We start from the raw sequence: 141,336 nt of genomic DNA on the forward strand, positions 1-141,336 counted from the left end.
TACTGAAAAGTTGCAAAGAGAGTACAGAGAGTTTCTACTCTTCACCCAGCTTCCCTTAATGTTAAAAAATATAACTACCATATGACCCAGCAATCCCACTACTGGGCATATATCCTGAGAAAACCATAATTCAAAAAGAGACATGTACCACAATGTTCATTGCAGCACTATTTACAATAGCCAGGACATGGAACCAACCTAAATGTCCATCAACAGATGCATGGATAAAGAAGATGTGGCACATATATACAATGGAATATTACTCAGTCATAAAAAGGAATGAAATTGAGTTATTTGTAGTGAGGTGGATGGACCTAGAGTCTGTCATACAGAGTGAAGTAAGTCAGAAAGAGAACAACAAATACCGTATGCTAACGCATATATATGGAATCTAAAAAAAAAAAAAAGTACTGATGAACCTAGTTGCAGGGCAGGAATAAAGACATAGACATAGAGAGTGGACTTGAGGACACAGGGTGGGAGGGGGAAGCTGGGGCGAAGTGAGAGTAGCATTGACATATATACACTACTGAATGTAAATAGTTAGCTAGTGGGAAGCAGCTGCATAGCACAGGGAGGTCAGCTCTGTGCTTTGTGACCACCTAGAGGGTGGGAGGGAGGGAGACGCAAGAGGGAAGAGATATGGGGATATATGTATATGTATAGCTGATTCACTTTGTTGTACAACAGAAACTAGCACAGCACTGTGAAGCAATTATACTCCAATAAAGATCTATTAAAAAAAAAATAGGGCTTCCTTGGTGGCGCAGTGGTTGGGGGTCCGCCTGCCGATGCAGGGGACACGGGTTCGTGCCCCGGTCCTGGAAGATCCCACATGCCGCGGAGCGGGTGCTCCAGTGAGCCATGGTCGCTGGGCCTGCGCGTCCGGAGCCTGTGCTCCGCGGCGGGAGGGGCCACAGCAGTTAGAGGGCCGCATACCGCAAAAACAAACAAACAAACAAAAAAACTTACATAACCTCAGCACATCTGTCCAAATGAACAAACCAGCGTGGGCACGTTAAGATGATCAGATGCAGGGCTTCCCTGGTGGCGCAGTGGTTAAGAATCTGCCTGCCAATGTAGGGAACACGGGTTCGAGCCCTGGTCCCGGAAGATCCCATAACTAGTGAGCCCGAATGCCACAACTACTGAAGCCCCTGCGCCTAGAGCCCGGGCTCCGCAACAAGAGAAGTCACCGCAATGAGAAACCTGCGCACCGCAAGGAAGAGTAGCCCTCGCTGGCCGCAGCTGGACCCAACGCAGCCAAAAATAAATAAATAAAATAAATTAATTTATTAAAAAAAAAAAAGATGATGGGACACTCCAGACTTCCTTTGGATGTCTCCCGTTTTTCCACGAATGCGCCTTTTTTCTGTTCCACGGTCCAATCCAGGATCCCACATTGCACTGAGTGCCCACTGCCTTTTAGAACTGCATGATTGCAATTTTAAAATTATTTGCATCATTCCTGTTTCACGCCTTTCTGGAAGTTAGCTCCGTGAAGGTGGCAGATAAAAGAAACTGAGGCTGGGGACTTCCCTGGAGGTCCAGTGGTTAAGACTCCGCACTTCCACTGCAGGGAGCACGGGTTCGATCCCTGGTGGGGGAACTAAGATCCCACATGCCACGTGCTGCAGTCAAAAAAAAAAAAAAAGGAAACTGAGGCTGATCCACCACCGATAGGAAGTTACTTGGGTCTGAGCCGGAAACAGCCGGGTCTGTGTGATAAAGGAGCTAGACCTACTCCCTTGTACAGCTGTCTCACCGACTGAGTAGAGGGGTGCTAGGAGGGTTCTGAGGGTGGAGGGATGGCATGAGCACTGGTGTGGCAGTGCGTCCTCGAGAAACTAGGTGAACACTGCCAGGAGGGAGGGTGATGGTGGGGGGAGGGGGAGGTGATGCGCGGGGAGCTCCAGGATAAGGTCTGGCAGAGCCTGTTAGAGCCGCTAAAGGTTTTGGAGCAGGTGATGATCTGAGCAAGCGTGGGGGACCTTGGGAGTTTCTTAGCCTCTCACTGAGCAGGGCCGGTCTCTCTGGGCCCTGGGGAAAGGAAGGCAGCTTCTTTTTTTTTTTTTTTTTTGGCCCCGCCGCAGCCATGCAGGATCTTAGTTCCCTGACCAGGGATGGAACCTGCGTCCATTGCATCCCTGCACTGGAAGCACAGAGTCCCAACCAGGGAAGTCCCAGAAGGCAGCTTGTTTGGATGTGGGGCTGACACAGCCCCAGAGGGAAGCAGGTGGTCCGTGGGGATCCAGAAGAGATGCATCCCCTAGGAGAGAATGGAGGCTGTGGGATCTGGGATCCCTGGAGCCTGGGGCCAGGAGGGGGTGGGGATGTCACAGAAGAAACAGGCTCAGCACGAAACTCTGCCCTTGACTCTCCCTTTGCTTTTACCTTGTCCTCAACTCCAGCCATGTCCCCAAGCATCTGGATTCCGAATCTTGCCAATGACCCCCCCACAACTGCCCTCACCCCTACTATCTCCCCCAGGAAAGACAGCTCAGCCAGGTCCTCTGCACTCTGGCTCTGCCTGACCGTCTACCCTCCTCAAGATCTCCAGCAGCTTCTCCTCTGCCCCTTGGGGGTGCAACTGGGGCAGGGCATGGCAGGGCACCTCCTCTCCTTCCCCACAGCCTCCTCCTCCCTGGCCTCCCACCTCCAGCCTTGCCCACTGCTGTCCACCCCACACTGGCCACTAGAGAGATATTCCAGTATATACTCTAATCTCGTCCAGGCTCTAACACCCTCTGACACTCCCCATTGCCCTCAGGATAAATTCTGGATTTTTATATACAACGTTTGATGTCCTGAGGGTCACTGTGGTCTGATCGGGGCACACACTGTCCCCTGTCAGCCCCCAGAACTTCCCAACCTCTGCACCCTTGCTCACACCTGGGGTGCCTTTCCTTCATCAGCACGTCAACCCTTTCTAATGTCCTTATTTCTCCATAGCCTGGGAGCTCCTGGGGGCAGAGAACACAGCCCCACAAATAATAATAATGTATCCTCGTACTTGGTTAAGCACTTCCTGTATCCTCTCAGTCAGTCTTTGCAACTGCCCTGCAAGGCGGGTGTCATGAGTCTGATTAACAGATGAGGAAACAGAGGCTCAGAGTGGACCTATGATTTGCCCAAGATCAGTCAGTAAGCCAAGAATAAAAGGGACCCTCCTTCCTGCTTCTTCCCATGGCCGATTCCTGCTTTTTCTTTAAGTCTCAGCTCAGCTGTCATCTCACCCTGGGCTCCCAGGTGGGGTCAGGTGCCTAGTCTGGGCTCCCACAGCTGGAGGTGATTACTACATGACTTATGTGCCAGGCCTCTGCTGAGCACCAGCGCTGTGCCCCTGAAGTCTTAACAAATCTCTGAATTTGGTGCTGTAACTGCCTGCACCCATCTTCCAGATGAAGCAACTGAGACTCCAAGAAGTGAAGTTTCCTCCTGCTGGGAATGCGGGTGTGTGTGTGTGTGTGTGTGTGCTCACCACCCTCAGAAGCAGCAGCAGATCCAGCCATCCCCTCCCCAGCCACACGCGCCCGCACATACACCCGTGTGCACACAGGCCCACACCTGGCCGTTTATCCCCGCAGACTCTCGCCTCCCACACGCAGGCGGCCGGCTGGCGTCTGCGCGGCTGGCGCTTGTAAATACATCCTCCCGCTGGGGCCGGCTTGCTTCTCCGCTCCTTCGCTGCCACCGGGAGGGAGATGGTGGGGATGGGGGCGACGGAGGCACAGGACTGAAATTGTTCTTAGGACCTTCCGGCCTCACTTTCCTTCTGCCTCGCTGATGATGGGGGAGAGGGGGGTCGCCCGGGCCCTGGGTTCCCATTCCAGGCTGAGCCCGTGATCCCGGGATGAAGACAGCCCCTCACGCTCAGTGCCTTTGGAAAAGTTCCACGGGACCTCGTGGCCTGGCCCGCGGTAGAGGCTCAAACAAGGTTCGCCCCCTTCTCCCGTCCCCCGTCTGGGCCCGAACACCCACTCCCTTTCTTAAGTGGCCTTGGGAAGGGTCTTGCGGGGATAGACAGATGGGCTGGGGACAGACGGATCGCGGCACGTGGGAGTTACGCCTGGGCCTGGGGCGTGGGAGGGTGGTGCTCTGGCCACCGCCACCATCGGTCCCCAAAGAGCTCCGGCTGCGGGGAAGACGCCAGGCGGGGGAGAAGGGGCTCCCGGAGGTTCCTGGAGAACAGGCTTTCCTACCATCTCCCCCGCCGCCTCCACCACTGTGGTCCCATTGCGCAGGCGCGAGGAAGACGCGCAGAGAAGGGGGTCGCTCGCTCCGAGTCACACAGCCCCGCCGGTGCAAAGTCTGATCTCGGGGTGCAGGTGACGCTGGATGGGTCTAGGGCCTGGGGTGACTTGGACTTGGGGGCCCTGTCCCGCACTGCATCTCCCGCCCACCCGGGCGACCCATTACCGGGAAAGCTAGGGCGCCGCGGGCCCCGGCTGTGGGCAGAGCACGCCCCCTGCCGGCCACGGCAGGAATCGACGCAGCTACGAACCCCAAGAACTTGGATGGAGCCCCCACTCCGAATAGAGCACCCACCCAGCCTCCCGCTCCCCGGCCGAAACTGACCCCTGACAGAGCTCCCGACGCTGCGCTCAGCCCCAGCTCTGAGCTAAGCTCCAGACCCCGAGCCCCTGGTCTCAGGCTAAGCACCCAATTCCAAGTTGAGCCTCCGACCCTGGATAGAGCCCCTGGTCTGTTTTTCAGACCCCTGCTCCCTAGCGAGACCCCCAAGGATGTCCAACCACCTAGAGGAGCTGTACACATTGCTCCCGACTCAGAATGTTACAGGTTCTAATCCCATCTCTTCCACGACCTGGCTGAGTGGCCTCAGACTGGTCAGTTGCTTCCTCTGAGCCTCACTTTCGTCATCTGTGAAATGGGACGCTTGTACCCCATCGCAGGGTTGCTGGGAGAATTTGGTGAGTTAATGTACGTAAAGTGCTAACAGTCACTGGCACGTAGTAGGCGACCAGTAAATCTTAACTACAGTATTGTTATTATTATTACCAGATGTGCTGCTAGGCACTTTAAAAGAAAAACAGCTTTGGAACTTCCCTGGTGGTCCAGTGGTTAAGAATCCGCCTTCCAATGCAGGGGACTCGACTTGATCCCTGATCGGGGAACTAAGATCCCACATGCCGCGGGGCAACTAAGCCCACTCGCCACAACTACTGAGCCCGTGCGCTCTAGAGCCCACGCGCCACAACTAGAGAGAAGCCCGCAAGCCACAGCGAAAGATCCTGCATGCCGCAACTAAGACCCGACGCAGCCAAATAAATATTAGTTAAAAAATAAAAGAAGGGCTTCCCTGGTGGCGCAGTGGTTAAGAATCCTCCTGCCAGTGCAGGGGACACGGGTTTAAGCCCTGGTCTGGGAAGATCCCACATGCCGCGGAGCAACTAACCCTGTGCGCCACAACTACTGAGCCTGCGCTCTAGAGCCCGCGAGCCACAACTACTGAGCCTGCGCTCTAGAGCCCGTGAGCCACAACTACTGAAGCCCGCAGCCTAGAGCCTGTGGAACAAGAGAAGCCACCGCAATGAGAAGCCCGCACACAGCAACAAAGAGTAGCCCCCGCTCGCTGCAAGTAGAGAATGTCCGCGGGCAGCAACGAAGACCCAACGCAGCCAAAAATAAATAAATAAAATAAATTTATTTTAAAAAGTTCTAAAAAAAAATAAAAGAAAAACAGCTTCATCAAGACATAATTTATATACCATACAATTCATCCACTTAAAGCACACAATTCAGTGGTTCGGTATGCTACATTATTCATTTTCTAAAATTATGGTAAATATATAATAAAATTTACCATTGTAACCATTTTTAAGTGCACAGTTCAGTGGCATTAAGTGCACTCACATTGTTGTGCAACCATCCCCACCATCATCTCCAGAACTTTTCCATCAACCCCAACACAAACTCTGTCCCCATTAAACACTCACTCTCCATTCCTGTCGCCTCCTCCCCCAGCCTCTGGTCACCTCTATTGTACTTTCTGTCTGTGGATTCGTGCATTCGAGGTCCCTCATATAAGTATATCATACAATATTTATCATCTTATGATTGGCATCTTAAACCTGTATTTTCAAGGTTCATCCATGTTATAGCATGAATCACTTCCTTCCTTTTTATGGCTGAATTATATTCCACTGTATGGATGGATCACATTTTGTTTACCCATTCCTCTGTTGATGGACATTTGGATTGTTTCCATCTTTGGGCTATTGTGAATCATGCTGCTATCAACACTGTTGTACAAATACCTCTCTGAGTCCCTGCTTTCAACTCTTTTGGGTATACATCTAGGAGTGGAATTGCTGGATCATATGGTAATTCTACGTTTAGTTTTTGTGAGGAACAACCAAGCTATTTTCCACAGAAGCGGCACCATTTTGCATTCCCACCAACAAAGTATGAAGGTTCTAATTTCTTCACATCCTCCTGGACACTTCTTATTAGTTCTTTTATTTTTCTCATTTTTATTTTTACTTTTTTTGGCTTGTGGGATCTTAGTTCCTCAACCAGGGATTGAACCTGCGCCCTCGGCAGTGAAAGTGTGGAGTTCTAACCACTGGACCACCAGGGAACTCCCCTTATCCATTATTATTTGTGGACCTGTAAGTTTTATTATTCCCATGTCACAGTGCATAGAAATTATAGACCCCAAATGCCAATACATAGTGCCCCGGATGAGAAACCCTGAACTCAGGAGAGGGTAGTACCTGGCTGTGGATGGGAGGAGGTGGGACAAACATTCCTGGGTTTGAATCCTGGCCCTGCCACTTGTGCCTGCATGTCCTCAGGCAAGTCACTTCCACTCTCTGGGCCTCAGTACCCTGTCCAAAAAGAAAAAGGGGGGGATGAGATAAAGAGACATTTCATTTATTTTTGCCTCATGAGGTCTGTGCCAGGGCTCTGTATCCCCCACATGCAGGGCAGGACTCGACATACACTGGTTGTCCAGACTGCTCTGGCCCCCCTGGTCCTACAGCGGCAACTGGGACCCAGGGTTGGGGATGCAGGGAGGAAATGGAGCAGCAGGGGAGCTGGAAGCTGCTACTGGGCCCGGTTCCCAGGACTCACAGCTGCATCCTCCGGGAGCCCCATCTGTCCCCACTGCCCCACCCGCTAGCGGCCTGGAGGCTCTTGCGTATCTCGCTGGCTTATTCCCACGGACACCGAGGCTGGATCTGGGAAGTCCCCTGGCGGGGTCTCCAGGGTCCGTCCACGTAGCAACTGCCACAAACCTCACCCGCAACCCAGAAAGATTTATCTTCAACCTTGGGTCAGATTCAGCCTGTCTGAGAGGTATAGCAATCTACATGTTTAAGGGACTCCCAGGTCCTTCTGCTGTAAAGTGTTCTCTGGGGCCGTACTTTAAACGGAGTCCCAGGGGTAGAAAGGGGCCTTCCCAGAGCCACGCGGTTGTTCTGTTTTTCTTTTTGGCTCTCTTTCTCTCCCCGGCCCCCATCTCTCTCTGTTTTTTGACTCTAATTCTCCTTCCTCTCATTTCTTGAACGGGGCCCGGGGTTGGGCTCTCCCCCTGCACCCGGCCCCTTTCGTGATTCCGGAGGAATCTCCCAGAGCTGCCTGGCCCAGCCCCAGGTCCCCCCCCCACCCCGCAGAGGCCTGCTCCCATTGGACTCTTCGTACACCGCCCGCGCTGCCATTGGCTGAGCCGACGTCCTCGCCCGCCCCTACCCTCCCCCCCACAGGTCCCTGAAGGTCCTTTGCGCGCGGGCGGGGCGGGGGCGGGGCCGCTCAGAGGGGCGGGGCAGTCGGAGGGCGGGGTCGAGCTTCCTGCCCCGCCCCGCTGGGTCCCAGTCCTCAGACACGAGTCTCGCGGCCACAGCAAAGCCCCCTCGGAGGCGGCCGGACAGAGCCCTGACCGTCGGACTGACGACGGAGTCTCAGAGAGCAGGTGAGCTAGCGGTGCCGGGGCGCCCCCCAATCTCGGGGGCCACCTGGCCTCTCTGTTTCTCTCGCCCCCTATGTCCCTGACCCCCCTTATGTCTGTTTCCCTCTCCCTCTCCGTTTCTCCCTTTCACTCTGTCTTCCTGTCACTCTCTTGATGTGTGGCTTACGGGGAGGCATCCTGGGTCTGAACTGCCCACCCTGGCTTGGGGTGGTGCTCTGGGACCAGCACCCCCTCCCCCGAACAAAAGGACTCTGATGGACTCTGCCCCCTTTCACAGTGCAGGGCACCAGGTGCCAGGGCCAGACGCCAGAGCTAGGAGGGCATTCTAGTTGGTGGGCAGCCAGGCCAAAGGCGTGGAGGTGGGAATGAGTGAGACTTCTGGCTGGTCCAGGCAGCAGAGACAGTCAGAGCCAGGCCCACCCAGACTGGCCACCTGGGAGCTCCCCAGTGGCCTGAAGCCTTGGCCTCAGTTTTGCCAGCTGTGAATTGGGACCTTCATCGCTGAGGTAACTGGCAGTTGACCTGACCCAGATCTGCATGCATCACTACCTCCTCTCTCCTGGGGGGCTCTCCTGGAGGAGGAGCAGCCCCAGCTGTAAACAGGCCTCTGAGGTTACTTCCTGAGCAGGTCTGAGCCCAGCTGGGGGAGGTGAATGCCCTGGGTGGGGGGTGCCATAGCAGGGTGAGGGGCAGTTCACCCCAGTGGCTGGGTTGGTTCAGCCCAAGCTCAGACCTTGGAATCAGACAAACCTGGGTTCCCGCTCTGCCACTCATCACTGGTACCTTGAACAAGTGATTCAATTCTCCAAGCCTCAATTTCCTGTCTGAGGGTCATAACTCCCTGGGGGTGAGGGCAGCTTCCAGAAATAAATGCAGGAATGTGGGCCCTGCAAGTCTCTACCTGGCCTCCACCTCCTCCCTCTCTCCCCCTCACTCACTCTGCTCCAGCCACACAGCCTCCACATTCCACCAACACGCCAGGCACCATCCTGCCTCAGGGCCTTTGCACGGGCTGTTCCCTGTACCTCCATGACAGGTGCACAGGCGCCAACTTTAAAACATAACAAGTTGCCTAGATGGGCTGGGCCAAGGGACTGCCAGGCCAGGGCTGGGCGGCTGGGTGGCTGGGAGGGGCAGAGGAGGAGCTGGCCCAGGGACGCTGTACCTATGGAAACTGGAACAAAGAACTGTCGCCCCAGCCACGCGAACACCTGGGCTGAGCTTCTCCCACTTGGCAGGCTTGGTGGCCTGGGACGCAGGTGGTAGGTGAGTGCCCAGACCTCTTGGAGGGGGGCGAGTCAGGCGCTCACACCCCACTCTGATGAGGGGCAGGGGTCCCTAAGTGAAGAAACCAGTCAGGCAGGTGCAGATTGGAGGCTCTGTCGTATCCCCTTCTGCTGTGTGGCCTTGGGCAGGTCAGGTGCCCCCTGAGCCTGTTTCCTCATCTGAGGCCTGGGGAGGGGAGGGGCCTTTTGGTTGCTTGGTGATCTGATGTGATGGGTTCAGGAGGTCTCAGTGTCCCTGTCTGTCAAATGGGGCCACCAGAGGGTGCCTAGGACAAAACTCCATCTGTCATCATGGAAACAGCCCCAGAGGCGGATGCTGAAGAAACGACACATGCTTGTTCAGGTTCAGCCCCAGGTGTTATAGACTGAGATGGGGACCTAGAGACAGGCAGGACTTGGCCCAGTTACAGAGAACTTGGGCTTTTACCCCAGAATCCCCCACATACACCCCTCCATGAAACGACTTCCCCTGGAATCCCACCACCTGAGGGATTCACAGAGGCACCTCTGGCCCAAGAGTACTTGGGATCTTCTAAGGCCCCGTCTTCCAGGCCTCACTTTTCCCTTCTGTCCAATGGGGCAGTGGAGGTTGGGGAGTGTCCACAGTGGGGGAGCCCCTTCCAGAAGGGTTCGTGCTGTGCTGCTGTGTGACCTTGGGATATCTGTTTTTCTCGGGGCCTCAGTTTCCCTGGCTGGACAATGGGGCCCTTGGACGAGATATCTGACTCTGTGTCCCTCTAGTGCTGGGAGGTCATCTATTCATTCAACAACTGGTTCTGAGCCCCTACTGTAAGCCAAGCCTGGTGCAGGGCGCCAAGGACCTGGCAATGACCAAGGCCCGTCTGGTGTCCCCACCCCCCACTCAGTTCACAGACTGGGGTTGGGAGAGATGGACATTCATCCAGAAAAGTCATTAGGGTTAGCTGTAATTGCATGAAGGAGTAGAGAGACAGACAGATTGATGGGGAAATTAGTTTAGATGGGGGAATCTGGGAGGGCCTCCTGAGGAGGTGACATCTGAGCTGAAGCTCAATGGCAAGAAAGAAATAGCCACATGGAGACCTGGGGGAAAGAGCAATCCAGGCAGAGGGCACAGGTCGTGCAAAGGCCCTGGGGCAGCACCATGCCTGGTGTGTTGGAGGAACAGCCAGGAGACCCGTGTGGATGGAGCAGAGTGAGCGAGGGGGAGAGAGGGAGGAGGGGAGGGCAGGGAAGGTACAGGGCAGGTCGTGCAGGGTCTTGTGAGCCATGGGGAGGACTTGGGCTTTTACCCCCAGGGAGGAGGGATCCCTGAAGGGCTGTGGGCAGAAGAGGGGGAGGACCTGACTCGGGTGCTCACTGGCGCCCTCTGGCGGCTGCTATGGAGAGGACAGACTGTAGGGTGCGAGGGCAGGAGCCAGGGGACCAAGATGGAGGCTGTGGGCGGTGCGAAGTGGGTGGAACCAGGACTCATGTAGGGGCTGCATCCACATTCCTGCCAGGTGACCCTCCAGCCTCCTCCACTTGCTGTTAAAAATCTTTTACTTGGGAATTCCCTGGCGGTCCAGTGGTTAGGATTCCATGCTTTCACTGCTGTGGGCCTGGGTTTGATCCCTGGTTGGGGAAGATCTTGCAAGGCGCGCAGCGCGGCCAAAAAAGAAAAACCTTTTACTCAGCTTGAGCCTCAGCCTGTCCTGTCTTTCTCTGTAGAGGGGTGGGATATGGTCTCCCAACATTCACTTTTGCCCACTGGTGTCCCCCACCCCCACCCCATCCCAGCTCTTTCTTCAGTGGAGATCTGACCACAGTTGAAAGTGTCCCAACTCCCACCGCAGCCTGGCAGGGAGCCAGACCCTGCCCATCCTTGGGGTGGCCCCCGAGGGCTCTGGGGAACCCGGTGTGAAAACCACTGGTATCTGCCCCCCCACCTGAGAAAAGCAGGCCCCCCCTTTTACCATATCAAAATGGGCACCGACTGTGAGGTCTGAGTGATGGTGATAAAGGGCTGGAAGCAATGGGTGCCCTCATGCTGGCAGAGGGTAATAGTGTGGGGGCATTTGCCACGGTGGGCGGAGATCTGGAGCCCCTGAGGCCACCCTGGGATGCTGCAGCAGGGGCTGAGGGAGGAGGCCCCGCTGAGGGGGCCCATCAATTATTGAAGCCCTTTGTTGTGACATAAAGAATTCATGTGGAGGGCGGGCTGCTCCGTGGACCAGTGGCATGCTGAAGCCAGCATCCACCCTCCCCACCCCCGCTCACGAGGGCCACTTGCTGTATTGTCAGGAATTTCACAACCCTGTTGTTAACATCACCATTATTAAAAAGGACAGACTATCAATAAAACTGGAAGAAAAAATAAATTAAAAAAAAATGACATACTATGAACTTACAGTCAAATACATTATATTTAAAACAAAAGTATGGATGGGGATTCCCTGGCAGTCCAGTGGTTAGGACTTGGCGCTTTCACTGCCGAGGGTGCAGGTTCAATCCCTGGTCTGGGAACTAAGATCCCACAAGCCACTTGGCAGGGCCAAAAAAAAAAGAAAAGAAACCTCAAAGATATGGAATATTATTCAGCCATAAAAAGGAGTGAAGCCCTGAGACTTCCTTGGTGGTGCAGTGGTTAAGAATCCACCTGCCGATCCAGGGGACACGGGTTCAAGCCCTGGTCGGGGAAGATCCCACATGCCGTGGGGCAACCAAGCCCCGTGAGCCACAACTACTGAGCCCGCGCGCCTAGAGTCCGTGCTCCACAACAAAGAGAAGCCACCGCAACGAGAAGCCCGCGCACCGCAACGAAGAGTAGCCCCCGCTTGCCGCAACTAGAGAAAGCCTGCGTGCAGCAACGAAGACCCAACGCAGCCAAAACTAAAATTAATTAATAATAAAAAAAGAAAAATCCTTAAAAAAAAAAACAGGAGCCCTGAGCCTTGAAAACATGACACTCAGTGAGAGAAGGCAGACACATAAGACCACATAGTGGGTGATTCTTTTTATAAGAAAAACAGGCAAATCCATAGAGGCAGAAAGTAAATCAGCGGTTGCCAGAGGGCTGGGGGAGGGGGAGGGGGAGTGACTGCTGTTGGGGAGGGGGTTTCTTTTCGGAGTGGTGAGAATGTTCCGGAATTAAATAGTTGTGATGGTTACCCAGCTCTGTGAATATATAAAAACACTGAATTGTACACTTTAAAGGGTGAATTTTATGGTATGTGACATATACTTCAGCACAACTTATAAAAAAGCAAAGGTCAAAAATCCTAATTTCTAATTATTTTACTGCACTTTGCAAGGATCTGTGCTCTTGAGGTTATTTTCGTCTAGTGTTTCTGTTTGGTGGAGATGGTGAGCAGTTCTTCCCAACTTCATGTTCAAGTTGGAAGCTTGAAATTGGCTGTGGTGAGAGAATTTACACCATGGAAATTGGCAAATGCTACAAATCAGGGTTTGATATATTGTTCTGTCATCATCTAACCTGGAGGTTGGCCAACCTTTTTTTAAAATTTATTTATTTATTTATTTTTGGCTGGGTTGGGTCTTCGTTGCTGTATGTGGGCTTTCTCTAGTTGCGGTGAGTGGGGGTTACTCTTCCTTGCGGTGCGTGGGCTTCTCATTGCAGTGGCTTCTCTTGTTGTGGAGCACGGGCTCTAGGCGCGTGGGCTTCAGTAGTTGTGGCACGCAGGCATCAGTAGTTGTGGCTCGCGGGCTTTAGAGCACAGGCTCTGTAGTTGTGGCGCACAGGCTTAGCTGCTCCGTGGCATGTGGGTTCTTCCCAGACCAGGGCTCGAACCTGTGTCCCCTGCATTGGCAGGTGGATTCTTAACCACTGCGCCACCAGGGAAGTACCCAAGCTTTTTCCATAAAGGGTCAGATAGTAAATATTTTTGGCTTTGCCAGCTTTTCTGCCTCTGTTGCCTCTCTTCAAGGCTGCGTTCCAATAGGGCATGAATGGGCGTGGCATGTGCCAATAAAACTTTATTTATTTATTTACAAAAACAGGCAGCAAGCCAGAATTTGCCGCCCTTGGTCTAACTACAGGAAATGTCAATAATGAAAATTAAATTTTAAAGGGTGGCATGTCTCTAGCTGCTTCCTTGCGAATAGCACAAATGCACTGAGGGAATATTCTCTCACCATTCGAAAACTGCCATCGGATTCGGCAAAGAAGTCGCTCACTTGGCTGATAAGTGAGTAAAATCCGAATTCTCCTTGTTCGTATGAAAGAGACCATCCAGCGACATCAGTGTCAGACTGCTCTCCTTTCTCCGTAGCAAGTATAGATTGGCTACTGGTACCAGTTTGGCAAAACTCACCAAGAACACATAGTGAGCCTCGGTTGGGTGTGAAATTCACCCGTGCAAAATCCTTTCTTACGTCTGTAAGTTGCATGGGGCACATCCTTTATGTCAGGAACATTTATGGTAAACATATGTATGTACCTACATGCCTACATTTATTTTTCCTGGAAAGCTGGTGGCTAAGAATTCTCCAGCGCTTAGTGAATGGGGTGGGACGCAGCATTCACGGTGCACCCAGGGGGCACTGGGGACTCTGGGAAGCAGGATCTTCTGCCCTGTGGAATCCCCATCACCCCCACACCTAGCATCCAGGACTGGGAATCTGTGGGTTGAGGGACCACCCCGGCGCACCTGTGACCTGGGTTGGATGGGGGGCCATGGGAGGAGTCTCTCCACCTGGGCCTCCCAGCTGGCAGGGCCTGGCAGAGGCCCTGAGACTGGACCATGCCTAGCATGTTGCAGGGACAGCAAGAGGGGAGATGAAGGAGGGGAGGTCATTGATGTGGGGAGCAGGAAGGTTGGCCCTGCTCCAGAGTTTGGGGACAGAGGGATTGGGAGGAACGAGGTCCACTGGGGCCAGTGCCGTCCACTGCCGTGTGCCCTTCCCCTTGGGGGAGGCTCACATTCAGTCCTGCTTCCACCCCACCCTCCCTCCAAGCCCACCTTTGCCTGTGTGGGGAAAGGATGCTGCCAAGTCTAGAGCAACCCGAGGCTCCACCATCTGTGGCCAGTTTGGGAGCTGGAGTGTCCAAACTGGGGACAGGAACAAAGGTCAGAGTCAAAAAGACAAAGTGGGGTTGGCAGAGGGTGAAAGTCTGAGCGTGGACAGAGGGCTGAGGTTCCAGAAAGAATGTGGGGTGCAGGGCAGCAATCAGCAGAGACAGGGACTCAGTGACTAGACACCTATTTCACAGATGGGAAAGTGCCTCCAGGGGCTGGGGCTTGTCTGAGGTCACGGAGGGGAGACCTCAGAGCTGTGGGAGGGCCTGGACAGTGGCCTCCTCGGGGGCTGTGGACCAGCCTCCAGTCTCCTCCCTGGCACTGTCCTGCCACAGGGCCTTTGCACCAGCCATTCCCTCTGCCTGGCTCACCCTCCCCCAGACCCTGTCCTTCCAGTCCCAGCTCCAGGGGCTCCACCTTGGAGGGGCCCTCCTGACCACCCAGCCTAGGTCACCTGCCGTCCCTGGCTGTCACTGCCCCCCATCCCCGGGCCTTATCTGTTCCTGAAATTATCCTGTTTATTTCCACATTCACTGCTTCCTGGTGCCACCCCCTTCCATCAGGGGCAACACCTCTTAGGGGGCCGTTTTGGAAATTCAGAGGGCATTTTTTCCCCCTCCCACTTATGATAACAACAGGATATGCTAGCATTTGGGGGGCAGGGACCAAGGCACTAGGCGTCTGGCCATGCTCAGGTCAGCCCCTGGCCCTCACAACGTCCTAATGTCTTGCCAGAAACCAATGACTAGGGGTTTCAATATTCAGTGAATTTTCCTGAAATGCAACTCCTGGGTAAATCAAGGGAAGATGGAGCTCTTTTTTGATAGAAATTTGTAGCTACGTGTTCCCTGCGATGCCCTGTATGGGGCAAACCTCTGACAGATGCACTCCATCATTGAGTGCAGTGGGCCTGAGCTTTTAAGGAGGAAAAAAAATTTTTAATACTTCTTTGTGTATTTATTTGGGTGCACCAGTTCTTAGTTGAGGCCCACAGGCTCTTCATTGCTGCATGTGGGATCTTTAGTTGCAGTATGTGGGATCTAGTTCCCTGGCCAGGGATCGAACCTGGGCCCCCTGCATTGGGAGTGCGGAGTCCCAACCACTGGACCACTGGGGAAGTCCCAGGAAAATTCTTTTTTAATCAAACATGTATTGAGCATGTACCATGTGCCTGGCTAGGTGGAAGTGATTTGCAAATCTCCACTTGTGTAATACTTTTCTTTTTTTTTTTAATTAATTAATTTATTTATTTTTGGCTGCATTGTGTCTTCGTTGCTGCATGCGGGCTTTCTCTAGTTTCGGCGAGTGGGGGCTTCTCGTTGTGGAGCACAGGCTCTAGGTCCATGGGCTTCAGTAGTTGTGGCTCACGGGCTCAGTAGTTGTGGCACATGGGCTTAGTTGCTCCGCAGCATGTGGGATCTTCCCGGACCAGGGCTGAACCCGTGTCCCCTGCATTGGCAGGCAGATTCATAGCTGCTGCGCCACCAGGGAAGTCCCTGTAATCCTTTTATTTCTGTTTGTATTACTGCTTGGGCCAAATCGTGATTTCTAAATTTTTTTTTTTTTTTTTTTTGGCCATGCTGTGCAGCATGTGGGATCTTAGTTCCCCGACCAGGGATCCAACCCACACCCCCTGCAGTGGAAGCGGGGAGTCTTAACCAGTGGACTGTCAGGGAAGTCCCAATTTATTTAACGTTTTTAAAATGAGGCCTAGGGCTTCCCTGGTGGCGCAGTGGTTGAGAGTCCGCCTGCCGATGCAGGGGACACGGGTTCGTGCCCCGGTCCGGGAAGATCCCGCATGCCGTGGAGCGGCTGGGCCCGTGAGCCATGGCCACTGAGCCTGCGCGTCTGGAGCCTGTGCTCCGCAACGGGAGAGGCCACAACAGTGAGGGCCAGCGTACCGCAAAAAAAAAAAAAAAATGAGGCATAAAATAGAGAGTAAGGGGCACAAAGGTATAAACTATATACACTTGATATATATATATATAGTAAGTGTTCAGCTTGATGACATAGAATTCACATATTGTAAAATTCACTATTTTAAAGTGCTCACATTCCAGAACATTCTGCCACCCCCAAAAGAAATCCCATCCCATTAGCAGTCACTGTCCATTCTCTGCTCCCCAGCCCCTGGAAACCACTAATTCACTTTCTGTCTGTGTGAATTTGCCTGTTCTGGACGGTTGCCATCAATGGAATCACACACTGTGGGTCCTTCTGTGTCTGGCTTCTCTCACTGAGCACTGTGTTCTCAAGATCCATCCATGTTGTAGTGAGTGTCGGTGCTTCACTCATTTTTATGATTGAATAACATCCCAGTGTGTGGATGGGCCACAATTCGTTTGTCCATTTATCTGTTGGTGGGCATTTGGGTTGTTTCCACTTTTTGGTTATTACGAATCATGCTGCTATGCCCATGTGTGTATACGTTTTTATGTGTACGTATGTTTTCATCTCTTTGGGGTAGGTACCTAGGAGTATAACTGCTGGGTCATGTGGTAACTCTGTGAGGAACTGCCAAAAACCTGTTTTCCACAGCGGCTGCACCGTTTTCTATTCCTACCAGCCGTGGATGAGGGGCTCCAGTTTCTCCCATCCTTGCCAGCCCTTTTGTCTGTCTTTTTGAAACGGCCATCCTAGTGGGGGTGAGGTGATGTATCATGATGATTTTGACTTGTTTTCCTAGTTGCCAGTGATGTTGAGCATCTTTTCACTTGCTTATTGGCCATTTATAGATCTTCCTTGGAGAAATGTTAGATTTTTAAAATATCAAGATATAACTCACATACCATAAAAGTTACCCTTTGAAAGTTTACAGTTTTCTGGGTTTTAGTGTATTCACATTTCTTTGTAACCATCCAGCTCGATGACTTTTTACATTGTGTAGACCCAGATGGAGACACAGAACATGAAACATTCCGGGGACTTCCCTGGTGGTCCAGTGGTTAAGAATCTGTGCTTCCACTGACAGGGGGCGTGGGTTTGAAAAACAATTTTTTTTTAATTAAAAAATTAGGGACTTCCCTGGTGGTCCAGTGCCGATCCTTGGTCAGGGAGCTAAGATCCCACATGCCTCGCGGCCAAAAAACCAAAACAGAAGCAATACTGTAACAAATTTAATAAAGACTTTAAAAATGGTCCACATCAAAGAAAAATCTTTAAAAGAATTTTAAAAATTAAAAAAAAAATAAAAAATTCCAGAGCTCCTCCCTGTACAATCCCCCTCACCTTTATCACCACATATTAATTTTATTTATTTATTTATTTATTTTGCGGTACGCGGGCCTCTCACTGCTGTGGCCTCTCCCGTCGCGGAGCACAGGCTCCAGACGCGCAGGCTCAGCGGCCATGGCTCATGGGCCCAGCCGCTCCGCAGCATGTGGGATTTTCCCAGACCGGGACACGAACCCGCGTCCCCTGCATTGGCAGGTGGACTCTCAACCACTGCGCCACGAGGGAAGCCCTAATTTTATTTTTATACCAGCGGGTGGAGACAGACGGTACTGCCTGTGGATTCCATTTCAGGGAAATGGGGGCACCCAAATTCTTTTGTAATAAGGAGGTGGCATGGTGTCTAGAAGGCTGGGGTCCCTTGGAAGGCAGGGATGGGATCTCTCTTGGTCACTGCTACGTCCCCAGTGCCTGGGACACAACTGGTGCTCCATAAGTGCTCACTGAGCCACTGAATGAGTGTTCCAGCCGAGCCCTTGAAGCTTTATTGGGCTTTCCTGGCTGTGACGATAGTGGGGTGATCTGGCATTTGGTGGGCAGGGGCCAGGGACACTGGCCGTCTGAGCCCCTCTGCTGTCCCTGGGAAGGGCCTGCCCCAGAAAGCCTGCCCTGGTGCAGCCAGGCCCCTCCTGGCTTGTCTGCCCTTGGACTTGGATGAGCGCAGCTGGCAGGAAGGAAGGCTGGGGTTTATTTTGGTCCCCAGCATGCTCCCCCGGGAGAGTAGTCATCTCCCTGTCTGGCTGCTTGGATGGAGGCGTTTCTGGTAGAACAATGGGTCAGCGGCGGGGGGCTGGGGGGGTGGGGGGGTGGGAGTGGGGACCGCTGACCCATTGCAGCTGGGCTGGTCCAGGTGTCACAGGTCTGGGGACTGCCCCAAGGGGAGTAGGGGCAAGGAGTGTGGAGGCCAAGAGGGAAGGCTGCAGCTGCCCCCGCCCCCCGCCCCTTTTCCTCTGTGTTTGGCAGGGTGGGTGTGGGGCAGTACTGCTGCTGAGGGCCCAGGCTCTTCCTGAAGCTGGTAAACAGGACAGGCTTCCCCTGTGAACCAACATGCTCGACCTCGGGACTTGCAGAGGGGAAGGTCAAGGCCCAGAGAGAGGCAGAACCCTGCCTGGGGTCACACAGCAACCAAATAGGCAGAAAGACCTGGGCACCAGAGTCCTTGGGATCCAGGGAAAGGCCTTCTCCTCTCTGAGTCTCAATTTGTCCATCTGTAAACTGGGGAGCTGGACCCAGGGAGTTGGGAGATCCCCCCCTGGGTTCCAACGTTTGCAGACATCCTTTCCCTCATACATTCAACAAACACTTACTGGGTGTCTGCTGGGTACCAGGCCCTGGGTTAGGGTTAGGAGACATGGCGTGAACAAGAAAGATGCAGGGGAATTCCCTGGCAGTCCAGTGGTCAGCGCTCTGTGCTTCCACTGCAGGGGCCAGAGGTTTGATCCCTGGTTGGGGAACTAAGATCCTGCATGACCTGCGACGCGGCCAAAAAAAAAAAAAAAAAAAAAAGATGCAGCCCCTACCCACGCTGTCAGGCCAGGGAGATGGACACCGAAACCAAGGTACTCAGGGCCGTGATGGAGGATGCCCCGGGCACCATGGGAGCCAAGGGGGCACCTGGCCCAGGCTGGGGCATCCAGAAGTCTTCCAGGAGGAGGTGACAGTAACTCTGAGACTGGAATGAGTTTACGGGATGAGTGATGGGTGAGGGAGGGGTCTAGGTAGAGGGAATGGAATAGAACGTTCTAGAGAAACAGAGGTGAGAGGGCATCCTGGAAGCATAGTTATTCCTTGCTGCTGCTCTTTTTTTTCCAGAGAACATCACAGAGAAATAGGTCTCTACATTCAGGGAGCTGAATGGCATAGAGCTTGAAGGTCAGAAGTCCAGGCAGTGGCGTCCAGCCTCTTGCCTGGGGAAAGCTCACAGCCCGGGGGACACTCAGGTTGGTCACAAGCTTCTGCCCTAGGATGGAGGTAGTTCTCCCTCCTTACAGCCACCATCCTCCATTTTACTGATGGGGAAACTGAGGCACGGGGCAGTTATGTTGCTTGACCAAGAGGTTAGAGCCAGGAGCAGGCCCTAAATTTCGGGGCTGGTTTTGTCATGGGGGACAGCCCCACAAGACTCAGGGCAACTCGCAGGAGTCAGGTGGGGAAAGCAGAGAGCGTAGGGGTGCAGAGGTGGTGGGGGCAGGCAGTCCCTGTGTTGCTGTGTGGCCTTGGGGAAATGGCTCAGCCTCTCTGAGCCTGTGTAATTTCTTATGCAACCCGGCAACCAGCCGACTACAACACCAGGCTGAAGTGATGAAATGGGCACACGCCGCTGCTCAGGGCCTGCCACGCGGTGCTGAGTCACCCGCACCCCTGCTCTGCCCCAGCCTTTGTACAGGGTCTGGGGCTGCTGTGGGAGCAGGGAAGACTGGGTCATTCATCTCCAGGCCCGTCCTGACCTCTGTGGGCAGGGAGAGGGCGGCTGAGGCTTGGGACTTCTCCCGGGGTCTGAGCTCACACACAGATGGGCTTTGTCGGGGTTCCTGTGGCTGAGTGGGCACCCACGTGGCATTCCTGGTCTGGCTGGCCTGAGGCTGGGGTCGGGGTGGATTCCCACCAGAGCCTGGGGCAGCAGCGGGTCAGGGCTGGGGGTGGGTCTCAGGCTCCCTCATTCATTTGGAAGATGTTTCCGGAGCCTCCAAAAACACAGCGGTTAAGGAATCAGGCCCATTACCTCCCCCGTGGCCTGCGGTGAGGCAGACCACGGAAGAAGCAAAGCCAGCGGGAAGGAGCAGTGATGAGGGATGCCTGGGGTGCTCTGTGGCTCAGAGGAGGTGCCTCACTGTCAGTTTGTCCGTTTGGGGGTGGCTTCCTAGAGGAGGTGGTGTCCAGGCTGAGCTGAGGGATGAACCTGCGAGGGTGAGAGGCAGGGGCTTAGGGGCCAGGGCTTTTGGGGGATGTATATGCGTCCACCAGAGAAGAGGCAGGGGATTGGGGGCCAAGGTGTTGGGGGATGTATAGGAGCTCACCAGGGAAGATGCAGGGGCTGGAATGAGGTGTGGGCTTTGGTCCTGAGAGCCACGAGGAGCTGCCAGCTGGTTCTTACAAGGAAAGGGCTAAGCCCAGATGTGCAGTGTAGGAAGAATTCTGGCGCTGCAGGAAGGAGGTGGTCGGAAGGGGAGCCTCCAGAGCCTGGGGGATCTGGAAGACTGCCATGCAGGAGGGACAAAAGGAGTCAGACATAAGGGATAGACAGAGGTCCAGGCTTCTGCGGTTGGAGGCCTGGTCACTGTTCCCAGAGAGCCAGCCTGCCATTCACCTTGGCCACCTCCCTGGCCCTTTCCTGGGCGGAAGCTGATGCAAGTCAATATTTCTGTATCAGAGGAATCAGCAGAGTGATGCGTTTCCAGAAACCCCACAAATGGCCCTGGGGAACCCCCACCCAGGTCACTGCCCCCCTGACTCATTCAGGGCCTGACTAAGGTCTCAGGATGTCCGTTGTAAACTCAAGGGGGTGAGGAGGCCAGGAGGATTGGTACCTAGGCTTCTCCACCCTGAACAGCCCAGGGGCTGGGCTGGGACCCTGTCTCATGGAGCTGCAGGATGAGGGGAATGATAAGCTGGACCCCCCCCCGCCAGTGATAACTCACCTTGAGCCCCTTCTCAACTCAGAGCAAGGATACAGTGGGTTTGCAGGGCTGGTACCAGGGACCACAAGTAGTGGGATTCAGAAGGCCCTGCCCATTAATTTCCAAAATATACAAACAGCTCATACAACTCAATAACCAAAAAACAACCCAATCAAAACATGGGCAGGAGACTAAATAGACATTTCTCCAAAGAAAACACAGAGATGGCCAACAGGTAACATGAAAAGATGCTCCTCATTGCTAATTATTAGAGAAACGCAAATCAAAGCTACAATGAGGTATCACCTCACACTGGTCAGAATGGCCGTCATTAAAAAGTCTACAAGTAACAAATGCTGGAGAGGGTGTGGAGAAAAGAGAACCCTCCTACACTATTAGTGGGAATGTAAATTGTTGCAGCCACTATGGAGAACAGTATAGAGCTTCCTTAAAAACTAAAAATAGTGTTGCCATATGATCTAGCAATCCCACTCCTGGGCATATATCCAGACAAAACTCTCATTCGAAAAGATACATGCACCCCAATGTTCACAGCAGCACTATTCACAATAGCCAAGATATAGAAACAACCTAAATGTCCATCGACAGATGAATGGATAAAGAAGATGTGGTACACATACACAATGGAATAGTACTCAGCCATGAAAAAGAATGAAATAATGCCATTTGCAGCAACATGGATGGACCTAGAGATTCTCATACTAAGGGGAGTAAGTCAAAAAGAAAGAAATACCATATGATAAAACCTATATGTGGAATCTAAAATAGGACACAAATGAAGTTATCTACCAAACAGAAACAGACACACAGACATAGAGAACAGACTTGTGTTTGCCAAGGGGGAGGGTGGGTAGGGGAAGGAAGGATTGGGAGTTTGGGATTAGCAGATGCAAATGAGTATATACAGAATGGACAAACAACAAGGTCCTATGGTATAGCACAGGGAACTAGATTCAGTATCCTGTAATAAACCATAACAGAAGGCCCTGCCCAGATTTCAACATTACACATTAATTCCTTTGACTTTTTTTAGAAACAAATTCCCTTAGGGTCCCTTGGGTCATCATCTCTTCAGTGTGAATGCTATTTTTTAAACGAGCTTTTCCTAAAAATAGGTTTTGCTATTTTTTTTCACAAGTTTCTGCCATTCTGTGCTCCTGCTACTTGGAATTTCCCTCCTCTAGGCCTTGGAGCATGGGGATCTTCCCGCCTGGGATGCCCTCCCCATTTTCTCACCTGTCTCTTCCTCCAGGAGGTCAGCCTCGGCCCTCTTGATCTGCTGGGGTTCCTGTGCTATGTGGGCTCTTGCAGCTTCCCGGACGGTAGCACTTGCTATGTTCCCGGGGGCTCGCTGGTCGGCTCTGTACACCCAGTCCTGGCACACACAGGTCTGTGGAATGGGCACGCAGGCTCCCCTGGAGATAGGCTGGTGGCGTGTGCCCATTTCCCGGATTGGGAAGACGGTGGTCGCCAACGTTAGCGGCCCGCCCAGGCAAGCCCCTGGCAGCCGGGCCGTGCGGGCTGACGGCGGGTCTCTGTCCCCACCCACGCGCAGGGCGGATGGACACCTTCAGCACCAAGAGCCTGGCCCTCCAGGCCCAGAAGAAGCTCCTGAGCAAGATGGCATCCAGGGCGGTGGCGGCCGCGTTCATCGACGACACCAGCAGCGAGGTGCTGGACGAGCTGTACCGCGCCACTAAGGAGTTCACCCGCAGCCGCAAGGAGGCCCAGAAGGTGGTCAAGAACCTGGTCAAGGTGGCCGTGAAGCTGGGTGTCCTGCTGCGCAGCGGGCAGCTGGGCGGCGAGGAGCTGGCGCGGCTGCAGCGCTTCCGGCAGCAGGCCCGCCGCCTGGCCATGACCGCCGTCAGCTTCCACCAGGTGGACTTCACCTTCGACCGGCGCGTCCTGGCCGCCGCCCTGCTCGAGTGCCGGGACCTGCTGCACCAGGCGGCGGGCGCGCACCTGACCGCCAAGTCCCACGGCCGCATCAACCACGTGTTCGGCCACTTGGCTGACTGCGACTTCCTCGCCGCGCTCTACGGCCCGGCTGAGCCCTACCGCTCGCACCTGCGCAGGATCTGCGAGGGTCTCACCCGGCTGCTGGACGAGGAGAGCATATGACCTCCGACCTGACCTCCGACCTCCTCGTTCCGGCTTCCCGCTGGGGGCGGGGCTTGCGGGGGGTTTTTTAACCTCTTTTCTCCCAGTCTGACTCTGGCCAAAACCACCCCGCCCAACACACACACACACACACACACACACACACACACACACACACACACTCGCGCGCGCGCGCCCGCCTCTGCAGCTCTAAGGACCCAGGTCACCTCTCCTCCTCCGGCCCAGTCTCCGTGGGGAGAGGAACTCAGCGTGGAGCCCGGCACGGCCTGCCTGCGCCAGCTGCCTCCCGGGGCACCTGGAGACCACTGCCTGCTCCGGCGCATCGTCTGCACAATAACCCTTGAGCCACCGGTCTGAACCCCTCAGATCACTTGGTGGCTCTGACAGCTGGCGGCTTCCCACTTCATAATGTTGCCTGGGCTTTTGCATTCCCGCAGAGAGGATCATGGGGAACCAGGAGAAAGGGAGTGTTACACAGTGAGCTGTTCCCCCGCCCCAAGTTCCTCGAAGTCCTAAGCCCCAGGGCCTCTGAATATGACCTTATTTAGAAATAGGGTGATTGCAGATGTAATTAGTTCAGTTCATACTGGAGCGGGGGTGGCTAATCCACTCTGAGAAGGGGACATTTGGACACAGACTCAGAGGACAATGCTATATGAAGGTGGTGGTAGAGACTGGGGGGATGTGTCTGAACGACAAGGAACACCAAGGACTGCCAGCCACCCCCAGAAGCTGGGAGAGAGCCTGGAACAGCCCTCAGAGGGAACCAGCCCTGCTGACCCCTTGATCCCAGGCCTCCAGAGGTGAGAGCGAACAAGCTTCTGTTGTTTCAGCCTCCCAGGCTGGGGTACTTTGTTCCGCAGACCAGGAAATGGGCCCTGGGAGCCACGCGAGGGCCGCGGTGGGTGCAGGTGTGTCAGTGAGGACGCCTCCTCCCTCTGGTTGGCATCGTGGCCCAGACTCCCACATGGGAGAGGAACGGAGTGTGCCCCCCATGCAGGGTGTCAGGGGAAAGCTGTCTGAGATGCATGCATGTTTTTAAATGATGATTTCATATTTGGAAAACAAACAATTGTTTTTATAAGACAGGCCTCAGAAACAAAGCTCAACAACTCTTGGCTTTGGCAACGCTGGTGCGGCAATTCTTAACTTGGGGCGTGGATGGACACGTTGGGGTGTGGGAGCATTATTTGTGATTTGTCAGAAGTGGGCATGGGTTTGAAAAGAATGTGAAACCCGGCTGCAGGTCTGGCCATGTCAGGGCCGGGAAGGTTATTTTGGGCACTCAGTGGGGAGGGGGGGAACGATGTCTATTTTTGCAGAACCTGGTTTAGGGCAAAGACTGCAAACAGGAGGCCTGCAGGCCTTATTAGGCAAGAAGATGGGTTTGCTTAGCCCCATCCTCTGTTTGAGACATTTGGAATTAGTTACCAACACTTAAAACCAAGGAAACAGCACATCCCGATCTTGATCTTGTCGGTTCTCTAGAAAACGCACCCGCACTGCCCAGTGGTGAAGCTGCATTGAGGTTGTCCGTCTTTGTTTTGCCTCAGTCCCCACCACTCCCTTTTGCCTCTCCACGGCATGAGGGGCTGGCTGATAGATTAGGACCCCAGATTAAGGGCAGCGTTTCTCTGTTTGGTTTCTGCTGCTCTGAAAAAGTCACAGGCTTTCACTCAGGAGCCAGCTGTTCCTACCTCTGCCCTCCACTTCCAAGGCAAACTTTCCCTCTTATCTTGGGTCAAAAGACATCTTCAAATGAACAGTCGTGCATTTTGATTACGCTGAGAAGCCCCACATGAAATCCTTTGCCCTCTGCTCTGCAGGCATATATCCATGTGATAAGGCTTTGTACCTGTCTGGACTCTTTTCATACACTTGAGATTTAATTTTAAAAAACCAAAGAGCGCTACAAAGCTCTGTAAATAAAAGCATCTGATAGTTTGCTCTCACCTACCTAGGGTTTTTGCGTTTTGAATCAAGGTTGCACATAAACGTCACACACCCGCAGCCTGTTGGCAGGTTTGATTCCCGCTGCGTTGGATGACAGACCAGCAGACTAGCAGAGGTGGCAGAGCTTGGCTTCTGCAGCCCAGACAGGGCTCAGTCCAGCTCCTCATAAGGACCAAAGGTCCTGGGGCCGGGTGGCTTCGCTCACCAGAAAGCTCCATAAAGGCACACGCACACATCACATGGAGTAAAGGGGAAGCTTCTCTGTGTCCAGAGGTGCCCTGCTGTGTCCCAGCACATTGCACCTACCGCTCTGCATCCCTGCTGGCGCCCAGTACTTGGAAGTGGTAAGTGACTCCAGGCTGACCATAGAAGAATATCCCTCTCAGCCGGGGCCTGGCCCTCACACAGCTCGGGGCCCAGGGTGCACCATCGTCTCTGCCTGTGTCCAGCTGCCTGGTTTTTGCAGGAGGCCCTGGGCAATCATCTCCTGGGCCCTGTTGAGAACTGCAGGTCGTCGTGCTCGGTGGAGCGAGCCTCCCGGAGGACGTGTGTGCCTCCAGAGCTGCTCACGAGGTGTGGTGCAGAGCATGTGCGCTTGACCACTGAGGCTGCTGGTGCCCCGCCCCTGCCCCGAGTACCGTGGGCCCAAGGTCCCCCTCACTGATTCTGGGAACAGCTGTTCATCTTGCTGGCGCCTCTCTCTGGAGCCATTCCTACATCAGCACCGCTGAGGCCCCGGGGCAGGTGGGGTCACAGCAGCACCGGGCTCCTGGGTGGCATGAGGGAGGGCCAGGTGAGTGACAGGAACAGAGAGGCCTCAGTCGCCCCAACGTGGTGATTCTGATCATCAAGGACCCACTTCATGGCCACATGGTTTCTTTCCTCACAGTCAGAGGTCAGGGTGACAGTCCAGTAGGGGTCAGACTCCCAGGCCCTGCTGTTGGGAGACCAGGCTCCCCTGAGTGGCTGAGGCCTTTGGGGATATCGTTTATTTATTTTGGTTTGCTTGCAGGTTTTTGTTTCTTTTTTAAAGTCACCGAGCTGCAATCCGACCTCAAAAAAAAGTAAGCAGAGCCAACCACAGGATGCAGAAGAGCAGGTCTGCCCTGGAGCGCTCACCCTCTGCTGGGCGTGGCCCCATGGGCTCGGCAAGGTCCAGCTGCCTCGGGACCCGCACGTCTGCGCCTGCAGAAAAGTCCCTGTGCCCAGGGTGATGCAGCTAACCCGTCTATAGCAGCGAAGGGAAGTAGGGGCCCCCAGCCCCACGTGCCCAGCCAGGTGGGCACCAGCGCCAGATGCCAAGACTGTGTGGTTACTTTTTAATTGTCTTATTTATTTAAATATGAAAGAACATTTCACTTCTGCCCAGTTAGTCTGAAAGTTGGTCCCCTGGGGGATGACAAGAAAACAGCTGGCTTAGGGTCAGAGAGCAGCAGGACGGCTCCCCCCAGGAGCATCCTGGAGCCTGGCCTGATCCAGGGGAGACGTTGCTGGCTTCAGAAAAGCTGTGACCCCCGTGAGCCCCACCTTGTGCCCTGATGCCTCTTCTGATAAGAGCAGTGGGTCTCAGAGCCACACTCCTCGTGGGGAGGGGAAGGTGGGAGCCAGGAGAGTCCTGGCCCTCCGGACTCTGCCCTGGCGCCTCAGCTGCCCTGCAAAGCCCTCTCAACGGGGCAACATCAGCCTGGGCAGAAAATTAACAGCTCCCACCCCCCAAGAAAACCAGTACTGGGCCCTCATGGGGCCCAGCTCCTTCAGCGGAGATGAGGAAAAGCCACCCTCAAAGGGACTCCTGGTCACAGCTCACTGCGTGTCGCCTTGGCCACGATCACCAGCTTGGACAGCTCAGCCTTGAAGGCCCCGGGCCTGTGGGACACTGCAAAAGAAGAAACCCTTGGTCAGCCCTCGCCTCTGCAAATCCTCCGGGTCCTGAGCCGGGTGCGGGCAACGATGGGAGCAGTCTCCGAGTGGACTCCACAGGGAAAGGCCCCTGGCCCTGTATGTCTTACGGGTGAGGGATAGGAGAAAGGCGGGGAGGCTGTGGGCCTGTCCTGAGGGCAGTGGGAGGCCATGGGAGATGTCGACGTGGGAAGAGCCGTGGTCATCTTTGCCACACTGAGAATGGCTGGGGTTTGGAGGTTTGCACTGGCAAACGTGTCTGACACTCTTCGGGCAGGGTCAGGGAACCTGGCCGCCCCCTGCTCTGCACACCCAGCCTGCCCCCCACTCCCTGTCCATCCTCACCATCTATGCTCCCTGGAGCTCAGGGTCTGCAGCAACCCAATCCCCTCTGTCCTTGATCTCCACTCTAAACGGGCCCCTGCCCCCACCCGGAGGACCTGCGGGCAGGTCGGGCCTCCTTCAGGCCCTCCTAAAAGCCCCGCTCGTGCCACCCACTCGCCTCCCCTCCCCTCCCCTTTGGTGCCTGGTGACGTCCACGGCCACATGGGTTCCTCACCTCATCTCTCCCCCGTCCTTCAGGACCCTCGGGGCCCCCCAACTCGGCTCAGCCCCGTGTTCACTGTCTCACTCACTCATCCCCCCTTGCTCTCGCACCCTGAGCCCCAACTCAGGTGCCTACCGCCCCTCTTTCTGCTTGGCATCTGGCCTGCATGGCTACAGCTGAATGGGGTCAGAGGCCAGGGAGTCTCGGGGCCCCAGAAGGTGACCCCCGCCTCCCGTGTCATGCATGCACAAGGTCCCGACTGCGCTGCTGGAAGCTGTCACGGAGCCCAGGACGGCCAGACTGTGTAGGCGTCAGACCCCGCGGCCCCCTGCTCCCTGGCCTCCTGTGGAGCTGAGTGTCCCAGGACGCAGCTCTCTGAGGACAGACTCTCATGCTCTCCGTTCTCTGCTAGGGATTGGGCAAGTGTGCCTGCCGCCCGTGAGCGAAGGGTGGTTTCTACACTTTCAAATAGCTTTAAGGAAAATCAAAGGAAAAATGGCGTCCTGTGATATGGGAAAGTGATATGACATTCACAGTTCAGTGTTCACGAAATAAAGTTTTATTAGAAGGCAGCCACCCCCATTCACTGACTAGTGGCTTATGGCTGACTTTGCCTTATGGGGTCTGGGTCGAGTTGTTTCAAAGAGGGCCCCAAAGCCAAAAATATTTACTAGGTGGCCCTTTGCGGAAGCCGTTTAGGGATGGCAGCCTCCTCTCACCACAGGGCCCCTGGATCGCCCTCTAGCGGGGGTCTTGTCCCCTCTCTCACCCCCTCCCTGCTTGAGAACCTAGATTCCAGCTCCACAAACCCCTCTACGTACCTGCTGTTTTGGTCACTTCAAATTCCTCGTTTTTCAGGGGCACATCGCTCTCTCTTTCAAAAGCAGCTTTCGACTGAAAGGGAACAAGTGGAAACTTTTCTAATGGGGAAGGGACACGGCTCGCTTTGCTTTGCAGAGCAGGAGAGACTAAAGCTGCATGCTTCTGCTGAAGAGCCGCGAGATGCTTTTTTAAGCACATAAAAGAGAATCCAGCAGAAGCAGTGGGTTAATCCACTTAAGAGATTGTCAACTAGCTTAAAACTTCATGCCTTCCCTGCAAACCGAAGGGAATCTTTTTTTTTAGTTAATTTATGGAAATGACACTAGCATGGCGGTCTCTTCTTGCATGTAATTTTTAAACAGCAGAATTGTGTCTTTTTCAAATCAGTAAAAATAATAGAGTTTCAAAGTAAGAAGGGACCCCAGAGAGCGATTAGTTAACAGTCTGATGGACAGTCTGATGTGTCACTGGAGCGGCCACACTCCCCGTTATACAATCAGACCCTTGCTGGGGTTGCTGGGAGGGAATTTTGTAGATGTGACAGAGGCTCATTCTGAGCTGACTTTAAGCAGAAGAGGTTATCCTCGGGGACCTGGGCGGGCCTGATTCAATCAGGGGGAGGGCCTTCAGGGCAGAGCTGAGGCTTCCCTGGAGGAAACCCCCAAAGCCAGACTTGCACAGTGGAAGCCGATTCCTGGCAGTGAATCTCTTAATGCCTGTCTCCTACTGGTTCTGCTTCTGGGACTGATAAGGTGATTTTCAAACAGTTTCTGACCCAGATGAAGAAGCAGGGGTGGGCTCTGCAGAGTGGCTGGGCTCTGGAGGGGCCGTGGGGGTCAGGAGCGCAGCAGAAGGTGCTGGCTGGCCTGTGAACCACAGGTCACTGGAGCCAAGGGGCGTGGGGCCCTCCCGACGCCAATGAGCCACCCACCTGCCCCCTGGGCCAACTTCCGCCCTCGCTGCCCCTGTCCCAGGGCTGAGCCCCCTTGCCCCCGACTTCCTGTTGGCTTTGCCAGCAGGGGGCACTGGTGGGAGGCCGGCCGGCCTTACAAGAGGGAGGCCAGGTGTCTCTGGGGGTCAGCCGGGTTCCCCTCTGGGCACCGTAACCCCGGCCCCCCGCGCCACGAGACCTCCCGCTAAGGGCTTGGTGTCCATCTCCTCACTCCCCCCCGCACCCCGCCGGGGTCTCCAAGTTGCAGTCCATGATGGCCCAGCCAGGCGGCCACCCCATGTGCAGGTGACACTCACGTAGGCCATGCCGTACTCGATCTCAGCACCCCGCACCTCCACCTTGAACTGCGTAAAGTACAAGTAGGACTTGCCCTGGGGCCTGCGAAGAAAGGTTGGGCGACAGGGTCAGCCCAGGGCTGTGTGCCCCCCCTCCCCGCTCTCCAAGATGGGATCTGCTGCCAGGCATTTCTGGGAAGGACAGATGGGGCGCCCTCAATGTGATCCACTCTTTCCTCTTTGCCAGGATGCTCTTCCGGCTCGTTGATGGACAAGCCTCTTTCCCCTTCTGGGTAGGAGCTGTTCTAGAACGGGGCCTCTCGCATCCGCTCACAGAACACTTCTCATCCAGTGGACAATATCCCAGGTGTGCACTAGGGGTGAGGCCGGGCCACATCCCGGGGGTGAGAAGTATGGGGGTTAACTAGGAACGGCAGGGTGTCTGGGGCTGAGCGTGTCCTTGGGGGGCCGCTGGGTGGTCGGCTAAGAGGCTGCGGGCTGAGGACCCTGCTTTGGGCCAGTGCGGCCTGGGTCTGTGCCCAGGTGGAGGGCTGGTGCTCACAAGCCTGTGTGAGACGGTGGTCTACTGGTGGGGGGATGCAGCCCTGATTACTAACCTGTAATTAGGGAGTCCCCCACCCCAGCTCCTTGCCTCTGGGATGCTTCTCTCTGAGGCTGGGAAGGGGCACAGACAGGGTCTCGCCTCTCAGCGGGGATGATGGTAGCGTGTTGAGGACGCAGGGCTTCTGCCCCCACGAGAAGCTCCCCAACAATACTTGGTACGTTTTAGCCTGCGGTTTGTAACGCATTGAGCAGGAGACGGGGATTCTGCGCCAACGCCTGCACGCGTCTTCTTTAACTAAATGTCACTGTCGCTGCTCTGTGTCCCACTTCTTGATCCGTCCCCTATGTTGACCCCGGTCCCATGAGGGTGAGAACGCGGCTGGGACTTCTACGTCAGGCGCGTGGCAAATGCTTGAGAAATCTGTTCTGCTTGGGCGACACATTCCAGGCCGTGAGGCCCAGGGGAGAAGGTCCAGGAACTGGTGAAGCTCCATTACCCTCCTCCCCGTCAGAGGGCCCAGCACCCTGTTCTCGGGCTCATGGAGCTGGGCTCCAGGAAGTGGGATTATGAAAAGGGTGGGCACAGCGGGAGATGAAGCCCTTGAGCCCTTGAGCAAGGAATGTAACTGAGGTGACCATGAAGGGGGTGGCATCTGGGGAGCCCGGCCCCACTCCCGGGGCTGTAGCCGCTGCCACCTCCCAGTCCTCCCCACCCCCTTTAGGCCTCAGTGTCAACGTGCTTCCCCGGGAGGCCCTCCTTGCCCTCAAGTCCCACACAGGATGGCACACCCTCTCCTGCCTGCGACCCTCCTGGGGCGCAGGACACCGTCAGTATGGGTGCTGCCCAGAACGAAGGTGTCTCGTCCGGGAGGAGCTCCCACCACCGGACCCTCGCTCACCTCCAGATGGTGCAGGTGAAGTGCTGCTGGTCTTCGCTGGTCCCCAGACTCATCTGCCACTTCTGGGGAGAAAGGACAGGCAGGTCAGTCCGGGACACACAGCCTCGCCATCATTATATGTCTGTCCAAGCCCATGGCACACACCACACCAGGAGTGAACCCTGATGGCAACTCTGGACTTGGGGTGATGACGTGTCCGTGTAGGTTCATCAACGACTGTCACAAGCGTCCCACTCTGGTGGGCGATGGTTGGGGGGCAGGGGTATACAGGAAAGCTCTGTGCCTTCCGCTCCATTTTGCTGTAAAAAATAAAGTCTACTGCGAAAGATAAAAACAAAAATAAAAGAAGGAAAGACAATACACCCATGCTTGCTTGCATAAGCATAGAGCAGTCCTCAGAGAAGACGCAAGGTTTTAATAACCCCGGTTACATGTAGGATGTGGGTGGGAACTGGGCCGACAGAAGGCGCTGGAGAGCTTTTTATGTTTTTTGCTTTTTGAATGACGTGTGTTAGCTTTTTTATTTTTTTGGCCACACGGCATGCGGGATCTTAGCTCCCCAACCAGGGATCGAACCCATGCCCCCTACAGTGGAAACGTGGAGTCCTAACCACTGGACCGCCAGGGAAGTCCCTGTGTTAGCTTTTTAAAAAAATTAAATTAAAAAAATTTTTTTAAATGGTTCCAAAACACACTGCTACCAGTTTATTCTCATTTTCAGGGCCTCTGAAAACCCGGCCAAACGCAAGGTCTGGTGACCTGCGGCGTTTTTGCATTTTGCTAGGAAAATGAGAGTGTCCCGTCCTCTCCTGAGAGTAAAGGTGGAATCCAATTGCTGATCATCTGGTTAAATGCCAGAGCTTTTCCATTAATAGAAACAAGGCCATTTGTATGTTAATTATAATGGGAGTGAATGGTGACTTGGAAGTCTTTTGCCTGCAGCATGAAGGTAGAAGCCAATTACTCAGGTAGGGCAGGCATGGCAAGCGGACCTGCCTGACACATTTATTTTCCATTTAAAAACTCCTGCCCACGGCTCCAGGCCTCTGAGCGCCCGAAAACAGTTTTACGCTGTGAAATATATCTGGGATGGTTTTCCATAGCTCTTAAAAGATTCATGAGGGCTTCCCTTGTGGCGCAGTGGTTGAGAGTCTGCCTGCCGATGCAGGGGACACGGGTTCGTGCCCCGGTCCGGGAAGATCCCATGTGCCGTGGAGGGCTGGGCCCATGAGCCATGGCCGCTGAGCCTGCGCGTCCGGAGCCTGCGCGTCCGGAGCCTGTGCTCCGCAACGGGAGAGGCCACAACAGTGAGAGGCCCACGTACCGCAAAAAAAAAAAAAAAAGATTCATGAAAATGAGGCTTCTTTTTTTTTAAAAAAAAATTTTATTTATTTGGCTGTGCCGGGTCTTAGTTGTGGCATGCGGGATCTAGTTCCCTGATCAGGGATCGGACCTGGGCCCCCTGGCATTGGGAGCTTGAAGTCTTAACCACTGGTCCACCAGGGAAGTCCTGAGGCAAACATTTAAACTTTTCTTTTTTTTAATTATGAAAGCAAATAAAATTTAAACCAAGAGCTTCTTAGCAATAGGGTCAATATCCCTCTGAGTGGTCTTGTTATATGAACTTGACCTTGGTCTCGAGGCCGCAGGCCGGGGTGGGCAGTAGGTGCCCTTGGTAAGGCTCAGGTTTTGGCATCAGACACTCACACGACGGTGTGTTTTGGGGCAGCCTGTTCAGCCCGACCCTCTGTGACCTTCTCTGGGAGGCTAGGGGGCTCAGGATCCAAGTGGCTGGGTGTAATCGAGGACAGGTAATTGGTAACCGCTATTATTTTTCATTAGGAGACAAGTAACAGATGGTGAAATGGACCCATTTCAGTGTCTGTTCTATGAGTGTTGACAAATGCACACACTGTGTATCCACCGCCCAATCAAGATACAGATCAGTTCCATCTTCCCAGTTATCTCTCCTCCATCCCTCTGGAGTCAACCCCTTCCTGCAAATTCCCGGTAACCACTGATCTGCTCTGTCCCCATAGTTGTGCCTTTGCAAAATGCCACCTGAGTGGAATCACACAGGACATGGTCTCCTGCGCCGGTCAGTCTCACTCAGCCTAACGCATATCAGATTCACACATGTGGCTACACGTATATCAATAATTCACTTGCCTTTAACAGCTTTATCGAGAAACAGTTTACATAACATACAATATGGGGCTTCCCTGGTGGCGCAGTGGTTGAGAATCCTCCTGCCAATGCAGGGGACGTGGGTTCGAACCCTGGTCTGGGAAGATCCCACGTGCCGCGGAGCAACTAAGCCCGCGTGCCACAACTACTGAGCCCGCGCGCCTAGAGCCTGTGCTCCACAACAGTGAGAAGCCTGCACACAGCAATGAAGAGTAGGCCCCGCCTGCCGCAACGAGAAAGCCCGCACGCAGCAACGAAGACCCAATGCAGCCAAAAGTACATAAATAAATTTACATTAAAAAATAAAACTTGTATAGACGATATGCTCTTTTAAAGTGCGTGCTTCAATGCTACCTAGTATATCCAGAGCTGTGCAACCATCACCTATACCTAATTCTCATCACCCCCCAAAGAAGTCCCATCCCCATGAGCAGGCACACCCCCATGCCCTCCCCCAGCCCAACCACCACGAACCCACTCTCTGTGTCTGTGGACCTGCCTGTTCTGGACGTTTCCCATCAATGGAATCACACCCTGTGGGTCCTTCTGTGTCTGGCTTCTCTCACTGAGCACCGTGTTCTCAGGGCCCATCCACATGGTAGCGAGTGTCAGTGCTTCACCCCTTTTCATGGCTGACTGATGTTCCCATGTGTGAAGGGACCACACTGTGTTTATCCATCATCAGCTGGGGGACACTTGGGTTGTTTCCGCTTGTTGGCTATTATGAATCAGGCTGCTATGAACATTCACGTACAAGCTTTGTGTGGACATAAGTTTTCATTTCTAACGGGGAGATACCGAGGAGCGGGAGCATGGGGTCGTATGTTTAACTTGCTAAGAAAGGGCCAGTCTTCCCAAGTGGCCGCATTCCCGGCAACCTTGGACGAGCTCTCTGGCCGCTCAGGATGCTGGCCGGCACTGAGATCATGAATAACGCCGTGCCTGCTGTCACCCGGCACCAGCCGGCCTCTCAGGTGACCCTCTGGAGAAACGAACCACTGTCAAAGCAGCCTGGCCTCCCACTCTCCCCAGGCCCAACCTGCATCCCGGGCCCCCTGGGAGCCCAGACCACAGACCCGTTTCCCCTCTGTTGACGATGGCTCTAGAGAAGTGCCACTTGGGCCTCTGGGGCTTCCGTTCCAGCTGCTCCGAGGGGCATCTTGGCAGGGCCCCCAAGTGTGGCCAAGCGGATCCCGGAGAACATCTCAGACGGCCCCTGCATGTTTGCTGAGAATCTGGCCGGCTGTTCGCTCCTAAGCGGGCGGCAGGCCAGCAGCCAGAGAGCCCGTGGGTCGCACAGTTGGGTTCACGCAGCTCTGCAGTCAGCCCGCGGTGTCTGATGGTCACAGTTCTAGGCTGGTGCTGCTGGAACAAGTGGGTGCTGGACGTGTCTGCTGGGCTCTTAGGTGTTTCCTTGAGGATGAATCAATCCCCTCATCCGAAACGGCAGAATCAAGCCTGATGCTGGTTTTAGAATTTGTGACCCAGCCACCTTTCCAAGAGTGAGCCTAGCTCTCTCCCCCTATGCTGCAGTGGACTGTCCATCCCAAGGGTCCCGTTAGGGAGGCGCGGGCGTTCTTTTCTGAGCTGCTGGTGATGCGGGGCATGTCCTGGCTCAGGGCGGCGGTCAGGGGCCTGCGCCTTGGGGACCTTGGTCACGTCCCAGCTCGGGGAGCCAGGGCAGTCTTCAGTCTCTGAGCCACCGTGTCCTCGTGTGTGAGGCGGGGATAAGGACAGCCTCCTGGGGTTCTGAAGAGGAAACGAGACGTGTATCTGTCTCAGCACATTGCAGGCCGCCGGACAAACACCAAGGCGATGGTGCTATCACAATTTTATTGTATAACGAATTGGTCATCTACACAACAGAGGAGGCAGGGAAAGGGCTGACTGGGGGAGGAAGGCGCTTTGGGAAGGATCTGGAGCTCATGGCAGGGCACGGCTGGACCAAGGGGCCTGGACCAAGGGAGAATGTTCCACCACTTGTCACCATCCCATAATGGAGTGGACCACCTGGAGAAGCAGCAAGGCCTGGAGGTGGCCAAGGAAGGGGCGGATGATCGCAGGATGCCTGCTGTCCTGGAGGCAGGCGGAAGGGCGGCGATGCTCCCCAGCAGAGCTGCCACCCCCTGGTGACACCGCTGGGAAGGGTGTCACCAGGCATTTGCTACATTTTGTTAAAATACTGTTGCTGGGGGACTTCCCTGGCGGTCCAGTGGTTAGGACTCCGCGCTTCCAATGCCAGGGGCGCCGGTTCAATCCCTGGTCGGGGAACTAAGGTCCCACATGCTACGTGGTGTGGCCAAAAAAATAAATAAATGACATAAAATACTGTTGCTCGGAATCATTTACTTTTACTTACAAACTGGAAATATGCAAAATAAGGAGTGCATTTCATGTCACTCTTGCCCAGTGGTTTTCACTTTTGTCCCCCAGCGCACACTGGGTGGGACGGCTGCTGGTATCGAGTGGGTGGGGGCCAGGGAGGCTGCCCAGGAAAGCCCCCCACAGAGAGCGACCCCGCCTCTAAAGTCAGCAGTGCCCGGTGGAGCGGGCGGACTCGCTCTCACCCTTTTTTGTTTTTTTTTTTTTTTGGTTTTGGCCGCACTGCCCGGCTTGCAGGATCTTAGTTCCCTGACCAGGGATCGAAACTGGGGCCACGGCAGTGAGAGCGCCGAGTCCTAACCACTGGACCCAGGGAATTCCCGCTCTTGCCCATTTTAATGTGCTGCCCTAAGTCAGGGAGTGGGGGGGGGAAGAGATGTACTCAGAACCAGGATGCTGGGAGGGGCAGGCAAACATGGAGCGGTCCCCAGGCAGCCTCCATCTCTGGGACTCTCCGTTATTAGGGGACACAGTGCCATAGACTATTCTGAAAGGACAGTAGTGTTCCCTACAGTCTGAGGGTTGGGGAGGAAAGCACAATTTACGGGTACAAAAGATGCTTTACACTGACTTTCACAGTGACAATTAATTCTTCCTTTTCAATTATCTTTTATTCTTTCTAACAATCACGAGGAGAAAGTCTGTTTTGTGTCTCTTCTCAAACACGTGTGCTGCCCTCCCTTCAGACAGAACCAAGTGGCGGTGTCTAGCCAGAATTTAACAACAGTATTTTATTCTCAGAGTATTTATCTGTAATGGTGCATTACTGGCCGTAACAGTAATCTATTGCTGTGTGTATTCATTTCCTGGGGCTGCTGGAACAAATCACCACAAATTTGGTAGCTTACAGCTGAAATCTGTTCTCTCACAGTCTAGAGGCCAGCAGTCCAAAAAAAAGGTGTGGGCAGGGCCGTGTTCCCTCTGGAGGCCCCAGGGGAGAATCCTTCCTACATCTTCCAGTTTCTGGTGGCTCCAGGTGTCCCTTGGCTTGTGGCCACATCACTCCACCTCTGCCTCCATCTTCACATGGCCTCTTCCTCTGTGTGTCTTCTTTTTATCAAATCTCCCATGTGTGTCTCTTATAAGGATGTGTGCCACTGGTTTTAGGGCTCACCCGGGAAATCCAGGATAATCTGTTCATCTCAAGATCTTTAACTTAATTATATCTATAAAGACTTTTTCTTAAGTGTCACAGGTTCAAGGCATTAGGATGTGGACATATCTTTATGGGGGGGGGCCTCATTCAACTCACTACACTGTGTGACAAATTACCACAAATTCAGTAGCATTAAAAGCTGTGCCGGACTTCCCTGGTGGCGCAGTGGTTAAGAACCCGCCTGCCAATGCTGGGGACAAGGGTTCGAGCCCTGGTCCGGGAAGATCCAACATGCCGCGGAGCAACTCAGCCTGTGCGTCACAACTACTGAGCCTGCGCTCTAGAGCCCGTGAGCCACAACTACTGAGCCCACGTGCCACAACTACTGAAGGCTGCGCGCCTAGAGCCCGTGCTCCTCAACAAGAGAAGCCACTGCAATGAGAAACCCACGTACCGCAACGAAGAGTAGTCCCCGCCCACCGCAACTAGAGAAAGCCCACGCGCAGCAACAAAGACCTGACGCGGCCAAAAATAAATATAAATAAATAAATAAATAAAAAGCAATACCCATGCATTAGCTCACAATTCTGTAGGTTAGAAGTCCAGGCGTGGTGGGGCTGGGTTCTTTGCTCAGTCTCATAAGCTAACATCAAAGTGTCAGCCAGATTGCGTTCCCACCTGGAGCTCTGGGTCCTCTTCCATCTCATGTGGTTGCAGCAGAATTCATTCCTTGCAGTTGGAGGACTGAAGCCCTCATTTCCTTGCTGCCAGCTGGGGGCCGCTCTCAGCTCCTGGAGGCCACATCCTCCCTCCCACGTGGTCCCTCAAAGCCAGCTGTGGTGCACTACATCCTTCTTGTGCTTCGAATCTCTCTTACCTCCTCTTCTGCCTCCAGCTGGAGAAAACAGCCGGCAAGGAACTAGGGACCTCAGTTTCACACCAAAAGGAACCGAATTCTGCTAACAACTGGAATGTGTCTGGACGAGGGTTCTCCCCAGAGCCTGCTGGTGAACACCCAGCCCAGCTGACACCTTGATTGTCGCTTTGTGAAGCACCCAGCTGAGTTGACCGGGACGTCTGACCCCCAGACCCGTGGGATAATAAATGGGTGTTGTTTTAAGCTGCTCAGTCTGTGATAATTCGTTACTCAGCACAGAACATGAACAAAATACCCTAATAGAGACTCATGGGAATGTCAGAGTCACGTCTCACATCCCTCCTTCTGTCCAGACGTTTGTTCACTCCGTGGAGTTATGAATGGAATCTGCCGTCATTATGTAACTTAAGCACTGTCTTTTATTGGTTAGGTAAGAATAGTCTGATGTCCAGTGTCCCCTAGAGAGCATCTCTGTATGACAATGGATATTGTCGTACTAAACCACGTAGAATTTTGAACAACTCACCTCATTGGTCCCTCCTTGAGATGCGTAGGTGAACACACAGGTATATTTGTCCTAGAGAATGGAAGGAAAAAAGAGTCTCAGTAGGAGATAATCGTTAGTGCTTGAAGTACAGGGTCTCAGGATGTCCTTCTGAGATCCAGAATCAAGAAGATCCTGCTTTTGAGTATCTGCACTCAGAGAAAGGAGGTGGAGCCAGATCCCTCTGGCCGATGTCCCTGGAGGCCAGCCCTGCAATGCCTTCCAGTGTCTGCAGATCTGGAATTCCCGCACCTGTCTCCCTACTTGGGAGATCCTGGGTAAGGACAAACAACCCAGATGGCTTCTGGGGGATGAAGACCAGGAAGGGGGAGGTCACACCCACCTCCAGCACCCACCCATCTAGGAACATGAACTTTGGAAGGAGGGGCACCTAGGGGCCCATCTCTGCTCCGCTGTGGACCTTGGACAAGTGCAAAACTTTCTGAGCCTCTGTTTCTTCATCCGTAACATAGGCCTCACATAAAGAATTTGGCGGGCTTCCCTGATGGTGCAGTGGTTGAGAGTCCGCCTGCCGATGCAGGGGACTCGGGTTCGTGCTCCGGTCCGGGAAGATTCCACATGCCGCAGAGCGGCTGGGCCCGTGAGCCATGGCCGCTGAGCCTGCGCGTCCGGAGCCTGTGCTCCGCAACGGGTGAGGCCACAACAGTGAGAGGCCCGCGTACCGCAAAAAAAAAAAAAAAAAAAAAAGAATTTGGCACAATATCCTTTGGTTATAAGGAAGTACTCAACAAATAGTGATGACTGATATCGTTGTTACAGGCAGGGAAAAGGAGACTGGGAGAGGAAGTGACTTCTCCAATAAGCTAGGGACGGGCTAGACTAGACCCAGGCCTGTTACCTCCAGGTAAGGAGGGCCTGGCCCCACATTTCAATGAAAAAGACGGGGGTACCTTGTGCAATGGAAGGAAAGAGCAACGCCTGTCCACTTCCTCCCTGGTCAGAGCTACAGCGGGACGACCTTCTGCAGGCCCTGGAGGCATATGCCCATCAGCCTCCAGCTCCCCTCTCCCCATCTCTGGGCCCGTTCTGCCCTCCAACAGCGAGGGAGTTACCTGGGTCTGGGGGATAAGGCTGCTTGGGCACGCTGGGCATGAGGCAGGAATTAGAGACGAGGCTAGTGACCCAGCCTTCCCAAAGCCGCCAGCCCCCAGGAGCCCCGCCTCCCTTCTTAGTTCTGTCAGGCCTCGCTACCAAGTCCCGCCCTCCATCCTCAGGCCCTACCCGCGCCGGTCCGCGATCCCTCAGGCCCCGCCCCCTCCGGTCTGTTTCCCCCCATCCCCCCCAGACCCCGCCCCGCCGGTCCGCGACCCCTCCCCACGCCCTGCCTACGCCTGCACCATTGCTCAAGCCCCCGGGGTGGCTGAGGCACATACCCCAGGGCCCACGTTCTGGGAGAAGGAGTGCACCACGCCGCCGGGCCGCACGTCAAAGGCCACCGTCGTGGGCTCAGACACCGCCCGTGCCGGCCTCAGCGCCACGGCCACCAGGAGCAGCGCGGCCCACAAGCTCACGGCGCCGCCGCCGCCATTCCTTCTTCTGCTGGGCGCCGCCATCTTGGGATCTGGTTCGCTGGGCAGGGACGACGGACGGAGCGCGGCGAGGGACAAGTAGGGCGTCCGCCAGAGGCCCCGTCGGCGTGGACACGACCACGTGATCCGGAGCGCCCCGCCCCTCCGGCCCGGGCCGCCATCTTGGGGCGGGGCTTGGAAGTACAGAGAGGGTACTGGGGTGCGTGAAATTGGAACAGGTTCCTTGGTTTAGGGTCCATTCGTCCCTCACTAGGCAAGGGATTGACCCTTCAGTTCCAACAGTTCGTGCATGTACAAGGAGTGAAGTAAATAAAAGACCACCACTAATATTCAGATTAATACATGTAGGCAGAATGAAGGAAATGACAGATCACCGTTGAGCAAACACCTCATGATTGTTACAGCCAAGATCCGTGGATCGCTGCTTAAAACTGGTGGGGGAAACGTACTGTGAGAAACAGGATACTTGCGTTGTCTCAAAGTATTTCCCCCCCAAGATACATATTAGTTACAAAGGGAAAATAGTAATTTTACAGTAGTGACACCATCTTTAGCCTAGTGATCAAGTCAACGTCGCTAAAAATGAGACAGTGACACCATGGAGCCGCCAACGGGATGCAGAGAAGGACATTCTCAGTGGCACCTCTGTGGAATTCCTGTCCAAAATGGACGACCTCAGTTTAATCAAAGCAAATACCAAATGAACCCAAGTTGAGAGACATTCTACCAGGATAACTGGCAGTACTCTTTAAAAAAAGTGTCAGGAAAGGGCTTCCCTGGTGGCGCAGTGGTTGAGAGTCCGCCTGTCGATGCAGGGGACATGGGTTCGTGCCCTGGTCTCGGAAGATCCCACATGCCGCGGAGCGGCTGGGCTCGTGAGCCATGGCCACTGAGCCTGCGCGTCCGGAGCCTGTGCTCCGCAATGGGAGAGGCCACAACAGTGAGAGGCCCGCGTACCGCAAAAAAAAAAAAGTGTCAGGAAAGACAAAGACTGTGGAACCATCACAGAGTGAGGAGACCAAGACATGGAAAGGAAATGTGGGATCCTGGATTGGATCCTTGCCGTAGTCTGGGCTGTTATAACAAAGTCCCACAGACTGGCTGGCTTAAACAACACACGTTTATTTCTCACAGATCTGGAGGCTAGAAATTCAAGATCAAGTCTCTGGCAGAACTGGTGTCTGGTGAGAGCCTATTTCCTGGTTCACACAGTCCATCTTGCTGTGTCCTTACATTATGGAGGGAGAGAGGGAGCTCTCTAGGGTCCCTTTATGAAGACACTAATCCCATTCATGAGGGCTCCACCCTCATGACTTAATCATTTCCCAAAGTCCCCCACCTCCTCATACCATCACACTGGGTGTTAGGGTTCAACATGAATTTGGGGGCAGAGGACACAAACAATCCGGGACCAGAAAAATGACATTAGAGGGAGAAATGGTGAAATCCAAATAAGGTCTGTATATTAGATAAAAGGATTGTACTGATGTTAATTTCCTGGCTTCAATAACCTGGCTTGTACCATAGTGATGTAAGATGTTCGCATTAGGGGAAGCTGGGTGAAGGGCATTAGGGAGCGCCACTATTTCTGCAGAAATAGCTCCCTCTTTGCAGCTGGCTGCTGTGGACCCGTTAGGAATTGGCTCCATAAATTGGAGGCCGGCAGACCTATTCTGTGTTAAACACAGCAGGATTCCATTATATCTCCATATCCTCAGCGCTGTGTTTGACTGGCCTGTCACTATGAAGGATTCAATTAGTGGCCAAGCGCTTTTGCTAACAAGGTATTTCAGTTGTGAGTGGTCTTGAGTTTCCTACTCAAAGAGGGGTAGGTGTGTGTCTGTGTTTTCAGAAAGACTGAGCCCCAAGCCTCTTGTTTCTCTGTTTTCCTTTTTGCCTCCAAAAAACAAAAAACTGAAGGGATTAAAAGAAAAAAACCCATCATTCCCAAGATCCTGCTTTTTGATCATGACATGAAATCTAACAGTCATAAAGGAAGAAAAGATTTGATAACACAGGTATCACGACTTTTCTCTCCATGGTCAGGACACCATAAACAGGGTGGGTGAGGACATAATAAAGAGGATGCATGAAGGAGCTCCTTCGTGGTGAATAAACAGCTTTTTTTTGGCCGCAGGGCATTTGAGATCCTAGTTCTACGACCAGGGATCAAACCTGGGCCCCCTGAAGTGGAAGCACGGAGTCTTAACCACCTGACCCACCGGGGAAGTCCCCACCAGCTCTGTATTTTGACTGTGGTGGTGGTTCTAGGAATCTGTACAGGTGACAGCATGGAACAGACCTACACACACACAGATGAGTGCATGTGAAAGCTGATAAAATCTGAATGAGGTCTAGAGTCTAGTTAACTGCGTCGTATCCACATCAGTTTCTTGGTGTGACAGTGTGCTAGGGTTAAGTAAGATGTAAGCTGCGTGAATGAAGGGTACACGGGACTCTGCACTGTTTTTGCAACTTCTCATGTGTCTATAGTTGATTTAAAAAAAAAGAAAGAAAGAAAGAGGCTTCCCTGGTGGTCCAGTGGTTGGGACTCCGTGCTTCCGCTGAGGGGGGCATGGGTTCGGTCCCTGATTGGGGACCTAGGATCCAGCATGCCTCGAGGTGTGGCCAAAAAAACAAAACACTATACAGCATTATAAATCAACTATACTTCAATTTAAAAAAATAGAGAATTTAAAAAATACCATAAACATGTTTGAAAAGCAAATGACAAACTGGGAAAGTATCTGCAAACGATATGAAACGGGTTTTTATGTCCATCGCTTATGGGTTCTTGCCAGTTAGGGAAGAGCTGAGCACTTCCACCAAGAAAGGACTCGAGCATGTACACGGGCGACCTGAAACAGAGTGGGAACCCTCCCTCAGATGGAAATCCCACCAGTGGTGGAGAAAACAAGTGGCCCTGTATCAACCATGAAGAAAACAAAGGTCTCTTAAACTGCCACCTCCAAGACCAAGACCTTCAGCCAGCAGACACTTGTCCTTTTGTAGCTGCCCGTCACCCATCCTCCCATGTCCCTCCCCAGGCCTTGTTGTCCGGGCAGGAATACAACTGACTGAAGTTTGACTGATGGATGCTGAGTACTGACCGAGGGAGGTAGGGGTAGTAAGTTCCGATGAAGACCTCCTGCTTGAGGGGCTTCCTGGCGGTCCAGTGGTTAAGACTCCACACTTCCAGTGCAGGGAGTGTGGGTTCGATCCCTGGTTGGGGAACTAAAATCCCGAATGCTGTGAGGCACGCCCCGCCCCACGCCCCCACCCCCAAGAAGTTCCTGCTTGAGATAATTGCAGGGCGTGGGCTAACAAGCCTCAGGGGGCAACCCCAGTGCCCTCTTTCTCACCAGCTTCTGTCATTCTGTGACTTGTGACTAGTTGCCTCTCCACTTTCTTTCACAGCGGGTTAAGGGCAAGACATCTTGTTCCTGAGATGATTTTAAACATTCACTGGCTGAGATTCCTACCCATAAAACTGTTTGAGATCAACAACACAGTTCAATTTGCAACGTGTATGACCATGGACTGATTTCCTTCATATATAAAGAGTGTCTACAAATCAGTGAGGTCAATAGATCAAAAGAAGGGTGGGCAGGGCTTCCCTGGTGGCGCAGTGGTTGAGAGCCCGCCTGCCGATGCAGGGGACACGGGTTCGTGCCCCGGTCCGGGAGGATCCCACATGCCGCGGAGAGGCTGGGCCCGTGAGCCTGCACATCCTGAGCCTGCACATCCGGAGCCTGTGCTCCGCAACGGGACAGGCCACAATAGTGAGAGGCCCGTGTACCGCAAAAAAAAAAAAAAAAAAAAGTGGGCAAATTATTACTCCTAAACAAGTGTCTTAAAGCATGAAAATATTCGTACACATAAAAGAAATGTGCATTTGAATTACAGTGAGATGCCATGTGTCACTCCTAAGATTGGCAAAAATAACACATAGTAATGAAGAAATGGAGGAGCAAGCACACTTCACCAAGAAGTGTGTACACTGGGCTTCCCTGGTGGCGCAGTGGTTGAGAGTCCGCCTGCCGATGCAGGGGACACGGGTTCGTGCCCCGGTCCGGGAAGATCCCACATGCCGCGGAGCGGCTGGGCCTGTGAGCCATGGCTGCTGAGCCTGCGCGTCCGGAGCCTGTGCTTCACAATGGGAGAGGCCACAACAGTGAGAGGCCCACGTACCGCAAAAAAAAAAAAAAAAAAAAGTGTGTACACTGAGGCATTCTTTAGAAGGTAATTTGCAACATTCTTCAAAACCAAAAATGAATATGCCTTTTTATAATTCTAGGAATTTACCCTATACACTCAGACATATGCCCCAACCATGTACAAGGCTGTTTGTTGTAGGATCCTTTATACCCAGGGGTTTGGTCAGTTACAGCCTGTGGGCCAAATCTGGCCAGCTGTGTGGCTTTGTAAATAAAGTTTTATTGGCACACAGCCACGCCCACTCATTCACACATCACCCGTGGCTGCTTTTGAACTGCAAGGGCTAGAGTTGAGCAGTTGCAAGAGACTGCCTGGCCTACAAAGCCTGAAATATTTACTATCTGGCCCTTGACAAAGTCTGGTGATTTATACGAAAAGCCCAGAATAATCTATGTTATCCCTTGATAGGTGCCTGGCAAAATAAATTATGGCATTCACAGGGCAGAATAGAGGGCAGGTATTAAAAAGAGAGACTGGGGAGGGGTTACTTCTCGGGAGGCAGGGCGTATTTTTCCCCTATATTCTTTTGTACTAGTTTGTTATATTCTTTAAGCCATTAAAAAAAAACTGGACTTTCCGAAAGGATGGAGCGGCTGATGGCACAGGGAGAGGCCACTGTGCTGTTAGAAACTCAAGTACCAAGGGTGTCCTCTGCGCAGGCATGGTCTCTGGTCTCCTAGTCTCTCAGCTGTTAGGACAGACATGAAGAGGGGCACGGCCTGCCGTCCCTTGTCGGTGTGTCCTGACCCCCAACCGCTGAGTCAAGTCTCTGGACAAGGAGAGGTGCAAAAGGAAGTAAGGGCCAGGCACCTCGGAGGCACCCACGGGCTGCCTCAGGACCTCTGGGACTGTCCTTACTGGGCCAGTTGGCTGAGGGGTGGCGCCCCACCCCCCCCCCCACTTCATGCCAGGGCAGCACCGCTGAGCAAGCAGCGCCCCCATCCTTCGACTTCAAGGACTGCCGTGCCCTTGGCTCAGCCTCCTCCTAGGACCCCCGCCCACTCGAGGAGCCCCCATCACCAGCCCCAGGGGTTCAGAAGGAACCTCAGGCAGGTGGCGACGCTTCCATCTGGAATCGTTTAATGAGTCTACTTCTTACACGCATAATTATAAAAGAATAAGAATCGACAAAAATATTTTCTTTTCATAATGTGTAGAGGTGGTTCGTCTCTGGTGGGGTTTTTTTTTTTGTTTTCTTGTTTGTTTTCCTACCCGCCCCTGGCAGAACTCTTGGCGGGAGGGAAAGGAAGGAGTAAGGATAACCCTGAGGCGGGGAGGGTTCCACTCCCAGCCCTGGAACCCCGGTCTGGGCGGGCGGGCCAGGCAGAAACGTGTGGCGGAGGGCTGGGCTGGGGAGAACGGGGCTGGGTGCGCTTCAGAGCCTGCCTGAAAGCCGGGCCGGAAGGCTGCCCCGCTTCCCTGCGCACCGCTCACGGCCTGCCGGGCACGACTCCCGCTATGGGCTTCGGGTGCTGGCTGGGGTGAACCCTGTGGCCCAGCGGCAGACCCCGAATCTAGATTTAGGCACCCCTTGCTATCTTTCTTTTAAATAATTCATAAAAATGCCCACCCCCCAAAAGAAAAACAAAACGAAACACAAATATGAAGTGGGCGGGTGGGGAGGAAAGGCAACTGCATGCTTCTGCGCCGGTGGCCGGTCTGGGCCTGGGGGTCCCCGGGGCAAAGGCCGGCTCCTCCGAGTCTCTTCTGGCCTCCAGCGCCCAGCGGAGTTGAGGCTCCCGCGCCTGGATGACGGGGAGAGGAGGGACGGCTTGAGGAAGTGCCTCGTGGACGTTGGCCTCATCTCTCCATTCTGGCCACGAAGAAGCAGCAGGCTGAAACCCCAGGAGCGTTAACGAAAACAGTAAAAGGCGTTGGGGCGAAGGCGGCAGCTCCCGGGGCGGGCGGTCTGGCGGGGCCGGCGGGAGGAGGCGCTGCACAGGGCCTGCGGGGCCGCTCGGTCCCTCCGGCAACGGCGGCGGCGAAGCCGCGTGTGCTCTGACTGCGCAGGCCCGCGCGTGGCGGCCCGCGGGCTCAGAGGTATTCCTGTAGAAAGTGCAGCAGTGTGACCTCGTAGTGCTCGCCGGACTCGGGGCAGCGGATGCTGTGTCTCTCGTTGGGGTATATCTGGGTGGACAGAGAGGCAAGGCTGGTGGCACCGAGGCACCCCTGCACCCTGTGCCCTGCTACCCCCGAACCCCTCCACCCCCGGGCTCAGAGCGTCTCTCCTCAGGGCCTCGGTCCTGCCCCCGTCCCCCACCCCCCGGGAAGAGGTCTTGCTCCGGCACTGAGGGACCCAGGTTCGAATCCCCCCTCTACGGCCAGCTTGCTGTGTTAATTCTGGGCAAGTGACAGCCTGCCTGACGGCAGCCCCCCATGAAAGCTGAGCGAAGAATTCAGACCCTGTAGGGTCTCTGTGGCCTGGGCAAGTAAGGTCTCAAACACAGAGGACCTGCACATACGAAAGCCTTAAGAAACTGTGCTGCTGCTCTATCCCCCAAACCCAGAGAGCTGCAAGGAACCCAGCTCCGTGGAGTGGCTGGGGCTTCATGTCTCACAGACGTTTGGTGCCTCCACCTGAGCCACGTTCATCTCACCAACAGGCCCCATTGGGGATTATACATGCTAAGGCCCCAGGACAGCCTCTCCACCCCAGGCTGTGCCAGGTGTTTTCCTGGGTCTGCTCACCACCTGAGGGGGGGTCATCCCCAGAGAGAAACGGCAGCACGCTGGTGCCAAGGGCCATGCCCAAGGAATCACCCAGTCCCTGAGACCTGGCTGAGCGCATGTCCAGGCTCTTGGGTAGATGGTGACAGAGACGCAGGTCTTGCCTCTGGCTATGAAATGAGGGCTCCTGCACCCCAACAGTTCTCGGAGGAGCCCTAAGGGCTCATGGGGTAGGCGTGAAACCTGCTCCAGACTCACCCTAGGAATGCACCAAACTGCCCAGAGATCTCCCCTCCTCCACCCTTGCCTTGATGAATCCATCCTGGATGAATCACAAGTCTGATCATACGGTCCTCAGCTCAGAGGTCCGCAAGGACTTGCCAGCTTGAGATCAAGACCTGGACTCCTGGGTCCTGCTGCCCCTACAGCCTCACGGGCCCCACTCCTTCCGGGCCCGGGGCAGCGGCACTGCCTGGGACAGACCCCGCTGCACCCACCCCTTCATGCCACCCTGGGTCCTGGGTGTCTGGTTACTTCTTCCTCCTTCTGGGCTGTGAGGGCAGGGAGAGGGTCCATCTGGCTCCCCACTGTGCTCCCAGCCCCCAGTCCCAGGCCTGACATCCGACAACAAACGTGATGCACCAACAAGCTGGGGCTGTCAGCCTCCAGGCCAACTGCTGCCCGGTGTCTGAAGAGGAAGGTGGGTGTGCTCCATCTCCCCCACTCGCAGCCCCCAAGGGAGTGTCTTGTCTCACCTTCAATTTCCCCTGGGGAGGCAGGGGCACACAAGCCTCTGGGACCCCCTTGTGTGCCAAATGCTTTTCCTGAGAGAACTCATTTGACCCTCACAACCTCTGGGAGGCAGGGGTTATCACGCCCATTTCACAGATGAGGAGACAAGGCCCAAGGTTAAAGGACCTGCCACCAGTGGCCGCATGGGAAGGGAGCGGCTATCCCAGCAGCGAGGCTCAGGGCTTCAGGCTCAGAAGGGACAGGTGAGGATCCATCCTGGCCCCGCCTGACTCCTTTGCTCTGCTGTGCAGCTGCCTCTGGCCTGTGTTTGGAGAGCATGTGCAGCTGGCGGTGGGGGGGGGGGGGGCGGGGGGGACTGCCAAGCAACGCCCAACCCAGCTCTTCACCCACAGGGAGCCCCGCCTCCCTCCTGCCCTGTCTGGCAAGCGCATGCCCAGCCACAGGTCCCTGCGGCCTGTCCCTCCTGCCCGGTGACCCTCAGTTTCCCCATTTGTTGAATGGCAACATGTCTTCCCCTGACAGCTCAGAGCGCATGGAGGCGTCCAGGAAGCGGAAAGACTGCGGGGCGGCAGCAGGTAATAAAATCTGTCCCTCTCGCCTCCAGCACACCCACCCCCCACTCCTCCGAATCCACCAGGCCTCTCGCTCCCCACTCCCGCCCCCTTTCCTGCCGGGACAACTGACTGTGGCTCATGTCCCACTGGCCCCCATGGGCCTCTGTCTACAGGGCTGCCAGAGGGAGGCCTGACGCCTCGCCTCACCCTTCGGAACAAAACACAGCCCTCCCCTGAGGCCCACCCCTTACCGCTGAAGCCCCGCCCTCTCACAAGGTTCCGCCCCTTACTGCTGAAGTCCCGCCCATCAACGGAGGCGTCAGGCGGCTTGCCATGCCGGTCACCACATCCTGCTCCCCAGCTGTTCTCCTGCTGGCTCCAGCTACCCTGGTCTCCCGTCCTGGAGCTGCTCCCTCCTACTAATTTCCTGTCTGGTGTCTTCCACAGCCGCCCCCCAGGCCTAGATGAGTCCCCATTTACTCTTTAGCACCCTTAAATGTCACCTCTTCGGGGAATTATTTTCTGACCCCCGTCAAGGGACACCCCCCCCCGCCCCGCCCCCAGATGCTTTCAGTATTCTGTACAGTTCCTTCAAAGCAAGGTTCCTGGCGCGCATGCGCAATCATTTCGGTAACATCAGCCTCCCTCCACCGGGCCCAGTTCCCAGGTGTCGCCAGCAGAAGGTGGCGGGGACCCGGAGCGATCAGCGCACGACTGCTGAATGGTGGTCGGGACCCAGGGAGCCGGCTAAGTGTGGAGCCAGGCAGTCAGGTGTGAGGATGGGGGCGCGGCCACGGGTGCCCCAACCCACTGCTGCCCACGCAGCGGGCTCCTGGGGGGGGGAGGAGCCACCCACCTGGAGCTGGTAAGGCTTTCCTGCTCGGATCAGCTGAGAGACGAGGAAGTTTGTGTGGAAAAAGTGCACGTTCTCATCCAGGAAGCCGTGCAGGATGAGCAGGCGGTTGGGCCTGGAAGACAAGGTGGGCCTGAGGGTCTGGGGCGAGACCCCCTTCTCCCGCCCATAGGCAGTCGCGCCACAGTCCACGCTCAGCCAGGGCTGGGGGCCCAGGGTCCCGCCCCAGCCCCAGGACAGCGAGGGCGGAAGCGGCAGCCCATCAGCAGAACGTGGCGGAACTCAAATCCCGTGCACAGTGCACAAATGGCGGGTCTGGGAGACCCCTCACCTCCTTCCAGGTGAGGAGGGGAGGGGTGTGCGCAGAGGCTGTGCCTGGAATGCCCTGAGCTCGGGGAAGCTTCTGGAGCAGTGCTGCCCACGGGCACTCTGAGACGATGGAATGTTCTAGACCTGTGCCACCCATCACCGCCAGGTGGCTACTGAGTGCCTGACATGTGGCAAGGGTGGTCGAGGAACCTTTTTAAAATTTTGATTTATAAACAAAAATAACTTATTGAAGTGACACTCACACAACCTAAAATTTACTAATTTTAAAGGGATTTCGGGGCATTTGGTGCATTCACAGTGTCGTGCAACCATCATGTCTATCCTGAGTTCCAGAGCACTTCCAGCACTCTGGAGCAAACCCCTGTGCCCATGAGCAGGCACTCCCCACCCCGGGCAACGACTGGTCATCTGTCTCCACGGTTTTACTGTTCTAGTGAATTGGGATGAATGTGAACGTAAGTCGGAGCGGCCACGGAGCAGTGGGTTCTGAGCTTGGCTGCATGATAGCACGCCACTGTGGAGCCCAGGCCACCTCCAGACTAGAGAGCAGCCTTGCAGGGAGAGGGGCCCTGGCGGGGTCAGCCTGTGACGAGAACCCTGGCACTAAACGTGGGGCCCAGGTTCACCAGACAGAGCCACACCAGAAACTGGCCACGCCAGTTTCTTTTCGATCGGCGAATCAGAAGCCAATGCCCAAAGCATTGACGTGGGACATCAGAGCTGTTCCAACACACCTACACGTTAGAACCACTGTGGGCCTGTGTTCTGAACCACGGTGTCAAAACCCACAAGACAGAGGCCGTTCAGGTTCAAAACTGACTCAGGGGGTCCATGGTGGGCCGCGTGTTTGGGGGATGAGGGGAGCCAGCACGTGCAAGGTGTGACTCTAGACCTTCCCTTCTATCTTTCTGGGGGCAGGGCTAGGGGGCTTCCCTCCCTCCTCGCTCCAAGAGAACCCAGGCACCTGCTTTCAGTGAGGAGTGGTGAGGAGGGAGGGCTGCCGGAGCAGAGGGGACCAAGGGGCAGGCACAGTGGGAGGTGCGGAAGCCACGCCCAGCCGGCCACAGGCGGGCCAGGTTCATGGACGGCCAGCCCTGGCAACCTTAAAGTCAGGGCGGGTGGGGGCCTTACTCATTGGGCAGCTTCTCCACGTGCAGGGCCACGGAACCCGCCTCGTAGCCAAGCTGGTTGTTTTCTGGGACATCCATGTAGCGTTCTGTGTACCCTGTGTCGTAGGCCATCCAGACTGTGACCGGAGCACCTGCGATGGCCACCTGAGGGCCACAGCGGATGGAGCGGGGGGAGAGAGAGAGAAAGAGAGAGACACATACACACAAAGGTCAGGTCCTGGGAGCCTGCGCTTGGCCGGCTGTCCCGGGGCCTCCCCCGGAGGACGTGAGGAGCGGGCATGCACACGGGGGCTGGCAGGGGAGGGGCCCTCAGACGTGTCTCCCCCGTGGACCGTGCATTGTCTCGGGAGGGTGGGTGAGCTGAACGAGCACGCCGGGGCCGGGATCGGCCCCTCCCTGGGCCCACTGCCTTCCTGCCGCCTCCGCCTCCTCATCGCCGCCCCGCGGTGCCCTGACAGTGCCGCCGGCCTGGGGGCCCCTCCCCCGACGCTCTTCACACCATGCCCCACCTCTGCCCATCCGAGGCCGGGGTCCCGGGCTCAGCCTCCCACAGAGAGCTGCTGGCGGGGTTTTGTGCAGCCGGACGCCATCCTGGGGTCAGCAGTGGCGGGCAATGAGGAGGGGGGCTCGGCCCCATGGGGCTGCTGCGGGGAGAAACAGCCACGTGGCAAGGCCCCTGCCAAGATGCCTCCCCCGGGGGGGCGGGCTCCAAGGGGCACGGGTGGGCGCTGGCGGACAGGAGGGAGGAGGTGGGGACAGGACCCACCTTGAACACCTGGGGCTTGTGGATCAGCCCCATGAGCGAGAGGAAGCCTCCATAGGACCAGCCGTGGATGGCAACCCGGCTCAGGTCAATGAAGCCGTACTTCTCGGCCACGAAGTGCAAGCCCTCCACCTGGTCCTCGATCTCCACCTGGCCCTGGGGGATGAGGCCAGGCACCTCTCAGTGGCCTCCTCCCAGGCACGCACCCTGCTGTCCCACCTCTTCCCTTGCAGGGAGCCCTCTTCCTCTTGGATCAAAAGCAGCTCTCTGGAAGCTACCCTTCTCTCCAGGCCCCATGCAAATCTGCTGTCTGGGGTGGCGGTCAGACAGGCCTGGCACCAACCCTGCCCCGCCATCCCCTGGCTGACTCTGAGAAAGTCATGTCCCTTCTCTGGGCCTCAGTTTCCTCATCCCTAAAACAAGGACATCAACATGAACAGGGCCGAGTCTACAGTGGGTGTGAGGATGAAACGAGATGCTGAGTATCCTGTACTCTGAGGCCTGGCGCATGCTGAGGCTTGATGAACAGCTGGTGTCATCACCATCATCACCACCGCCAGCACCACCACCACCAGCACCATCCTCATCACCGTCCTCATCCTCATCACCACCATCTCCACCTTCGTCACCATTATCCTCAGCATCACCACCACCATCACCATCCGCGTCACCATCACCATCGTTATTATCACCACCACCACCATCACCACCATCAGCACCACTTCCACAGCCACCAGTGCCTGTCTTGCCCAACCCTTGGGACTTCCTGCTGATCAGGCCTATACTGATGTGTCTGGCTGCATCTGGGTTTTAGGCACCAGGTGGGGCGTGTGTCTACCTGTCTCCCCATAGGCCCAACTCAGAGCTGAGCAACACAGTGGATGTTCCCTCTGGTTCCAAAGGCCGCCCCACTTATGACTGACATCCTGGCCAGGACCATCCTTGATGAAGGTGCCCCAGGGCCGCCCCCAAGCCCCAGGTCCCCCTTCACCACACAGGAAGGGACTGAGAAGAGATGTTACCATTTGGTTTTTCAGGGCCCCTTCAAATCGGAGCCCTCGCTGACAGGAGCCCCTGCCGTCAATCACGACCACGGCGTAGCCCAGAGACGCCAGAGTGTTAAGCCGCAAATACTTGATTCCTTTGAAGGAGTTATTGACCAGCTGCACCTGTGGGGAAGGCGAGATGAGGCGAGTGTGAGAAATACAAGTAAAACACTGGAAGGATGGGCTAGACGGGAGAGACGCCAGCGGGATGGGACGGGGGCTTACAGCCTGAAGACGGGGCCTGTGCTCTATCGTGAAGGCTATGGATGGCCCTGGGCAGGTTGTGGAAGTGGCGGGGAGGGGAAGGTCAGACGGGGGCCCACTGTGCACCAGGCCCTGTGCTTGGGATGTGCTACAGAGAGGAAGGCCCCAGCCAGGCTCCCTTCTCGGCCAGGGACTCTGCCCCAGGCCCTCCATGGAATTACTCCCTTATTTCTTCAGCCTCTTTCTTTTCTACCCTTCAGTTATCTCTAAAAACAGACACAAAAACTGCTGCGGGTGGCGGGCACTGTGTTTCCCAAGTGACGTCACTTACGCTAGTCCCTTATTTGGCACGATGAATGTTTGGGGCCTTATCGTCCTGTGCGGATAGGGGCATCCCACTGACTGTAGGGTGTTGACAGCATCCGAGGCCTCTACCCACTAGATGCCAGGAGCATTCCCCCACCCCAGCTGCCACAACTACAAATGTCCCCAGACATCGCCAAGTACCACCTGGGGGACAGACCACCTCCAGCAGAGAACCGCTCTCTTAGATGGACCTGCTTGCCAACGTGCCTGCCTGGCCTGTCCCCTTCACAGAGAGCTGGGCCCAGGGCCCTTGGCCACCTCTGTCCCCAAGCTGGTGACCAGGGGTGAGAGTGGGTCACTGCTGGGCAGGTGGCCCAGACACACACGCCGGGTTTAGGGGGGCTTCCCAGAGGGACACGGGAGTATCAGCAGGTGAAAGGGTGGCTGTGCCGGAGAGTGCGGTGTGCGGAGAGCCAGGGGCCCCCAAGGACCCTGCGTGGTCAGTGGGGATGGGGAGGGGCACTGGGGGAGGGGGGAGGGTGTGGGGAGCAGGGCAGCGCCCACCTGCGGACCTCCGTACACAAAGAGGACAGTGGGGTGCTTCTTCCCTGGCTGCACGGCGTGCGGCTTGTAGATCATGCCATAGAGCTGCACATCCGAGCGCGTGTGGAAATGGAAGATTTCCGGGGGCACGTAATCCGGGGGACAGCCTGCGGAGACAGAGTGGCTGTGGCTCCGAGGGCCGGGCTGGGCCCGGGAAGCCCACCTCGAAGCAGGGCCCATGTCTGGCCGATGCCCACACTCCCCCAGCCCCGGAGGGTGGACCGGAGGCACCCCATCTCCTGTGCTGCCCGACAGTTAAAATCAGAGGCTGTGGGCGGAAGTGACCCTGCACCCTGTGAGCCAGCTTGGGCCAGGCCACAGTCTGGCTGGGACCAGCTCCAGAGCCCCGACACTGGCTCATCTAGTACGGAGGTGATGACAGCGCTGGGATCTGATTAATGGACAGTTTCATGGTGGGGAGGGGGCTCTCTCTGATTTTCATGGTTACCTGTATCTTTGCAAAGCAACACTGGTTTTCCAATCCAGTGGTGAAGACAACTCTTCCTTTAAGTTCATTTAGGTTAAACAGAGTGTCAATTTAAGAGGAAAATAAGCAAATAGTGATGTAGGTCAGGGGTCTGCAAATATTTACTGTAAAAGGCTAAGTAGCAAGTATTTTTGGCTTTACACGCAGAAGAGCCGTCGGGGGTCTCTGGGTTGTAACCACACTCGTCGCTCTGTATCCTCAGGGGATTGGTTCTAGGGCGCTCCTCAGATACCAAAACCTGCCGATGCTCAAGCCCCTCGTGTGAAACAGCACAGTACTTGCATAAAACCTATGCACACCCTCCCACGTGCTTTAGCTTTAAGTCACCTCTAGGTTACTTATAATACCCGATACCAAATGTTATGTAAATGCGATGCAAGTGCTATGTAAACGGCTGCCACGCACAGCTCAAGTTTTTCTCTTTGGAATGCTCTGTGGTTGGCTGCATCCATGGATGCGGAACCTGTGGCTGGGGAGGGGCTGACTGTACTTGACGCTGCTGCTGCTGCAGCCCTGAAGTCACCACGGGTGATGCCGAAATGACGGGACGTGGCCGGAGTTGGCCCACGGGCCAGCTTGCCAGCTTCTCACAGATGTGGCGAGACTGGACTTTTGGGGCAGCGGTGCCCCCGTCTGCCTGCCTGCACGCCGGGGGCTGGGGATCAGGACACCCGCGCCCCCAGTGCTGCCCCACTGGCTGTGCTGGGTGCCTTGGCAGGCCCCTCCCTTCCCTCAGTTTCCTCTTCTGTGAACCAGGGCCAGAGTTCCCACGCTGTCACGTCCATGGTGACATGGGGAGAGTCAGGGACTGAGCTGTCACATGGAGGGGGCTGCTTACTTATTCAGCTTTCGGGGGCGGTGATGTGACAAACTGTTTTCCAGCCCATAAAACCCACCCCAAACTCCAGGGATTCCTATTTCCTACAATGTTCTAGAAATCTGCAAGTGGCAGGGCTGGGTTCAGGGAAGGGCGTCCTCTTTAGTGAGTGCTTCCTATGAGCTAGGCGCTGCGTGAGCACTTGGTTTACATCCCATGGGCTGCCACTGGACCGTTCCGTAGATAAGGAAACATTTCAGCGAGATGAGCTGACTTGCCTTCGCTTCCGCAGCCAGAATTGGAACATGGGGTCAACTGGGCAGAGTCCTGGCACCCTGGAGGCTCCTGGGCAAACTGACAAGCTGCCTCGTGCTCCCCGAGGCCCCTCACGACCTACCCCCGGCTCCTTCCACAAACGAAGGCTCTGCACAGGCGCCCTTGCAGACATCCGCCCCTGAGGACGAGGATGGCCCGTGTAGGGACCCCATCCGTCTGGCAGAGTCAGCTCCTGCACTGAGTATGTGCTCCATCCATAACAGCAGCACAGAAACCAGAGACTGTCTCGGGGGGCCCACAGGACAGTTCGGGGCCTGTGGTTATGCTCGACCCGCTCTCGGGGCCGTGCCGCTCAATGCCTTGCGCTCGCCCAGGTGGCCCCCTCTCACCTGCCTTATTTACCAGGCCTGCGACGAGCAAGCTGGGGCTCCCAAGGGGAAGGACTCGCTCAAGAGCCCGGGGGCCTGGGGCTACTCACTGGCCGCCTCCATCATGCTGGCCCAGAAACGGGGCTGCTTGTGCAGGGGGTCATCATCGGGGCCGCTCAGCTTGTAGACGTGCACGCAGGGTGGCGTGCCCACGCTGCTGTAGTGGCTGATGAACATGTCGAAGTTCTGCAGGCGGGACGGGGTGCTGAGACCGCGGGGCACCTCCCCCTCCCCCTCCCTGCTCGCCCGCCACCTGCATCAACCACGTGCCATCTTCACCCCGTGTGGTGTGTTCCCCTACCTAACTCTGCTGCTGTTACCACCAGCCCCGCCTTGCAGATAAGCAGACTGAGGTGAGAGGAGCCTGTCCCCTGGCCAGGGGACCCCAGGCGGAGGCCGCTGGACCCAGCGGGGGTGGGGGTCAGAGCCAGACCTGCCCAACGCCAGAGTGTGCCCATCTTGCTGGTTCTGCAGCCAGCAAACGGCCACTGGCTGCTTGCCCGGGATGGGGGTAGCCCTGTGCTCATGTTCCAGAATGCTGCCTGATCTTCCAGAATGTTCCAAGGGAGGGAGCATCAGGGAGGTGCCCACCTGGCTCATAGAGCAGCTGTGGGAGAAGCCGGGCGTGGTGAGGCGTACGATCTCGCCGGCTGACTCGTAGCTGACCACGTAGAGGTGGTGCTCCAGGGGCGTGTCCTTCGTGCCTTGGAAGTACACCAGCTTCGTCTCCTCGTTGACCCAGATCTGCAGGGGCACGGGGGCTCTTGGTGACAGGGCCGCCCTCCCCACCCCCAGGGAGGGCCCAGCGTTCTGTGGACAGGGGACCCGTTCTCTCTGAGCTGGCTTGAGCCCACAGGCTGGACAGCTGTCTGGGAGACTTCACAGACCCCGTGGGGCAGGAGCAGACCCCACTAGGGCTGGGCTAACTGCGTGTTCTCCGGTCTGACTTGCAATCAGAACTCCGGGTCCGGACAGCTCCTTCCAGGCAGATCCAGATCAGCCGCTGAGGGGGGCTGAGGACAGAGGCTGAGGGAGGGCCTGTCCTGGGCCTGCCAGTCCCCGGCCCTGGTCCCCAGTGGGGACAGCCCACCTCTCTGACCCAGGTGCTCAGGGTTAAGAAGTGGTAATTCCCTGCCCCACCGGTTTCCTGGGGGAACGCCCATCAGACCCCTGGCATGGTTCTTAGGCACCGTCCTCAGGAGGTGCAGGAAGGAACCTTGCTCTGGGGCTGGGAACAGGCACTGCCTTGCTGGGGCTGACCACGCAGCACAGACGCTTAAAGAGGCACTTCAGAAAGGCACATCCTCCGAAGCGGCAATTACACCCCTGGGAATTGCTCCTGAGGACTCCACCAGAGAGGTGAGCTCAAAACAAAGGCACAAAGATGCTCCAAGTGTTCTTCAGACTAGAGAGAGGTGACGCCCTGAATGCCCAAAAGACGGACTGGCTCCATAATTATGGCACAGTTCTCCGTGGCCACGTAAAGCTGTACTGTCTAAAAAAACCCTACAAATCCTCTAAAATTATGAAGCCCCTGTGGAGATGGGTGAAAATAGGAAATATTTGCAGTCATTTCCCCCCGTGGTCACCTCTGAGGCGGAGTGGGGAGGTCACAGGGGTCTGGGGTGAGGATGGAAGGGGATTATTTAGAACGATTCAATTTTTACAACAAACACTGATGTGTTCGCTGTCACTGAAAAATAAATGCTGGTTTTCTAGAAATGGAGGATGTCGTAGGAAAACCCCACACCACAGGTAGTTAAGTCGTGTGCTGCTGTCGTCACAAGGACCATGTGAGAAGATATGCAGGCAGGAAGGATCTCCAGGCGGGGGACCCACCGAGGCCCGGGGCCATGGCACAGGCCACATGGAGCACACGGCCGTGGCGGCGGCAGAGGGCTCTCTTTCCCTTTTTAATTTTTAAAATGCTTTTTTTAAAAGAAAATTTCTGGGTAAAAAGTTAAGGCATGCAGAAGGTAAAACTTTCACGTTAAAGAAAGGTTTTGCGTTTTTTTTTTTTTTTTTTTGGCCGCACTACACGGCTTGTGGGATCTTAGTTCCCTGAGCAGGGACTGAACCCAGGCCCTCGGCAGTGAAAGCGCCGAGTCCTAACTACTTGACCGCCAGGGAAGTCCTTAGAGAAAGGACTGTCTTGTGCGTCTGCCAGACGCTGCGCTGAGGGCGTCAAAGTATTTTAAAGCAGGGTCCTCACCCAGGGCTGTTCTGCCCCCCAGGGACGTTTGGCAGCCTCTGGACACATCTGTGGTTGTCACCCCCAGGGTGGGGGCTAGGGAGGCTGTTCCACACCCACAGTGCCCATCTCTGGCCCCAAGTGTCCATGGCGCCAAGGGAGAAACTGCTGTGGAGAGGACCAGCGCTATCTGATGGTCCCATCTCACAGGTGAGGAAACTGAGTCTTAGCACCCAGCTAGCGAGGGGCCGAGCGAGGCTATGAGCACAGGGGCCTCCAGTGAGGTTCAACCACAGCAGAGCGACTCAGTAGGGCCAGGTGTGGTCATATGGGAACGGACACGGTTACCTACAGAACTGGAACTCAGCAATAACACTTTTCTCTTGCTCGAGTGTTTTCTAACCACTATTTCCCACTGTATGAAGAGCACAGCAATGTATACTTGCATGTTAACCTCTCGAATGTGCCCTGGGGTGGCCTCGAAAGGTCCACGCCTAGACCTGGGGCTGCCGGGTCAGGTGAGACATAGGTTGACGCTGTAATAGATGCCGCCTCTGCACCCCAGAAAGGCCAAGCCACGTCCCCTGGCTGCGCTGCCCAGGGGTGCCTGGCCCCCTTCTCTTGGCAGCCCTGGGCAGCACACGGGCAGCCCACCTTTCAACTTTAAAAGGGTTGGCCACATCTCCTCCTGGTTATTTGTATGGTTTAGCTTTTTCCATCTAAGTCTTTGGTCCAGGAGGCCTTTATGCTGGTGTGAGGTAGGGATCCAGGAGGTCTGATTAAGGGGTCTCTTTGGAAAATCTGGAATTCTGTAGACCTGGACCCCGGTGAAGATACTCTGGTCACATTTTTTTTTTTTTTTTTTTTTTTGCGGTACGCGGGCTTCTCACTGCTGTGGCCTCTCCTGCTGCGGAGCACAGGCTCCGGACGCGCAGGCTCAGCGGCCATGGCTCACGGCCCAGCCACTCCGCGGCATGTGGGATCTTCCCAGACAGGGGCACGAACCCGTGTCCCCTGCATCAGCAGGTGGACTCTCAACCACTGCGCCACCAGGGAAGCCCTGGTCACATTTTTATGATGGAGCATCTGGGTTGGGGAGTGAAAGATGCACCTCTCAGCCCTGCAGCTGCATCTTTCGTTCCCAAACCTCCCGGGGCAGGCATGGGGGTGGGCCCCCGTTGGAAGCTGCAGGACAGTTCTACGGTGGGCACCACCAGTGTCCCACAGACTCACTGACTGCTGTCCTGGGGACAGCTGGCTTCATGGAGTGGATGGAGGCTAAGTGAATGCTCCAGGTGGCACTGAGAATGGGCTGGGCCTCACCCACTAGGATCCAACAAAGGATGCTCAGGACAGCCTGATTCCTGGACCCAGGGTCTCCAGCTGGTGGGAAGCACAGCCCCCGTGGCCCTCAGTGTGCAGAGCAGGAGGGAGGGGCCGGGTGGGGGGGCGGAGAGAGAAGCCACAGGCCCGGGGGGTCTGGAGTGGGCGGGAGCCCGTGTGCATTGTGTCTGTGCACATATGCGTGTACAAGCATGCATGGAGACTTGGGTACCTTGGAGCCGTGCCTTGCCAAAACCTCCCATTCGCCGCTGGTCAGTGTGATCTCCTCCTTGATGGGGCATTTAAATTCATCTGGAAGAAAGGAAAAGAGGTGAAGGGAGCCCGGGAAGCTATGATGGGGACTCAAAGCACACAACGAGTTCTCCATGGAGCCCAGGCAGCCAGGTGATGGGCAGGTACACCGGCTGGGCCCCAGGGATGGTACAAGGACCTGCCACACCACGGCCCAGGGAGCGAGGTGCAAGGTTCCCACCATGTGGATGGGGCACCAGCATTTCCCCAGAAAAAACAGGGATCTGCATTTTTATCAAAAGCACCCAATTTTCAGGACTTCCCTGGTGGTCCAGTGGTAAAGACTCCGCACTTCCCCTGCAGGGGGTGCGGGTTCAATGGCTGGCTGGGGAACTAAGATCCCATAGGCCACGCGGCCAAAAAAAAAAAAAAAGCACCCAATTTTAGAATCCTGCAGGTCAAACCGCCACCTTCCATGCCTGGACCTGTGACTGCTTAGGCCCCGTAACCAGATCTTGATTAAACTCTGGGGCTGAGCAAAGGCTCAGTGGAGTTACAGGAGGCTTTTTGGTGGGTAGGCCTCGCTTTTGAATTTTTACCAGGTAAATAACAATACGGAATGTGTCTTGCCACATGTTAGAAATTATTAAGACAGTTTATGAGCACTGGCTAAAATGGTTCTCTTTCCTTTTCTTTTTCTTTTTTTAATATTTATTTATTTATTGGCCGCACTGGGTCTTCGCTGCTGCGCGCGGGCTTTCTCTATTGCGGCGAGCGGGGGCTGCTCTTCGGGGCGGTGCGCGGGCTTCTCATTGTGGCGGCTTCTCTTTGCTGCGGAGCATGCGCTGTAGGTGCGCAGGCTCAGTAGTTGTGGCGCACGGACTTAGCTGCTCCGTGGCACGTGGGAACTTCCCAGACCAGGGCTCGAACCCATGTCCCCTGCATTGGCAGGCAGATCCTTAACCACTGTGCCACCAGGGAAGTCCCTAAAATTGTTTTCTATCCTCTTGGATCTGAAGCAAACTACTGACCACGTCACCTAGGGAGGGACAGATGTCCCCGCACAGATCCACAGGGCTGCACAGTCAGGAACTTCCAGTGCAGAGACCTGGGCCGAGTGACTTGTCACAAGAAGACCTGGGAGGGAGGGCTGTTCCTCTGCCCCTCACTCACCAGGGGCTGGATGCGCCACTTCCTGCCCACTCACGCCTTTGCTGACACCCACTCTGCTGGGCCCAGGCAGGGAGCCCAGTCGCACAGGCCTCCTCTGGGGCCAGCCCTGCCGACACGCCTGCTTCCAGTCCACAGTCGCTGTGCCCTCAATTCTCCTGCTGCCCCCAGGAGGCCCCCAGGAGGCCTGGGCGATGGCTCAACCTGCTGGTCCCCCTGCCTTGCTCCCACTCGCTCTGACTGCCCTCAGTCGTCTTCTGGGCTCAAGCCCACGCTGCTCACGGCCCAGAGGGTCCCGCCGACCATGCCAGGCTCCTCCCTCCTCCCTTCCCGGCCCCTCGTTGGGGAGCCACCTGTGTCACCTGGACACACTCCTCCTGACCGGGTCCCCCAGCCTCCTGACCGCCCTCCCACTCGGCCGGGACGCCCTTAAGGAACCCACTCCTTTGGCCTCGCCTTCTGGCCCGTTCAGTCGCCTGCAGCAGGCGGAAGCCTCGAGGCAGGGTGGTGGAGAGGATGCAGTCAGGGCGCCAAAGGGCGGAGGGGAAACCAGCAGGGCCCACCTCAAAGGCAGGGGTCCCCCGGGGGCACCTGCCGTGAGCCCCACTCAACAACCACCAGGCAGAACGAGAGCTCTTGGCTGCCCATTTCAAGAGGGAGGATGAGGATTTCTCCAGTGAGATCTCCATAGGCGAGGGGGTTTCCAAACAGGAAAGCAAATGCTGACGAGCATCTCTGAGACGGCTCAGCTGGCCTGTGACGGCCACGCTCAACCCTGAAGGACAACAACGCCCAGACGGTGGTCACTCCTTGGTCCCCATCTCACCTGACACCCCGGCAGCTTGTGGCTTAGTCTGTTCCTGACCCTCGGGCTCCTGTGGCGCCTGAGGCCCCCCGGATACCCCCTCCCTTGGGTGACCGTCTCCACACTGTGGCGGCCTCAGTCTCCTTAGCGGGCATGGCCTCGAAGCCCTGTGGCTCATCCAGGACAGTCCCACCCCCAGGGGACACTGGGTGGTGTCTGGGTTCATCTGTGGTTGTCACGACGGGGGTGCTCCTGGCATCGAGCGGGTGGCGGCAGGGATGCTGCTCCACACCCCACAGGGCCCGGACACCCCCCAGAGTGACCCGGCCCTGATGTCCGCAGTGCCGGGGAGACCCTGCTCCAAGCTCTGAGAGCCCTGGCTTGGCACTCAGACCACACCCTACTTACCCAGGCTCCGCCCTTGGTGCCCCAGCCTGTCCCCAGGCTGAGATGCCATCCGTGTGTGAGGACACCCACGTTCCCACTGTGGATCCACCCTGGTCCCCGGAACCTGCACGGAGCTTCAACTGGAACATGTCCAAAACCCAACTCAACAGTTCTCTCCTAAACTGTCCCCTCGGAGTCTTTCCGCCTCAGACTGGAACTCCAAAACCCTTTCAGACGGCCACGCCGTCCCTCTCTCTCTCTCTCTCTCTCTCAGACCCCCGTGCAATCCACCGTGTCAGCTCAGCAGTCAAGTACATCCAGAACCGGGCCCACCTGGATCTAGAGCAGAGTCAGCTCAGCCCCACTGCCTGACCCCAACTTTGTCACCTCCCCCCTCCCTCAGGCTCTGCTCCATGAACAGCCACAAGAATCATTCTAAACCGGCCGAAGGTCAATGGTAAAAGTCCTAGTCCTCCCTGCGGCCCACGAGGCCCTGTGCCACCGGCCCCGTCCCCTCCCTGCCCTGCCTTCCTCCCTGTCTCCCCCTCGCTCACTCTGCTCCAGCCACAAGGGCCTCCTGGCTGTCCCTCCAACATGCCAGGCCAAGCCCTGCCCTGCTGCAGGGCCTTTGCACGGGCTGACCCTCGGCCTGGAGCGCCGTGCTGTGGCTGCTTCTGCCTCCACCCGGTCTCTGCTCTGTGGCACGTTATCCACTGCTGTGCCCCTGGCCTCCCGGCCTCTCACTGTATTTGGATGATGCCTACCTCCTCCACCAGAGCAGAGGGCTTTGCTTTTCTCTTCCTACAGTGATACCCGCCCCGCCCCCCCACCCCGCACCTAGGGCGGGGCAGCTTTTCCTATAAAGAGCCAGACAGCACAGACTTGGTGTGCAAAGGGCCTAGCATGTAGTTGGCGCTCAATAAATACTGCCGCCTGAATAAGCCGGGAGCTGGCTGTGATAACCCTGCCAGACCAGGAATGGCACTGGGAAAGGCCAGCCTCTTAGTCATTGGTACCCACTCCCTCTGGGGCCGGACCAGGGAACAAACCACAGGCTTGAACCACAGGCGATGAGCAAGGTGTTAGTCAGGGTCACTCACCTTCCCCGGGGCTGAAGGGCTGGGTCCAGTCGTAGCCACGGGGCTTCAAAACGGCGGTGACTTTGTACAAGTGGCAGAAGCCGGTCTTGCACTCGTTGGCGCGGATGAAGCAGAGTTCGTCCTCTCCCTCTGGTTGGGGGAAGGGATAGAAGATGTCGTGAACCTGTCCGGGCAGAGAGAGAGAGAGGATGTGTCAGAGGCGGGGGCTGGGGTGGTGGGGGGACACATCCCTTTGAGAAAGGGGAGGCTCCGACTGCCTGGCTAGAGGTCAGACCCCACCGACTCTCCCTCCGGAGCTGGCTTCTCCACATCGCCAGCCCCCGTCCAGCTGGGGAGCTGGGGGCGGGGACGCGGGACCCTGGCCCGGGCGGGGCACACACCCCTGCCCTTACGTTGATCCACACGTCGGTGACCTCCTCGTACACCACGTGCGGCTGGGCGCTCCTGGGCACGGCTCTGGCGAAGGCTGCCCGCTGCTCCTCGTTCTCGGCGGTGGGGATGAACAGGGCCGGGGGCAGGAGGACGAGCTGAAGCCGCTGCTGCGGCCGGTCTAGGAACATGGCCCAGGCACTGGGAGGCGAGGCAAGAGAGGACCGGCACCTCAGGGGCCAGCGGAGGCCAGCCAGGGCCCGATGGCCCCCTTTCCACACTTGTGTTTGATCAGAACGGCGCCTCCTTTGCCGACCTCACTGACACCCGAGCAGGTGACCCTGCGGCACGCAAAGGGTCCGTAACCGGCACGCCCGCTCAGGGGGAGACGGGGGTGCTGACAGAACCGTGCAATCCAGCTTGTTCTGAAAACACCTCACATCATTTGTAAACTTGGCAGACTTCTGCCAAATCCTCAGCCTTTATTTATCCTTTGTTTCATATTCTACTCTAAGTGGACAGTTTTTTTTCTTTTCCCCCCCGTCGTGCTGCATGGCCTGTGGGACCTTAGTTCCCTGACCAGGGATCGAACCCGCACTCCGTGCAGTGGAAGCACAGAGACCTCACCACTGCACCACCAGGGAAGCCCCCAAAATACTCTTCTTTGGATCTCCCCCTGCATCACCGAAAAACGGACAAGCCATTCTTGGCTTGTGGGCTGTATGGTAACGGGCAGCGGGCTGGATTTGGCCCCCGGGTGGTGGTTTGGGGCCCTGGTTTAGAGGTGTCTGCCCCAACTTGGGCAGAAGAGGTAGAAAATGACTGCGAAGGGACACCTTCTACCTAGTGAGGGAGACACTCACTATTTGCCGTCACGCGTCCAGCCGGCCCTGGCGATGTACTCCACCTTCGGGAAGAGTGTGCTGAAGGGTTGTACCAGCTCCTTCTCTTGCGTCGACACAATCTAAAGGCAAAGCAGACTCGGGTCACAGTCCGGCCTGCCCATATGCTGCCCAGGAGGGGACAGCCACTGTTGGGGGACACTGTGTCCCCCCCCCGGCTCCACATGTTGGAGCCCTAACTCCTGGTACCTCAGAAGGGGGCCTTATTTGGAAACGGGGTGGTCGCAGGTGTGACTAGTTCAGATGAGGTCGTACTGGGGTGGGGGGGCCCAACCTAACAGGACGGGTGTCCTTATAAAAAGGGACAGAGGCACCACTCGGGCAGAGAACGTCTTGTGACGAGACACAGGGAGCAGGCGGCTGTCCCCAAGCCAAGGGGGGCTGCCTGGAACAGATCTTCCCTCAAGGCCTCAGAAGGAGTCAGCCCTGTCAACACCTTGATTTTGGACCTTTAGCCTCCAGAACCGGGAGATGATGAACTTCAGTGGCTTAAACCTCCCAGTGGTACTCTGCTATGACAGCCTGTTGCCTGGAAACCAAGGGTTCTGGCCTGGGCTGTCACTGAAGAGCCGGGTGGCCTTGGGTAAGACACAGCCTCTGGCCGCTGCAGCTTCCTGGAGGTGACACGGGGCTGGCAGGGCATCTCCCCAGGAGGGGTGACAGGAGAGGCGGGCAGGGCCTCAGCACGGCCCACACCCAGGCTCGCCACCAACCCCCGCCTGCCCCACCTGCCTGTTCAGTGGGCAAAACCCACGCCCGCCTCGGGACCTTGCCCATCCGACGCGGCCAGGAACCACTGACGACAGCTGGTGGGGGCTCAGCAAAGCCACTTAGGACAGATCCCTGTAGAATCTGCCGTAATGTTCCGGTCAAGAGTGCAGAAGGGGTTTGGTTAGGGCCTAATCATGCCCAAACCCAAAACCACCCCCCCAATCATGAAAATAGGTGTATTTAATCTCACGCCTCTTTTATGAAACATCACGTGAGAAGCCACTTTGGCAAAAATATGCAGGGGCTTCCCGGCTCGTCCGCCTGCTCCAACCTCTGCCGTGAGGGGCGTCGCCCTCTGACATCCCCACGTGGGGCTGGGCATCCCTACAGCCCTTCTCCCCTTAGCCTCCTCTGCCCTCCTGGCTGTGGGGTCCTAAGGAATGACTCCCTGGGCGATGAGGACCCTTGTCTGCGACGACGACCAGCTGACAGAGGGAAGGATGCAGAACAGATGGGGCCGGTGAAGTGATATGTGAGGAGCTGCTCAGAGGCTGGGGTGGGGCACCTCTGGCCTGAGGTCGGGGTGCTCCAGGCAACTGCTCCCCACCCCTCTGAGTTCCCTGTTCTGGAAGCTCCGCGAGCCACCGCCCTCGCGTGCCCGGGCGTCCCCTCCCCATGCCTCGGGGCCATCTGGAGGCAGGTGGGGCTGGGCTCACCACTCCCCATCTCGGAGTCCAGGTTCAGAGTGACGGGCGGCAGGGCCCAGCCTGGAAGCCGGGGCTCCGGGCAGAACCTCTTCAGGTTCAGTTGGCCAAGAGAAGCACTTGCCATGCAATGGGGGCGAGCAGCCTCTGGACCCGTCTCCCAGCGCACACCTCGGCCCTCCTCTCCTCATCCAGAAGCTTCTCCCGGGCGCCCAGACCCCTCTTACCTTGCCCTGACTGTCGGTCTGAAACTCAGCCAGTTTCAAGGCGATCTTGGGATTCTTGCTGCCTGCAGAAACGAAAGCGAGGTGGATCTGGCAGGTGTCGCCAAGAGGGCTCAGAGCAGGTGTTGGGGGCGGTGGCTGGGGTGGGGGGTGATCCTCACAGGCAGTGACATGGCCGGCGTGGGGGGAGGGGAGGAAGGCGCCAGGTGGCCAAAGGTCTCTCTGTAGGTGCGTCACCCTCTCTGGCCCAGGCACAAAGTCCCCCAGGCAGGACTGTCTGACTTTGGGCCTGGACCTTAGTCCCGACAGTGACGTGGCAACGTCTCTGCTGTTTAAGAACATAGGTCAGGCCTGGGCTGGTGGGAGGGCTGTGAGGGGGACACAAACACGAGGAAGAGGCCTCTCTGCCTCTAGAGAGCTTGAATGCTGGCTGCAAAGACAGCATACGCCCGTAACAAAAGCACCAATGATGCAGAAAGGTGGCCCACGTCCCAGTGACACAGCCAGTCTTCAGCTGTCGGGAGGCAGGTGGCCTATAGGCTGGGGTGACCGAGACATGCCCTCCAGGGTGGGATTTGGTTCAGGCCCCCGTTATTCCTACGACGGATCTCAACTCTGGCCCCCGTGGCTCTAGCACTCCAGCACGTAATGTCTCGGTGCCTCTGTTTCCTCGTCTCTCCAACATGGGAAGGGAAGGACCGACTTCCCCATTCACACCAGGGACTGGAAGTTTCCGTAGGAAGGCTCTGCCCAGCACGGCCCACAGTTAGCAAGAATGAGTCTGTCGTAGGCTTCCACAGAGGTCCCAAAGATGCTGAACCTGGCCTGCTCATGTATTTTGTGTGGCTAAGTCTTTTTTTTTTTTTTTTAAATTGGCCGTGCCACATGCGGCATGAAGGATCTTAGTTCTCCGACCAGAGATCGAACCCGTGCCCCCTGCAGTGGAAGCGTGGAGTCTTAACCACTGGACCGCTAGGGAAGTCCTGCTAAGTATTTTTAAATGATTCGAGCCACGTTTAAGAATTGGTAGATTTCTGGGACTTCCATGTATTTCTGGGCAAACCCTGTATTCTCACAAGGCAGTGAGTGTCTGATGCGCCCCCGGAGGGGGCCCACACCTCCCACTGCCTCCCCAGGGCTCCTACTGTCTCCTGGGCCCCGAGGCAGGACACCAGTCACCACTGACGGTGGCGCTGGCCTGGCTGTTGTTCCCAAGTGCAGCCTGCTTCTCCGGGTCCATCCCTGTCTGGGTCTTGCGGGCCCATCCTGGTTGGTGCTTCACCGTGTTCTATGAGGCTTCAGAGCCGAGCCGCCCTCATGTGTCCTGGGCCCTCACCTGTCCTGGGGTACCGGTAGGAGTCCGTCTTCCTCTCCTCTAGCGCGGGAGAGGGCACGTGGATGATCTCCACCTCGGACTCGTCCACTTCCTCGTACAGGATCCGCAGCGTCTTGCAGCCTTCTGAACCTGGGAGGGGGCAGGGCAGCTGCTGAGGGTGCCGGGTGTCCCCTCTGCCGCCCCGCACCCCCCAGCCAACACGGGGACTCTGCTCTACCATGGCAGGGCCCAGACAAGAATGGTCCCTGGGGCCGGAAACCCAGCTCTGCCGTGTACTAGGCCTGAAGCCAGTCACATGTCCTCCTGGGGCCTCGATTTCCTTCCCTGTAAAACCAGAGCAAGAACGGCGCTCTTCCCAGCACGGGAAGGCAAGGGAGATGGCCACGTGGGGACTTACGGGCTGAACCACACGCCCACCCAATTCCTACATTCAAGTCTCAACCCCTGGACCTCAGATCGGGACTGTATTTGGAGATCGGGGTCTTTAAAGAGGTGATTCGGTTAAAATGCAGCCCTGAGGGTGGCCCTGATACAGTATGACTGCTGTTGCTATAGGAAAGAGGTTAGGACACAGACACGCAGAGGGGAGACCACGTGAGGACGGGGGGGAGACGGCAGCCGTCTGTAAGCTGAGGAGAGAGGCCTCGGAAAAAGCCAAACCTGCCGACACCTCCATCTCAGACGTCCAGCCTCCAGGCTGTGACGTCTGAGCTGCCCCATCTGTGGGACGTGGTCACGGCCGCCCGAGCAGACTAACGCTTGGGGCAGGGCTCAAGAAGGGGTACAGTGAAAGCTGTCATGAGAAGTAAGTGAATCACCGGGAGCTGACAGCCTAGCAAGGGGCGTGAGCACTGGCAATGCCAACATCAAGGGGACGGAGCCCACGGCTGTTCCTTTCTCGGCTGCCGAGAAGGGTCCCCATCTGCTTCCTGTACCCTCGCCTGACTCACTAGGACGAACCAATGACATCCGCTGACCTCGGCCAAGCCCACCCTGCCTTCAGGTCTCCACACCTGCTCTATGGGGCGCTGGCAGCCACAGGGCTGAGGCAGTGGAAGTGCTGCAGCTCAGACTCAGTGATAAGGGCTCCGATGTCTGTCCACTGGGCATGGGTTGTTCCGGGGCCCTGAGTTTCCTGGCCAGGAAAGACCCTCTTGGGTTGCTACGGTCATGTAGCTCCACGGGTGCATGCCATGAGTGGGGCTACAGCAAACGGGGTAAACGTCCCTTGGCCTCAGCATTCAGGGGCTCTATCTGAGGGGTTCTGAGCTGTTAAGAATAGTAGAGTGAGTATCTTGACGTCACTGAGACCAGTGGATGGCAACCAGGGGCCATTCTGTGTCCCCAGGGGCCATGTGGCACTGTCTGGGGACATTTGTGGCTGTCACAACTCAGGTGACAGGTGACACACTGAGTCACCACGGCCCCTCACAGAGAATGACCCAACCTCCGTGGCCACAGGGCCGAGGGGGAGAGACCTCACGTTATAGGCCGGAAGTCGAAGGGTGGATGGTCACCTGCTTCGGGCATGCAGAGTCACAAGCTGAGTGACCTGACCCGGGACCCTGACTCCTGACCTGGAGCCCTTTTCCCCAGAGACACAGGCCACGGGCACACACAGCACTGCGGTGGTGAAAGACCCCGGCCCAGACGAAGGGGGAGCGCGTGCGGCGTCCTCCCCAGGAACGTGCCGATCCCCGCCCCGTCTCAGCAGCGCCAGCAGCCCTTAGACGCCTGACGCTGGCAAGTCATCCTTTACCTGGGCACTGGCTAGCATGCTCGGCGCTGGTTTCTCTCCGCGGCACGGTTTTCATGCCTAGCTTCTACTCATGGTAGGACCATGATGTTTTCTTTTCAAATTGATTTAAGGAAAAGACACGCTGAAGTCAAGGCAGGGGCGACTAGCAGATGAGGCGGCACTCGGCTGAGGCGGTGGACGGCCATTGCCTGGTCCCCAGCATCCTGGCTTGCGTGGCCACTCGCCCACGGACGCACACAGAGGCGCTAAGGCCAGGGAGGACTCTGTGCGCAGCGGAGGCCTGGCCCACTCCTGCTCGTGCAGGAGAGGGTGTGATGGTACTCACGCACCCCGAGAAACGACTCTCCCCGCGCTCAGGAAACAGACTTTGGTCCACTGAACACCCTCGCCTCACGCACAGCACAGAAAAACAGATACAAAGTGGCCTGCTGATCTGGCTTCTTTCTAACTTGTTGGCAAAACCCGTCAAGATTTAAGATGCATGTAGCTTCAATTCATCTCTCCTACAGCTGGGAATTTTCTCTAAGGCAGGATTTTCGATACTTGGCGCTGCAGACATTAGGGCCGGGCCATTCTCTGCGGGGGGCCACCCTGGGGTGGGGTGTGGAGCAGCACCCCTGCCCCCACCCCCTCGATACTGGGAGCACCCCCAGTCGTGACAACCACAGATGTCCCCAGACACGGCCCAGTGTCCCCTGCGCGTGGGGGGCAGGGCAGACCACCCCTGGCTGAGGACCATTAACATACTCCTAGGAGGTCACGAGAATAAATGTAGGAAGATTTCGCTGCAGTATTGTTTACAACACCAAAGCAAAACCAAAACCGGAAACTGGCAACAGCCAAAGTGCCCATCAGTGTGGACTTCTTAACTAAACTGTGGTACATCCACGCCCCCAGGACATCCACAGTTAAAGGATTCTCTGGGTGCTGACTGCAATGGACCGAATGTCTGTGTCCCCACAGAATTCAAGTGTTAGACCCTAGCCCCCAGTGTGATGTATTGGGAGGTGATTAGGTCACGAGGGTGGAGCCCTCATGAAGGGGATCAGTGCCCCTATAAAAAGGAACCCCAGGGCTTCCCTGGTGGCGCAGTGGTTGAGAGTCCGCCTGCCGATGCAGGGGACACGGGTTCGTGCCCCGGTCCGGGAAGATCCCACATGCCGCAGAGCGGCTGGGCCCGTGAGCCATGGCCACTGAGCCTGTGCGTCCGAAGCCTGTGCTCCGCAACAGGAGAGGCCACAGCAGTGAGAGGCCCGCATACCACAGAAAAAAAAAAAAAAAAAAGGAACCCCAGAGAGCTCCCTGACCCTTCACCATGTGAGGACAGGCTGATATGACAGCATCCATGAACAAGGAAGAGGCCCTCACCAGACACCGAATCTGCCTTGGACTTGGACTCCCAGCCCTTGCAACAGTGAGAAATAAATGCCGGCTGTTTATAAGCCGCCCTGGCTGTGGTAGTGTCACAGCAGCCTCAAAGGACTGAGACACGGATGTTGATGGGAAGGTTGCTGAGGTTTATCTTAAATGAAAAGAGCAAAGAGCAGACCAGCATGTACACTGTGCTTCTGCTAACAGAAGAAGTGTTTGCAGAAGTGTTTCTAAAAATGGAAAGGCGCTTACCCTCCCAGGAGGCTGTGGGACACCACCAGTAGCCAGTGAAGCGGTCAAATTCTTCCTGGATGACGAAGGTGGCTACACCCGCAGATCTGGGGTCGTCAAGGACACTGGACAAGCCTGGATGGGGAGGGGGCCGGGCGAGAGATGAGGAGTCTGGTTTAGAGCAGGGCTTCTCCCCTGGCACGGCTGACATCAGGGCCGGACCGTTCTCTGTGGGGGCATCCTGGGTGCTGTGGGGTGTGCAGCAGTCTCCCTGGCCGCACCCACTTGATGCCAGGAGCATCCTCACCTCGCTGTGACAGCTGAAAATGTCTCAGCACATGGCCAGTACCCCAGTCGCCCCTGGCTGAGAAGCTCAGGTTTAGTGAGAGGGCACCAGAGCCTTGGGGCAGGACAGGAGGCAGGGATCAGGGTCAGAGGCCACAACCCATGCAGTCCCGCAGATATATCTGCACAGGATTGATGTCACTGTCGGCAAGCAGGGGCCTGAGGGGAAGGCCGGGTCTGGTGAGTTCTGGGCTGGAAGCATGGCATGGGGACAGGAGAGCGGAGGCAGGAGGGGCTGAGGGGAGCAGAGGCGCACAAGTGTCCGGCATGGAGGCCAGGTCCCAGTGGCCGGGGCGATTCACATGGAGGAAGACCCTGAGCCAGGCAGCTGGACCCTTTGTGGGGCCAGAGGGGGAGCCATGGGAGGGGGGCCGTGGGATCACGGTCTGGGAAGGCGCCTGGTGGTTCGGCGGGGAGCACAGTGACAGGGGTGGGAGTCTTTCTAGAAGCTGGACTGGTGGCTGTGATGACAGACCACACCAGGGGTGCCGATTCCCGTCTGCCCCGCCCTCCTCCCGGCGCCCTCCACCCGGCCTCACCCTTGTGGCAGAAGGTCAGCCGCCGCTCCTCGCCCGTCTCGATGTTGGCCACCCACAGGTCGCTGTTGTTGATGAAGGAGAAGAAGGCGGGGTCAGCGGGGCAGATCTTGGGGTCCATCCGGGGTCCGGAACACTGGGTCTTGATTTCCAGGGGCTTCATGGGGGACACCTGGGGACACACAAAGACCCAGCTCAGGGGGTCAGGAGGCCGCCACCTGCCCCGCCTCCCCCCCACCAGAGAGCGGGGCTCACCATGAAGCCGTTCTTGCCGCCGTCCCGGCAGTGAAAGAGACTGTTGCTGGCCTGGAAGAGGAAGAGGCCGCTCTCGCCGTGGAAGTCGTAGGAGGTGATGCCGAAGACGCCCAGGCGCTTCCGCTCCCGCAGGAGTTCCTCTTCCCGGGAGTAGACCCCATGGTGCGGCGTGGCCTGGGGACACATTGGGCGGGGCCGGGGGTGGGGCGGAACACCGGCATCAGCAGCTGGAGGCTCCAGCACCCTGGCCACAGAGCGGCACAGACGGGCAGGGCTGCGGGGCTCACCTGTAGTTGCAACCTCCTCACCCCCCACCAAATCGCTCTAGGACACACGAGGCCCTCCTCCGCCCCCAGGGCCACCCTACACCCTACAGACCCCCGCCCTCCCTCCCTGGTCACAGCCTCTTCCTGCGAGAGCATTCGAGCTGAAGCCACCCACCACCAGCCGTTCATGCTCTTGGCATGGGTAGGCGTGGGGCAGATTCCACGCCTGACCACGGGCAGGGCGGGCAGGTAAACTATGGTGGACACCATGCAGCTGCCCCAAGAAGAATTCTGAAGATGATGTGGAAATTCAGAGGAACGTTAAAGGGAAGAAATACATTTTTATTTTTATAATTTATTAATTTTTTTTTTTTTTTTTTTTTTTTGGGCTGTGCTGCGTGGCATGCATAGTCTTAGTCCTCCGACCAGGGATCGAACCTGCGCCCCCTGCAGCAGAAGCGCGGAGTCCTAACCACTGGACCGCCAGGGAATTCCCAGAAATGCATTTTTAAAGAGCAGAATCCAAAGCACAATGAGCCCCACGCTGCGAGGAAAGCCATGTGAATAGGAGTTGGTCAGCCCGGGACAGGGGACAGGCAAGAGAGAGGGGCTGCACGGGTTCCCTTCCCTGCGTACTGTCATATTTTATTTTTGATCAAAAATAAATCAACATACACCAGCGCACAAAGCACTCTTGCCGCTCACCGGCTGTCTGCCCCTCTGGAAGCGAGGTGCCTTTGGGCGACATCCATTATTAGCTAAATTTCTATAAAAGGGTCTCGGCCCAAGTTACTCGCATGTCGTTGGTGAGGCATTTAAGAGGAAGACGTGCTTCTGACGGGAGCTGTCGCCGCAAGCTACACGCTGGGGCTCGGGTGTGCACCAAAGGGAGGGGGCGGGCGTGGCACAGGTGTACAGGGCCAGGCGCTCCTCTCTGAGGGGCTGCCGTTAAGCGGGGGATGGGCTGGGACCCCCTCAGGAGGGGTGGGGTGGGTGCAGGGCCCAAGGAAGCTGAGTGAGGCCGAAGAAGGGGCTGCCGTGCGCCCACCTGCCTTGCCCACCAGGAGGGCCCGACTCCCATGGCTCACCTGAAAGTGATCCAGCATCTGCTTCCAGGACAGGAGCAGCAGCGCTTCCTTCCGGACCTTCCTGGGGATCTCGGAGTAGAGGAGGGAGTTCTCTCGGCTGCCATAGGGCATCCCTTGGGAGGAAGAGAGGAAAACCAGAATGGGCGCCCTTGCCAGGGTCGGGGCGAGGGACTCGGGCGGGACCGGCCTCGGGCCCTGACTCCCCATGGCTGGGCCCGGCTGCTTCCTCCTGCTTCTACAGCACCCTGACGGCACACCCCTCCCCAGAGAGGCCACGGACCCTGGGTTACACCCGCCAGCAGGAGCAGCAGGCAATTCCACCTGAGATGTTAGTGCCGAATATCTTAGCCTCAGTTACTGAAGAAACAGCGCACAATGGGGCTTCCCTGGTGGCCCAGTGGGTAAGACTCCATGCTGCCAATGCAGGGGGCCCGGGCTGGATCCCTGCTTGGGGAACTAGATCCCATATGCATGCCACTACTAAGAAGTCCGCATGCCGCAACTAAGACCTGGCGCAGCCAAAATAAATATGTGAATAAATAAAAAGAAACAGCACACACGAGGATGAAAAACGGGGGGGGGGGGGTTGGTCAGTGATTCCCAACTCTCCACAGGTTGGGCTCTGGTCCAGGAATTAATCAAGGATCAGAGAACGGGCAAAGCTCCAGAAGGACTGGGAAATGTGTATCCAATCCAGCCTCTCCCATTCGGTGCTGCGGACACCGGGACTGGTCATCCTCTGGGGGGCCGTCCCAGGCACTGGGGGGTGTGGAGCAGCCTCCCTGGCCCCACCCACTGGATGCCAAGAGCACCCCCAGTGTGACAACCACAGATGTCCCCAGACACTGCTGAGCATCATCCCCTGGGGCAGGAGCACCCCGACTGAGAACCACTGAGCTAATGTAACCTTAGCTGTAAAATACAGTAGCTGCCTGGTGAGACCTCTGTGTGAACTAAGTGAGGTAGGAGGTAAAAAGCACTCAGCACAAACAGCGGCAAATAAAACAAGGACGTATCTTCTAAGCAGGTTTCTTTCGGCCACGCCACACCCTGTGTGGGATCCTAGTTTCCCGACCAGGGATCAAACCCATGTCCCCTGCAGTGGAAGCACGAAGTCCTAACCACTGTCCAGAAGTGCCTCTGCCTCGATGGATGACGGTACCATGGCTATTAACAAAGTTAATGGCGGGAGCAGAATGGTTCTCGGGAAGCTTCGGGTTCCCCACTCTCTGGGCAACAAGGTGAGGGACTGGGGCAGAGCCCCCCGGCAGCAGGCGGGATGCTCTGCGGTGGCCCAGGAATGCGCTGTGGCCAACAGCGGGTCACAGAAAGCAGGCGTCCCGCTTTGACCCCTCTCAATCCCAAACTTCTCCAGGAGGAAGGCTCGGTTTGGTGCTGGCCTCTCTTCCTCGTAGGCGCTCTCACTTCTTTTTTTTTTTTTTTTTTTTGCGGTACGCAGGCCTTTCACTGTTGTGGCTTCTCCCGTTGCGGAGCACAGGCTCCGGACACGCAGGCTCAGCGGCCACGGCTCACGGGCCCAGCCGCTTCGCGGCATGTGGGATCCTCCCGGACTGGGGCACGAACCCACGTCCCCTGCATCGGCAGGCGGACTCTCAACCACTGCGCCACCAGGGGAGCCCCAGTGCTCTCACTTCTAAGAGTGGGAGAAGAGGCGGGCCGCCCCCCAAGCTTGGCACCTCCAGAGCTAGATAGAGCTTCATAAATAATACCTATTCCACCACAGTAACTCTTATGGGTAGCTTCTCAATATGGCAAGTGACTCACGTCTTCCACTCATGACAAAGTTTCCTCATGAAGTATAGTTAGTAAAAAAAAAGAGTGAAAACGCAAAGCTACAAGTGGGAAGCATTCACAATTCGACTTCTAAGGACTCTCTAAGCTGCCACAGCCGGAATCATTCCCAGCTAGAGGCACGGATGTGACGCCGCCCGTCTGAGTTGCCGACGCGGCCATCTTCCGAAGTTCACAAGACAAGTTGGGACGAGAATCATGCATTGCATGATTCCATTTCTTTCTTTTTTTTTTTTTTTTGGCCACACGGCTTGTGGGATCTTAGTTCCCAGACCAGGGATGGAACCGCACCCCCTGCAGTGGAAGCACGGAGTCTTAACCACTGGACCACCAGGGAAGTCCCTGTGATTCCATTTCTGTGAAACGTCCAGAACAGGCAAATCCAGAGACAGGAAGCAAGTCAGTGGGTCGCTATGGGCTGGGGGAGGGGGATAGGGAGTGACTGCTAATGGGCACAGGGTTGCTTTCTGGGGTGATGGAATGTTCTGGAATTTGACTGTGGATGGTTGCACAATACTGTGACTGTACCCAAAACCACCAAGCTCTCCACCTTTAAGAGAGGGAATTTTATGGGCTGTGAATTACATCTCAATTTAAAAAAAAGCAAACAAGCGTGGTGGCTGGGAGGGCCAGCGTGGAAAGCAGGGAGGGAGCAGGTGGCCACTCTCGGCCGAGCGCTGTGGGCTCTGGGCAGCCCCTGTCCGCAGGCTCTCTGGGAGCCGGAGCCTTCCAAACAGGAAATCAACGGTGCAGCCTTGCCAAGGACATCAGAGCTGCCTCCCCCCGCCAACAATTCATAAGCAGTGACACGGAACAGCCCATCCCGGCACATTCCCTGGAGGAGCTGCCCTCGGCAGGCACCTGTGCCGGTGTGCTCGGCAAGGGTCTGGGACGGCTGACCACGGCCGCTGACTTCTGCTGTCACGGTCCCCCCGTGCCTCCTCTTACCAGCTCTACTCCATCTCTGGGGACAGCACTCCACCCCAAAGCCCACCAGCACGGCAGGTGGCCCAGGCCTGGGCAAACACCGCGTGGCCTGGATGAGGGGTCACGTGGAGCGTGTGACCCTGGACCTGGACACAGGACACGAGGGACCCCCTAAGGGACCCCCAGTGCTGTCTGGGGCCCCGTGCCCTCCTCCACCGAATGCAGGACACTCGTTTGCAGGGGGGAGGAGCCGACCTGCTAGGAGCAGTTGAGCCCTGGAACCATCTTCTGGGGACATGCCCAAGCAGCAGGCACGTTCCCTTTTCTGTTCCATCCCACGTGCACTGGGCTCCCAATGAGCCTTCCCAGAGGACGGTGACTGGCAAGCCTGGGGCCCGCCCAGGAGGCAGGGGTCCCAGGGGAGCAGGGGGCGGGCTGGGCATCGCCCCTAGAGGTCCTTTCTGTTCTGGCTGCCAGCATTCCCCCGGCACCAGGCTAGTGCAGACAGGTTATAAATACATGGGGGTTCTGGGGAGACCTGCCCCAGGAACTTGGACATGGAGTGAGGTCAAGGGTACCCCAAGGGTGTTGAGTGATGCAGACTGGATCAGCTCAAGGGTGAGCAACGTCACCCCAAGAGAAGTAGGATGGCTTTGGGCTGTTCTAGGCACTTTTTGGAGCCGTAGTGGGTCCACAGTCCTTGTCTGGAGCTGCCCCCTACAAGAGTGGGCTCTCAGCACCTGCTATAGATGGCAGGGACCGCCCGCCCCAGGCCAAGGATGACTGGATGAGTGGATGTCTGAGCCAATCATACTCGCTGTCCCAGAAATTCAGAGAAAGCTGGTCCATTTCTGCTGGTGGCTGGAACCAGACGTGCAATCCCGGGAGTGTGGCAGTGGAAGGTAGGTGGGCAGTGAGGGTGGATCCACGGAGAGAAACATACGAGGGCAGATGCCTGGACTCCATATGGTTGGGCTTCTCAGTGCTGGTCATGAGGCTGGGGGGTTCCCTGACACACCCGTGTCCTTACTATGAGGGGCCCTTGGTGGCTCAAAGTAGCTCGGAGCATTTCTGTCCCTTTCGGCAGCTCTGTGGTTGGCTTAACAACGGCTAGGCTACGCTCGTGTCCTAATCCCTGGAAACTGTGTTACCTTCCTGGTAGAAGGGCCTTTGCAGACGGGATAACGTTAAAGACCTCTAGCTGGGAAGATTAGTCTGGATTATCTCAGTGGGCCCTAAATGTAATCTCGTGCCTTATCAGAGGGAGACAGAGAGATTACAGACACACAGGAGAGGAGGAGGCGATGAGACCACAGACGCAAAGACTGCAGTGTCGCAGCCACAAGCCAAGGAATGCCGGTGGCCGCCAGAAGCCTCAAGAGGCAAAGAACGGATTCTCCCCTAGAGCCTCCGGAAGAAGACTGGCCCTGCGGACACCTTGACTGGCCCAGAGAAACTGATTTCAGACTTCTGGCTTCCGGAACTGAGAGAGAATACGTTTCTGTTGTTTTAAACCACTGAGTTGGTGGGCATTTGTTTCAGTAGCAGCCCCAGGAAACTCATGTAAGTACCGTGACCAGGACGGCACCTTGAACTTGAGAGAGTGAGAGGCCCAACAGAGACTGCGTTGGGAGAAAGGGATTGGGGGGCCACAGAACCACAGGAAAAAAAAAGAGAGAGGCAACAGCTCACCACTGTCCCAGAGCCTTGGCCACTTTCGGTCCTAACAGCCAACTCTCCCTTGGGTAAATGAAACTTGAAGCATGCCCTAATCTCTCCTAGGCTAGAGTTGGCAAACATTTTTCTGCAAGGGGCCAGAGACAGTAAGTATTTTTGGCTTTGCGGACCACATGACCTCTGTTGCAATTATGCTCGAAAGCAGCCATAGACGGTCTGTAAACCAGTGGGCATGGCTGTGCACCGGCCAAACTAGATTTCTAAAAACAGACAGCCGTCGCTTGCCGACCCTTCTAGACCATTCCCCTCTCTGCCTCTGCTTGCCAAGCTGCCATCTGGTTTCCACATGGGCCTCTAGGAGGAGAGACGGCATGGACTCGTGGACTGTGGGAAAGGGAGAGCCGTCTGGCGTCCATCTCAGTCACTCTCACGGTCCTCGGCATGGGGTCAGCCTCAGGCAGGGGATGACCTTCACTCATTCATTCACTCCATCACTCGCTTCCAATACTGACTGAGGGCTGACTGGGGGCAGGCTGAGGATACACAGAGAAAGCGCTGGCCTCAAATGTCCAGTGCTGAGGTTAAAAACCTGCTCTGGACCAACAATAACGTGTCAGGCTACTTACAAAGGGACATGCTTGGCACTGTTCCTTTCTGCCCTGGAAGACCTTTAAGCGAAATTCATTTGCTCAACGGATATTTGCTGTCCCCCTACCAGGAGCCAGGCCCTGGCCCAGCTGCTGAGGCCACAGGTGTACACGAGGCCTCATCTGTGCCCCGAAGGCCGGCAGGGAACACAAACACATAAATAATTGCCAATGACGTAGAAAGTGCTGCTCTCAAGGCACATGCCAGGAGGCAGACGTGATTAGCCATTAACGTGCTTAGCCGCCAGGGATCTTGGGCAGGGAGAACAAACCCCAACTGTCAGCCCACGAGGCACACGGTTATGCCACCGTGGCACCTTTCCTTGAGCCTCAGGTTCCTTCTTAACGCGTTGCTAGCCGGCAGGCATCTACTTGAGTTACTTTCAACTCCCACTGAGGGGAAGTCAAGTTGTTCACTAGCCAGGCCCAGCCCAGCCCAGCCCAGCCCAGGTGGCGGGGAAGTGACTCAGGGGGCGGGCCCCGCTGACCAGGGCTGGAAACAATCTCAGGGCCTCAGACCCACAGGCCAGGCCCGAACCATGGTGCTGCTGTAACACAGATGGAGCAGGACTGCCCTCTGCTCTGGTCACATACACATCTGAGCCCCGTGGGGGACCCTTGCCCCAGGCTTTCACTGTAAACAGATGTCATCCACGGGTGGCATCACAACATGGGCAGCACTACGTCATTCATGGGACAGTTTGCCCAGGGCCAGGCCCTCTATTGGGACCTTCTAACTAATTGGACTGGCCAACATCTGGAGACTAGAGGACTTAGTAACGGCTGTCCCAGAAATGCTGCCCGGCTCGAGGGCAGCCGTGGGGGTCCGAGGGGAGCCCGGGGGCTTACCCAGGTAGTAGAGGCGGTGGGAGTGGGGGCCCGACTCGTCCGTCTTCTGCACAAACTGGAAGTCATGTGGAGCTTTGTTGACGATGAGGCCCGAGTTCTTGCGGCTGCCATGGATGATGCTCCGGAGCCCGTCCCACGAGTGCTTCTGCACCTGGAAGCGGGAGGCTGGGTCCTCCATCTCGACTGCGTCGCCCCGGTCGGATGTCGGCGCCCCAGTGGCCATCCTCTCCGCCCCCTCGGAATTCAGCGAGAAGCTACGAGGAGGGAGGGACGGGTGGGAAGACAATGAGAAGGTGGGGCGGGGAGCGGTACCTAGGCCCCACTTACAAGCTGCCTCCCATCAGACTCTCCAGCCCCCCTGGCAGGGCCCCAGCCCCGTGCAACCTTCCCTGCCCCGCCTGAGTATTTCTCAAATCGTTCCCCTTCTCTCCATCCACGAATCCTGAGATCCAGGCCACCGTCACCTCTCAGCTGAATGACCGCAACCGTCTCTCAGCGTGACTGCACATGCACTGCAAATCTGATACCCTGACTTAGAACCCTTCCTTGTTTTTCCACACCCTCCAGGGTGAAAAACCAGCGCTCACCACGGCCTTCGACGGTTTCTGCCCTCTGACCTCTGCCAGGCCCTCACACCTCACCCACCTTCATTACTAGGCCTCGGGCAAACTGGCCTTCTCTCAGCTGCCCAAACAGGCCAGACTGCTTCCTGTCCCAGGGCCTTTGCATGTGCTATCCTTTCTGCCTGGAACACTTTTTTCCCTCTTTCTACTGGACTAAGTTCTAATCAGATCTCAGCTTAAGTATCTGTCGGGTCCTCAGATGAACATCTGTACCAAAACCTGTCTCTCCGTGCACCTTTCACCTGCCACCTGGTTGCCCTTCCCTCCGAGCATTCGTCACAGTGGCTGTTCACGGGTCCCCTTTCTGTCTCCCCGGCGTCTGTCCCGTTCACAGCAGCGTCTCAGCACCTCACACGGCCCCGGCACACAGGAGGCATTCCTCGGAGAGCCACAGAAATCATGGTCTCCCCTACGGCCCGCTGGGAGACACAGTCGCTCCCGCACCAAGAACTGAGCGTTAAGCAGTGGGTCTGCAAACCTCCTCACCGGTGCTGTCAGCTTGCTGGCCAGCGGGGGAACCTCTCGTGCCTCACCAGAGGTGCTCAGAGGCCCAGGCAGATATTCGCTGGACATCGGGGGAGCTCCACATGAGAGGATGGATGTGCAACCCTCCCCCAGAGGCCATCCCACTCTCTCCTCCCCCTCCAGGGGCAGCGGCTGCTGTGCAACGGCTCCCCCCTACCCCCACCCCCGCTGCTCAGCACACTTCTTGACTGAACAGGGCTGGCCAGACAAATATTTGTTTTAGGGAAATCTAAACATGGCCACGGTGACCCGGTTCTGGAAGAGCCAGGGTCGTCTAGCGAGGCCAGCCAATGTGAGTGGGCCGGGCTAGATTTCCTGCGAGGGCACCGAATGGCTGAAGGCCTCGCCAGACGCTGGGATTCCTCATCCTCTGGGATTAGCGGCTTTGCAGGCACAAGTCTGTGTTCCCTTGCAGGAGGGGACGGCTTTAGAGAAGTCATGGACAGAGCTGGTGCCCCCCCCTTCCAGTGGGAGGCTTAAGACTCCCAGAAGGCTTTGCCCCTTGCCAATACGAGACCCTGAAGTGACCACCACAGGACAAAGGACCCCTGCCCGCTCTGAGAGGCAAGGGGAGAAAGAGACACGAGGCGGTTCCCATGGTTCCTGAGCACCCACTGCGGGCTGATTATCAGAGTGCCCTTTCCAACCGCGACCCCTGCTCAGTCCTCCCTGACCCAGCCGGGCTGGGGAAGAGCGGTGGCGGGGCACCAAGCTGGCGTGTCCTGTCCCCCAGACACTTCAGCTCCTCCCACGGCGGCTTTGAAGACACGGACCGCAGGCCATCAGAGACTTCGGGGCCCTCGGGTCAAATAAAGCAAACCCTGGAAGGACGGAAGCCTTGCCGAGGGCCACGCGTGGCCCGTCCCAGCCTGCCGCAGAGCTGCGGTTCACCTCGAGGGCGGCAGGGGCCACAGGCGGTGCTGGGCAGGGGCTGGGCCAGGACCGGCTGAGCGCTGCAGAGCCCACACGGCCCCAAGCGCTGCTGGCACCAAGCCCAGAAAACCAAGGCAGGGGATGTCCTCTAACCCGCCGAGCCCCCCCCACCGACTCGGCTGCCACAATTCAAGCCCCGCTCACGGCAAAAGAACAGACCGTGGCCTCCAGGGTTCCCACGGGGAACCCCAGAAGCGGAGAGGCTGGCGGAAGCACTCCCGGAATCTCATGACTTCTTTCCACAACAAAGAACGATAAAAATGATCTTGCCTCCGATCCGCGCAGAGAGCCCAGGAAGCAAAAACACGATCCAGGAGATGCGAAACGAGATGAAACATCGGGAGAAAGTTCTAGGAATCTTCTAGATGTGGCCAGGCAGCCTGAGCTCCCAGGCTAAGGCTTGCTGCTACACACCCCGGCCCTCCGCTCGCCCCTCTCCTTCCCAGACGCAGAGGGAGCCTCGGAGGGGGAACAGGTGAATGCAATGCAGCCCGTAGGAAGCAAGCCTGTGCCGGCCCCGTCTCATTCAGTGCCAGCTGGGGCTCGGCTTCTTGCCTCAAGAGTTTACACAGCTGGGGAAATCAAAGTGGATTCTAAGCCACTTAGGCCAGGTCCACCTACGCTCTCCTTCTGCCAATCGGTAGGACGCCTCACAGCCCACGATGCCGCCAGGGCACAGCTCGGGACCCGTTGGTGCGGTCACAGTCGAGGCCCGATGGCATTCTGTGATCTGTCTGAGCCAGTGCTTCACGGGCTGGGACCACCTGCCCACAGGGGCACCAGGTGGAGACCCAGGCGCGGCCAGTGATGAGGGAAGCAGATTCTCATAAGGCACGAGGGGAGGGGAGGGGCGGGGCCCGCCACACTCCGGAAATGCCTCAGAGTGGCCCTCAGGGAACTCGCGCATGCCTGCGGGTGCGGTTCCCTGGAAGCAGCAGGCCATCCTCTGCCCTATGAAGGCCATATGCCCTGGCACTGCCTGGGCCTTCAGCTTCTTCAAGTCAGTGTGCAGCCCAGCCCGTGCCCACGTGGTACCTAGTGCACGTGAGAGACGAGACTCGGGGTCCCATCACTAACTGACACCCGAATGCACGCACACCACCCGTTTTCAGAGCCCACATCCGGGAAACAAGTGACTGTGCTTAACGTCAGCCCTGTCTTCCAGAACCATCTTCCGTTCCCTTCCTGCCTCCCCGATCCTTGCGCTCCCTAAAAGCAGATGAGCCTGAGGATCAGAAAACTGATAGTGAGAGAGGTCGGCTAGGGTGCGGAATTCCTGTGGTCCCTTCATCCCGTGCCGGGCCCCACACGTGGAACTTACAAGCTCCTGGGCCTTGTGTGGATGATTACGTTTAATCCTCACTGCAACCCTGGTTAGTGAGTTCTGGGTTCGTCCTCATTTGGACTGGAAAGTAGGCTCAGAGGTCATGTGGCTCGCCCAAAGTCACCCACGAGGAAGGACAGGAGCCCCAGTTTGTTGGACCCCAAAACCCACATCCTGGCCATCTGGCCAGGGGTTCTCACCTGGGGCTGATCCCGTTCCCAGGGGACACGGGGTGATGTCTGGGGACATCTGGGGTTGTCGTGACGGGTGGGTGATGCTCCACACCCTACAATGCCAGTGCGGGCACTGAAGGACCCAGCCCCAGTGTCAAAAATGCCAAGGCTGAACAACCCCTCCCTAGCCCACGCTGCCGCCCACGCAGAACAGCCAGACGCGCACCCTGGGGAAATGCAGAAACGTCGGGGTGGCCAAGGTGCCTTCCCAGACCTAAGACTCTGCTGGAAGCTCGGGAACCTCTACCGCGTCCCCACCGACCAGGCTCCCACGGCATGCCCCTTACCTTCTCCAACGTCCTGTGTTTGTGTTGTCCAGCCGCACCTTCTTAACCTTCCGCATTAACCACTCGGCTGACCTCAGGGTGGGTGAGCCTGCGAGGGGGGCAGACCGAGGGGCTGCAGCTTGTGGGCCCCCTCCCCGCTCCCATTCCTCGAGGCCACCCTCCTGTCTGCGGGGAACACCCGAGGCCAAGGGCCTCCTCATGAGGCAGATGGTGCAGGCCCTGTCCTGAAATTCGAAGTTCGAACACCTGTCCGGGCGTTTGCCAGAAACCGGGTGATTCTCCCAAGGTGAGAGTCCCTGAGATGAGAGTTTCAAACGATTCGGGGGCCACCACCCACGGCACTTGCTGGAAATCAAATAAACCCAAATTCCCCACAGTGGTTGCTCCCTGATGGCCTTCCTGACCCCACCTCCTTGACCATGATCTCCAGACACGCTGGCCTTAATCTCCCCTAAACACGCTGACTCAGTCCTACCTCAGGGCCTTTGCACTTACCATTCCCTCTGCCTAGAACACCCTTGCCCTGCTTTTTGTATGATGTGCTCCCTCTTATCCTTTGGGTCCCAGTATCACCTCTTCAGGGGTCTTTCCTGGCACGAAGTCCGAAGTTGCTACCTTGTTATCCCCATCTCAACACTTGGGCCTTTCTGCAAGCACTCATTCTAAAATGGTAGTTCTCAATGAGGGTGATTTTCCCCCTCTCCCCGCCCCCCTGTCCAGGGGACCCTTGGTGATGTCTGTAGACATTTTTGGCTGTTACCACTGACTGGGGGAGTGGTGCCACGGCATCCAGTGGGTGGGGCCAGGGATGCCGCTCATCACCCTACCGTGGCCGTGATGGCCCACCCCAGAGAATGATCTGGTCCCAGTGTCCACAGCGCCCAGGGGGAGAAGCTCTGTATTCATTGTTTGGGGGAAAGAAATGGCGTTAGATCCTTAGGCTCACACTAGACACCAAAATAAATCCCCAATGGTTCAGATGGTATAAATCAGGGTGGCCCCCGGCATCTGTGAGTCGCCTCCTGTCCCTCCCTCTTGGTTTGTGTGTTTAAATGTGTGCAGCATCCTAGGACCTCTGAGGGTCAGATGGTCATGGAGCGCAGAGTCTCTTGGGGGGGGTCAGTGAATCCCCTAAGCCAGGGGGTCTTGACGAGGGCTGGTGTTCCCAGGAGACGGTTTTGGTTGTCACGACTGGGAGGCATGCTGCTGACATCTGGTTGGTGGAGACCAGGGATGCTGCTAAGCCCCACATAACTAGCAGGATGCCCTTCCCCCACCAGAAAGAATAATCTGGCCCCAAATATCGCTAGTGCTGAGGCTGAGAAGTCCTCTCTGGGTGGGTGAGTACCCCGCACCAGGATGTCAGCTCCATGGAGGCAGGCCCCCATCTGTCCTGTTCCTGCTGTGGCCCCGGCACACAGGAAGCCCTCAATATAGCAAACGTCTCAGCTTGAATGAACGAGTCCCTGTACTCACTTGAACGCTGAACAAAGTCAAAGGGACCCCTGGTTGGGTAGGGACCCCTGGTTTGGTGGGCACCCCACCCCCTTCTTGACGAAACAGGTGCCCTGATGGTTAAAGGAAAAGAAAGCAGCGCGGTCCCAGGACAGAGATCCGATGGAAGAAGTGAAGCAAAATGTCACCATAAAGAAGCACTGATTTCACCTCAGACCAGTGGTGAAAACTGTGGGCTCTGGTGTCAGAGAGGTTTGGGTTCAAATCCTGACTCTGCCACTACTGGGTTATGTGACCTTGGAGAAGCCGCCTAACCTCTCTGTGCTTCAATTTTCCCAGCTACAAAGTGGGACTGCAGGGCTTCCCTTGTGGCACAATGGTTAAGAATCCGCCTGTCAATGCAGGGGACACGGGTTCGAGTCCTGGTCCGGGAAGATCCCACGTGCCGCAGAGCAACTAAGCCCGTGCGCCACAACTACTGAGCCTGCACTCTGGAGCCCGTGAGCCACAACTGCTGAGCCCGCGTGCCTAGAGCCCGTGCTCCTCAACAAGAGAAGCCACTGCAACAAGAAGCAGCCCCTGCTCGCCGCAACTAGAGAAAGCTCGCGTGCAGCAACAAAGAGCCAACTCAGCCAAAAATAAACAAATTAATAAATAAATTTATTTTTAAAAAAAGTGGGACTGCAGTGCCTACACCTAGGACTACTGTGAGGATTAAGTGAGATGGCACAGGTAAAGTAGCTGACATAGCAGAAACTACGGGCCAGCTAATATTGCCATCTAACCAAGTTACTTAAAATTACACCAAGGGGAGAATTGGACTCAAGTTCCTTTCAGAGCCAGAATCCACACCATTCACAGACTGAGCGCCAGGCACCATATAAGGTGTGTGTGTGGCGGGGGAGGGGGAGATGCAGCCACACATCCACCAAATCCAGCTGGAATTAATGCTCCCTCCTTCTTCTCCCCCAGTCCTTCCAGGGCTTCTGTCCGTGGACACCTAGCATACGATGCTAGATAGAAAGAAAAGTCTCCAGCAAGAGCACACGAAGCTGCAGCCCCTGGCCTGGGGCCTGGCTAACTGTCCCCAAGATCAGTGACCCCAGGGCTGCAGAAAACCACTTCCTGCTAAATTCTGTATCCAGGAGCAGGCAAATGAATCCCGCAAGCACACACCCAGCCTTCCCGGCCACCCCAGCCCAGCACCACTGACCTTCTAAAGGGTCCAGAGAGCCTCCATTCCAGCTGCAGACGTGGGACACAGACCCTGACAGAGTAAATGTCTTATTAACGCTGTGATTTAATGGAGGGACCGGCTAACTACTCACTTTCGGGCCACTCGGGGAGTCCCTGATGGTTGGGCCTGATTTTCTGTACCCACTAGTTCCTAAGGATGCCTCACAGCCCTGAAGCGCTGTATGAACCACACCAGGGAGGAAAGTCCTGCCACGGGGCCCAATGTGCCCAGGATCCAGCAAGGGACGACAGGGATTGGTGGCCACAGGGCACCCCTCCTGGGCTTTAGTCCCAGCTCCTGTAAAGGTTTGTTCTTGCCGCTGAGGCAAGTGACTTCCTCGCGGTGGGGGGGAGGGGGTCAGGGATGGGCTCAAAGGGAACGGGCTACTCCTGAAGGCTCAGCTGCCGCATGGATGGGGAAGTGTCAAGGCTGGTCGGAGCCTCTGTGTGAAAAAGGTGGGTGGCTGGCCTGGCCTGGGAGTGAAGCTGAGGGAAGGGGCTGGACCTGTGGGGATGTGGGTGGCGGGGAAGCCGAGCGCTGGGGAGGGGTGAAGGGGTGGGGCAGGTCAAGGAAGTGGTCTCTGGTCTCATATAGATAGCGTGGGTTTGGATGGGGACGGGGAGAAGGTGGGGACCTCCAGAGCCGACAAGGAAGGGAAGGCGTTACTGGGTGAGGCCACCCCCGGAAGGGGTCAGAGCCAGGTGGTCTGGGTAGCAACGGGATGGGAGAGGAGGTCGGGACAGGCCGGGCGTTGGAAAGGCTGAGAGGTGGCCCTGCCGGCGGAGGGGACGGGCGGGGAAGGAGTGAGGAGAGGCCGGGGCGGAGGGGAAACGGAGGCGGGGACTGGAGCAACCGCGAGTCTGAGCAATGGCGGGGCCGGGGTGCGCGGAGGCCGGGACGGAGGGTACCGGGGAGGCCGATCAGTGGAGGATCCAGAGTCGGGACTGAGGTGGGGCCGGTCAATGGCGGGTTCAGGGTCGCGGCCGAGGCTGGACGGGGCGCGCGGGCACTGCTCACCGGGGCTCGGGGCCGGCGCGGGGCGAGGGCCGGGCTGGGCAGGGCGTCCCGGGGCCAGCGGCGTCTCAAGCTCGCGGCTCCATGCCCGGGACTGCAGCCCAGGAAGTGGCGGGCGCAGGGAACAGCGGCGGCAGCGGACACGGGACACCCGGCAGCTCAGGCCCCTTTGACCCGGAAGTCGAGCGGCCCAGGCGGCGGCCTGGGATTGGCCACCTCCCGGCCGGCACCAAGGAGTCCGGGGCGCTGGGGGGGGGGGGGCGGAACGCGCCAGCACGGACCCCGCGGCAAGTGGGGTGAAACGTCCTAAACGTGGCGTCTTCCTGTGCGAGCAGGGACGTTGGGAGAGACACCCCCAGTAACTTGGTATTGCCCGGCCTAACCGATAATACTTCTACTAAAGGCTCCTAGAGAATAGCTTGTTCGACCGAGCGTTGGTGGTATAGTGGTTAGCATAGCTGCCTTCCAAGCAGTTGACCCGGGTTCGATTCCCGGCCAACGCAAGTGTGTTTTACAGCTTTTTCTTAGTTTTACTGTCCACTTAAAACTTTCTCGTCAAACATCGACCTAGAGTTTGTGTTACTTTGCAATAACTTTTTAAATTCCATAATATCTAAAAAAGACCAGAGAAATAAGAAAAAAGAAAAAGGCACCGACGCTGAATTTCAACTGAAATTACTTTGAAGCAAGTTTTAAAATTCTACAGTAAAGATGTAGAAATGTTTCTGCTGGGGATCGAACCGGAGACCTTTCTATTGTGAGGAGAACGTGATAACCGCAGTACTAGGGAAACATGTTAGGGTCGCTCTTCCTAAGCTTATCACAAACAATGTTACGGAGATTGTTACATTGTAGCTCCTAAAATGAACATTATTTGTTTCCTTCCTTCACGGTGGTCTGGGCAGCAACTTCCTGAATATCCGCTCTTCCTGAATATCCGCTCTTCCTGAATATCCATCACTCTGCTTGATGCAATGGAAGCTGGAAGGAGGAAAATACAGAATAAAAAAAATCCAATAACCCCCTTCGCAACACGCACAAACACACTATTAAAACAATCCAAGAGAGAAACTGCTCTCAAACCCACCCTGAAGCCCAACAATGTTTCATTAGTTCGTCTCATAGATTTTAAACTCCTGCCTGTCTACAAATGTTGACGTTGTTGCTTCAGCCCAAACCACTTTCTACAAGAACTTTCTGTAAGACCGCTGAAGGACGCCAGGTGCAGCAAATTGCGAAGGGAAAAGAAAAAAAACAAAACAAGCCGGACATGGAAAGAAGATAATTTAAATGACTTCTCATCTTATAACCCAGAGTTAACTCATTTTGGACCAATCTTTTTTTTTCTTTTTTTTTTTTTAAGAGAGATAGTAGAAGGAAGGGAGGTAATGGTAAGGAGTTAGGATCAGATTGCTGTAAAATCTGTTTTGTTTGTTTTTTCCCCTTACAGGGCCAGGATTAGAAGGAGAGTGAGGCAATGACCTCAAGTGCAAAAATTAAGGTGGCTCTAAAGAAACTAAATGATATTTTAATGCATTCTTTTTTTTTTGCGGTACGCGGGCCTCTTACTGTTGTGGCCTCTCCCGTTGCGGAGCACAGGCTCCAGACGCGCAGGCTCAGAGGCCATGGCTCACGGGCCCAGCCGCTCCGCGGCATGTGGGATCTTCGCGGACCGGCGCACGAACCCATGTCTCTTGCATCGGCAGGCGGACTCCCAACCACTGCGCCACCAGGGAAGCCTGCATTATTCTAAAATATCAAAATAATGGCAAAAAGCAACCCCATGGTGAACAAAATATCAAAATCTTAAAGCAAGACAGGTTCTGACAGTGTCTTACCAAGCCATATTGGAGTCTGAGGCAAGAGCAAAAACGTGTGCCCCTCTACATCTGTTTTTTGTTTTGTTTTGTTTTGTTTAATTTATTTACTTGGCTGCATACGGTCTTAGTTGCGTTGCACTGGGCTTAGTTGCCCTGCAGCAACTAAGACCTGCCTTTTAATGGAGACCATGATTTAGGTGTAATTCCCCAAAGGAGAAAAGGTCTGTGACATTTTTCTGGAGAAGTTCTGATACAATAGTGAAACTTTTCTACAGTTAGATGTGAAATAACAATGGTAAACATTTTAAAGGAAACCTTAAAAGTCCATGACTATTTAAAGAAAGTAGGATCTTTTTGCAGGGAGTTGTCTGAACACAGAGCAGGAATCATTGCGGAAGGACAGACATACAGACACAGGACAGGTCCCGCCCCACAGAAGGCAGCATCTTAGTTCCCTAACCAGGTATCAAACCCGTGTTCCCTCTATTGGCAGGCGGATTCTTAACAATTGCATCACCAGGGAAGGCCGGAAGGTGGGGGTCTTAACCACTGGGCCACAAGGGAAGTCCCATATGTCTGTTTTTACGCATTTTTAATGGTTATTTTCCCCCAGGACATGGTTGAAAATATTGAAACTTAAAAATAGGTATGTTAGAGGGCTTCCCTGGTGGCACAGTGGTTGAGAGTCCACTTGCCGATGCAGGGGACACGGGTTCATGCCCCGGTCCGGGAGGATCCCGCATGCCGCTGAGCACCTAGGCCCATGAGCCGTGGCCGCTGAGCCTGCGCGTCCAGAGCCTGAGCTCCACAATGGGAGAGGCCACAACAGTGAGAGGCCCGCGTACCGCAAAAAAAAAAAAAGAAAGAAAGAGAAAAAAAGGTATATTAGAACTCACAACATTAAGAACTTATAATTTTACTTTTCTCTTTTTTATAATTTTACTTTTCTGTGTTTAATGGAAGCAAACATATCGATAATATTCTCAACATATGCTTTGGGGGGGAGGAATTAACTACTAAAAATCACATAAAACATACCAAGAAGCACACAGTTTTCCTTTTGCCTCAGATCCCGATATGGCTCAGCAGGGCACTGTGACACAGTTATATATCTTGAAGATCTTCTGTTTTAGTTTTCTACTGCTGCTGCGACAAATTACCATAAACACTGGCTGAAAACAACACAAATTTATCATCTGACAGTTCTGGAAGTCAGAAGTCCAAAAAGTGGTCCAAATGGGGCTAAAATCAAGGTGTCCACAGGGCTGCATTCCTTCTGGAGGTGCTGTTCCTTGAGGATCCAGGAGAATCCATTCCTTGCCTTTTCCAGCTTCTAGAGGCTGCCCACACTTCTGGGTTCATGGTCCCACATCACTCCAACTTCTGGTTCTGTTGTCACATTTCTTTCTTTGATTTTGACTCTCTTGTCTCCTTCTTACAAAGACCCCTTTGTTACATCAGACCCACCCAGATAATGCAAAATAATCTACCCATCTCAAAATCTTTAACTTAATCCCACCTGCAAAGTCCCTTGTGCTATGGAAGGGAGCCATCTTCACAGGTTCTGGGGAGTAGGATGTGGACATTGTGGGGGGCATTATTCTAGCGACCACATCTTCCCCCCATCATTAAACATTCTTCTGTGACATCCTTTTTGACAGCTGCATAGTAGTCCATCTATTCATTCATTCATTCATTCATTCAACAAGTATTTACTGACACGTACTATGTGAACTGGGGAAAGTGGAGTGGGTAAGGCAGAAGTCAAGCTGACCCGGAGCTGGTGATGAGTGGGCTGATCTGATGGATTTTTAAAAATTTTTTTTATTTTTTGGCTGTGCTGTGGGGCATGCGGGATCTTAGTTCCCTGACCAGGAATCGAACGCAGTCCCCTGCAGTGGAACTGCGGAGTCCTAACCACTGGACTGCCAGCGAATTCCTTCTTCTTTTTTTTTTTTTCCTGAGGGATATCTGGAACCTAATGTTGACCAGACTTACCAATTCACCCCTACTAAGAGGGCTGTAATCAAGAAAAACAATAACAGGGAATTCCGTGGCGGTCCACTGGTTAGGACTCTGGGCTTTCACTGCGAGGGCGCGGGTTCAATTCCCTGGCCAGAAATACATACATACATACATATGTACATACAGGAAAAAGAAAAACAATAATAAGTGTTGCTGAGGATGTGGAGAAACTGGACCCTTTGGACTTTGCTGGTGGGAGTGAAAAGTGGGGCAGCTGCTGTGGGAAATGGTCTGGCAGTTCCTCAAAAGGTTAAACAATTATCATCTGAGCCAGCAATCCCACTCCTAGGTATCTACCCAAGAGAAGTGAAAACACATCCCTGTAAAAACTTGTACACACATGTTCATAGCAGCATGATTCACAATAGCCAAAACGTGGAAACAACCCAAGGGTCCATCAGTGGACGAATGGATACCCAAAATGTGGTCCAGCCATAAAAAGGGGAAATGTATTGGTGACTTCACGTTAAGTTCAGCACCTGACCCAACCGCCCCCTCCTCCAGGGAAATCCTCAGGGACCCTCCTCTCCTCAGTGGCCCCATTGGTTTCCTTCTCTCTCCCTCGTTGGTCCAAGGCTGGGTCCTCAGGTCTTTCCCCTCCCCTCTGGCAGCCTTCTCCTCCTCCACTCCTAGGACGTTAACCCCTTCTATACCCCGATGACACCGAGGCCTCCCCTGAGCTCCAGACTCGGGATCCGACTGCTCCTGGATGTCTGCGCTTGGAGGGCTTGTGGGGGACTCACACTTACCATGGCCCTAACTGAGCTCCTATCTTCCCCAACCTGCTTGCTAAGGACTTAATGTTTGTGTCCCCCTAAAGTTCATATGTTAAACCTAACCCCCTATGTGATGTCTGAGGAGGTGGGGCCTTTGGCAGGTGATTTGCTCATGAGGGTGGAGTTCTCGTGAATGGGATTAGTGCCCTTATAAAAGAGACCCCAGGGAGCTCCCTCACCCCTTCCTCCAATGAGGACACAGCAAGAAAACATCATGTGTCAACCAGGAAGAACACCCTCACCAGACACTGAATCTGCTGTCACCTTGATCTTGGACTTCCAGCAATCCAGAATTGTGAGAAATAAATGTCTCCTGTGTATAAGCCACCCACTCTATGGTGGTTTGTAACAGTAGCCCAGACGAACTATGAAACTGCTTCTCCCGCCATCTCCTGCCCCAGTAGAGGACAGCTTCTTCCTTCCAGGCACTCAGCCAGAACCTGCTCTCCCACCCCCACCCAATCCCTTAGCAAATCCAATTGGCGCTGCTTTCAAAATATACCCAGAATCTGATCACTTCTTCCCTCTTTTTTTTTTTTTTTTTTTGCGGTACGCGGGCCTCTCACTGCTGTGGCCTCTCCCGTTGCGGAGCACAGGCTCCGGACGCGCAGGCTCAGCGGCCATGGCTCACAGGCCCAGCCGCTCCATGGCATGTGGGATCCTCCCGGACCAGGGCACGAACCCGTGTCCCCTGCATCGGCAGGCGGACTCTCAACCACTGTGCCACCAGGGAAGTCCCACTTCTTCCCTCTTTGATGGCCATCTCCCTGGTCCTCCCCATCATGGCCTACCTGGACAAGTGCAGTCACCTGTTTTTTCCTGCCCACAGCCTGTTGTTTCCCGCAGCAGCCACTGCACCTGTGAGCACCGGACTCAGGTTCCCTCCCCTCCTCTGCCTACAGCCCTCCAGGACTCCCACCTCCTTCGAGGTAAAAGCCCAAGTCCACCCCGAAGCCCACAAGGCTCTGCACGACCTGCCCCGTCCCCTCCCTGCCCTCCCCTCCTCCCTCTCTCCCCCTCGCTCACTCTACTCCAGACAGGCCTCCTGGCTGTTCCTCCAACACACCAGGCATGGTCCTGCTCCAGGGCCTTTGCACATGCTGTGCCTGCTGGCTTTTCCAAGTTATTGCCAGGGCTCACTCTCTCTCCTCCAAGTCTTGGTTTGAATGTTACCTCCTCAGAGGTGACTTCCCTGAGCCCTGCTAACTTTAATCTTCTCCCCCAACCTTGGCACCCATAAATTCAGTCCCTATCAGTTCATTGTTCTTTCAATGACTTATCAGTCTCTGAAATAATCCCATTTGTAGATTTGTTTACTTGTTTCTCCTTTGCCTACCCCACTGGGCTGTGAGCTCCACCAGCTCAGGGTTTTTTGTTGTTTGTTTGAATCTATTTTGTTCTCTACTTGTCACTACGGGCTCAGTAAATATTTGTTGAAATTATGAACAAATGAACAGCTGGCCAGTGGAGAGAAAATGCCTGGGAGTGGGGATGGAGTAATACAGGTGGGCTTCCTGGTGGAGGGGGAGAACCTCTGAAAACATGTTCTCTCCCGCATGAGCCCCATCGAGGCCTCAGAGCTCACTTACCTGCAAAACAAAACAAAAAAAATTCCTTTAAAATTATCTCTTGTGTCCTTCAAACATACTCAAGGCATCCAGTGCACTGTGTGATTCCCAGAAAGTCGCTCCCCTTCTCTGAGCCTGTGTTTGCCTGTGTGAGGTCTGGTACATCTTCCTGGGGAGACTACAAACTCAGGTTCCCTGGACAAAAAAGAAGATAATTCTGTCATTCCACTAGGTGGCAGCAGGAGCCCAGACCCCGGGCATCGCACAGTATCTCCGCCACCCACCCAACATTATCCCCTGACTGCCATCCACACCATCTTCCCTTCCAGCGCCACTCTGAGCCCCAGACCTCAGCATCTCAGAGTCAGACACCCCTAATATCCCCTCCCCCCCCCGCCCCAGTATTTGCAGAAGCACCTGCTTGTCCCGAAGCAGGTAGGGTTGCTGGCCTGTCCTACCAAAGTGTCTAGCTTTCCAGGAGCCTTCAGGAAGGTTGCGGAGAAGAAAAGGAAGAGGAAAGAAAGAAGGGAAGGGGGTAAGGATTTAATGTTTCCAGTCTGGGAAACATTTCTTGCAAATGCTGGCTGCAACAGATCCCTTTGTATGTCTGGGAATAGCATGCATAGAATAATGGAAATGCAAGACAATGTCACATTTTAAACTCATTTAGTCCTCCCAACAATCCCGTGATACTGGCGCTATCATCAGCAGCAGCCTCCTTTTAATGGGTGAAGAGACCCAGACATGGAGAAGTTAGTCACACACTCAAGGAGACACAGAGAGGTTAAGTAACTTACCCAAGGTCACACAGCTTATAAGTAGCAGACTAGAGATTCGAAGCCAGATGGTCTTGCTCCAAAGTCCATGGCACAAGACTAGATTGTGTACTACATAGTTGAAGTTCAAGGTAATCAAGATAACTAAAAATAAAATAAAAGTCATTGAATCAGAACCAGCCATCGGAACATTCAGCCTGGGCCGTATCAGGGTCATTCACGAGTATATTAAGACAGTGTAGCCCAAGAGTTTTCTGGGCTAAAGAACAGAAACAGCCCAATTGTCCACTCACAGCCATAAAATGAATTAGGAGGCCCTCTGTGCTCTGAGCTGGGACAGTTTGGGGAGGTGTATGTCCTACACCACCATTTATCAGAATAATCACAATCCAGAAAGGATACAAATGTATATGGACACAGTCGGGTGTATCCACGGAATACCCCTGGAAGGAATCCATGAAATGGGCAGCAGGGGTGGCTGGCCATGACATTTGGGTGAGGCTCCTGGAGGCTGGGGGCTGCGAGCTTGGGCAAGACTGACTTTCTACTCCTCAACTTGTATACAAATTTAGATTCCGTTGTGGAAACCATTCCAAACATACAGAAAAGCTTGTGGGACAGTAGAATCACGGCTCTCATGCAAAAACCTCTTTTCTTCAACAGATCATTTAAAGAATGGCACCACCCTACCCCGTCCCGGGGAATTCCCAGGCGGTCCAGTGCTTGGGACTCCGCGCTTTCACTGCCCAGGGCATGAGTTGGATCCCTGGTAGGGAACTAGGATCCCGCAAGCCGCGCAGCGCGGCCAAATAAATAAATAAAATAAAATAAAGAGTGGTACCCCGCCCCCCCCCCCCCCCGCGCCCCCGATTTCAGTGGAGTTAGGGAAGGAGCAGAGGGGATGTGCTGATGTAGAAAGACACCCCCACTCCCCCAGCAACCTCGAGACATTTACAGTTAAAAAGAGCAAACAACAGATGGGTCTCCCCTTTGCATGGGCAGACGTGTGAAAATAGACGTGCTTTGGAAATTGCTAGAATCGAATAGGAGACACCGAGGAAAGTAATTTCTGGCAGTAACTAGACTAGACGGCCTTCTATATAGATAAAATTCAAGGTCATCAAGATAACGAAAAATAAAATAAAAGGCCATCGAATCTTTTTCACAAGAAAAAGGGAGAGAGCCTCGTTCATGGCACACCCTTACGCACTGTTGAATTTTGATGAGCCACGCGTCATAATTGAAACCCATTAAAATGGTAAGAATATAGGATATTTGCTTTGAGTCTTTTAAAAACAATAAATAAGTCATTTCTGATACAGTTGATGTCCTCTGTGAGCTGGGATCACCTTTTTAATTAAAAATTAATTAAGAAAATCATGATAGTTAACTCCTAGCTAATGAACTGGTTAACTAGTAGTTAAATAATGATAGTTAAGGTGCCAGGCCCTGAACTAGTTGTTTTGATCACTTCCTTATCAGAATCCACAGTTATGGGGGTCGGGACTCTCATTATGCCCATTTTACAGATGGGGAAACTGAGTCTTGGCAATTTAAGTTACACAAAAAGCAGTGTATGGGGGGAGGGGAGGAAGGGAGGGAGGGAGAGGGGGAGAGAGAGAGAGAGAGAGATTAATTTCATAAACAACCTCGCTCGCTCCTTTTTTGCTGTTGAGAAATACTTTTAAACTATTTGTTCCCTGGGTGTTGGAACCACAATGATCATGTTTGAATGAATCAGTTCTTTGACTGATTACCTGGGGAGGTTTGCAGTAGCTGGGAACTCAACTGCTCACCTTATCTTTGCAATTTTGACCGATTTATGAAATGATGCCTTTTCCTCCGCAGCCCATGTGGAGTCCCCCCGCCAACACACAATCCCTGGTGTTTGGGGGTCCTTAAATTCTATCTCACACACCCCCATCACCACAACCATAACTGCAGATAACATTAATCAAAGACCTCGTGGGTGCCCTTCTAACGTATTTCATCCTCCAGCGACGCTGTGAAGTGTGACCATTAGTACCATTTTATACATAGGGAAACTGAGGCTGAAAGAGCTGAAGTCACCTGTCAGCCAGCCGGGGAGTGACGATTCTAACCCTGGCATTCTGACTCCGGAACGCAAGTCTCGAAACCTGTCTGCAGCTAGCCCAGTACCTATAAATATAGACAGGGCCCTCCTAATCAAGAGATGATGACAAAGTCGGCTTGTTATTTTTTTTTATGGGGCTGCAGGAATGGTAGATAAGAGAAGCAGCAGCCCTGAGCTGTTGACAGAAGCTACAGATCAGGGAGTCTGGGCGCGGGGGCTGGGGGGCATGCATGGATGAGACTTGCCTCCCTGCCTACTTCCTTCCCCCCATCTCTGCCTCTCACCTCCCTGCATCTCCAGGGCACTTTGCCGTTGAGGGTTATTCTTAGCTCTGCACAATCAAACCGTCACTGTCTGAAGGCTAAATGTGGGGGGAGATGGGAAGTGGCGGGGGGGGTGCGGTGATGGAGGGACGTGAGAAAGCTTTTCTCATCCCCCATAACTGTCTCCCCCACCCCGACACACACACACACACACACACACACACACCCCACTGGAATTTCCCCAGGACTGCGTTTCTGTCTCACTCACTCTTGGGTATCCTGGTAAACTCAGCCTCACTGTATGATACTGGGCAGGTGGCTTTCCCTCTCTGAGCCTCAACTTCTTCATCTGTGAAATGGGGGTGATAATAATAACGCTCTCTCGTGGAGGGTGATGGGAGGATTAAATAAAATAAAGGCTAACTGTGGCGTTGGCACAAAGAAGGTCCTTGATACAGAGCATCCGTGGTGATTTTTATTTGGCCCCGGGGCCCCTCCGGGTGGGGGAACTGGTATGAATCCTGCTGTTGACTGGGAGTGTCATCACATGGACACTTGTCAGTGCCTCAGACCCAACATAGGGAGCCTCATCCCTGATGCCGTCTGGAGCCCACCATGAGAAAGAATCCGCCACCCCATCCGTCGACCGGGCTGGACCACCATGTGACAACTCCCACCGTGAATCTTCAGCTGAATTTTCCAGCTCCTTTACTGCCCTCTCTGTGTGCACCAGGCCTACTCCTCACCCCCACCCCTGACATGGCTGCAGAGGCTAAAGCACGGATGTGCCAACGAGCGCAGCTGATGCTTGCTGGGCCCTGCCTGTGATGCTGGGCAAGGAGGGTCCTGTGACGACCTCAGTGTTCTCATCTGAAAAACGGGGGTGACCATAGCACCTGCCCCCTGGAGTTGTTGCAAGCACTGAACAGGTCACGGTGATGACACGCAGGAAGCGTTTCCCATCGCAGGCCCCCGGTCCCCAGGGTGTCAGTGGTGCCCTTTCCCCTGTTGCTCAGCCCAGCCCCCTCCCCAGTTGTGCCCTGACCTGTCCCCACTCGGGCAGGGAAACACCGCCATCTCCAGATTGTCCCTTCAGATGTCTCCTTGCCGTTTCTGCTTTTCCCCAAGCCATGCCCACCTGTCTTAACCACTGTTCTGTCCACAGTACACAGCCTGTTGTGTTCAGGAAATACATTAATTGTGTGAATGAATGAATGAATGTTTCCTGTCTTCCTTCTAGAAATCGCTTTCCTTTGTTTGAGGAAGTAAGGCCAACTTGCCCAGGAGTCTACTACATTCAAAGTTCATCCCCTAAATTAATTCATCCTCTAAGCTAAGTTCATCCCCTAAGCTACTATATCTTAGTGGTTAGGAACACAGGCACTGGATCCCTGAAGCCTTGGTTCAAATCTCAAACTTGCCCCAGCCTTTTCTTTTGGCCGTGCTGCACGGCTTGCAGGATCTTAGCTCCCGACCAGGGATCGAATCCATGCCCCTTGCAGTGGGAGCATGGAATCCTAACCACTGGACACTGGACCACCAAGGAATTCCCTCAACCTTGCCCCTTAATTTCTGTGTGACATCAGATATGCTACTGACCCTCTCGGTGCTTCAAGCCACCATCAAGAGTGGTTTTATGGGACTTGCCTGGTGGTGCAGTGGTTAAGAATCCACCTGGTAATGCCGGGGTCACAGCTTCGAGCCCTGGTCTGGGAAGATCCCACATGCCGCGGAGCAACTAAGCCTGTGTGCCACAACTACTGAGCCCACGTGCCACAACTACTGAAGCCCGCATGCCTAGAGCCCGTGCTCGGCAACAAGAGAATCTACCACAGTGAGAAGCCCGCGCAAGACCACGAAGAGCAGCCCCTGCTCGCCACAACTAGAGAGAGCCCGCGCACAGCAACGAAGATCCAACACAGCCAAAAAAAAAAAAGAGTGGCTTTATGTCAGGGTTAATCTATGTGAGGGGAGGTGTGCCCCGTCTGGTGGGCCCAGAGCCCTTTGCTAGATTCACAAACCATGACCTTGAATTTGGGGGGTGGAGTGGAGATTCAATTAAGGAATGGGGCCCACTGGTGTCTCCAGGACATGGGGGAGGGTCGCCGATCTGAGCAGGCTGCGGCCCCCGCCTCCAACTTGCGGCGGAGACAGGTGGGCACCAGTTCCTGGGGACCAACGCTATAACCATTTCCTAGATGGCAAAACTGAGGCTGGGAGGGCTTTTCTGTTTTCGGCCCTCTCCTGGCTGGGGGAGGGGAGAGGAGCTGGGCCGCTGGGGGAGGATGGAAGCGGGGCCGGGGGTGCGGGTGAGACAAAGCAGGGTTGGGGGCCATTTATTAGCTCTAATCGCTGTCTCCCCGGATGAATTAGACCAAATTACAGCAGCCCGCCCTTAAGGACAGCGGGCTCCCAGCATTGTCTGCGGGAGCGAGCAGGCGGCGGTGGGGAGCGCTGGGGGGGCCTCCTCTCGACAATGAAGCCCCCCAGTTAGCCAGGCAGGGAGGCGGGAGAGCTGCAGCCCGGCCCCACCTCACAGGGCTGTGCAGAGTCCCAGTGAATTCAGCTCCACGAAAGCCAATTAAAGTCGGCAGGGGGCCCAGTGGGCTGAGGAAGGAGGAGGGAAGAAGCGGGGGAGGGGAGGGGACCACGTGATCCAGGGTCGGGGCACCTAGGCTGGGGCTCCCAGGCCCATGGGGACCTGTACCAGTGGGGGCAGCTGAAACCCCCCAAAGCACAGACGGGGCTGAGTTCTGTCCATTGCCATGTCTGTTCCCCCCAGGCCTGATTAGGAAGACAGAGATTCACACACACACACACACACACACGCACACACGCACACGCGCACACACACACACACACACACGCCCCTGTGCCACTCAGAACCTGACTGGCGGCCAGCTTTCCTTGGTAAACCAGGGTCAGCTGGTCAGTCCCTTTGAACATCTACTTGTGGGGTCCAGGGTCTACTCCTCCAGGTCGGGAGGAGGCGGTGGGAAGGACTCTCCCAGGGAGAAGCAGGCCAGGCCTCCTGGAAGCCCTCCAGGATTGCTGCAGGCCCTCTCTGGGGAGTCCTCAATCCCAGGTGCCCCACCCCTCTTGGAGCATTCCCCCTCTGGGAGCCCACCTCTGAGACCCCCTCACCTTTGGAGCCCCCTCCCCTTCGCTGAGCCACTCTCTGACTTCGCTCCCTCGCTGTGAGCCCCCTTCCCCACTTGGAGCCCCCTCTGCTCCCTGAGCCCCTTACCCCCCCTTCCTCCTCCTCTTGAGCACCCCCTACCCCCAGCCTGCCTCCCTGGGGACCTGGGGATGGAAGTCCTCAGCTGGGCCTGGCATGAGAGGCCCCATGATTCTTCCCTGGCCAGGTTTTTGGGGTTTGGGGGGAAGGGGGCTCCCATCCATTTCCCCTTCTCAGTGTCAGAGCAGGCTGCTTGTGGGTCTGCAGTCCACACTGGGTGAGTGAGATGGGGTGGAGGCTGCCATTTGGGACCACAAGGTGACTGTCAGCCGTGGGTGGGTCCACTTCCATGTGAATGATGGTGTGCAAGGCATCAGCCGCTGCCATGGTGACCCCACCCCCAGGAGCTGCCTTCTATACCAACACACGCCCCTTCACCCACAGCACTGGCTGTCAGGGAGACACAGAGACAGAGACTCAATGACAAGAGACAGAGAGTCATGGGAAAAAGCTGGGAGACCCAGGATGGGGGAGAGAGAGAGGGAGAGAGGATGCTAGCCTGGCCACAAGGCCAAAGAGCTGCGTGCACGCAGGGCTCTCCCTCGCGCTCAGCTCATGTGCACACATGCTGGTGCATCGCAGCCCCCTCTCACCATGCTCCATGCCCAGGTGCCTGGGTTTGGGGTCTTGCCGCTTTCTCCCCTGCCCCCACTGGCATCGGTGCCTGTCGATCTCATCAGAGGTCCCCAGCCATGCACATATAGGAGGCTCCTGCTAGGAGCATCAGCTCTTCTGTTTGTCTCCAATGATCACTTTACCTTTATGCCTATTTCTCTTTCTCTGCACTCTCTCTCCGTCTCTGCTTCTTTTTGTCTCTCTCTCTCTGCCTTCGTTTGTTTGTTTTTGGCCGTGCACCGCGCGGCATGAAGGATCTTAGTTCACTGACCAGGGATCGAACCCCCTGGACCAGGGATCCCCACTGGACCAGGGATTGAGCCCTCGGACCCTGCAGTGAAAGCGCAGAGTCCTAACCACTGGACCACCAGGGAAGTCCCTCTTTCTCTCTGTCTTTTTACTCCTACCCTATCTCTGTCTCTCCCCATCTCTGGCTTGAGCCCCTAACTCCGGACTGCTAGGTGCTAGGGGTCACAGGAGGTGACATTCAAGCACACACCTGTGTAACAAAGAGCAGCCACGTGACCATCTGGAGGTGGGGATGGAGCCAGACGATGTGGCTTCAAATTTAGCCCAGATGAATTCAACACTCCATGCCTTATCTTCCCCATCTATAAAATGGGCATAATAAGAGTACCTGCGTCTAAAGGATGTCAGGAGGGAAAGGTAGTCCATGCAGACAAGCTCTGTGGTGTAGACTGAGTGCCTGGTGTACCCTGAGCACCCACCACACTGCTGTCATCATTATGATTATTGTGAGTGTCATCCTCACGGTGATGGGACTCATGGAAAGATTTTAGGTGAGGGAGAACAGGACCAGATTTACCGTTTGAAAGACTTCCTTGGAGCCCCCTCTGGGGAGCCCACAGTGTTCCATACAAGCAGCTGGATGGTGGTTACACTGTCTACACACAGGGTGCTGAACACACAAGATTTGTCTGCTTCACGTGTGCAGGTGATGTCTCCATCAAAAGTAGAAGAAATACCATAAAAGGTCCTTCTGGCGACTTCATACAACGACAGGTGGGGGGGCAGCAGGGAGGAGATGGGACAAGTGTCTCTAGAACCCCAATGTCCCTGCCCTGCTTGGCCACTTTTGTGTCCCCATCCTGAGCTTGGCTGAGGGTTGGAAGTGTCAGAAACCCACAGTGGAGGGGAGCCTGGAAGCCTGGAGCCTCGAAGACTGGCTCCTTCCTTGGCTGTGTCACCGATGATTTGGGGCGATCGGTTCACACTCCCCGTCTCACTGCTGGCTCTGCACTCGGCCCTATCCTGGCCAGAGGACACAGGCACAGAGCTCTTGGGGCACCAGGCTATGGAGAGTAGGTGAAGGGTCCTCCTTCCTGCCTTTTTGCGCCTAAAAAGCTAACCTTATGTACTGGCTTCAGTGTGTCCCCCCAAAATTCACAGCCACCTGGAACCTCCAAGTGTGACCTTATTTGGAAATAGGGTCTTTGCAGATGTAATTAGTTAAGATGAGGTCATGCTGGATTTGGGGTGGCCCCTAGATCCAATGAATGGTGTCCTTATAAGAGGAGGGGGACCTCCAGGGAGACACAGAGGAGAAGATGATGGTAAGATGGAGACAGAGATTTGAGAGATACATCTACACACCAAGGAACACCAAGGATTTCGGGCAAGCACCAGAAGCTAGGAGAAAGGCATGGGACAGTTTCTCCCCGACACCCTCCAGAAGGAACCAACCCTGCCGACACCTTGGTTTAGGACTTCTGGTCTCCAGAACTGTGAGAGGAGAAATTTCCATTGTTGTAAAGACACCGAATTTGGGATAATTTGTTACAGAAGCCACAGGAGATGAATACACCCTGTTTTCCCCAAAGTGGTAGATATTTGTTGTAGAATCTTTAGAAAACATAGATTCGATTTAGAGATTATAGTTGAGCACACCTGGGCTTCCAGGCTGACCCTCCCCTCTCTAACTAGCTGGGTGCTCCCGAGGGCAAGTCATTCCACCTCTCTGAGCCTCAGTTTCCTCATCTGCAAAATGGAATAACCAAGCCTGCTGCAGAGGGCAGCTGTCCAGATTAAATAAGATAAAACATGTTCTAAAGGACTTGGTGCTGAGGACACAGCAAACGCTCAGACAGTAAAAGCGGAAAGTCCACAGGTGACAGACACTGAGGTAAGCACATTTTAAAAATAAATTTTAACAATCATTATTACCATCTACAATCAGGAGAAAACAGCAGCCACTCCTAATTCCTTTCCCCACTGGTAACTTTTTGGTGAATATTCTTTTAGATGAAAAAAAAAAAATGTACTCCAGCACCACGTGTGGGCTATTTGAAGAAACCAATTGTGCAAAAACGTTATGTGTCCTGACAGGCTACTTACTGGTCCATGATATTAAGCTTATTAAAGATTATGGCTAGTTTTTAAAAGAGTGGTGATGATATTGGAATTATACTTTTTAAAAAGAGTCCATATCTTTGAGAGATCGTTAAAACATTTGTGAATGCTACCTAATGTCTGGGAATGGCTACAAAATTGAGACGGGGATGGGAACTCACTATTCTGTCTTCTTCCCTGTGTGTGTGTTTGAAAGTGTCCATAATCAAATGCTTTTACGATGCCGTGACCCACTCTTTCTACTCCTACCGAAGAGAAAAGGGAATTTATATTCATACGCAGACTTGTTGTACCTACAAGTAAAGCACAGCAGCTTTACTTGTAATCAACTGTTGTATTATAAAGTATCTGGACTTTGTCCCAGGTTCCTGAAAGATAACTTCTAAATCCTTGGATCTTCCTTGAGCAATAGGAGTGTTGGTTGCTCGTGGTGGGGCGTGACCTCACCTGAGTTTATGCAAATGAGATGACTCAGGATGGGGATTGGTCATGCAGGAAACACCAACCTTAAGATGTCAACCTGACCTTAAGGGATGGGGCGGGGGGAGGGTGGCTGCAGATTAAGTTCAATCTCATAGCCAATGATTGGATCAATCATACCTATATAATGAAACTCCAGTAAAAACTCTGAGCACCAAGGCTCAGCAGAGCTTGTTGGTCCATGAATGCATCTGAAGTGAAGACAGTCTTGTTGACGACTATGCCCTTAACTTGTGGGGTCTTTCTTAACTCCAGGTGGTTATGTCAGAATTTCACTGTATCGTATCACAAGAAGCCTGGAAAAGCCAGATGTCATTCCAGGTGAATGGATAGACTGTGGTACATCCACACAATGGAATACTACTCAGCAAGAAAAAGGAACGGACTATACATCCACACAACAGTACGGATGAATCACATACAATTATGCTTAGGGAAATAAGCCAGACAAAAGAGTACATACGGTTATAGATTCCATTTATAGAAGACTCCAGAAAGTGCTAACTCATCTATAGCGACAGATAACAGGTCAGTGCTTGCCTGGGGAGGGGGACGGGTAGGAGGGAGGGATGACAAAGGGACAGAAGGAAAGTTTTGGGAGTGACAGATGTGTTCATTATCTTTATGGTGGTGATGGCTTCATGGATGTCAACACCTAGCAAATTGTACACTTTAAATGCAGCTCATTCGATGTCAATTATACCACAAGATAGCTGTTTTTGTTTGTTTGTTTGTTTGTTTTGCGGTACGCGGGTCTCTCACTGTTGTGGCCTCTCCCGTTGCGGAGCACAGGCTCCGGACGCGCAGGCTCAGCGGCCATGGCTCATGGGCCCAGCCGCTCGGCGGCAATGTGGGATCCTCCCGGACCAGGGCACGAACCCACGTCCCCTGCATCAGCAGGTGGACTCTCAACCACTGCGCCACCAGGGAAGTCCCAAGATAGCTGTTTTTAAATGTATCTATCTGTTCTTTTTTGTCCACCAGTAAATATTTATTGAGCACCTACTGTGTGCCAGTCTCTCTTTTTGGAGCTAGGAGACACAGCTCTGAACAAGAGAGATCAAGACCCCTGCCCATGTGATAGTTTAGCCGGGGAACACAGACAACAATAATGAAATTTAAATACACATTCTTTTTTTTTTGGCCTCGCCACATGGCATGCAGGATCCCAGTTCTCTGACCAGGGATCAAACTTGTGCGCCCTGCAGTGGAAGCATGGAGTCCCAACCACTGGACCGCCGGGGAATTCCCTAAATACACATTCTTTATATAGTCAATCCTCATTATTTTCAGGTTTGGTATATGCAAAATCACCTCGTTGCTAACATTTATTTGTAACTCCAAAATGAATACGTCTGACTTTCACAGTCATTCGTGGACATGTGCAGAATGGTGAAAAAATGTGTCAACCACCACACATTTTCCCTGCTGAGGCTGAACCAGGCAAAGCCCGTCTTCTGATTTCAGCTCAGATTGTGGACAAGTGTCCTTTTCTGGGTGATTTGAGTGTTGTGTTGTCTATTTTGTGTTGGTGGCAGTGGTGGTGCTGATTTGGCTCTCTAAAGTGGCCCCAAGCGTCGTGCTGAAGTGCCGCCCAGTGTGTCCTAAGCCTATGGGGAAAATACGTGTGTTAGATGAGCTTCATTCAGGCATGAATTATAGTGCTACTGGTTGGGAGTTCAATGCTATTGAATCAACAATACATATTAAATGAGGTGTCCTTAAACAGAAACACACATAAAACAAGGCTATGTATTGACTGGTTGATGAAAATCTTGTGACCCAGCGGCTCACAGGAGCCTAACCTCATACTTCCCCCAGGAGCAGTGGTCCAGCATTGGCTAGGTCCGTGTTTGTGGCAACTTTATAAAACAGAACCCCTATGAATAAGTAGAATCAACTATAATACAACAGGAAGGAGTAAGTGAAGGAGGAAAATTAAGTGGGGCAAGGGGGGAGGTTCTTTTTAGAAGGTTTCAGGGAAGATACATTTGTGTGGAGACCTGAGTAGAGGGGATGAGTGAGACCTGAGTAGAGGGGATGAGTGGATCGTGTGGGTCTCTGGGGAAAGGCAAAGACCCTGAGGGATGTATGTGTATTTCAAACACACATCAAAAGAATCACCGTACACACTCTTTTGGAATCTGCTTCTTCGCTTAATGTAGGAGAAACATACTCTCGTGTCAATACAGGGCCACCGAGATTTGTTTTCAAATTTAGCTATTTGTCAAAGGAAGATTTATGACACCAAACATCTCTCGTGCTAAGCCACTGTAGACAACAGTATGGCAGTTCCTCAAAAGATTAAACTGTATGATGCAGTAATCCCACTCCTGAGTATGTACCCCCAAGGAATTGGAAAAAAGGGCTCAAACAGATATTTGCACACCCATATTCATAGCAGTGTGATTCACAAGAGCCAAGAGGTGGAATCAACCCAAGTGTCCCCTGACAGATGAATGGATAAACAAAACACAGTATATACACAAGAATGGAATGTTATTCAGCTTAAAAAGGAAGGAAATCCTGACACCTGCTACAACACTGATGAACCTTGAGTGAAATAAGCCAGACACAGAGGACAAATATTGTATGATTCCACTCACAGGAGGTTGGATGATAAAATGGTGGCTGTTGGTCTCATCTCAGCAGAGCTCCTGGTTCCCCTAATGGCCCCTGAACTTGGGCAGTCACATCAGTGGCTGGTTTTATTTTATTTTATTTTGTAAACTCTTTATTTTATCTTGGAGTGTAGTTGATTAAAAATGTTGTGGTAGTTTCAGGTGTACAGCAAAGTGATTCAGCGATACATGTACCTGTATCTATTCTTTTTCAAGTTCTTTTCCCATTTAGGTTGTTACATAATATTGAGCGGAGTGGCTGGTTTTAAATTCAGCCCAGAGAGAGTTAAGTTCTTAAAAAGAACTGTGTTTCCCAGGCCTTACCTGCCCCTCCCCACAGGGACTTAATTGGCACACAAGAGAGACCTGGAGTGGCCTAAGAGAACAGTGGTTTGGGAGGAAACCTGGAAACATTCTTCCCAATTGGAAAGCTGTTCTCCCCAGGACCCAGATGTCCCCTCTAGGGACACTGTATTAACCATGCCTTTTTATTTCTGATGCTTTGACATCTGGGGCCTCACAGACCCTGGAAAACGGCCCCTCCCTGGGCTAGCTAATTCCCAGAGATAGTTAACAACTTGACCATGAGTGTACTTTTCAAAAACCAACCAACCAATCCAGGGCCCACACCCTCAACCCCCTCCTCTATGGGGTTCTTATACTCTGGGTCACTATCCCCCTGCCCTAATGACCCCAGGGCCAGGAACCAGACAACCAGGGACAGCCAAAGTCCATTGAAATTATTCAAAGTAGCCCATCCTAAGCCAGCATACCCTGCCTTGCCTGTTCATTCTCTAGTAAACCACAATAAAGGCTCTGGCCCATACTCTCACCCCCTCCCTCTGCTTCCCGACTGACACTGGTGCATCCCCATTTGGCCCTGATTGGCATGGAGTGACCCCTCCTCTTGGGAACTGTAACAAACTCTTTTCAATGGCAGTTGTCTCCTGATCTGTTGGCCTTAATATGACTCAAATTTTCTATTAATGCCATATATATAATGTTTTTTGGCCGCGTCATGCATCTTGCAGGATCTCAGTTCCCCAACCAGGGATTGAATCCAGGCCACGGCAGTGAAAGCACTGAATCCTAACCAGCAGAACACCAGGGAACTCCCCAATGCTATATTTTTAAATATATATATAAATATTTTTAAAAATATAAAGACTATATTTTTAAAAATTATTTATTTTTACAAAATTTTGGTCAAATACACATAAGATAAAATTTATTTCTCATTGTAACCATTTTTCAGTGTATGGCCCAGGGGCATTAAGTACATTCACACTGTCGTGTAACCACCACCATCATCCGTCTCCAGAACTTCCTCATCTTCCCAAACTGAAACTCTGGTCCCGTGAAACACTGATTCCCCATTCCCCCCTTTCTCCGGCTAATATGCTATATTTTAAAACAAACACACCTGCAGGAGTTGTCCCACTCACGTGGGAAGCGGTGGTACCCAAGATGTAGTTACAGCAACATTCCAAAGCCACCAAAATTCCCCCTCATAGGGAACTGGCTAAATCAATTATGATAGGTCTATACGCTGGGATGTTGAAAAAAATGAAGGGGCTGTGAAATAGGAAGCGGAATGCTTTCACTAAATAGATCTGGAAAAATCTCCAAGATGGATTGCTAAGTTAAAAAAAAAAAAAAAAGCAGAGCACAGAATGTGTAGAGCGTGCTGGCTTTTATGTATTTAAAGGCTGACAATACTGTATCAGATATTTGAAAGTTGCTATGAGAGACATCTTAAAAGCTCTCATCACGGGGAAACTATCTGTTACTATGTGAGGTGACGACGGATGTTAGCTGAACTTATTGGTTGTGGTGATTCAAGTGTCAAATCATATGTTGCATGCCTTACATTAATACAAGGTTCTATGTCATAATAAAACTGGGAGAAAAAGCAAAGGGAATTATACCGCTCCCCTCCAAAAAAAAGGATGGAAGGAGTAAGAATACGTTTTTCCCAAAGCTAAAAAAATTCCTTTCTGGGAACTGGGCAAATGCGGACAGAGCTGGGACCCTGGTCACTCATTATATCTCCCTCTCCATCTCTCTATGTATAGATGAATTATACATTTTATATAAAATTCTGTTATATTTTATATAATATATACATATATTCCACATGTATTTATATTCTATATGTATATATTATTTTATCTCTATATTACATAATATATAGGAATATACATTATATATCGAATAATACACATGCCAAGAGTGAAAATTTCTATGTATATTTGTCCCAATAAAACTAAAATCGCAGAAGACAAAATAAACCAGTATCAGTTGTCCCTCTGGATGAGGCATTTGGGTGACAGGGAAAGATTTGCCAACATACACTCTGGAATTTTGTCCCACGGTGCATGGATTGCTTATGCAAAAATAGATCCTATTTTTAAAAAGAGAGTGGTAGATCTATGTGCCCTGATTTGGCGTGATATATGAGATAAGTTATATTTAAAAATCAACGAGGGATTTCCCTGGTGGTCCAATGGTTAAGACTCCACGCTTTTAATGCAGGGAGCGAGGGTTCGATCCCTGGTTGGGGAACTAAGACCCCTCATGCCGCGCGGTGCAGCCAAAACATAAAAAAATAAAAATCAATGAAATGAGACTTTGTAAAGCAAATCTGTGGGAGGGCAAGAGACTGGGGAGAGAGAGGCAGGGAGAGAGATAGATCTGAGTGTCACCAGAAAATGCCCATGACACTCTTCATTCTTTCTGAAAAGTTACCGGTGGGGATGGAGCGAACTCCCGCCCCTTAATTTAAATGCTTTAAACAAATAAGAGAATATGTTAACCTTTTGAGTAGTTTTACCACCCTCTCCCCATGTGTTTCTATACCTTGAAAACCTTTGCTAATAAACACATTGCTTCTGTAAGCAAGGTTGGTAGGGTTTGTAGGGTCCGTAGAGTCCCCTGCAAGTGTCACTGGGTCGCACGAATCATGCTGCTATGAACATACATGTACGGGTTTCTGTGTGGACATATGTTTTCATTTTTCCTGAGTAAATAACTAGGAGTTGAACTTCTGGGTCATATGGTGATTCTATGTCAACTTTTGGAAGAACCTCCAGACTGTTTTCCATCATTTTCTCTTCCCGCCAGCCAGCCATACACGAGGGTTCCAATTTCTCCACAGCCTCGCAGACTTGTTATTGTCTCTTTGTGTCCTCGAGCCGTCCTGGTGGAGGTGCTGCAGGTTTCAACTTGCGTTTCCTTCATGACTATCGATGTCCAGCATCTTTTCTTGTGATCCTTGGCCATCTGTATACCTTCTTTGGAGACATGGCTATTCAAATCCCTTGCTTTTTAAATTCTTTATTCTTTTCATTGCTCTTTTTTTCATTCTTTTATTTATTTTTATTTTTAAAAATTTTTATTGGAGTATGGTTGATTTACACTGTTGTGTTAGTTTCTGCTGTACAGAAAAGTGAATCATATACATACATCCATATATACATATACATATATCCACTCTTTTTTAGATTCTTTTCCCATATAGGTCTTTACAGAGTATTGAGTAGAGTTCCCTGTGCTATAGAGTAGGTCCCTACTAGTTTTCTATTTTATATATAGTAGTGTGTCTATGTCAATCCCAGTCTCGCAATTTATCCCCCCACCCCTTTCCCTCCTGGTTATTTTCATTCTTTTAATGTTCCCCATCCACCTTCCTGTTAGGGAACTCTCTTCTCCTCCCCACTTTACAGATGAGGAAACTGAGGCTCGGAGAGGGGCAGTGACTTGCCCACAGTCACAGAACAAGAACCAGTAGCAGCCAGAGACGGGAGACGGGGTGGGGGTGGGGCTCTGGGATGGGGACCCCACCCAAGGAAGAGGGATAGAGGGGCCTCCATTCAAGAAGATGAAATGAAGACCCAGTTTAGGCAGAGGTGGGTCTCAGAGGGTCCCTTCTCACCACCCATCCCTAACATGCATCCTGGGTGCACAGAGCCACACACCCATGTGTCAGCTCATGGCTCACGCTGGCTTGTGGGCAAAGGTACACAGGAAAATGCAGGCACACCAGGCACCCACACACACACACATACACACATATTCCTCTTCAGATTCTTCAAAATCAAAGCCCCTGTGAGAACCTAACTCAGCCCAATGGCCTCCCTGCCTCTTCCTGGCTGGGGTCCAGGCCACTCGTGTGAATGTGTGCGTGCGTGTGACGGAAAGACGGAGAAGGGGTAAGACCCACCAGAGGAGCAGAGGCAGACAGACACGGGGAGATGAAGCGGGCAGGAGGCCCTCCCTCTGTCCCCTGGCTGACTTGGCATCATGCCGCGGTCCTCACAATAGGCCCTGGAGAGGAGGACCGTTATGATGGAATTTTCCAGAAGACAAGGTAGGGGCTCAGAGCGGCCTAGGGGTTGCCCAGCTATTCATGGTGCGACTAGGGGCCCCTTTGCAAAATCAGTTCTCCTGGTTTGGGCTGCACACTCTTTATCTTCTTTTTAAGTGGTTTCACATAAAAGTCCGGATCTCCAGCTTCTCTGAGGAAAAAAAAACGGGTGGATCAGGCCAGCTTGAGCTTGCTTTTCCGCCTGGTGACACGTGGCCGTGAGCAGAGGCTGGGGTGGACCAACGTGGCTGGCTGTGGTTGTGTGTGTCCTTTGTTACCCATGTCGCTGTTTCTGCGTGTGCTCGTGTGTTTGTGAATCCGCGGATCTCTGTGGCACGGATCGCGCCTGACCACGGCGTGAGGGTGTGTGAAGGGGAATTCGCGGCCGTGTGTATTTGATGTGGTCGCTCTGTCCCATCTGTGCATCTCCAGCCTGTAAGCGTGTGCCTGGCTGTGTGCGAGACACCTACTTGAATGCGTGTCCTTTTCAGTTCTCCGTGCGTCTCAATGCTGTGTGTGAGCGTGAGTGTGTGAGTGTGCGCGTGACCTGTCCATCTGTGTCCATTGGTGAGGGTCTGTGCCTGTGTCCTGGTGCGTGTTTGTGCTAATGACATCTGTGATCATGGGGGTTGGGGAGACGGGCCGTGGGGTGTCCCTGAGTGGAAAGCCTTGGGTGTTGCTCTCTGGGGTGTGCAACTGTGTGTACAAGGGGGGCCCTGCTCCTGGGGCCTGGGGTCCAGCCTCCTGCCCCTCCCAGCCAGCCCAGTGCATTTTCCCAGGACATCCCAGGCCTGAAACGGAGAGGCATCCTCCTCCCACCTTTCCTCCCTCCCCTCTCCTCCCTCCCCCTCTCACTTCCTTCCCCTTTCTTTCCCTCCCCTTCCCTTCCCTCTCCCCACCTCTCCCTGCTCACTCCCCTCTTCCAGCTCTGCTTGAAAGCAGCAGGGGAGAAGTGGCCGCAGGCTGCCATCAGCTCCAATAGGCTTAAGTGGCCCATTTCCTGGGCCAGCTGTGCGCCCACTGCAGATACCATTAGAGTAATGAGCCCACAGCCCCTCCCCGGCCCCAGCACCCTGGCAACCAAGGAGGGAGTGTCCCCAGATCCGCGGGGCTGCTGTTCCCTGCCTTGTGCACTTAAAGGGGATGGGGGCAGGGAGGTGGGAGGGAGAACCCCAGAGAGAGGCAGAGACAGCGGACAAAGATGCACACAGGGTCAGATGGAGCAGAAAGGCAGAGACAGAGGTGGAGAGGAAGAGAGAAGGAGAACCAGAGACACAGAAGGTCAGAGACAGAGAGAGAGAAGGAGACAGAGGGGAAGAGATGGAGATAAAGACAGACCAAAAGTCCGGCAGGCAGGGAGAGAGGGAAATGAGAAAAAGGGGGAAGAAACTGACAGACACACAGAGTCTCCAAGGGGGAGAGTCCCAGAGGACCAGGAGAGAAAGGGCAGAGAGAGGGAGGGGGTGGGGGAGGAGAGAGATACAGGGGGAAAAAGAGAGGGAAACAGAGAGAGTGACAGAGAGGAGAAAGATGCAAACGACCAGACATAAAAAGAGAAAGTGGTCCAGGCCCGTGAAGAGCCATCAGAAGGGAGATGGGGAGGACAAGAGAGAAAGGCTGGGGGATCCTCCCAGGAAAGGAGGCAGGAGTGGTGATTGGGGAGGAGACCAAAAACAGACTCAGGCAGGGACACAACTGACAGAACCGGCCTAGGACCCCCCCCCACGCCCTACCCCCAAGTTATTTTGGCAGTAAAACCAGTAGCTACAGGTACCCTGTGTTCACTGCGTGCCAGGCCCTGCGCTAAGCTCCGGATGGGACTCATTTTGATCTTTAACTTATTTACCCAGCACCTGCTACATTCCAGGCGCTGTGCTAGACCCTAGGGACACCTTGGCAGCGAAAAAACAGAGGGAAATCTCTGTCCTGGTGGAGCTGATCTTCCAGTGGAAGACGCAAACCAGTAATTCCATAAGAAACAGATAATCAGAGACAGCAGTTACAGTTGGCCAGCCTGGGGGCTTGGAGCATCCCCTTCCTCAATAAGTTGCCCCATGATCTGGCAATTCCACTCCTGTGTATACCCAAGACAAATTACAACATACATCTATGTGAAAATGTATACAGCAGGGTCCATAACAGCATTATTCATAATAGCCAAAAAGTGCAAGCAATCCACACATCTATCAATGGATGAATGGATACACAAAATGTGGTGCACCCGTACGATAGAATATTATTCAGCCTTAAAAAGGAATGAAACACTGATTCATGTGACACATGGAAGAACCCTGAAAACATGACGTTCACTGAAGGAAGCCAGACACAGAAGGACACAGAATCACACACAAACAGAAGGTGTATGATTCCATTTATATGAAACATCCTGAACAGGCAAATCCACAGGGACCAAAAGTGAATTAGTCATTGCCAGGGGCTGGTGGAGGGGGAATGGGGAGGGTCTGCTGATGAGGACGGGTTTTTCTTCTAGGGGAGTGAAAGTGTTCTGAATTAGACTGTGGCGATGGCTGCACAACTCTGTGAATATACTAAAAACGGACAGAATAAAAACAGTACGAATTGGGCTTCCCTGGTGGCGCAGTGGTTGAGAGTCCGCCTGCCGATGCAGGGGACACGGGTTCGTGCCCCGGTCCGGGAAGATCCCACATGCCGCCAAGCGGCTGGGCCCGTGAGCCATGGCCGCTGAGCCTGCGCGTCTGGAGCCTGTGCTCCGCAACGGGAGAGGCCACAACAGTGAGAGGCCCGTGTACCGCAAAATAAAAAAAGGTGACCAGTGCTCTTCAAAATTGTCAAGGTCGTGGAAGACAAGACTGGAGGAGATGAAATGCCATGTGGGAGCCTGGACCAGCATCCTATTAATATTTAATAAGATTAAGTTAATAATTATAATAGGATGAATAATCCAATGATATTAATTCCATTAAGAGGAAAAAATGGTGAAATTTGAATAAGATCTATAGTTCAGTTAAATAGTATTCAATAGGACAATCAGGGAAACTTGAATAAGATCTTAAATTAGTTCATTGTGTTGCATCAATGTTCATTTCCTGCAGTTATCAACAATGTTAAATCAAAAGAAGATGAGTTAGGACTTCCCTGGTGGCTCAGTGGTTAAGAATCTGCCTGCCAATGCAGGGGACACAGGTTGGAGCCCTGGTCCGGGAAGATCCCACATGCTGCAGAGCAACTAAGCCCATGCGCCACAACTACTGAGCCTGTACTCTAGAACCCGTGAGCCACAACTGCTGAGCCCGTGTGCCACAACTACTGAAGCCCATGCGCCTAAAGCCCGTGCTCCGCAACAAGAGAAGCCACTGCAATGAGAAGCCCGTGCACCTCAACAAAGAGTAGCCCCCACTCGCTGCAACTAGAGAAAGCCCACGTGCAGCAATGAAGACCCAATGCAGCCAAAATTTTTAAAAATAAAATAAATAAAAGATGGGTCAAAGGTAGATGGGACTTCTGTGTACTATTTTTGCAACATTTTGTAAGTCTAAAATTATTTCCAAGTAAAATAAACTAAAAGGAAACAAAATGAAACAAAATCTGACTAGACTCCAGCCTCCTGCCAACAGCTGTGTGAGTAATCTCAGAAGCAGCTCCTCTAGCCTTAGTCAAGCCTTCAGATGATGCAGCTCTGGCCAAGAATCTGACTGTAACATCACGAGGGATACTGAGCCAGAACCACCCAGCTAAGAGGCTCTGGACTCCTGGCCCACAGAAGCTGTGAAATAATACATGTTCATTGTTTTAAATGTCTACACTTTGGGGTAATTTGTTATGCAGCAATAGCTGACTGATACAGTAGGAAATGGACCAATACATAGGAAGTGTTTCAAAGGTAGCCTCTAAGAGTTTGGGGACACTTAAATATCCATTTGTAGGGGCTTCCCTGGTGGCGCAGTGGTTGAGAGTCCGCCTGCTGATGCAGGGGACACGGGTTTGTGCCCCGGTCCGGGATGATACCACATGCCACGGGGCGGCTGGGTCCGTGAGCCATGGCCGCTGAGCCTGCGCGTCCGGAGCCTGTGCTCCGCTATGGGAGAGGCCACAACGGTGAGAGGCCCGTGTACCGCAAAAAAAAAAAAAAAAAATCCATTTGTTTGTGGTGGTCCATCTAGAACATGCCTATGGGCAGCTTCAGATCTCAGAGAGAGATCCACTCACTCATTTAACCAACATTTGTTGAGTGCCTACTGTGTACCAGGCACCGTTATAGGAACAGGGACACAGCATGCACAAAGCAAGTAAAAAAAACCACTGCCCTGGTGGAGTTCACACTGTACTGGGGGAGATAGTTAAGAAATAGCATCAGTACATAAACTATATCATATTAGATGGTGTTAAATGCTAAGGAGAAAAATGAATCAGGGGACAGGGATGGGGAATATAAGATGGGGTTGTGTGAAAATTCTTAGATAAGGTGCCCAAAGAAGGCCTCACTGAGAAGCCAACATCTGAGCAGAGGCTTAAAGAAGTGAGGGAATGAGGCATTTTAAGCAGAGCAAATAGCCAGTGTAAAGACTCTAAACAGAAACATATTTCACACACATGCACATACACACATGATCAATTGGTAACAAACCATTATGCACTTTGCTTTATTCATTTAATAATAACATTCTGAGGTATTTCTCTCTCTGTAAATAAAGAGCTTTCTTGTTGCTTTTACTCACTGTATAATATTTCATTGCGTGGATTTCTCATAACTGATTTAACCAGCTCCCAGTTGATGGGCATTTATGTGGTTTTCACTCTTTTTTTCTATAAACACACAGTGCTGGGAGAGTGTCTTCTATGTGTGTCATGTAGCACATGTGTGGTTCCAGCTGGAGTGTAAATTCTCAGCAGTGGCATTATACAGTCCAAGGACATGCTTATTTGTAATTTTGGTAGATGTCATCAGATTGCCCTCAGGGGAAGTTGTCGTCATGTTTAAACAGCTTTCTTTCAACTGGCGATTACAAATAAAGCTGTTATAAACGTGTATGGACACGTCTTCATATGGACATATGTTTTTATTTCTCTTGGGTAAATATCAAGGAGTGGAATGGCTCCTATGGGAGGTATATGTTTAACATTTATAAAAGCTGCCAAATGGTTTTTCTGAGAGATTGTACCATTTTCTGTTCTCACGGGAAGGTTTTATACAGGAGAGTGACTTTCTCAGGCTGATGTTTCCAAGAGCTCCCTGGGGGCGTGGGAGTGGGGAGGTGGAAGTGTCATAGGGAACCAAGAGGAGACGGAGGCACCATCCAAACAAGTGATGATGTCAGCCTGAACCATAGCCATGGTGGGAGGATGGAGAAGCATTGGGAGGGGGAAGGAGAACCCCTGGCAACTGATAAGAAATGTGACTCAGGGTTGTGCTGAAGGTCTACAGCAGAGATGTGGGGGACTCCTTGACCCCCTTGGGTACCCTGGAAGGAGCTGGATGAGAAGAGGGGAACCAGGTCCTTCCCAGGCTCTTAGGGGCAGTTGGAGCAGCTGGGCTGGGTAGCTGAGCAGCAGGCCATCCCTTCAAGGACTACCCTATGTGCAGCCACCATCATTTCAAGGTGGAACATTTTGGATGGCACAGGCAGGTTTGACTGGCCTTACCTGAGATTCAAAGATGGTACCCCACAAGTCCAGCTCGACCTTCCTGACTCCCATCTCCCCTGCACCAGCTAGACCCAAACTCACTTGCCAGTCCTGCAATTCAGCCCATGTGGAACCCATTCCTTCCCCAGTATATTAGTTATCTGTGGCTGTGTAACAAATTACCCCCAAACATAGAAGCTTCAAAAAATATTTATGATCTTGTTGTTTCTAAGGGTGAGTCCAGGACAGATTCATGGGATGATTCTGGCTAAGAGTTTCTCGTGAGGTTGCAGTCAGATTGTCAGAGAGAGCTAAAGAGTTGACTGGGGTTGGAGAATGGTTCCCTTGCATGGCTGTTGGTAGGATGCTTCAGTTCCTCACCACATGGGCCTCTCCAAGGGGCTGCCTGAGTGTCCTCATGACACGAAAGCTGGTTTTCCCCAGAATGCTTGATCAGAGAGAGAGAGAGATAAAGAGAGAGAGAGCTCTATCGGTCACACAGACCAACCTTGGTATAGTGAGGGAGAAGCCCACCCAAAGGTGTAAATACCAAAAGGTGGGGGTCACTGGGGATCATATTGGAGATTGGCTACCACACCTACCGAATCAGAGGGTTTGACTTCCCTCTTCTGAAACATAGGCTCATCAACATCTATGACATATTAAAGATAAACTCATTTTCCAGGGTGCTAGGGTCTCCTCATTTTGAGCCATTTTCCTGGGGGTCTGCAAAAGGATACCTGTCCTCTTTAGGAATCCTTTGGTTATAAGTAAAAGGAACTCAACTCAAACTGTCTTGAGGAAAAAAATATATAATAAAGGGAACTTGCTGGTTTGTGGAACTAGGAAGAACAAGATTAACTCACCTCGGACATGGATAGATCCAGGGGCTCAAACACCAACATCTCTGTCTTTGAACTCTCCATGCTATCATCCACTCCCCAGACACACACTCGTCTCTCCTAGCAACTCCAGTGGACAAAGAGAATCTTTAACATTAGATCTAGCAAGACAGTCCCAGGGAAGGATCTGATTGGCTCAGCCTGGATCATCTGCCCATCCCTGAACCAATCACTGCAGCCAAGTGGATAGGATATTGGCCAGACTGGGTCACATATCCCACCCTGTGGTTCTGAGAGGGAGGAGTATCTCCAATGATGCCCCCCCCAACCATGTGCCATTTAAAAAAAGAAAATATACCCCAGTCAAGCCTTGAACTGCTACTGATCATAAGGCATGCCCTACCTTCACAGATGTTAAAAAATGCATGGCTTAGAATCAATGAAATGTGTTTTATCACCCCCATTTTACAGGTGAGAAAGCTGAGACACAGAAAGGGTAAGTTGCTGACCCAAGGTCACACAGCTAGGAGGCAGACAAGCCAGGTTTTGAGTCTAGGCTGCATGGTCCAGAGGCCCTGCATCTAACCACAGTCCCATATTCAAAGCTCTCTTGGTCCATGGCCTCTACACAAATATCTTCCACATATTAGGTGAACACAGACATCTTTTCACAGCTTTCCTGTGGCTGCACTGCTCAGAAATGCTTCAGTGTTCCCAAAGCTTGTTCTAACATTCTCAAGTGTGATTCCCTTGTCATTGGAGTGGTTGTCACTTTGAGAGTCCTTAGGGGCTCCCATGTGGTCCAGCAGCCACTGACATTTCTTGGCCTCTTTTTTTTTTTTCCTAAAAGCTTCTCTGGGGGCTTCCTTGGTGGCGCAGTGGTTGAGGGTCCGCCTGCCGATGCAGGGGATACGGGTTCGTGCCCCGGTCTGGGAAGATCCCACGTGCCGCGGAGCAGCTAAGCCCATGAGCCATGGCCGCTGAGCCTGCGCGTCTGGAGCCCGTGCTCCGCAACGGGAGAGGCCGCAGCAGTGAGAGGCCCGTGTACCATAAAAAAATAAAAAAATAATAAAAGCTTCTCTGGATTTGAGGCACTATAGTGTAGTGTTTAAAAGCACCAGCTTTAGAGTCACACTGCCTGGTTCAAATCCCTACCTCAGCTACTTCAGAGCTTGGGTTCTTGGAAAAACTATCTAACCTCTCTGGGCTCAGTTTCCTTATCTGTCAAATGGAGTTGTTGTGAGGACTAAATTAGTTAAGTCATATCAAATGCTTAGAATAGTGCCAGTATCCAGTAGCATTAGACATAGTTTGACTTTGCTAGTATGCCATTATTTTCTTTTTTAAAAAATTGGTGGGTCTTCCCTGGTGGCACAGTGGTTGAGAATCTGCCCGCCAATGCAGGGGACAAGGGTTGGAGCCCTGGTCCGGGAAGATCCCACATGCCGTGGAGCAACTAAGCCCATGCGCCACAACTACTGAGCCTGTGCTCTAGAGCCTGCAAGCCACAACTACTGAGCCTGTGCTCTAGAGCCCACGAGACGCAACTACTGAAGCCTGCACGCCTAGAGCCCATGCTCCGCAGCAAGAGAAGCCACCGCAATGAGAAGCCCACGCACAGCAATGAAGAGTAGCCCCTGCTCACCGCAGCTAGAGAAAGCCCGCATGCAGCAGCAAAGACCCAATGCAGCCAAAAATTAATTAATTAGTTTAAAAAAAAACTGGTATGAGTATCTCATTTCTGGAGAACATTCCCCCTCCCCCATCTCCCAAGTTAGCCATTAATGCTGTCCTCCTAAAATGTCCAGTGTTCTCCCAGGCAGAATTGCACTCCCCTGCCCCCCATGAAGTCAGCTGGGAGACATGAGATTTGCCCTGGACCAAGTAAATGTGAGCTTAAGTGACATGTGCCCTTTCTAGGTGGAAACTTTAATAGCCAGGGCACTACTCATCACTTTGTCTCTTTCCTTCAGCTACAGTGACCAGTAAAGTTTGAGATGGTTGTGACTCCATCAACCTGTATCCTGGAGGAGTACACATACAGCCCTCTGCCAAATCCCAGCAGAGGGGCTAGCACAAGCAAGAAATACATCTCGGGGTTTTGAACCACTGAGATTTGGGGGACGTTTGTTACCGCAGCATAACCTTAGTCTTCCCTAACTGGTACACCCTCGGTTTCTGAAATCTCATTGTTTCCACCACAGAGACAAGCAGAGATTTTGTAGTACCTGATTCAATATGCCATGCCGTAACTGTTGGTATGCCCATACCTAGGACAATAGATGTAATATTGCACCCCAGGACCCTGGCAACATCAGCTACTGTGCACTTCTGCATCCAGAAATTGAGACCAAATTGAGGGCTTGAAAAAATTGTTATCTATGCCACAATCTCCCCTGATGTCTGTACATCTCTCCATCCTTTCTCAGAGCTGGCCCTTCCCAGACCAGTGACATTTTAAGGCTCTATCTCTCAACCATCTTGCTGATGACTCATTTTTTATTCCTGTTCTAGAAGCAGTTCTGCACACAGAGAAATTTTCTCCCATTCCCTCCCCACAACTTTCCTCCGCACCACCCCCACCCACCCGCCCGCCCAGCCACCAGCGGGAAAAGAGCTTCATCTGGCATCCCTGTGTGATCCTGGGCAAGCCCTTCTGTCCCTGTTGGACTCAGTTTACCTTGCTACGGTTCAAGTAACATTTTTCTGTGGGCTATTCTGGCTCTGCTATTCTATCTGGCTCCAGCATTTTTGCTCTTTGCTTTGGTTGAGCTGGGAACATGACCTCATGGAAATCATTTTCCTTAAACTAAATCCTCTGCTTCCTTCTGGATAAAACAGTCATCCATGAAGACTTCACTTTCCTGACCACATCAGTTAGGATTCTTTGGGTTGCAAGTTAACAGAAAACCCATCTCAAACACGTTGTTATTGGTCAACAACAACTGTCAATGAAAACAGCAACAGAAATCGATCCCCCATTCCCTGCCTTTCTATGCCCACCAAAAATGGTACCTGGACGTTCACGCCTCTGTTCATATCACATCACCGCCTTGCTTGCCAAGAAACACAGCACAGATGGGGCAGAAACATAGCCTTTGAATCAAACACTGCATGACTATATTCCCTTAACAGAATTTAATTGCACCCAAAGTTTAGCTTCAAGAGATTCTGAGAAATGTAGTTTCTAGGCTTCCAGCCCCAGCAGTACAGCATGTAGAAGGAGATAGATCCTAGCCTTCCAGATCCCCCATGATACAGACATGTGGATGTGACCATATTAGACCTCCCAGCCCAGCTCAGTTGCCCTTTGAACCCAGTTACGTGAATGAGCCCAGGCAAGAACCACCTGGCCAGACCACAGAATCTTTAGAAATAATAAATTGTTGTTGTTTAAGCCTTTAAGTTTTGGGGTTGTTTGTTATGCAGCAATAGATAACTGATACATTACTGGCCTGTTGAGACAATGCCATTAGTGGACCAATTAATTGATCCATCCTTTTAGGCAAGCAGACAAAGGCTCAACAGAGGCAGCAAAGGCTTAGTTTCTGTCTCTCTCTCCCTCTCTACCTCTAGGTGTCTGTGTCTGTCTCTTTCTCTTTCTCTGTCTCCACCTCTCTGTCTCTCTTTATGTCTCTGCCTCTCTGTCTGTCTCTCTGCTCTGCCTGGCCTCTGTCTCTCTCCCTCTCTTCCTCATTCTCTTTCCACATCTCCATGTCTCTGCTTCCCTCCCTCCCCCCACACCCATTCAACCTGGGACTCTGGGGTCTCAGGAGGAACTCCACAGCAGCAGGTGGTCAGACAACCTGAAACCCAGGGATTAGTTGCTCTGCCCCTCCCTCCCCTGCCAACCCAAGAGATTTGATATCACTGACTTGTCCTCTCCACCTTGATTAAATTTCCTCCTCTTCACCTGTGAAGTCCCCTGCGTTAGCTGATGTGGCCGATTCTGCCCTTCACTCTGCAGGTTCCCAGTCCCCTCCCGGGTCCTCCCGGGTCACCAGACGGCCACATGCATACTAACACCAACTGCACCTGCCTGGGTCCGGCCTGAGCCTCCCCACCTCCCCCTCCCCAGCCCCCAACACACATGCCTGGGTCGTCATCTCCCACCCAGGAGACTTGGGGACATCAACCATGTTCTCAGATAAAAAGCTCACTTAAAAGAAATCATTGGTTTGCTGCTTAGATTGTTTTTCCATTTTTCTCTTCCGTGTTTTGAGGAGACACGAAAATGTATGAAATTCATGTTTCTCATCCTCAGATTTTTAAAGACTTTTTATTTTTTAAATAATTATAGGTTCTACAGGAAGTTGCAAAAATAGCACAGACGGTCTCTTGTACCCTCCTGCCAGCTTCCTCCCCAGTAGTATCATCTTACATAACTCTAGTACATTCTCAAAATCAGGAAACTTACATCGGCACCAACTGCTAGGTAGACCGTGAGTCTTCATTTTTCCGATTTTCACTTTAAGTTCCCCTCGGGTGCACGCAGCTAGGCGTGTGCAGACGCACTTCTGGAGTTGCACACACGTGACATACACATGCACACGGAGACACACCTGCATCCATGGGCAAGAGTCGCTCGCACAGCGTTGCACGCACACATACGTGCAAGCCAGTTCAGATGCCTTCACAGGTGCACACATACCCAGCTGATCGATCACACAAGTGCATGGAAAGGGACACTTGAACATACATGGGACTCTGCACACCTATGTAAAAGTGCACCTCACACAGTCACACCCATGTGCAACACATGCACAGCCACACAGCTGCAAGTCACTCACACACACACATTCAGGCACCTGTGCAAAAGTGCACAGCCACACCCATGCATGCATACGCACACACACACACATATGCACACAGAGGCAAACACACTGCCTTGCCTACACAATAACCCATGCTGGAAAAATCCACACAGCAAATTATTAATATCCTCAGCAGCCCCCCTCCTAAGTCATTCTAGTCACCATGGTTTCAGGAGGACATTGTCTGCATTCGCCAGTTTCCCTCCCTCTCTCTCTCTCTCTCTCTCTCTCTCTCTCTCTTCCTCCCCACCCCTATTTAAAGAAAACATTTGCTACCTTGGTATAAGTTTTACTGGCTTTGGATTTAACAGACATAGACATATAGTCAAAGTTCTAGAAGGGGAGAAAGGAGGCTGTACCGAGATCTGCAATTTTAACCTTCACATACCCCACCCTGTAATCTGTCCCCTACAGACCTGGTCCTCATCAAGACTCACCACCATCCATCCTGCCAGGGTCTTGGGAGTCCCCTCGACACTTCCTGTGCTCCCTACCCAATTCCCACCTCCCCACACCCAGCTTAGTCTCAGCCATATTCAAAAGCAGGACCCTTCCAGTGACATCCCGAACGAGGATCCCTCTCACTCACTCTGCTCCACACCGACCGGGTTGCAGTGCCTAGAACGGGTCTTGTTCCCTCACACCTCAGGGCCTTTGCACATGCTGTGCTCACCTCCAGTAACATTTTTTCCTCTCTGGGTCTCTTAGTTGTGCCAATGCACCTTTCTGTCTCAGCCCACACAACCCCTCCATAGAGAAGCCTGCCCTGGTCACCTCATATCACTCTGTACTTTTCTCCAATGCCCTGTGTTAGAATGCTTCCTCGTTTACTGTCTGTCTCCCTTTCTGGGTTATAAACTCTGTGAGGGCACAGATATTTGTCTGTCTTGTTCATTGCTCATCTAGAACAATGTCGGGCACATGGCAGATGCTCAATAAATACGTGGTGAATAAACAAATGAGAGAAAATTTCCAACCCCCAGGTCACACCACCTGAGAAAAATGAGAATCAGATGGGTCTACGTGATTTTGAACTGATTAGGACAGGAGAAGCCGGGGGGATGGAGATGGTCTTACTCACTTTAAAAGGAATTTTACATTTAGGAACAGAGCAGCTCACATTTTGTAGAAGTGCAATTCATGAACATAGATTTGTGTCCACATAGAAAAAGCTCTGGCAGGGTGTGCTTCAAACTGTCAAGAGAGATGGTACTGAGTGGTGGGGCTAACTGAGACGTGTACTTTCCCTCTTCACATCCTTCTTCAACCTTTTTTACAGACTGCATTTTCAAATTGCACTGTAGTGAATAATGCAGTTATCAACTGCCTTGTAGTTGTAGGTAATAGATAAGTTGTCATTTAAAAAATACTTTAGGGCTGCCCTGGTGGCGCAGTGGTTGAGAGTCCACCTGCCGATGCAGGGGACACGGGTTCGTGCCCCGGTCTGGGAGGATCCCCCATGCCGCGAAGCGGCTGGGCCCGTAAGCCATGGCTGCTGAGCCTGCGCGTCTGAAGCCTGTGCTCCGGAACGGGAGAGGCCACAACAGTGAGAGGCCCGCGTACCGCAAAAAAAAAAAAATACTTTAAAATGATTGTGTTTGCTAATATGGCAGTTCTGCTTCCAACCACTTATCTTGAGGAAATAAACGTGAACCTGTACAAAGAATGAGTCCCGAAGAGCTCTGTCACAAATGTGCTTTAGCCCTAAACTGTGAGCAACCAGTAAGTATGTCCAATGATGAGGCTCTTACTTAAACGGTGGGGCAGCTGTATCAGAAAATATAACGGAGGAATTTCAAGATACAAAAAGATTTTCCTATCTGTTATATGAAATACTGTGCTAAATTATTCCATTTTTGTAAATATACAAATGAGAATACAGATATATCGGGGGGAGGATATTAAAAACTGCTAGCAGCAATTCCCTCTGCATGGGGTAGTCGTGGGTGACTTTTATTTACTTTTTTGTCTTTCTCTAACCTTTATCAGCAGGTAATATGCACTCACATAATAAGAAAAAGACAGGAAGTAAGACAGTTTCTGAAAAGATGAAATGAACCCCTTTCCATCGACACAGATCTGGGTTCCTCCCCCTCAGTACTAATGACATTTGAGGCCAGATCAGTCTTGCTTTCGGGGGTGGTCCTGCACATTGCAGGATGTTCGGCAGCATCCCTGGCCTCTACCCATTATATACCAGCAGCACCTCCATCTAAAGATGTCTCCAGACATTGACAAATGTCCCCTGGGGGAGCAAACGTCCCAACCCAGATGACTGCCACTGACTGACTGACTGTATGCTCGCCCACCCACACACTCTCCCTGTTTCTTGGGTCCCTGAGCTGGCTCTCACAGGTGAGCTGGGACACTGCAAGGGACAAGAGTGACACAGGGATTATCGGGCTCCGTCCTCATCTGCGAGGCCTTGCTCCCAAGTCCCTCACCTGACCGGGGCCTCCCAGCAGCTGCCCTGAGCTGAAACCTGAGCCCCTTTTCTCACGGCCGAGGCTGGCAACAGAGGCTGGGTGGGCAGGCGCACCCGGACCCATGGAGACACAGCTGATGAGCCAGGGGTGGAGCTCTGGGGGCCCAGCGGGCTGAGCAGCAAGCAGAGTGTCTGACCACACCTCGGGAAGTCTTACCCCTGTGAAACCAGAGACCCTTAGATTCTTAGAATGGGACTTTATATTCCTCGGCATCGTTCAACCCTTGGTTGAGTAGATGTGGAGGGCTTGGTCACTTAATCATGGATTGCTTCAATCATCATTATGCTTCAAAATCACTTATCACAGATCAGTGGTCCTCACTCCAGTGGGGCAGCGGGGTCCTTCCTTCCCAGAGGACACTGGGCAAGGTCTGGAGACATCTGTGGCTGTCATGACTGGAGGGGCTCCTGGCATCAAGTGGGCGGGAGCCAGGGCTGCTGCTCAGCACCCTAAAGTGCACTGGATGGACCCACCACAGAGAATGATCCGGCCCCAAGTACGGAGGTTGGGAGACCCTGACCTAGATTCACACAATAATAAAAATCACAAGTTAACTTTGTTTATCACGCATTCGGTATCTACCAGTCTCGCCATGGGAAGTCCCACTGAATTCTCCGAACCCCCATAAGTGGTAAAGACTAACATTGGCCATGTTTTCCACGTGAGGAAAGTGAAGCCCAGAGAGGGAAAGTGTCCAGTGCAAGGGCACACAGCGAGTGAATGACAGAGCCGGATGTTCGGCCGGGAACGGCTGGCAATCTCAAAGCAACACTACAGCCCATCTACTTGATGGTTTCACTACACAACTAGGAAGTCCCATTTGCTGTATGATGCCAGCACCTGGCATGCAGTAGACACTCAATAAATGCTTGTTGGATGAATGAAATGAATTAGACAGACCATCAGACAAAGTCAAAGCAAAACCATCTACAGAACAACTTTTCTGCTCTCTTCAAATGTCATGGAAGGCAACGACAGCTTGTTGAGACAGGAACACCAAATGCAACATGTGATTCTGACTACATCCCAGATCGGAAAAGAAAAGAGGTCTAATGAACACAATGCTGACTGTTGGAGAAATTTGAATATGGATTACATATGGGATAATAACATTGACTCAATATTAAATTTCATGAATTCATTGTATGATTATGTAAGAGGACAGCCTTTTTCTTAGAGGTGCCAAACCCCTTAACGGGCTCGGTGACAATGACAGGATATATATATATTAAAACGTGAATAACAAAATGTGAAGTGGAGTGATGGGTAGCCAAGAGGTCATGGTACTAGTCTTATAAACTGTTTTTTTTTTTTTTGGCTGCGTTGGGTCTTCTCTGCTGTGTGCAGACTTTTCTCTGGTTGCGGCGAGCGGGGGCTACTCTTTGTCGTGGTGCCCGGGCTTCTCATTGCGGTGGCTTCTCTTGTTGCGGAGCAGGGGCTCTAGGCGTGCGGGCTTCAGTAGTTGTGGCTCACGGGCTCTAGAGCACAGGCTCAGTAGTTGTGGCGCACGGGTTTAGTTGCTCCACGGCATGTGGGATCTTCCCGGACCAGGGCTCGAACCGTGTCCCCTGCATTGGCAGGTGGATTCTCAACCACTGCACCACCAGCGAAGTCCCTAGTCTTGTAAACTTTGATATTCATTTCAAAATAAAAAGCTAAAAACCAATATATGGAACTACTCAGCAGTTAAAAGAAACAAATTACTGATAACACCAACAACTTGAATGAATCTTCAGAGAATTATGTTGAATGAAAAAAAGCCATTCCCAAAAGCTTACATGTTGGATGCATCCCTTTATGGGATCTTCTTGACATGACAAAACTGGAGAAATGGAGGATGGATTAGTGGTTGCCCGGGGTTAACAGGGTGGAGTAGGAGGACACTGGGTGTGGCTTTAAAAGGTGAACAGGAGGGACCCCCGCAGTGACAGAAATGTTCAGTGTCAATATTCCCGACGTGCATCAATAGTTTTGCAAGATGTTATCATTGGGTAGATGATACACTGGATCCTCCCGTGTTCTTAGAAATGCATATGAATCTACAATTATCTCAAAACTTTCGTAAAAGATATATAATATTGTCTAAAATTTTCTGGGCACTTATCATGCCCCCAGCACTGGTTAAGCATGTGACATGTGGGTTTAAAGAAAGATACTCACCACAACCTGTCAGGGGGATCCTATCACTGCCTCCATTTTACATAAGCAGAAACCATTTCTGAGGCATAATGAGAGTTTTTTGAGCAGAAGGAAAGCATATCAGCATCTCTGGGGGCATGTGAGGGGAGAGGCGAAGGCTTACAAAAGATAATTACCATCATGGTCACTGTCATTTCTTGAGTGATAACTATAGGCCTGCCACCGTTTATGTGCCCTCCCTGTTGTTAACTCTTTTATCCTCACTACATCCTAAGGGTGTTGATGCTATTAGCAGCTCTGTGTTGCAGATGAGCAAACTGAGGCATGGAATTTATCTTGAGGGAAATAGGGAGCCACGGAAGAGGTTAGAGCAGGGGAAGTACATGGTCAAACTTGCTGCCAGGCTGCATGCGTTGGGTGACTCTTACCACAGAGACTTTTCTCCTGCCCATGAGGGTCAGCTCATTCTTCTTTGTCCCAATGCCTGGGTTCCTGAGGCACTGTTTATAGTGAACTGGTGAGGTTTGAGGGTTGGTAGCACTCCGATTTACTGCCGGGGAACACCTCCTTCCCTAGGTCCTGGGTCTTGGATGGGCTGTCAATTCACACATCCCACTCAGTCAGGGGACAGTTTCATGACTTTGAGACAATTGGTGGAACTTTCTCAGAATGTTCCACCTGAGTGGGAGGAGGTCAAGATGAATAATACCTTTGCTACAGGCTCAACCGTGGTAACTGAAGCTCCCTCAAGGGGACATCCATTGGGTCTTGCTCTCCAGATCCCCAGAACTGCCCCGGGTCCTATATTCAGCTAATCCTGTGAACAACCCAATTCTTCTGTAAGGCTCATTGGTATGGCTTCTGTTGCCGGCAACCAGAGTTCCTCCATTGAAACTCCAACTGGAAGAAAAAAACACTCCTGTGTTTCCTCTCTATGACTGCTCTTAATACTTCAATTCTGACATCAAAATATGTAGGCTATTCCCCCACACAAAACAGTTCTCAGACACCAGCTGGGTACCCTGAATTCAACTCAATTCTGACACTACAAACCCTGAGATAGCATCAGATCCCACAGGTTAAGGACCCAGTCCCGCAAGACTGCTCCCACTTCAGATGCCAATCACAAGCCCAGGCCATCACCTGTGCCTCTGACTGACCAGCTATAAATGGGAGGCTCCCTTGATACCTTCCTCGGGTTGGAAAATTTGCTGGAATGGCTCACAGAACTCAGGAAAACAGTTTACTAGATTACACAATTATAAAAGAATACAACTCAGGGCTTCCCTGGTGGCGCAGTGGTTGAGAGTCCGCCTGCCGATGCAGGGGACACGAGTTCGTGCCCCGGTCCGGGAAGATCCCACATGCCGCGGAGCGGCTGGGCCCATGAGCCATGGCCGCTAAGCCTGCGCGTCCGGAGCCTGTGCTCCGCAACGGGAGAGGCCACAACAGTGAGAGGCCCGCATACCGCAAAAAAAAAAGGCAAGGTATGAGGAAAGGGACGGAGATTCTATGCCCTCTCTGAGTGTGCCACCCTGCCAGCACCTCCATGCGGTCATCAACCTGGAAGTTCTCCAAACCCATACTTTAAGGGATTTTTATGGAGGTTTCATTATGTAGGCAAAACTGATTAAATCATTGGCTATTGGATAACAAACAACACCCATTTCATCTTTATTGCTCTTATCACTTAGGAAATTCCAAGGGTTTTAGGAGCTCTGTGCCAGGAACGGAGAAAAAGTTCAAATATATCTATACCTGTATCTATATCTATCCTATTATAAATCACAATATCATACCACTCCAAGCTCTTCCAACCACTTTCCTCTCTGCTTTTCACTCCTATAATCCTCTTGCTATCCTGCCCCATGACCCCAAAGCTTTGGGGTAAGCCTGTAACTCTCATTTCATAACCAACACATTGATTGATTGAGTTCCTCAGTCCTTAATCGCTCTTTGTCCTTCAAGCCTCTCAAACTCACCTGGCAAGACCTTGCTACAGAATGCACCCAACTGTCACACCCTGTTAGAATTTAGAAAAAAGAAAATAGCAAGTGATGTTGAGGATGTGGAGAAGTTGGACCCCTTGCAAACTCTTGGTGGGAATATAAAATGGTACAGCCACTGCGGAAAACTGTATGAACAGTATGTAGGTTCTCCAGAAAGCTAAACATATAACTACCATATGATTCAGCCATCCTACTTCTGGGTCTTTATCCGAAAGAACTGCAAGCGGAGTCTCAAAGAGATATTATCACACCCATGTTCATAGCAGCATTATTCACAGTAGTCAAGAGGTGACAGCAACCCAAATGTTCATTGACAGATAAATGGATAAACAAAATGTGAGCCATCCATAAAATGGAATATTATTCAGCCTTTTAAAAGGAAGGAAATTCTGACACACACTACAACATGGATGAACCTTGAAAATATTAGCCTAGAAAATAAACCAGACACAAAAGAATATTGTAAGATTCCACTTACATGAGGTACCTATAATAGTCAAATTCATAGAGACAAAGTAGATTAGGGGTTACCAGGGACTGAGGGGAAGGGAGAATGGGGAGCTTTTGCTTTAATGGACATGGAGTTTCTGTCTGGGGTGATGAAAAAGTTTTGGAAATAGTGGTGATGGCTGCACAGCATTTTGAACGTACTCAATGCCGCTGAAATGTACACTTAAAGTGGTTAAAATGGCAGATTTTGTGTTATACATACTTTACCACAATAAGTAAGTGCACACACACTAAGTAATGGGATGTCATCTCCATGATTAGGTTATAAAAGACTGTGACCTCCATCTTGCTAGGAGACTACTGTCTCCTGGGCTAATATGCTTTATTTTTAAGTTATTTTTATTTTTATTATTATTATTTTGGCCACGCTGTGCAGCTTGCAGGATCTTAGTTCCCTGAGCAGGGATTGAACTTTCACCCTTGGCAGTGAAAGCGCGGAGCCCTAACCATTGGACCGCCAGGGAATTCCCACCATGGGCTAATATACTTTAATGAAGCAATCCACAATGTTGGAGAGACCCGCAAGGCAAAGAACTGACAGCCACCTCCAGCAACAGCCCTGTAGGAACTGAGTCCTACCATGAACCACATGAGGTTGGAAGTAGATCCTTCCCCAGCCAGATCTCAGATGAGACCACAGCCCTGCCCAACACCTTGAATTCAGCCAGAAAGGCTCTAAGGCAGAGCACCCAGCTAAGTCACATCCAAACTTCTGACCCACAGACACTGTGAGATGATAAATATTGTTGTTCTCAGCCACTAAGTTTTGGGGTAATTTGTTACACAGCAATAGCTAACATACTATTATCATTATTATTACTATTATTACTGGCTTACGTTTTATAAAGTGAATTAAGTATGTGGGCTTTAATAGACACACCTTTGAAGCGTGGAGTACCTTCCTCCTGGCTAGATGTTTGCCCTATTCTGAGCCTCAGTTTCTTCATATGTAAAATGGGAATAACTTAGGAGTGTAATGAGGATGAAATGCAGGTACACTGCTTAGCTGAGGCTCTCTACGTGGGAGCTGTCAGGTGCAGGGGCTCCTGTGATGAGGATGATGACTGGGGGCACAGGGACTGTCTCATCTCTGCCTTGTCTAGTGTTGCCCCATCTGAACACAGGCTCTGAGGTTGGTGGGCTTTCAGCAACTGTTTGTCAATGCTAGATCTGTGCCCCTCCGTTCTGCCTGTATACCCTGTCTGCGCATGGGGGAGTTCCTGGCAAGGGACTCTTCTGCGTGTGCCCCCGGCTCCATCTGCGACCCTGAATCTGCTGTGTCTACCTTCACAGATGACACGTCCACGGGGGACCAAGGGCGATTGGGCTGCGGGGGATGGGCTTGGGGAGAGCTGGGGGAGGGAGGCAGCTCGCCTCGCTCACCGGATCCCCCCTCCTCGCCTCCTGCGAGTCTCGAGACCCTCAGCACAGCCACTTCTCCCCGGCACTTGGCAGAGAGGACACGCGGCAGGCGTTGCCCTGGCAACGCCGGGATGCCCAGCAACAAGTCCACGGCGCGTGTCACGTGCCCGGGGCAGACCAATCCGAGCGCCCGCCCGGAAGCAGGTCAGTCTGGGCCAAAGTCCGCCTCCCTCCCTCCTCCCTCCTTCCCCCGCCGCCAGCAGCTCGGAGCTAATTACCGTAATTGCTGTAGGAGAGCTCCCGGATGCGAGGGGGCTGGGACTGGGGGCTGGGCAGGCCCCGAGGGGTTGAGCAGGGAGGGCACGGAAGCAGGACCCTCTTACTCCAGCAGCCTCGCCTTTGCTTCCATAACCGCCATCAAAGCGCTCATTAAGCGCCTACTGTGTACACCTACTGTAGGGGAGGAGAGTCGGCGCGCTTGCGGCAGGGTTGGAGATACTCGTGCTTGGGTATTTCTGGGTTTGGGGGCGCGAATCAGATCGATGGGTTTGATTCCTAAGATTCGTGGTCTCAGAGGAACTGTTCAATCGCTGTTGGCTTTATTGAATCACACACACACACCTCCCCCCAACCAGCCCTCCCAGTCCGCTGAGTCTCGATTTCCGCCTGTACGAAAAATAAGGAAAATACGCTCTTGAAGGGATTGTATAAAGGCTTAGCTCTGGATATAGGGGTTCGAATCCCATTTCGGCCTTTTACCGTAGCGTGACTCTGAGTCCCTTAACTTCTCTGAGCCTCTGATTCCTCATTAGTTAAAAAACAAATCGGGAGATCTCAATATCTATTCGTGGGAGTTGTATTTATTGAGAGAACGTATGTGAGGCACAATAGTAGGCATTCAGTAAACAGAAGCTAATCATCGTCATTGTCCCAGCTCTCAGTTATGGGCTGTGAGACCTCCCAAGTGTCATTTAATGGCTCCGAACTCAGTTTCTTCCATAGATAAAATGAAGGGATTAGATAAGGGGCCTCTGCCAAGTTGGCTGTCACTTGCGTTTGTTTCCTTGAATTTTTTTTTTTTTTTAAAGAGCCTAAATCGGGGGCTTTCACGTGAAACTCTCCTGTGGGCATTTGAGTTTTCCATCCTTCGACTGGCTGATCTCTTAAATTCCTTCCAGTTCTTTGCTTTGTTCATACTTTCATCAACAAACATTAATTGAGCACCTACTGTGTACTGAGCCACGCTGTGGGTCTGAATGCTCAGCCTCATAACAGAGAACATAGGCTCCAAGGACTATATATATCATTGACCACAGGATGTGGCCCAGGATCTGAGTGGACAGGAGGGCATATCTGGCCTGCTTTCAGTTTCTCCAGGGCTGGTTCCCACCTCCAGCCTCATACGTGCTGTTCCCTCTGCCTGGACAGCTCTTTCCGCTGACTGACTCTCACCTTTCCTGTCCCGGTACAAATAGCCCAGCCTCAAAGAGGCCTCCCTGATACACGCACTTTTCTCCGCCTCAGCTACGGATGTGCTGGCCTCCACCACTGTGACTGTCAGGAATACTGTTCCTGTCCCCTCCTCTGAATTCTGTTCCTGTCCCCTTCTCTGCCACTAGGATAAGCAGTCAGAGGAAGGACAGTTGCAGGGGAGGGTTGTACCGGAAATTTTATCAATGCTGTTTCTGAAGCATGTCCGAAAGCTTAGAAGGGAGAACATGGCGTTCATTCAGGGTCCTTCCAGGACTCAGGGCTGGAGAGGAAACCAGGTCTATACAGACTGGCAGCTTGGCAGCTCAAGAATCACCCTTCACAGACCGGGGGCTGGTCCCACTCGGGACACAGACACCAACCACGGAATGTGGCTACACATGGGGACTCTGGTTTCAAATGGCAGCCCTCTCCTCTTCCCTGCTCTGGTGTGGTTGGGCAAGTGTCTCAACCTCTCTGTGCCTGCTTCTGTCTCTGGGAAAGGGTGCTAATAGCAGGGAGCTAGGGATGTTAATGTGAGGATATGATGAGGTAGAGAGATCCCACACCTAGTGGGTGCTCAATAAACAGAAAATTGGTTTTGAAAACAGGTAGATACTGAGAGAGGAGGCATTCAAGGGAGCGTCAGGATGGCATGGGAGGAGACATCCAGCCCCAGCCAACCACCCTCTCTTGGTATAACATTAAGCTAGCAATCTGGCCTCTCTGTGCTTCCCTTTCCCCTTACCTTTCAAACAGGAACAAAACTCCAAGTTCTGGCCTCCTGGAGAGCAAGGGTGTAAGATCAGAGCAGATAACCTCAGAAGGGTTCTGGAAGGTTCTGGAATGCCCCAACCTGGTACCCACAGCATCACTCACAAATATCTATTGGGGCCCAATGTGTTCCAGACACTGCGTTTGGTGCTAGGACTGAAAGGAACTATGGTAGAGCCAAGGAAAAGAGCATCCAAGAGAGGGGTGGGAAAGCGGATTCTAATCTTGGCTGGGTCCCTGACATGCTGTGTGAGCTTGAGAAAGTTGCTTTCCCTCTCTGGGCCTCATCAAAAGGAGGGGGGTGGTCTTTGTAATAGGAAGACCTCCTTTCAGATCCCTCCTCTGCTCCCTACTTGCTGCGTGTCCTTGGGGGAATCTCTCCACTTCTCTGGGCCTCGGTTTCCACATCTGAAAAATGGGATTCAGTTATTCTGCAGTGGCTGTGAGGAGTAAATGAGATCATTCATTCACTCAATGGCTATCAATGCCGAGCACTGGGAAATACAGTGGGGATTAAAATGGGCAAGATCCTTGTCCTTTTAAAGCTCTAAGCTTATAGCTAATGACAGATAATTAAGCATTAGTATCATCATAATTATATTATGCATAAAGCTCTCCAGTATGTACTTATTACATATAAAGTGGCAGTGTTTGGCACAAAATAGATGTTCAGGAAACACTAAGTCATATTACTGCAATAGTTCCAGGACACACACTGCAAGATGCTCCCCTCTGTCACAGGGTCTGAAGTGTTAAATTGCCTGACCTTTGGGGTGATTCTCCCTCAGGACTGAGACCTTCATTAGGGATTCCCTGGCGGCCTCAGGTGGGGAGGGCAACCTGTGTGTGGTCCTGTTTGTGCGCTCTGCCCCTTCTGGGTAAACGCCTCCATTAATCTCCCCCTGCCTGGGCTTGAGGGTCAGGTTTCAGGGCTCCAGGCAGATGTTGTCCAGAGTAGCCCTGTTTCCTTAATCCTTGGGGCTCCAGGAACTGTCCTTAGAAGAGAGAACAACAGGCCTGCTGAGGCCACCATCTGTGCATTCTCGATTTGTAAATGCTCATGAGGGTGGCAGGAAGGAGGTCTCTATAGTAACGGCTGAGGAAGGGGCTGCGTGTGTGTGCCTCTGTGTGTGTGTGTGTGTGTGTGTGTGTGTGTAAGGCAGGGGACAGGGAGGAAGAATCATCCCAGACCCTTAACTCTCACTCCTAAACCTTTATTTCTGCCGTGATGAGCTATTAATTAATACTCACTGCTGGCTTATTATCCCCAGAGATAATTAGCTACTATTCCTAAATGGAGTCTCCTGGGGAACATTTTCTAAAGAGATTCATTCATTTCTGCCCACCTGCACCTGCCTGGGATACAGGCAAATGTTGCAGATCCTGGGGACCCAGGGAGAGAAAAATGAACAAAGGGGACTCTCCGTGAAGCTGAGATTCCCAGCGAGATGACAAGGGCAGAGTTCGAATTAGCAAGGGCACCGTAAGTGATTTTTTTTTTTTTTTTTTCTCGTAAGTGATTTTTTTTTTTTTTTTTTTTTTCTTTTTCTTTGCGGTACATGGGCCTCTCACCGTTGTGGCCTCTCCCGCTGCAGAGCACAGGCTCCGGACGCGCAGGCCCAGCGGCCATGGCTCACGGGCCCAGCCGCTCCACGGCATGTGGGATCCTCCCGGACCGGGGCACGAACCCGCGTCCCCTGCATCGGCAGGCGGACCCTCAACCACTGCGCCACCAGGGAAGCCCCCGTAAGTGATTTTTAAATGCCAGCTATGATGATTCTATTCTGGAAGGTGGAATGGAGCCTCCTAAGGTGCCAGTGTTTGCAAGAGAAAGTCACCCCATCTGATTAAATGGACCAGTCAGACCCAAAGGCAGGCACAACGGGGCAAAAGGAGGAAAGATTCTGCAACCAGTGGTCCTGACTCCAAATGTGCCAAGTCCAGATTCTTTCCCAGCCTTTGCACATGCTGTTCCTGCTGTCAAGAACACACTTCCTGCAACTTCACCCAGCTCACTCCTCCTCAGCCTAAGGTCTCAGTTTAGACAATGCTGCATCCTCCAGGAAGCCCTCCTTGATTTACCCCTCCTTCCTCGACCTGGATGGGGGCAGGTGACTCCCTTGGGTTCCCACAGTGCCCCAAATCTCCTCCATCACAGCTTTGTTCACTGGGAACTGTAATAGCCTGGGACTGTCTATCTCTCTTACTATACATTTTGTCAAAGACTATGTCTTGTTCCTGGGCTTCGCTGGTGGCTCGGTGGTTAAGAATCTGCCTGCCAATGCAGGAGACACAGGTTCGAGCCCTGGTCTGGGACGATCCCACATGCTGCGGAGCAACTAAGCCCGTGCGCCACAATTACTGAGCCTGTACTCTAGAGCCCACAAACCACAACTACTGAGCTTGCGTGCCACAACTACTGAGCCCACGCGCCACAACTACTGAAGCCCGTGCACCTAGAGCCCATACTCCCGCAACAAGAAGCTCCCACAATGAGAAGCCCTCGCACAGCAACGAAGAGTAGCTCCCGCTCGCCGCAACTAGAAAAAGCCCGCGTGCAGCAACGAAGACCCAACGCAGCCAAAAATAAGTATATATATATATATATATATATATATATTTTTTTTTTTAAAGACCCAATACAGCCAAAAATAATTAATTTTTTAAAAGACTATGTCTTGTTCTTCTATACATACTATTAAGTGAAAAAGAGCATTTTGCAAGGTATGAATAGAATGCTTCCTTATGTATTAAAAAAAAGGAAGAGAAGACAATGCATACTTATTAGGTGGCTGAAAAAGAAACTGACAATACCAAGTGCTGACGAAGATGTGGAGCAATTGGAACTTCCATCCACTGCTCACAGAAAGGCCAAACAGTGTGGCCACTTTGGGGAAAAAAATTGGCAATTTCTCTTTTTTAAAAATATTTATTTATGTGGTTGCATCGGATCTTAGTTGTGGCATGCAGGATCTAGTTCCCTGACCAGGGATGGAACCTGGGCTCCCTGCATTGGGAGCACAGAGTCTTAGCCACTGGACCACTAGGGAAGTCCCTTGGCAATTTCTTATAAAGTCAAACTTACCAGGTCACCCAGCCATCCCACTCCTAGGTATTTACCCTACAGAAATGAAAACATACTGTCCACACAAACACCTGTACGTGAATGTTTAGAGTAGCTTTATTCATTAACTCCAAAACCTAGAGATGTCCCTGAACCCATCGCCCCTGCACTGGTGAATGGTTAGGGAAACTGTGCTCCATCCACATAGTGGGATGCTACTCAGTAATAAAAAAGGAGCTGATTCCCAACATACACAACAACATGGATGAATCTCCGACGTATTATGCTGGTGAAAGAAACCAGTCACAGAAAGTTGCACACCATGTTATTCCTTTTTTTTTCTTTTTTTTTTTTGCAGCATCCCCCCATCCCCCTTATGTGATTCCATTTAAATGACGTTCTGGAAGAGGCAAAATTGTGATGATGGATATCAGTTACCAGGAATTATGGGTGGGGGAGGGGATAGACTACACACTCCCACGCCTAATTAGGGGGCAGTGGGAACTTTGGGGGATGATGGAACTGTTCTGCATCTTGATTACGGTGTTGGGTACATGACTCTATATTTGTCAAGATTTATAGAACTGGGGACTTCCCTGATGGTCCAGTGGTTAAGACTCTGCACTCCCAATGGAGGGGGCCCGGGTTACATCCCTGCTCAGGGAACTAGATCCCGCATGCCGCAACTAAAGATCTTGCATGCTGCAACTTAAAAGATCCTGCATGTCTCAATGAAGATCTTATACGGGGCAACGAAGATCCTGCGTGCTGCAACTAAGACCCGGTACAGCCAAAAAAAAAAAAAAAAAAGAAAGAAAGAAAGAAAGAAAAAGATTTATAGAACTGTACACCTAAAATTTATAGAACTATATACCTAAAAATGTGAATGTTACTGTCTATAAATTATACCTTAATATGTCTGCTTTATGAATTCTTTAAAAGGTTAAAAACATAAAAGGTGTGTGTGTAGGATGATGTATAAATTCGAATATGCATACAGGACCTCTGGAAGGGAACAGGGAACAGAATGGACATTGACAAGAACTTAGACCTTAGAGTCAGCAGACCGGGGTCCCCATCCCAGCTCCAGCCCCCGCTCACTGCAGTCTGTGGAGAAGGGGCTTGCCTCTGCCACATCTGTAAAATGGGGCATTTCGTATCTGCTCTGCAGCTTGGAAGAATTGGCAGGAGAATCTCAAAATTCTAGGTGTAAAGACATTCTCTGCTCTCCTGGAGGTATGAGGGGGAACCCCAAAAGAAGGCAATGTTGGGGGAAGTGGTGAGGACCGTGAACTTTGGAACCAAGAGTCAGAGCTGTGTTCAAATCCCAGCTTTGTTGCTTGCTCACTTGCTTTCCAGGTGGCCTTGGGTTAGTTTCTTAGCCTCTCTGGGCCTCAGTTTCCTCATCTGTAAATTGGGGACAACAATGGTATAGGTATCTTACGGGGTCGCCTTAGGAATACTTGGCACGTAGAGTGTTGGGCACAGAGCCCCGCACAGAGTAAAAGCTTGAGCAGGGAGAGAAAGAAAGGGGGAAATGTTTTTCTGTGTTTGTGATCTGCTCCTGTCCTGAGTGACCAGACCCCTGGCCATCTCTCTCCGATTAAATCTATTACCACCCTTGATCATCCTCCAACACATCCATCAGGGCCGGTACCCCTGCCCCCAGGGCTTTTACACCAACTGTCCCTTCAGCCCCACAGTTGTCCTTTAAATTTTCCCACAGTCATCGCCTCCCCACCTTTCAGGTCTCAGCTCAGATGGCCCCACCCCAGAGAGATCTTCCCCAACCTCCAGCCTAAAGCAATGTCCCTCTCACCAGCCAATCCCATTCTACTGTGGGCCTTGGGCCAAATGAGCTGCAACTGTTTTTACAAATAAAGTTTTATTGGCACACAGTCACATTTATCCATTTATATATTCTCCAAGGTTGATTTTGAGCTACAACAGCAGAGGGGAGTAGCCACGAGAGAGACCGGCTGGCCTGCGAAGCTGAAAATATTTACTTTCTGGCCCTTCACAGAAAGTTTGCTGACTCCAGCACTATCACAATCCCCTAGTCTGTTTTTTTCATAGCCGTCATCTCTGTGTGAGGTTATCTTGTTCCTTTGTTTACTTGTTTATTATCTTCTACACTAAATGGAGGCCAAAAATCACATCAGCTGGGTTCCCTGTTGTATTTCCCAGTGCCCGGCACATAGCAGACGTTCAAAAAAAATTTTTGTGTGTGGAGTAAACGAATGCATAAAGTAGGCTTGGGCGGGGGGAACAGATCTGGCCAAATCTTTCCAGAATGTTGGAGGAGGAGGGGGCTTAAGAAATCCTGTAAACAAACTCTTGTTGTAAATAAGGGGGGGGTCAGACCCTGTGTACACTGCACAGCCTTGTAGAAGACAGTGACGGAGCCAGATCTCAGGGTTGAAAGGAAGAGCCTGGGGTCTGAGTCTTCTTGTTACTACAAAGCCCACCCCTCTGCAAAAGAGATGGAAAACGGGACAGTGAAATGCAATGCATAATTTTGAATTGGACCCTGGCTTGGGAAGAAATACCATAAAGGACAGGACTGGGATGACTGGTGAAACTGAAATATGGACTCTGGATTAGACAGTCGTGTTGTAACAACTTTAACTTTTTGGTTGAGATCGTTGCATTAAGTTACATAGCAGACTTGATCTTGGGGAATGCGTGCTGAAGTATTTAGGATGAAGGGGCAGTTGTGTTTGCAATTTACATGATTAGAACAGAGGCAAAGATCTCTATAGAGAAAAAGACAAAGAGAAAGCAAATGTGGCCAAATGTTAACATGGGTGGGTGAATCTAGGTAAAGATGATATGAGAGTTTATTGCCTGGTTCTTGAAACTTTCCTGTGGGTGTGAATTTCTTTTTAAAAAAATAGAAAGTTTTTTTTTTTTTTTAAAGAGGGAAACAAATAAATGAGGCAGCCACCCCCAGGCTGCATTCCTGTTTCTTCCTCTTCCTTTTGTAGCAGGCTCCCTGCTCCTCCTTTGGAGGTGGGAAGCCAGAACTGGCCTCCACATGGGAGGCAGGATGGAAGAATTAAGCCAGAGTGTTTCAGACGAACTCCCACAAGTCACATAGCTGACAGTGAATCTGTTGAGTACCTACTATGTGTTAGGATTCCCTGCAGCTTTTGCACGCATCATTATGGGTTTGATTGAACTTTCCCCCAGTGTGTGTGGATGGGGCTAATCTTTGGTTTGGCACTTTGCTGACAAACGCTAGGTACCTTATCTGATGCTCCTGAATCCATAGGTGATCTACAGGCAGCTCACTTGTGAGGTCAAATTCCACAAAATGAGCAGCTCCTTCATAGGACGTTCATACTAGGGACAGCACAAGCTATGACACAAATCCCTCTATTGTCACACATACTACATTTGAGCATAGTTATAACTTCATGTCTTTACCCCCCCTGAAGGCAAGATGGGTTGCTGAATTCATGTATATGTCCCTGGTGCCTAATACAATAGAAGTCTGTTGAATAAATAAATGAGTGGAATGTCTCAGAAAATAATAAATAGCTACATTATTGGGAAACTTATCATGATCAGATTATTTCTAGTGCCATGCCATGCTGCACTGGAGCCTGAGGCAAAAGGAAAAATTAGTAATGCCGATCCTGTCTTTACTGATAAAGTTTGGTATTTTGTTCGTTGTGGATTTTTTGCAGTAATTCTGATTTCTTAAAACATTGCATTGAAATATTATTTATCTTGATTACTGAGGGGTTTTTTTGTAGCCCCTTAAATTTTGCACCTGAGGACAGTGCCTCCCTCACCCTAGCCCCAGTCCTGATTATTTATTTCAACATGCAATCCACACCATATCATTAATTCCTCATCTCAATGCTCTGAGAAGTTACTACCATCATTGCCATTTCACAACTGAGGAAACTGAATCACAAAGAGGTTTGATTATACCCAAATACCCACAGCAAGGAGGAGAAAAATCTGAGTTTGAACCCAAGTTCTTGTGTTTTTTGGCTCAGACCCTGCTCCATAAAGCAAAACAATACATTAAGTTATGAGTTGGATTCTGAATCAAGGAATCAGAAGATCTAGGCTAGAGTCTCACCTTGGCCCCAGCCTCCTCTAAGCCCTCCAGTCCCACAGACCTCAGTTTCCCTATCTGGAACTGGACTTAAATATTCTGCACGGTGCCGTTTTTACCCCAACACAGTTTACTAGCTTTCTCTCTCCTGATCCAGCAATAGCACAAGCTGGGGATGGGGAGAAGCAGGTACTGGCCAGCGTCCCTGAGCCAACACGGAGTTCAGAGACCTAGGAGGGGGTTGGACCCTGTGGGAAGATCCTGAGGAACACAATGAGCGTTCCCTCCCCCTCCAGAAAACCCCTAACCCAGGTTTTGGGCAGATGCCAGACTTTTATTCTGAAGCTGAGGCCACAACCTATGAGGTAATCTTTGGAATTGCATTCGAGGCGGAGTCCCATTGGCAGGCTGGCGAAGCCCCTCCCTGGGTTCCCGGCGCCCCGCCTCCCCTGAAGCCCATAAAAGCGCAAGTCCCCGCCTAGGCAGCCAGTGGACACCTGCATCTGCCTGCAAGACGGGAAGCAGGTGAGGCACACAGGGGAAGGGCCGAAGCCGCGTGGGGGGAGGGGTGGTCTGAGGGATCCGGGCCCCTGTGAATGGGGCTGGTTTGCAGGTCAGCGCATGAACAGTTTCCCAGAAAGCGACAAAGACTGTGAAGTTTGACGGTCTGGAAAACGGAGACCAACCGCGCTGACTACCTGGGAGGTAAGTTCTGGAAACATGCCACTAGGTGAGAAGCAGGTATGAGTCCTAGTTATTGACCTCTCCGTCTCTCCCCCGCCTTGTGCCGGGAGGCGCACCTGGAAGAGGATCGGAGGGGAAAGAATTGTAGTGGAGGGGAGTTCCCAAGAGGGAGAAGAACAGAGGGGACTAGGGTGAGCTGGGGAAGAAAGGGAAGCAAATCAAGTTTTCTTCAGCACCGAGGTTGAGGACAGCTCTCCGACCAACAAGGAAGGAAACTGCTATTTATTTCAGCACCGAGACTCAGGACAGCGCCGCTCGGGGTCCAGGAAGGGAGCCACAATCTGCTTCAGCACCAGGGCTCCGGACAGCTCCTAGGGGGTTCCCGGAGCCGACTTTATTTCAGGACCAGGACACTGGACAGCTTCCCCGGTACCGGGAAGCCCCTGTCCCCTGACGGGGGAACAGAGGGTGGTCTGAAGTGTCTGACGTTTCTGGAGACTTGACCCTCATTTAATGGATCTTTCAACGAATTGTTTTCCAGATAAGCAGGTGAGATGAAACCGCACACAGAAAAAAATCTGTAATTCCCAACAGGTCAAATGGCCAATCCGTAGGACGGAGTGGGGACAGGCGCCTGCCAAGATGGCATTACTGTGCTCTTTCCAGACTTCTGTGAGAAGCATTGTATCAAGCATGTTACATACATTATATCATGCCATCTTCAGCCCCAGGACATGGGTGTTATTACACTCAGGTGACAGGTGAGGAAACTGAGACCCAGAGAGGGGCAGGGACGTAACAAGCCCAAGGGCTCTCAGCCCAAGGGTGAAGCTGCAAGTCAACCCCACATTTGTCCAACTCCAAATTCCATGTTTCTGATATGGCTGGGTGGGAGTTGGGCCCTTGGAGATCAGACCCTGCCTCTTTCCAGGAGGACCAGGAACGGGAAACAGGGGGCAGTGGAGAACAGGTGATATGGCTTACCTCAGGTGAGGGGAAAGAGCTGGGTGGGGATCTCAGACATGGGGCAGACGGTGGCGAAGACGACTGGAACGGTTGTGGTCTAGTGCTGTGTGGAAGACTAGTGATTTTGTTGTTCTGATGTACTATGACAACAAGTCACAGCTTCCTCATAGCGTGGACTCCCGTCGACCTCTGCCCAAGACGAACAAGCAAGTGTGAGGGCTGGGGGCTCAGGGAGGAATCACTTCCACCCAGGGGTTGGGCTGACTAATTCCACAGAATAAAGGCAGGGGAGGGAAAAGAATAGGGGCATGCACCCCATGAATACACAGCAGTGTGTGGTGTTGGCCATGTCACTCCTATGCCTCCACGGGCCTGGAACTACAAAATATCTGACTCTGAACCCAGGACTCTTACCCATCTCACTACACTTTCCTGGAGGATCAATGAGGGAACAACCTTTGAAGGCCTCCCTAGATCAGGATTCTGGGGAGACTTTTCAATAAAAGTTCTGGGGAATGATTTTTTTTCTCCCCCCACCCTACCATCAGTTCCATGGACCAATTACAGGACACGTGTAAACTTGCGTCTAGTAGGTGGGCTGTGGCATCATCGAGGCTCACCCCCAATTCTCTGTGACACCCTAATCAAGTCACAGACACGACATTCGGCTCAGCCCAGCCTACGAACAGCCTTTGCCTTTGTTGTTCCCTCAGCTTGGAATGGATGCCGTCACCCAGAGTGCCCCACGGCACATTCTGCCTCCTCATCCAAGTCTCATTTCATCAAGGGAAACTTTCTTTGTTGCCTCACCGTTCCCCATGTCAAGTCTACATTATACATTCTCATAGACCCGGGATATCTTCCACCTGGCACTTAGTCTAATTATTTTTGTGTTACTATTTACAGAACTGTCTCCCCCATGATACTGTGAGCTCCATGAGGGCAGAGACTGTTTGTATTTTCACTGCTGAGTCCCCGGCACCCATTCCAGGGCCTGGTACACAGCAGGTGCTCAATAAATATTTGTTGACTCAATAAAGGCATCAGGGAATAAACCAATACATCAATCAATAAATGAATTGATGGTTTCGGCGCACACACGAAGATCCTACTTCTCCTCGGTCTCCTCCACAGAGATACCACAGGGTGATGGTTGCTGCAGGTGTTTATTGGGAAGTATAATTAAATTTGTGGACACTCAAGGGCCGGCCAACCAACTAATGCCCCAGGAGACAGCCAGACTCGTTTAATTAGCAATTATGAGGCATTGATTCCTCATTAGCTCTGGCAACCCCTGACTCCCTCCTCAGCCCCAGACAAACGAAATCTTTCTCTCTCCCGGGAGTACTGCCTCAGTGGGTCCATTAACAAGCAGAGAAGATATGATTACAAGACACCTAAATGCCAGAGGCTCTTCATGAATGAGGAGCGGAGAGAGAGTTCAACATCTGGGTTAAGGCTAACTGTGAGA

General features: G+C 53.2%; 3 protein-coding genes and 1 non-coding gene across 10 annotated transcripts; 2 read left to right on the forward strand and 2 right to left on the reverse strand.

Moving 5' to 3' along the window:
• Positions 1–7,843: 7,843 nt before the first annotated feature.
• Positions 7,844–28,187, forward strand: TNFAIP8L1 (TNF alpha induced protein 8 like 1). 2 transcript variants are annotated; one of them, XR_004349317.1, is made up of 3 exons: positions 7,848–7,936; positions 22,641–24,009; positions 26,172–28,187. XR_004349317.1 is itself a non-coding variant. In XM_032627914.1 (2 exons), exon 2 carries the CDS (start codon positions 22,646–22,648, stop codon positions 23,204–23,206), a length of 561 nt encoding a protein of 186 aa, XP_032483805.1. In that variant the 5' UTR covers positions 7,844–7,936; positions 22,641–22,645; the 3' UTR covers positions 23,207–25,160. The 2 variants fall into 2 exon arrangements, 1 of the variants encoding a protein (XP_032483805.1); XM_032627914.1 differs by lacking the exon at positions 26,172–28,187 and having other exon boundaries at positions 7,844–7,936; positions 22,641–25,160.
• Positions 26,472–39,866, reverse strand: MYDGF (myeloid derived growth factor). 2 transcript variants are annotated; one of them, XM_032627915.1, is made up of 7 exons: positions 39,598–39,866; positions 38,186–38,236; positions 37,660–37,677; positions 31,118–31,179; positions 29,676–29,757; positions 28,427–28,499; positions 26,472–27,035 (listed from the first exon to the last, which is right to left on the reverse strand). In XM_032627915.1, the coding sequence occupies exons 1-7, from the start codon at positions 39,775–39,777 to the stop codon at positions 26,956–26,958; spliced, it is 546 nt and encodes a 181-aa protein (XP_032483806.1). In that variant the 5' UTR covers positions 39,778–39,866; the 3' UTR covers positions 26,472–26,955. The 2 variants fall into 2 exon arrangements, with proteins under 2 accessions (XP_032483806.1, XP_032483808.1); XM_032627917.1 differs by lacking the exon at positions 37,660–37,677 and having other exon boundaries at positions 39,598–39,834.
• A 5,163-nt stretch (positions 39,867–45,029) lies between these two features.
• Positions 45,030–86,222, reverse strand: DPP9 (dipeptidyl peptidase 9). 5 transcript variants are annotated; one of them, XM_032626423.1, is made up of 22 exons: positions 86,060–86,222; positions 85,019–85,072; positions 82,351–82,438; positions 78,426–78,679; positions 72,514–72,626; positions 71,160–71,333; positions 70,908–71,076; positions 70,045–70,158; positions 66,663–66,791; positions 65,330–65,391; positions 63,649–63,749; positions 62,809–62,986; positions 62,417–62,579; positions 58,935–59,014; positions 55,780–55,932; positions 55,239–55,374; positions 53,142–53,287; positions 52,044–52,190; positions 51,025–51,177; positions 50,260–50,402; positions 48,802–48,913; positions 45,030–46,098 (listed from the first exon to the last, which is right to left on the reverse strand). In XM_032626423.1, the coding sequence occupies exons 3-22, from the start codon at positions 82,404–82,406 to the stop codon at positions 46,006–46,008; spliced, it is 2,676 nt and encodes an 891-aa protein (XP_032482314.1). In that variant the 5' UTR covers positions 82,407–82,438; positions 85,019–85,072; positions 86,060–86,222; the 3' UTR covers positions 45,030–46,005. The 5 variants fall into 5 exon arrangements, with proteins under 5 accessions (XP_032482314.1, XP_032482318.1, XP_032482315.1 ...); XM_032626427.1 differs by lacking the exon at positions 86,060–86,222 and adding an exon at positions 85,951–86,025; XM_032626424.1 differs by lacking the exon at positions 51,025–51,177.
• A 265-nt stretch (positions 86,223–86,487) lies between these two features.
• On the forward strand, positions 86,488–86,559 carry TRNAG-UCC. The gene has a single exon. It is a non-coding gene; the product is annotated as a tRNA-Gly (tRNA).
• The last annotated feature ends 54,777 nt before the right edge of the window (positions 86,560–141,336 follow it).

The sequence above is a fragment of the Phocoena sinus genome, chromosome 3 (assembly GCF_008692025.1).
Source record: "Phocoena sinus isolate mPhoSin1 chromosome 3, mPhoSin1.pri, whole genome shotgun sequence".
NCBI classification, from domain to species: Eukaryota; Metazoa; Chordata; class Mammalia; order Artiodactyla; family Phocoenidae; genus Phocoena; species Phocoena sinus.

Coding starts and splice junctions, on each gene's coding strand:
- TNFAIP8L1 (XM_032627914.1), top strand. CDS start 22,646: ATGGACACCTTCAGCACCAAGAGCCTGGCCCTCCAGGCCCAGAAGAAG.
- MYDGF (XM_032627915.1), bottom strand. CDS start 39,777: ATGGCGGCGCCCAGCAGAAGAAGGAATGGCGGCGGCGGCGCCGTGAGC. Junction 28,500..29,675: donor TCGAGTACGGCATGGCCTAC/GTGAGTGTCACC, acceptor GTTCCCTTTCAG/TCGAAAGCTGCTTTTGAAAG. Junction 27,036..28,426: donor TGAAGTGACCAAAACAGCAG/GTACGTAGAGGG, acceptor CTTCTTTTGCAG/TGTCCCACAGGCCCGGGGCC.
- DPP9 (XM_032626423.1), bottom strand. CDS start 82,406: ATGCGGAAGGTTAAGAAGGTGCGGCTGGACAACACAAACACAGGACGT. Junction 78,680..82,350: donor AACACAGGACGTTGGAGAAG/GTAAGGGGCATG, acceptor CCCTCCTCGTAG/CTTCTCGCTGAATTCCGAGG. Junction 62,580..62,808: donor TCACCGACGTGTGGATCAAC/GTAAGGGCAGGG, acceptor CTGCCCGGACAG/GTTCACGACATCTTCTATCC.